General features: G+C 44.6%; 2 protein-coding genes across 4 annotated transcripts; one reads left to right on the top strand and one right to left on the bottom strand.

Annotated features, from left to right (window-relative positions):
- Nucleotides 1-564: 564 nt before the first annotated feature.
- On the top strand, nucleotides 565-50004 carry DPYSL2 (dihydropyrimidinase like 2). 2 transcript variants are annotated; one of them, XM_065659070.1, is made up of 15 exons: nucleotides 565-736; nucleotides 1262-1631; nucleotides 13614-13702; nucleotides 15381-15565; nucleotides 30686-30850; nucleotides 31287-31348; nucleotides 32428-32508; nucleotides 33363-33431; nucleotides 37554-37674; nucleotides 41057-41213; nucleotides 41373-41514; nucleotides 41731-41901; nucleotides 44675-44854; nucleotides 46270-46435; nucleotides 47173-50004. In XM_065659070.1, exons 2-15 carry the CDS (start codon nucleotides 1281-1283, stop codon nucleotides 47262-47264), a joined length of 2031 nt encoding a protein of 676 aa, XP_065515142.1. In that variant the 5' UTR covers nucleotides 565-736; nucleotides 1262-1280; the 3' UTR covers nucleotides 47265-50004. The 2 variants fall into 2 exon arrangements, with proteins under 2 accessions (XP_065515142.1, XP_065515141.1); XM_065659069.1 differs by lacking the exons at nucleotides 565-736; nucleotides 1262-1631 and adding an exon at nucleotides 10297-10676.
- Nucleotides 50005-67205: 17201 nt separating this feature from the next.
- ADRA1A (adrenoceptor alpha 1A) lies at nucleotides 67206-77490 on the bottom strand. Of its 2 annotated transcripts, none has more exons than XM_065659095.1 (2): nucleotides 76544-77490; nucleotides 67206-67717 (listed from the first exon to the last, which is right to left on the bottom strand). In XM_065659095.1, exons 1-2 carry the CDS (start codon nucleotides 77424-77426, stop codon nucleotides 67206-67208), a joined length of 1395 nt encoding a protein of 464 aa, XP_065515167.1. In that variant the 5' UTR covers nucleotides 77427-77490. The 2 variants fall into 2 exon arrangements, with proteins under 2 accessions (XP_065515167.1, XP_065515168.1); XM_065659096.1 differs by lacking the exon at nucleotides 67206-67717 and adding an exon at nucleotides 74077-74145.
- Nucleotides 77491-109250: the final 31760 nt, after the last annotated feature.

The raw sequence follows: 109250 nt of genomic DNA, 5'->3' as shown, positions 1-109250 counted from the left end.
CAGGGGGTGTGATAGAGCCCAGCAGCTCATGCGAGCCTCTGTGGGGCAGGTTTTGGGGCTTGGGACGTGGCCCTGACCCACCCCTCGAGCCGGGTGGTGCTGAAGGGACAGCGCCCGCGGCCGGCCCGGATGTCGTGTGCGTGTGTCCCTGCTGCTTTCACTCCAACCCGCTCACCTCTTTGCCCGCTGTCCCCCCACGGCCCCCATGCATGGGCGAGAGCGGAGTGGCAGAAGGGCTGCTGCGCTGTCTCCTCCTCTAGAAACCTGCATTCAGCTGGAGCCGCCTTTGGCTGCCTCCCCTGATCCCCTGCAGGGAGGGCCTGGGGGCTGCTGGCGTTGCAGAGGCTTAATTGACTCCAGAGGTCACTAATTTCAGCTCCTGGAGGTAAGTCCTGGTCAACGGCTCGTTTTCCTCTCTCACTCGGTTCCCACACCCCTCGTCCATCTGTGTCTCTTTCTCATTCTCTCTCCAGTGCCATCAATCAGCCTTTTTCATCCCCCAAAGAGGGTCCACCTGAGTCAAGGCACCAGCGATGCCCCGAAACCCAGAAAGATGAGTCAGCATCTTGCCTCTCACTAGCCCACTGACCCAGCCCTCCAGCTCTGCTGCTCTGAGAAAAGTGAGGAACAAAAGGATTCTCGGAGCACTCCCTGGCTCCACCATTGCGGGGCTGGGGGAAGGAAGAAAGAGCTCGTCGCTGCCCTGGCTTGGGAACACGCCTCCAGAGCAGCGGAGGTGAGGGGGGGCTCGGTCCCCATCAGCCTCTGGGCAACTCGTAGTGATAGCAGCAGCACGCCAGGGAAGGGGAGGGGGAAAGGGAGGGTGTGATGGGCGCTACTGCTCCAACCTGATCGAGTCCATTTGCCAATTCACCACGCGCATCACTTCCGGATCAATCCTCAGTTTCTGCTGCAGAGTGAGGATTTTTTTAATTTTTTTTTTCCTCTCCTTTTCCCTCCCTCCCCATCTGGATGCTGGGAACTTGAAACCTCCTCCCTTGATTGCAGCAGGATCTGCCCCAACCTTCCCTCAACTTTGCACCGCATCACAGAAAACAGAGCAGCGAGCCACAGGCTACCTTGCACTGATGGGGGCAGGGAACCTGCCAGGCACAGCCCTTTGCAATTGATGTTGCTGTATCTCTAGGACCCTGAGCAATCGCTTGCTGCTTTTTTTTTTTTCCTCTCCTTTTTTCGTGTGTGTGCGTGTGTGTGTGTGTGAAGGATCCTCCTGGTTACTGCTGTTATTATTTTCCCTTAGCAGGGAGACCACACAAGCCATGGCTGAGAAGAAGCAGTCTGGGCGGCCGGGTGAGGAGGAAGAAGTGCCAGCCTTCTTCAAAAACCTGGGCTCGGGCAGTCCCAAGCCCCGGCAGAAATTCTGTGGCATGTTCTGCCCCGTGGAAGGCTCCCTGGAGAACAAGACCATCGACTTCGACTCCCTCTCGGTGGGCCGCGGATCTAACAAAGTGGTGGCAAAGCAGAAGGATGTTGCCCACCTGGGTCCGGATGCTCAGTCTGTCTATTCCAGGCAGAGCAGGAAGGGAGGGGAACCATCTGTTGATTTCGGGAGAAAGGTGGAGATCAGGAGTGCCACTGGGAAGGAGGCGCTGCAGAACCTGAATGACAAGGTGGGTGCTTATATATATGTGTGTGTGTATGTGTGAGATGCCACTTGAGCACACGATAGGCTGCAGAAGGGATCTGTCCTTTCCACCCTGCAGTTTCTTGCCTTTATGTCACTTGCATGTATGTGGCTGCCAGTGTCTTCCTCTAAGAAGCAGCATCTCTCCTAGAGCCTTTTCTAATGTCACCCATGTGCTCTCTGCAGGTGTGTGTGTATGTGCACAAGGTGCAGGGCAGAAGAAAGGAGCTCATGCTCCCACAAACACCCTTCCCTTCACTGCACTGCCTTCCTGTGTGCTGATAGAGAAGGACTTTTTTCTTTCCTAAGCGTTTCCCCAGCACCACGGTAGCAGAATGCCCCACCCAGCTCAGTGACTGCAGCTCACGGGAACAGAAATGCAATTGTTAGCAAAGGAGCATCACTGAGCATCCACCTACAGGGATCAAATCCCTGCAGGCTTCTTCCAGGGGAAACTCCTGCCCTTTCCTCCCAGGGGAGGACAGGCTCCAGAGTGACCCCTGGGAGCTGTATTTCAATACCAATTTCAATCAAGGCCTCTGGCTACAGTGGGGATTTTTGCCTGGGGAGTATCTGGAACTTTCACAGGAATGTGGTGTTCTCTTAGAAACCCACTGAACTCCTCCCAGCCTTTTAAGACTCCTGAAGCTATTTTATCGCTCTCTTATGTGTCATGGTATAATAAAGCCTGTCCTCTTCCTGAGGCAAAACCTATTTAACCCACAGGTCTAGCTGACCATGCATGTTTGCTTGCCTCAATAAATGGATTTAAACAAGCTTTATTCAGATCTGAGCCTTGAAATACTCCATGGGTTCCTCTGACAATGCTGGCTCCCTTGCATAGGCTGGAAGAGCAGAAATGAATGAAGCACTGACAGCAAACTGACAAACTCCCAGCATACAGGGGAAGAGTTTCTGTGAGCAGTCCGCCAGTGGTTTTACAGAGCAGTTCTTTCTTCTGGAATTTGTTTCTAGGATGTGCCCCCTGATTTTTAGTGGTGCTATGGATTGCATGTACAGGGCAGAAATCTACCTGGCATTTAGAATATTGGTTCGTTCACCACTTTCTCCTGCTTTCAGAAATGTGCAATATTGCTATAAGTGTTACTGGGGGCTCATTCTCCCCAGATCAGATCTTTGCTTCTTCCTATTCCTGCTCCATCTATCTGTATTTACACATGTGAACAGCTGCTGTTACGGTAAGATCACAAAGGTAGGCCCTGATCTTAGGAAGTGCTACTTACCAACCTTTAACTAGGAGTGGGATGAGCTCCACACCACTTCAGACCTGATTTGCCAAACCCAAGCGCACAAATGCCTATGGTTTGATTCGAACATGGTCAAGTGTCTACTAACTGAGTAACCTTCCATGCTGAATTAATCTTGTTGGACTAACCAAGGTGCATCTCAAGGATGAAGGGCACACACCTTTTCATCTTGGGGAGTCAAAGGTTTTGCAATTCAGGACACTTTCAGGACTAAGTTGGGCAATTTGAAGCAGTGATGCCCTGCAGGACGTAAATCTAAGCAGGTGATAAATGAATTCTGAAATGATCAATTGTTTTGTGATAAAAAGATTCTGGTATAATAAAAACCTTTGAGTACAGTATGGTGGAAAAGGACAAGTCCATACATTGGTTTAAAAGTGTGGGGTTTTGGTTCTACTTTAAAGATTGTCATATAAATGTTAACTGAAGGTATGAAGTAATAGGATAGCACAAACCACTTGATTTTTTTCTCATGATCTTTTACATAACTGATGCCAATGGATTGTGTTGTGAGGAGTTCTGGGTAAGTGCAGCCTTTTATTACAAATGCCTTGCTATGGATTGGCACTTTATTGCAGGAGTGGTTTAGCTTTGGTTTTTCAGCTGACTGCATCCACGGCTTGAATCAGTGGTTAGATCCTTAGCAGATAAAACTGGCTTTACTTGAGTGTAGTTAATAGAAATGTGTTTATAATCAAAGCTCAATGTGTTAAAAGATAAAAAGTGTTGCAGGAAGTGGTGTTAAAGGAAACTGCATTAAAATAATTTAAGATGGGAGTTAAAAGGCTTCTGAAGTTTTGCAGCTGAATTTGGCACCTTACTTGCAAACCTCTGTCTTAGGCATTTAATAGCACATCTGAAATAGGTTTTCCCTGGGTAGAAGGTCCACTCTTTCCTTGTGATAGGAATCTAAATTATATGCTAAATATATGCTAATTTACAGGATCCTGCATTATTGGGAACCTTAGTGCTGTCTTTTCTTTAGCCTGAGACTGACAATAGTTGCAATTTTTAGCAATAGGTGGAACAAACACCAGCAACCAAAAGACCATATCATGAGCTAATGGGAATGGATGCCCATCAACTGGAGGCAGTGGAGACAGGAAGAAGTATTTGTGCCCATGATTGGATCCAAAGTGGGTTTTGAACCACAACCATCCTTTCTGTCACTGTATAGAAAGATCTTGTATTAATCTCCACTGAAGTAATTAACAAATGAAGGATGGACAAGCTATGTTTTATTTTTCTGAGGTCTTCACTGTCCAGAGGATTAAAAAAAGGGAATGTAATTATTCCACATTAAATTGCAATATATTGTTCTGCAGGTGAAGATAAGGGTAATAACATCTCTTTGTGTCTATCCTGTCTAGGGTATTGTGTAGCATCTATAATGGCCTCGCTGTATTGCCTCTGGGCCATGCTGCCTCATCATTCAGGGTTAAGATCATCTCTAGAGGCACCAGAAAGGCTCTGTTATCTTCTTTTAAGCAGCGCTTTGCAGTCAGGCCTCTGGAGGCAGTGTGACCTATTCAACAGGTCTGTAACTCGGCACAGCTGAGGGAAGCTCTGCCTCTTCCCAGCTGCCAGGTCTTGGAGAATTCCCTGGGCATCTGCTTCCCATCTTAAACTTGGTCATCTTCCCTGTTTAGACCTTTAATGGCCAAAACCCCTTGATGACTGCTTACTTGACCTAAGTCATTTCTCGGTGTTTCCCAGATTTCCCATGTGCATAATTGGTATTCCTTCTGCCTTGCGCAGCAATTTGGGAAAGAGATGGTCTCTTAGGGAACATCTGTAGGGAAAAGCAACGTTTGATTGCAAGAGGGATCAGCAAGCCTATGGCTTGTTTTAACTGAGTTTGCGTAGAGAGCCTGAGGACGTGCCAGGACTCTTCAGCACAAGTACAAGGCCTGGGATCACAGGTCTCTTCTGAAGCTGATAGCTGAAGTTCCTATTGCCATTTTGTTACTGCAGTGGCTAAGGTGGTTCCCCTGTGCAAGTCACCTTTTTTGCATCCGTTATGAATAGTTTATTCCTTTGGGAATAAACTTTGGGACCTTTAGGAAGTGCAGAGCACTGGATGTCAACTACTATCTTAACCAACAAAGCTGTGCCCTATTGTAATAAGATAAGTAACAGATATTATCAGAGACTAGGAAAATACTATTCTTCTAGAATTGACAGGAGAGGGATCACTTGCAAAACAGTGTCAGGAAGCTTTTGGCATGACTGGACTTCTTCCTAAATCCTCAGAGCCCTCAGGATCATGGTTATTCATTCCTGGAGAGTAACAGGACACTGTTGAGATCTCAAAATCATAATGTTCGCTCTGGAACATTAATGGAACTGCTGTGTAAAAGAAGGAAGGTGTTTGACAGCTGGAAATGCAATTCTGAGTTTTAATTTGTTACAATGCCTGCCATTTTTCTAGCTTTGCTTTAGTAATCATTGTTTGCAAAATAATCCTACAGCAATTATGGAGCAATCCCTGCCAGGTCCCTTGACTGTCTCTTTCCAAAGAACATGATGTGGTAGTAAATGAACTGCGGAGCAGTGGCTTGGGCTTGGTTAAGGACAATGAAGATTGTAGTGCAGCTGAAATGCTCAGGACGTTACTCTAACAAACACTCTATGACAAGAACTCTGTTCTTAAAAGGTTATTTCTGAACCTTCTCAAGGTTTCCTGGGATTTTAAAGGAAACAAAATCAATTGGAAAGTTAATTTCAATTTGCAGATCATACGTACGTTCCTATCGACCTGTTTGTGTAGCTGGAAAGTGAATCTCAGATTCACCCTCAGACCCTAAGACAGTCTGCATTCAAAAAAGATGAGGCTGTTTTCCTGAGCAGTTGTGTGATTTTTTTAGATGTTTGATCTCTGTTGTCATTTCCCTATCATGACGCTTATTTTTAATGTCTTCCTGTAAGGTATTAAAACAAAGATGTCCATTGGCAGGTATAATTTATAGTGATTAATAATTCACAGCACTTTCATCCTCTTTGGGGAAGGACAGATGTATTCCTGCCGTGTATCAGCCTGTGTTTAATCCTTCCAACACTTCATACGATGCAGGGGGTTGCTGGATACATGGGAAACCCCTTTCAAGCCATTGAGACTTGGAGCTGATGCAGCAGTTGGGGCAGAATCAGGACAGAATATTAGGGTGTGATCAGGGTACTTATTAAAGCTCTTCTGGCCTTTTGGTCCTGCTGCCTCTGATTGCAGTAAGAGGAGCCTCACTGACTTTGGCAGAGGGGGATTCTCCCACAGGGAGTAAGGATTAGGAGCTGTAACAAGCCCAAAGGGAAATCTAGAGCTTGTCGATGCTGTAGTGATAGAATTGCAGATACTTCTAGGAATGCTTTAACTCCCATCTCTGATCCCTCTTTTTGTGCCAGTTTTAAAATGTGTATTTCCATTTGCAGGTTTTATAACTGCATAGGAAAATGTCCTTGTGGATGAACCTTGAAGAAATCAGTAGGAGTAAAAGCAGTTGGGTGTTGCAGAAATTCTGTGGGGTTTGTTGCAATTACACTGCAATTCCTTAGAGAAAGGGTTTCTTTGTCCCAGCTTTGTCGCAGCCATCCAGTAACTCCACAGTGGGAATAAAATTCCTTGCTAAGTGCCTTATGGTAGTGTGTAGAATCTGTAAAGTTAAGACTCAGAGCTGCTGTAAATTGATTTCCACTGATGCCTGTGATGATTTATTTTAGCACAGACTATCAATGTGCAGAGATTCTCATTTTCTTGTGCCATTTTCCCTCTAGACTGTTCCAGAAGACAAATTTAGACACAAACGCTCTGTTAATATGTGCTTCTGTTGCAAAGAGCCTGCACAAGATGTCCTACACCAGCTGGTATCTGTGCAGAGATGGCTGACAGCAACCCTGTGTGTCCACTGGCCAAGATACCCCCAACTAAAAGGAGTATCTGAAAGGGTGCTCAGGCATTGGAACAGGCTGCCCAGGGCAGTGCTGGAGTCATCGTCCCTGCAAGTGTTCACACACCGTGGAGATGAGGCCCTCAGTGACATGGGTTGGTGGTGGCCTTGGCAGTGCTGGGGTAAAGGTTGGACTTCATGATCTTCAAGGTCTTTTCCAACCTGGCTGATTCTGTAATTCTATCTACCCTAAGGTTAAGGACAGGCCAGAGACACTCAGCCTGTGCAGAGCACAGCTGTGGATGTGACGAAGGTAGAGGCTGGCAGTGCAGATGTGGATATAATGCTCTGTTTTATGCATTTCCTCCCCTGTTCTGCCACTTGGGGAATGTTGTCAGGGCCCTTAAAAGTGCTTATAGAGCGTAACTGAAGGTGGTTTTTGTTATGCTGTTCCACTGCTGATGTGACTTGGCTGCAGCAGGCTTGCTGGTCTTGCAGTGGCTGCAGGCAGGAGCTGGGCTGGCTGGCCAGCCTTCCCTCATCACTTCCCTTCGTTAATGTTTGGCAGGGAGGATTTGGCAGCACTTGTTCTCTAGCATCTTCTAATTTTAGCCTGCTCAGCCTGCAGTAATGGCCCTATGGAAGACAAAGAGCCCCAACATTATCTAGAAATCCCATCACTTCCCGCAGTACCTTGGCAGGTGATGGCACTGCTGGATGACTGTGGCTTTACCAGAGGAAAGAACCAGCTTTTGTAGAAGCAAAGAAAGATGCAGGTGGACATCTTTGTATTTTCTGATTCTTCCCCACGTGTTCTCATTCCAACATTGTCCTTTAGGTACAGGTCCTCTCCTTCCCTCCTAGTCACCTCTCATCAAGCGTGTTCATACAGCAGCTAATACCGGTTCCTTGCCTTTGCTCAGCCAGTTTGTAACTACATTAATCACTTTATTTATTCTGACACCCTTTTAGCTCATTGCTAAAAGGAAAGAAAATTGGGCCATATTGGCAATTGGTGTAATGGAGTGAGAAGATACACCTAGGAACTCAGCTCTGCTTCCTCAGGTACACGCTAAATCATACGGAAGACTATAAAATCTGGTGCTGTGTAGATGTTGAATATTAACAACCATGTTTTTCAGCCCTTTAATCTCTTAATTTATTTTATTCTGTACTACTTAGGTTCTTGCAACATGGTGATGGGAAGGAAAAGCTAAGTGGCAACTGAAGATTCGTTATTACTTTCTGAACATAGTCACTACTGGATTCAAGTTCTGGAATGTTTCCAGAGGTCAAGAACTGCTGTTCTGAATTAGCCCCTGTGCAGTAAGGATTGTCTTTTAAAACCCAAGTATTTTAAATAGCTATCTTGGAGCAGATGAGAATAGCTTTAGAAATATTAGGGTATCATGCCCTTAAAGGTGCTTCTGTTTTTTCTACCACTACTGCAGTTCCACAACATTTTAGCATAATGTAGAGGGATGACCTGCCCATGCTCATGGAGGCGAGTCAGTGCTGGAGCTTTTGGGTTCCTGCACGCATGTTTGTGGTTGTTTCTTCATAACCACATTACTGCTGCCAGGGCAGCTGGACTTAGCACCTCTGACCAGCTGCCCAAGGGTCTTGATGCTCTCTCTCAAGCTCCAGGCAGTGTTTGCTTCATCTCTGATAGCTCAAGACACTCTTTTGCTTGGCAAGCAGAAGCAAGAAACCACTAAGATCTAAAATTGAGGAGGAAAGCTACCATTAAAAAGGGGGAAAAAGGAACAGTTGCACTGTCTAAATTTAGAAATGTGATGTAGAAGCTTTCTTCCATGTTCTGAGCAAAAACATGCTGAGGTTTCAAAACTTCACCCAGCACAGATCAGAGAGGGGCAGGATAAACCCCTTTAGTATTGTCTATTCTAATCATTAAATCAAAATAAAGCCTTGTAGGCTAATGAATGATTTTACTACTGTCATAATGAGCCACTCTTTCATATGCTGCTAATTGGATATTAACTGATTGGCATATTAGTTACTTTAATGTTGCTTGTTGCTTTACCTGTACCCAGGAGAAGCGTATTTACTCTTTTCCTTGTAGCCTCCTGTGAACTAACGTACAGAGAAGGTCCTGATAGTCATCTGTCTGAGCAGATGTGACCTTTATAATGATTTATTGCAGTAAATATACCATAAGGTTTCACTACTTACAGGCCGTTCATGGTGTGTGGCACGAAACTAGTTTGGTCTGTAGCAATTACATTTTGTGATGGGAGAAGTTTGCCATTTGTTTTGTGTGATGTAAATGTGCTCGCCAGTGAGGGAAGAAGGTAAGTCTTTGTGGTCACTAATTGTCTGTTACAACCTTCAAGCAGAATTGGGTTTGTGCTGTTTTGGAGCTCTCCAAGAGGTGCCTTGTACCTTCCCTTGGCTGGTGTAAGAGGAACTGGGGTAAGCAGATGGATTTTGAGCGGCAGTCCCATGCTCTGGCCTTGAACCACATCTCTCTTCGTTGCACTGGGGCAAGCACACTGTAAATAACAAGGCAATATTTATGCCATTTAATGCATTTCTTTCCTTGAAGCACCAGCTTAGTGAGAACAGGGACTGAGAAATTTAAGCCTCCAAGTGTGACTGAAGCATTGAACACAGAGTTTGCAACACTGGAGTAGAATGGTCAGAGTGACAGGAGAGGACCATCATGGCTGTGTGCGCTCCCATTCCAGATTGCCTTGGCACTAAAGCTTCAGGTTAGTGACTAGGGGCGGGAATCTTCACTCTGGACTGTGTTTTCTGGACCAGGAGGTGTGGGAAGCGGCATTCCCAAATCGTGCCAGAAGTGGTGGCACTGCAAAGGGCCGGGAGCAGCTTCGATCCTTATTCCCCCTCCCACCCCAAACCCCCCCCAACGTTTGCTAGCGCTGCTTTAGCTTTCCGCTCAGGCAGTGCCGAGAAGGGCGGGGTGGGACAAAGAAGATGGAGGGCAGCGCGTTTACCGGCTCGCCGGGCACCCGCCCCTCCGCAGCCCCGGCGGCTAATAGAGCGAGGTAGAAAGAAGGAGGGGGGAGGTCCGCAGCCCGCGGGGGTGCGGGCAGGTGCTGGGCTTGCTGCGGGGTGCGGGAGGAGTGCCCCCATCCCACTCGCATCCCGATCCCATCCCATCCCATCCCACCCCCGGCAGCCGCCGCGCCCCGGCACACGGGCCCGGTCTCCCCCTTCCCGGCTCCCCTCTCCCGCGCCGCAGGTCCCGCCAGCAGCGCGCGGTGCCGCGCCCGCAGTGACGTATCCTTTGCGCTAATTTGCATATCGTCTCTTTCTCCCTTCCCCATTGCACAGCGGCCGCTTGGCATTTGCATCCCGCCAGGCCCTCAGCCAATAGCGGCCCGAGCTTGCGCGGCCCCTTGCTGGCGGGAGGGACGGGAGCGGCCGGGGGCGCCCCGGAGCGCATGCGCTGTGATCTTAACCCGCGCCGCCGCCGGTGTCGGCGCTGCCCCCTCCCTGGGCTGGGCTCGGCGGGGCTGGGCTGGGCTCCGGGCAGAGGGAAGAAAGGGAGAGGCGCGGGGCTGGCTGCTTCTCCGCTTCCTGCCATTGCGGAGAGCAGGGCTCGCCTCCCCGCCGTGCCGCGCCCAGCCCGGAGGAGCCCCCTCCCTTCCCCCGCTTCCCTTCCCTGGGGTTGCGTCCGTTCGGGATCGGGGGATTGGGTTTTGGGTTTATTCCTTTTTTTTTAATTTCTCTGGTGGAGGGGAGGTCGGGGAGCAGCTGCTGCACGGGAGACAATAGCGCTACAGCAGCGGCCCCGCTTCCCCGGCAGAAATAATAGCGGTATTACTGAGTAACTGAATTGGGGAGCGTGTTCCCAAGATGTCTTATCAGGGGAAGAAAAATATCCCACGGATCACGGTGAGTGGAGCGCACGGGGATGGGAGCGGGGGAGGGGTGCGCGGGGATTAAGCCCTTTGTGTGCGCGGGGAGCGGTGGCGGGTTCCCGGCGGGATAATGGGATCAGGCTGCAGCAGCGAGGAGGGGGGAGCGCGGAAGCGGGGCGAGGCCGTCGGCAGCACCGGTGTCACCGGGGACAGCGGAGCCTCGCCGCCCTCCTGCCCCCAGCGCTCAACGGAGGCGGCTCCGAGCGCCGCGACTGGCCCTGGGGATGGAGCGGGGTTGGTTTTCCTTCCCCGAGAAGCTTCTCGCAACGCGCGCATTTCCCGGTGTGATCCTGGGGGAGAAGGGAAGGAGCCGTTATGTAAACCCCTCTCTTGGTTCCTTCATGGTGGGAGCTGATCTAGGGCAGGTACTGCGCTTCCAGCGATGCTGACTTCTTACGTAAGAGAAGATCTTCGCATCTAACGGGCTGCAAGAGCCCGTTTATGGTTTTGACACAAGAGTTTTTCATTATTGGCAGCGGTTCCTTCTCCCAGCCCCATGGACACACCCATCCTCATCCTCCTTCTTCCCCAGCCTCGAAGGCAGGAAAGTGAGCTCAGAAATGGAGCTTTGATGTGTGACATTGGTGCAGGAGCTGCTGGGCTGCACAGTTGCGTTTTAAATGATGTGTAGGAGGTGCAGGGGATGCACAGAATCGCTGTGTGAGAAATGGAGCATCCTCCCTTTTTGTTTGGTGGGGGGGGGGGGTTAGCTTCCCTCCTCTAGCCCAGTGGAAGAGAGTTTAAAAAGATGCCTCTGTTGAAACGGTGGAGGTTACAGCTGAATCACTGTCATGAGCCAAAAGTAGCGTGACGCATTTTCCTTACGACTGAGCGCTCTGATTGATGCTGCGTGCACCCGATGCGATTCCGCAAAGATAAAGGATAGAAAAAACATCACATTCTGGTCCAATTTGCTGTTGTGTAAACCTGGAATTCATTCCCTGAGACAGATGCTTGAAGAAGAAGGCTAATCCATGCCTGGCTATCCTGTTCTTACTGCACCAGCAGGGTAAATACGCACAGATTCAGCAGCAGGCCCTTGCACGGGTGCGAGCTGTGAGCGCTTTTGTCTCCGAGATGGTTGAAATGAGCAGAGGGGTTCATGCTGGTTTCAGAGCCCACCACACAACTGCAGCAGGAGACAGCAGAAGCATTCCCAGCATCATTACAATGCTCCGTGCTGCAGTTCTGTTGCTTATTATACGTATTTATTTCTTCCTCCTTTTGTAATTGCTGCCCACTGCATTAGGACGTGGGCTGTCAGTGACACCCGTGGCCAGACAGCCCCATTTCAGTAGTAGCTGGCTGTTTCAGTAGCACAAGGCGTCTGCACTAGAGGTGGGCATCAATACTGCAGTGTTTCCGGAGATGGTAAACATGTAGGACAGTTTGCTGTTAGAGGCTGCCATTGAAAGACAAGCGGGTTTTTCACGCCCCAAGTGAATTCATTCAGGCTTATTGGCATTCACAGCAGATTCTATATTTAAATCTTGGGATTTTCTTTCTTTGTTCTTTTTTCTAAATGGGTGGCGTTACGCAGGGAAACTCACCATTGCAGCAGTAGGAGGGAGGAGAAGGAGAAAAAGGAGGAGGAAGAAGAGACACTTAACATCTCGTAGATATTTAGCAGTTACATAAAAGGTGGATATAATGATATAAATCAATAGCTGATGCAATTCATGTCACCCTTTTGTCATTGAAAAGCTATGTCAGCTTGTGTCAGTTGAGAACCAGGTGCTCTAACTCTTCGGGTTTATTATAAGCTCTTTAGCAAAACGCTTGATTCTTTTCTTCTGTTTGACCAGTGGAGTCCCTGCTTGAACTAAGGGCCCTGAGCACCACTGTCACTCTCTTACATGTACTTACGAGAAGTAAATGGGCACCACCAAATCAAAGTCCTGCTTTCCACCCCTCCCTGAAGTCAGGTTTTGGTTTCACCAGTCTTTGGCAGTGCTGTTCTGGTTCTTTGTTCTCTTACCAAGATGTTTTTGGGAGGAGGAAAGAGAATGAGACGAAGTCTGAGTGCAGATTTCAGGGGCCATGGTGCAGTTTAAACTGAACACTGCATCATGTGTATATGTCCCTAATACAGGGAAGGATGGAACCAGAGGATCGCTCTGCAGTGTATTTCACCCTGGTTTATGACTATTGCATAAAAAGATGAGTTTGGTTTTCTCCTGAAACCTTGCAAAAATGAGATGCGGCTTGGGCTGAGATACAGACACATCTGCTGGCTGCCTGGTTGCAGTTACCTTTCTGTTCCTGTCAAACTGCCTTCTCATTTGAGGACATTTTAATAACCATTTTGTTGAATCCTTCTCTTCAACTTAATCTGAGTTTATTTCCATCCGATGAGGCAGTGGTGCTCTGGAAAGGCAGCAAGAGGATCCACTGCATCGAAACATCACTCAGTTGGCCAAAATGAGTTTGTTTGTGTTGTGTAACTCGTGGCAACAGACTTTTGGTCCATCTCCCTGACAGCAGTTGACTCGCAGTGAGCCAAGCCCTGACTCCAGTGTGTGGGTGCGTATAGGAAAGTGTGCATATGACCAAGGCAGGGCAAAAAATAAGAGATGTGGCTGTTACACATCCGTCACAGTATTATTTAATGCCTGTGCTGTAGGTGATGGTTGCAAGCTGCAGGTATGGGTGAAGCTGCCAAGCCTGCTGGAATCCAGCTCCCTTTCTATTCTCATTCTTTCTTTGGATCATTAGTGTGATGAAAGGGCTTGCAGATAAAATAAGGTATTTTATCTTCCCAGTTGAAAGTGCAGCAGTTGACTTGTGTTTTGACATGGACTTCTGAATAATGCAGAGGATGCTTCCATCTCTTTTATCTCCGAGGTGACACTGCAGACTGTCAGCTTTCTCACAGCATAACCATGGCTTGTTGTATGCTTCTTTGTTGCAGAGTGATCGTCTTTTGATCAAAGGTGGTAAAATAGTGAATGACGACCAGTCTTTTTATGCAGACATTTACATGGAAGATGGGTTGATAAAGTAAGTGAAGCCTGATAACCATGTTGCAGTTGAAAATGTGCAGAAATGTAGTGCAGATTAGCAAGGGATAACTCAGTGACCTATATTAAATTGCAAGAAGTGAGTTTTTCATGTATATCCTGGTGTTTGATGGAGGAACTTTAAAAACAAGGTGTTGAATTAAATAAGCAAGTAGGCCCAAACCCCGCTGTTATTAAAGCATGGGTCAGAGGAGGTACTTGTGCTTAATTTTAGCCATGTGCATAGCCCCATGCTGAGGTGACACATATGTTAGAAGTTATCTGTGTTGTAACATTTTACCAGGCTATGACTTAAGATATTTTGAAGCCGGAGTTCAGCATCTTAATGCAGTTAATTCTGGTTTTGGCTAAGAGGCTGGACTTAGGTGACCTCTTGAGGTCTCCTGCGGCGCTGTCTTCTATGGTTCTGTGATGCAAGGATCAATCCAACCCCCCTTAAAGTTAAAAGTCAACAGAATCCCAGCCTGGTTTGTGTTGGAAGGGACCTTAAAGCTCATCCAGCTCCAGCCCCTGCCACAGGCAAGGACCCCTTCCACTGGAGCAGCTTGCTCCAAGCCCCTGTGTCCAACCTGGCCTTGAACACTGCGAGGGGTGGGGCAGCCACAGCTTCTCTGGGCACCCTGTGCCAGCGCCTCAGCACCCTCACAGGGAAGAGCTTATGCCTAAGAGCTCAGCTCAGTCTCCCCTTGGGCAGGGTAAAGCCATTCCCCTTGTCCTGTCCTACAGGCCGTTGTCCAAAGCCCCTCTCCAGGTTTCTTGTAGGTGCCTTTTAGGTATTGGAAGACTGTTATAAGGTCTTCCCTGATCCTGTAGTTTGAGGATTGAGGTTCAGACCTCTTTCCAGCATGCTGCTGTGTTTTCAGTCCCAAAACATGTGTTTCTGGCATGTTGAATATATATTACATATCTCTTTGGAAAATTACTCCTAGGAAAAAAAGGACGAGGCAGAGGTTACAAACAAGGAATTTTCCTGTTCTGGCTGAAGGGTCAGCACATGTGCTTTGTTAATCAAGGTTAAAAGTTAAAGGAGCCAGCCAAAGACAGTTAATGAGTTGCAATAAATGTATCATCCACTGTTGCTCTTCCAAAAATAGGTTTGTGAAGAGCTGGGCTGGAGAGACCTTGGAGGGTCTCATCAGGGATTCGGTAACCAGTATCCTCATGGGTTTATGTTTGTGGAGGGACTACATAATGCATGAAAGTAGACAATGTAGAGGTAAAAGCTCTTCCAGTGCTCCCAAAACAGTGCTAACATCAAAATTGCTGTTAGGCAGCTAGAATCAAGTGTTGAACTGGCACTTGGCAACCTCAGTCCAGCCCCAGTAAAGCTGCTCACAGGCTCTTGCTGGGTTTGGTGCAGTGATCATGTGCCAGTGTGGTTTCTTGTCCTTCCTGTTAAGTCTAATATTGCCCTGAGGTCCTGAAGTTAGTTGCACACTTCGCTCTTACTTGTACAAGTGCTTCTAGGGGAAGGATTGGAATTAAATGATCTTAAGGTCCTTTCCAACACTAACCATTCTATGTATGCATCCTGATCCTCTAAGTTGCTTTATGTGGAAAAAGAAAACACTAGCCAGGTTAAGTAGCACAGGGGTGTATGTTTACAGGCTGTTTGCCTTGCTTGTGTCTGACTTGCTGTTTGAAACCCATTTACCCAGGCAGATAGGAGAGAATCTGATTGTGCCAGGAGGAGTGAAAACTATTGAAGCTCATGGCAGGATGGTGATTCCTGGAGGGATTGATGTTCACACCCGCTTCCAGATGCCGGAACAGGGGATGACGTCTGCTGATGACTTCTTCCAAGGGACCAAGGCCGCGCTGGCTGGGGGCACCACCATGATCAGTAAGCTGGTTGTTTTTTCTCTTCCAATTTACTTCACTCTTTCTCAGATAAGTTCAGAAACTGCAGGCTCTGTAAGTCATGTGTATTTTGGACCAGGTTGCTGAGATGAGCTTGTGTAGGGGTAAGAAAAGCAGTGGCAAAGCAGGACCCCAGGTTTTCCACATCCTACAGCTGTCAGTCACTCCACTCATCCTCTCTGCAAGATTTACCTTGTTACTTCAGATCCAGGAATCTGACTTAGCCAGATTCTTGGGTCTGCTCCTACTGAAACCAGCATCACTTTGACCTCTGGCACCAGCAGCAGATTCTCCACATTGCTGTGCCCCAGTTCCTTTCTTCATGATGTCTATGGGTAGATGTCCATCATATGGTTCACACCTAGAAGCTTGATGTCCATGTACTTTGTGTCTTTGAAAACTGGGCCACTTATTTGATGATTTGCGCATAGTCATGTATGTACACAGCTCTAGCACCAGGATCTGGGTTAGCACTGTGTTGTAGGTGCTCATGTCCTCTTTTGGAGGAAGAGAGAAATCGGGAAATGAAAATATCTCAAAATAAAACGCCAGACGAACCGACTGTTCTGCTGACAGCAGGATCAGACACTCCCAGTGTTCCCTCTGGCTCTAAAATGCCTCATGAATGACTTCCAGGCTGTCTGTCCCCATTTGTGTTGGCTACAGATGCTTGGCTAGTCAGAACCAGGATCTTGAAGCTCCATAAGTGAGTCATTGTTAGCCTTGGTGGAGCTAGAGGCAAAAAATACAACCCTGTCTTGCAGTGGAGCTGATCATGTGTAAACTGTAACCCGGCGCCCTGGAGTCTGTTGCTGCGTACGAGGATCAAGGATAAAGGTGTAAAGTGATACAGTAGTTGAGCATCTTGCACTCTTTCATGTGCTCTGAGGTGCTGCCACTTCAGAGGAGGGGAGTTAAAGCACAGAGAAATACTGTCTGATCCACGGATATAAGGAGATCTTAGGCACAGCCAGGAATCAGCCTAACTCCTTGGTTCAAACATAGCTCCTTATGGACTAGAAAATCCTTGTCTCTTAGGGGGTGGTTATGAGTGATGCTCAGATGGGTGGGTTCTGACTGATTGACACAGAGGTTGGGAGTAGGAACCAAGGGTCCAAATGCAGCTGGACTATTCATGTTTCAAAAGCAGATTTTTTATTTTGGGTCTGGGCCATACTAAGAGGCTGTGTCTGGCCCATGAACTTGGTCTAATGCTTCAGATAGATAACCTTGAAATAACCCAGGACATGATTTTTCATAATGTTATCACTTCAGAGTACTGTGTATGAAGATAACTCGCACGAGCAGAGAATGCAAAGTGGGAGTGTAGCTGCGGATGGTCTCGTTCTGCTTCTAGTATCCAGTTTTTCTTCAATCTTTGCTGTCAATTTAAATTAATAAGACTGGAATGGTGTTTTCTTTTCAGCTTCAGTTCACTGACTTTGGTCATTGGTTGTTCTTTTGTCATTAGTACACCTGTTTCACACTTGAATTACCACTTTATTCTTCCTTGTTAAGCTGAGTTACATCAAAATACCATTCTCTGCATTTGCATCTGCCCTTCCAACAGCACCGTTTCCCTCAGGGGCACTTTTAAAAGCATTTGGAGCAGAAATTGCTTAGGCAGAATTTTCTGCAGTGGCCCTTTGGTTGCTGCATTTTGCCTGTGCAGGGCCTCATACTTCAGAAACACTTGGGACCTTTCCCTGTAGTCATACCTCTATACTGCTTTTGTGACTGTAGGGTCTGAATAGTTCACGAGTATGGAGATGATGGATGATGGAGAGGTGTCTCTGGGTCGGTATCAGCAGCTGGAGCTGAGGATAAATAATCCAGCTAGACTTCAAAGCTTCAGAGCCTCTGCTCTGTGTCAGCTCAGCTCTTCCCTTAGCAGAATTATACCATTGCACAAAGGTTTTTCCACCATGGAGCTGTCCCAGTGAATGTGCTCTTGGTGGGTGGCCTTTGGTTTTTCCCAGAGCAGGTGGGAGTTGAGCTGTGGCTGATGGCAACATTTTTGTGCTGTTACGATAAAAGGGGTAGCATTTAGTGAACTCGGCTCATAATATCACAACCAAATTTGAGCCTGGAAATGAAACGCTCAGGTTTGTCGTTGTGTATTTTTGTGGGAAAACCTCATCCATGTTTCTTCGTTTATGCTTTAAGGAAACTCTTTATTTTTTATTTACAAATCCCTTCGTCTGGTTTTCTCTTTTATACATAGCCCTCAGTTTGGGTAAGGAAACAGGTTAGTCGGCTTTCTGCTCCAATTTGTTTCACATTTCCATGCAGGAGGGCACTTCCAGGCTGTTTACAGTCACTGGAGGGAAATATTTGTTTTATGTACATTTCTCAGTGAAATGCAAACAAGAATCTTGGCTCGGGCTCTCTTGGTTGTCGGATGTACAGAAACCGTGGGTGAAATCCTGACTTCAGCAAGGGAACCGAGAGTGGTGTCATTGAGCTCAGCGGTGCCAGGAGCTCCCCCTGGGTGTCTGCTTTGGTTTCAGTGAACTTCATTTTGAGCTCAGCTCAACTTTGATGTTGTTCCTTTAATTCTCATAGCAAACACATCCAAGGGAAGCACACAGGAGTTCAAGAATGTAACCTATTGTTTCCAAGCCCTGTTCTCATTTGCTTCCTTTCCCCTTTAAAGTAAGTTCATTACTAGAGCATCAGAGAGAGGAGAATCTGACTCTCAAGTGGTATCAAATGGAACAGCCGCATTTTCTGTGTGGAACCAGTGGAGATCTGTCCTGGTGGGGTGCAGATCTCACTCCAATCCAGTGCTTTCTAGCTCATCCTCTGGTCAGCTGGAATGAGGGAGTGCCCTACATCACCTCTGTTCCCATTGGGCTCTCCAGTCCTGGCTTTCCTGCACTCTCCTCTGCATTGCTTCACTCACAAGTTGGGGCTGATCTGTTTTCCTAGCTGCTCATTTCACAGAGGCCACCTGACCAGGAATTCCAGCTGTGATCCTTCTGTCTCTGCCCTCCCCAGTGCCAAAGGCAAGACTCCAGCTGACTCTGCTCATGGAGGAGGAAACAGAGTTGGTTTTGCCGAGAGATGATGTACTGGGATAGGATTGGTTGTTCTTCTGAAATGGCAGTTTGCATGATCCTTTTTCTGTCCCTTCCTTAAGCCAGTTTCAGTGTGGATGTGTCAGCCGAGGATGAAAGGTGCTGTGTGTGCTTCAGGATAACATTTCTCTGGGAAACAAACACCCCTTTAACATGCCAGAATGCAGAGTTTGGGCAACAAGTTGAAGGGAGGATTTCGGGATGATCTGCAGAAGACTTTGGAGGAGAGAGGAGTGTTAGATAGGCTCCAGCTGATCCTCTGATGGGTTTAATGGCCTAGTGAGAACTGCATCTCTCCAGACCAGCTCCCACGCACATTTCATACCCCCTCCCAAAGACCATGCTTCTTCCTGGGTATCTGCTGGCCTTGAGGGAAATTGCTTGCTGACATTGCCTGTGTTGACTCAGTCAACCACTGTTATAATCATAGAGAGAAATTACAGTGAGAGAAATTATAGCTCTTTATGGTTTGGTGACTTGGAAGGCAGCTGCCTTTTGAACTTGAGTAGCAGTTACACTAATAACATGGAGAACATACACTGGGGATGTGAGCCTTAGTATCTTGGGAGGTTCAGAAAATGAAGGGGAACTTCATGTAGGCTGCAGTCTGCTTCCTAATACTATACCCTGCTATTAAAGAGAGAACTCATGTGCAGCATGGCAGAGGTTTTCAGGAGCATGTTGACTGCTCGGCTCCAGTCAGATCTGTAGTGAGCTGACCCCAGGTCTCCTGGGTCATCCTGAAGATCACTACCTTCCTTGGAGGAATGTTTCCAGTTTAGCATGCTTCCTCACCTCTTGGTTTTTGAACTGAGTGTATTCTACCCTACTGGGTGCTGCTATTTTATATGGTTGGGGTTAGTCTTAGAGAGGAGGGCAAGAGTCTAAATGGTGGGCAGGGGAGAGGGATGGACACAGCCAGAGAAGGAGGTGACAGCAGTGGTCATGCGGTAACTTGTGGCTGAGCTGTCAGTATAAAACCAAGTGCTTTGAGTCCAAGGGCAGCCACCACAGAGCTGCAGTGTCTGCCCAAGCTCTGTGCACACAGCGCTGCATTGTTCCGCAGACACCAGCCTGGATTTTGTCTCTCTTTGCACCCAGTCGCAGAGATAAAAGAGGAACTGTGTGGCTGGATCTGGCACTTCAGCTGGGCTGTGCTGGGGTGGATGGCTGGTCTCGCTTTCTAGCAGCTGGTGGTGGTGGTTCTACAGCAAAGAAACATTTAATTCTCTACACCTATAATGAAAATGGCCACTTGCAGCAAAGGTTATTGCTGATTTACATGGGTAGAGGCTTCCTTGAACTCAGCTACTAAGATAATGCTATAACCACACAGGAGTGCAGAGTCCCTCTGGCCCTTTCTCTTCTCTCCCCAGCTCCTCTTGGTGCTTTTTATACCCCCCTCCTCCTTGCCTCTGCACTGATTCAGGCTGAATCTTGTTCGCTTCACTGACTCCCCGCTTGCTGCTGTGATGCTGGTGGCTCTCATTCAGAGCAAGCTTAAAACCATTCATGAGAAAGTCTGTCCATCAACAAAGATGGGCACTCCCCTGTGGAGAGCTCCTCTTCCCAAGCTTTTAAAACCCGTCTGAAGTCCATCAGGCGTCTCTGCCTGCAGTGGTGTGTGCGGCTACTGTTGGGCTGACAGCCTGGCTTGCCAGGGCTGGCTCTGCTTCCCTGCAACGCTGGATGGGATCGCCTCTATTGTTCTGATGGGCTTTCTGAAGGGGTCTCATTGGAAGTGCAGGAAGCAAATCTGCCAGGTCCTTGATGTGTCTTGCCAGTTAGCACAGAAGGAAACAGCTGTTCACTCCTCAGCCTACGTTGTGTGTTATTATGTGTGGTTTATTATTTTGCTTTCCCCTTTGGGCTGCAACTGTTGTTTGTCGTCTCTTTGCTGCTGAGAGGATGGGCTCCTGTGAGGAACAGATTGAGAGAACAGGCTCCTGTGGGGACCACATGAAGAGTTCAGGAGCTGTGGAGCTTTGCCTTAAGTTATGCAGGAGGCCTCTGAGGTGAGAGGGTCTTTAACCCTGGCTGTCAGACTTTGGGCTGATTTCTCTGCCCACCACTTTCTTAGTGCTGAAAGGTGAAATCAGCAGTGTCAGGTATTGGGCTGGAGTCCTGAAGCTGCTGCAGTCCAGCACAGCTTGTTTGTCAGTCAGTCTCTTGATATTTTTCCCTATTATCCCATCTTTTGCCTTCCCCAGAGCTGGTCCTCTCCCAGCCTTCTGTCTCTTTGGCAACACCAGTTCTATTAAGGAGCAGGTGAGCAGTGCCCTTGCTCTGTTTGTTCTGTTCTGGAGCAGCTCCACTCCTGTCACTGCAGAGGAAGGAGTGGATGGAGGCTGTCCCACACATGCTGGAGACTGGAGACTCTGCTTTAGTTGAGAACAAATGGATCTTGAAATGGCAGCACTACTGAGTGCAGCCGTCTTCCTGCAGATGTGACTGACCTAGATTTTTCCGTGCACCCAAAAAGAGGGATTTGGCACTCACTCGGGGGAAATAACCAGTGCTGTCTGTTTATGCAATAGCACTTAATACCTCTTATTCCATATAATGGTTGGGATTAGTAGTGCTGCTTTCCCCCTGTGTGGAAAAGGTTCATGTTCTTTTGTTTGAAGAGCTGCTTTTCTCACTTTCACACCCCCAGTGCTCTCCTCAAGTCCCATGTCTTATAGGTAACATGAAGAAGTAAAGAACTAATGGATATCACCAATGTGTTGTGTCTTACATGGCCCCTTCCGTCAATGGAAAAGGCATGTGGTACTTTGAAGGGTGCAGGTGTAAATTTGAGTCCTCTGCCTAAAGCCTTTCAACTGCAGATGGAATAGCAATCCTAAAAATAAAATACAATTGCCCACCTCCATCGATGTAACACCATTAGCTGTCTGCGGTGGGTTTTCAGGGCATGTGTGTTAAACCTTGCTGGGTAACCCGTCTTAATCCTTAAACCTGTAAGTTGAGACAAGGTCTTAAAAGAAACAGCAGGAAATGGTGCCTCTGGCTCTTTCCTTGGCGTGTTTTCTTCTGGGTATGGATTTTTGCCTTCCTACCACTGTTCAGTCCTTTGGCTTCTTTTACCTTCCATGAGCTTGAATCAGTAGGAACCTCCTGGTCAGAGAGGAGCTTTGAACTTTCCACTTTGGGAATTAGCTTTGCGGGCCAGGGGAAGGAAGCAAGTGATGTGTGATGGAAGTGATGGCTAAAACTAAATGGGGTATTTCTCTCTTGGGGTGGATTTGGGCAAGTACTGTCTTGGGTCAGTGGACTCTTTTTCCATCTTCCCTTCAGCCACTGTGCCTTCAGTTCATAGATCCCATCTGTTTCTTAGGAGCTGGATTCTTTCTGGTGAGAGGGAGAGATGTTTAAGGAATACAAATGAGCTCCTCCTGTCTAGCATGCTTCAGTCAGGCTTAGAAACTGCTGTGCCTGCATCTTTGCACAACCCTAACTCCCATGGAAGCTTTGTGCATTTAAAAGGAATGCAGCGATGGGCACGGAAGAGTTATGGCTTCTGGGAAAACTCTTTTCTTCCTTTGGGACACCATGGTTAGTGTTAGGATCACCTCTGGGACAATGGGGATGTCACTGAATTTCTCCATGCTCGTTGCTAGCTGCCAGTAGTGGGAAGCGGCTCTGTTGCTGAGGGGTTCTAAGCTTGAAGTCAAGTAAGTTAAGTTCACCTAGACCCTCGGAAGTATAAAGTGATTATATTTATATAGAGCTGCCTGGGGTTCTTCATGGGTGTAAGAGGCCAGGCAAGGCTATTTCAGACCCGGAGGAAGGAAATTCAACAGCTGGAGACTGTGTCACAGAATTCCTTATTAAAACAAAGGATGATCTACTTAGGAGCTCCTACAGCAATTATTACAGCAATCTCCACAGCTAATTTGCAAGCAATATTAGCCTTATAGAGTTGTAGAAGGAGTCCCTGCCCATGGGGAGGGGTTAGAACTAGATGATCTTTAAGGTCCCTTTCAACCTAAACCATTCTATGATAGGAAATTAGCAGATGGGCAGGTGTGCTCAGGAAGTAGACATGGGCAGTGTCTATGTACCTGCTTCAGCTCTGTCCTACAATAGGTTTGTTAGAAGATAGGTTCTGCTGCATCCCCACGTAAGATCCCACCACAGTTTTGTCTATGGACAAATGGACATTTGGTTCTGATTCAGTCCTTGCTTCCTCGTCTGTTGTTGTTTGACAACCAGCAGTGGTTTAACTGAGAGCACAGTGAGGACTCTTAGTGTCCTGCCAGCAGTGGAAATGGTCTGATGGTGATGGGTGAGAACCTCTTCCTCAAAACATGTCACTTCATCACAGCCCTGAGAAGAGGAAGTGTCTGGTGCTTATCCAGGGAGGGGAGATGTTTATATGGCAAATACACAGAGGGAAAGGACAGGTTCACCAAACCAATCTATCTTTTTTACCTTACAACCTGTTTAAAACAAAGCGATTCTGCAGAATCAGAGCTCTTTGCCTTTAGTTTATCTTGTTTGGGAAAAAATGAATCTTTCTAATCCTGAAAACATAAACCCCTCTCGGAACCATCGCAGATTTCCATTGCAACAGCTCACATGCTGCACTTGTGTTCCTCTTCACATCCAGCACTGCCCCGAGACAACCACAGGCAGGGGAGCTGGGAAGCCAAGATGTGGTCTTGGATACAATGATCCAAATCCAGAACTGTTCCAGCTCCCTGGCTAGTGGAAAAAGCCCGATGGGCAGGGTACATCTCCACTGACCTGAGAGGGACGGAACTGGCTTACGGCACTTGATCTTTTGTTCTCTTGTTTCTGATCAAACTTTTGCCTCTTGGATGTGTTGTTATAGTTGTGTTTTGCCTGGACTTGAAATCCATGGCTACAAACAGAGGTTTCCTCAATCCCGTTCCCTCAAGGTTTACAGACCAATTTATATGGAAGTCTTTGAAGTTCGGTGCTGCTTTTCATGGGCTTCAAGTGTGGAAATGCCTAAAAGGAAGAATAAATCTTCGAATCACTTAAATATCTCTTTTGAACTTGGGTCTGCTCCTCCTCCTCCTCTGTCATGATGACCTCCTGAGACACAAGCATAGCTTGGGTGTACAATAAACCTGTGCTTTAAAGAAGTGGAGCCTTTTTGATCTCATCTTCGTATGTTGTCATTCCAGCTGTTGAAGCAGTTTATGAATGGTTGTTTGGACATCCAGACCCCCTGTTCTTTACATTTGTGTCCAGCTGGCATTAACATATTAATCGTACTTTGGACCTCATCAGCAAAAAAGACACAAGTGAAATATCTGTATGACATCAGTGAGGGACTAACAGAACATTGCAGTCTGAAAATGTAATCAGTGCAGCACAGATATGTCTCATTCTTCTGAGCCTGCTCCAGGGTCTGATTTCTCTACATCAACTCTAATAAACTGTATCTGACCTGACAGAAAACAACATGTAATATCGTATTGCTTGCCTTTTCTTCTCTTACTTTGGCAGACCCATACAAGGAAACAGCCCTTGTGTATCTGTATTAGCATGGTAAATGCTGTTCTGTGCAGAGCGTTTTTATTCTTAAGAATAATCTCTTTGTTTAATACCTTTTCTTGGAGGGAAAAAGCCAAGCAATGAAATAATGTGGGAATAAATCCCCACGGAAATGCAAAGCTAAAGTCTGATTGCTGGGTCCAGGATGTTAAGAAAATTCTTCATTCGACTTCTCATTACCTTCCAGTGTATCAGCTTAGGTACATCATCTGTGGTAACCTTTAAAGTGATCTTGTTGCTATCCTTTCTTGTCCTAGATCACAAACATGACCTGAAGTGTGGTTTAGAGGGAGAACTGGGTATGAAATCAGAACGTAGGAGATGTGAGGCTCTTGTAGGTTACTTGGTTTGGGATTTTTGAGCTCAGAAGCAATGCTGAGGTCTCTTTCTAGCCTGAATTGATGCTGAGCTGCTGAGCAGGCAGCTGTGCTTCAGTACTTGAAGCAAAAGTCTTATTGCTGCCAGGCTTGACTTGTGAACAGCTTTGTTACTGGATAAGGCAGCTTTTGGTAGCTCTGCGTGTAAAAGGGTCATGATACATGACTAATAGTAGAAGGTGCTATGGTGTTTTACCAGCTGAGAGTTTGAAGTCTCTGGATGAAATAAGGTCCATGATTATGGGATAATCTGTGGAGCTTCTTGGGTCAGTCAAGGGCCTGACTTTCAGTTCATGTCTATTGAATTTATTCCACTCACTTTCATAGCATTATTCCCAGTTCACACCAGTGCCAGGAGAATACTGTTGCAGTCATAGAGTAGCAGCAACTCCAGACTTCTAAGCAGGGAGCTGTGCAATTACCACGGCTGAATTTAATTACAACCTCTCAATAAAATGGCTTGTGACAGAATGTACGACTCAATAAATTCAGCAGATTTCATCACATGCAGTTGCTGTGGAGATTAAGTAGTATTAAACAGGCAGATGTGTTTATAGTGATCTAGCTGCTATTTAAAGTTTTGGGTAGGGAAATCTGCCTGCTAACAGTTAAGCTTAAATGCTAAGGATTTTCACCTTATAAACTCCTTTTAAACAATAGGCACATTTAATGCTAGTAGGAGCAGGAAATAATGTGCAAAACTGCAGTTTATAATAGCAACTGGAACCCTGCATACAGGGTTTTATTGCACGTACAGTTTTTGTAACATCTGACCCTCATTCACATTTATATTGTCCATATCAAATACCTTTTCTCCTCCCTGGTAGTGATGTTCATTAGCTGAAGCTGGAGAAGAATTTCATGCATGCTTTAGATGACACGTAATTAAACCAGTTGAAAAAGACCTTTTAGAAGGGAAAGATGGAATCAAGGGCTATTAATAGAAGCTGCAGGAAGGGGCTGTGAGCAAGCCAAGGCCTGCTCCAACGAGACAGGATGCAAAAGAGAAAAACCTGCACATGCCACAATACCAGGAAGCTATAAACCCCATTAATCCCCACCCATGAGGACATCATCCAAAACCTAAAGGTTTGTTTTCAAGGCACGGCTAAGAGCTGAATTCAGCTCTCTCACTGAAGCAATAATTTCTCCTGAGCTTAGTGAGGGGTCAAAAATATAAAGGCATGGCTCTTCAGCTGCATTTTTGAGAGCTTCCAAGTGCCAGAGGGAGATTACATGGGATTTTTTATGGCTTCAGTCTCAAAACACCCTGCAGGCTGTTGATTAAATTCCCCAGTCTTCTGAGTTTGGTCCCTCATGCCCATGCAGAATAGCTGCCTCCGTCCTCAAGCTGGGCACTTGTTCAGGGTCTGAGTGAGAGCCACTGCTATCTCCCTCCTTTGGACAAGCTCTTCAGGACCAGAAAGCCCACAGTCTATCTGAGTTGGTAAAAGGAAGCCAAAATGTGATGCAATGTTTTAGAAAGCCACAGTTTAGGGCTGAGATGGGCACCATTCTAAGTGTGCTCTGCAGCTGGTGAGTTGGTAAAGTTTTAAAGTAAGGGAGGAGATAGAGCAGCTGAACAAAGAACAAAGATGTTTTTAAAGCCAACCTTTAATGGATGCACTGACCGGTGATGTGATCAGTAAATGCTAGTGCTTTATAAACTGATCCTTTTGCTTCTCCTACCCTGCTTAGTTTTTTCATGCTCATGTTAAAACAATACTTGATTTTCCCTATACTTGGAAAGTTCTGTTTAAATCAGTTCCTCTCGGTTTTTGCCTTCCCCTTTCATTTAACACTGTCTGTCTGATGCACTGGTGGGTTTTATTTTTCCCCACCTCCCAGCATTCAGCCATTTGGGCTCACTGGACACGTACCATTTCAGTGTGGCTGGATGCCAACTTCGGTATATTAAAGCCACACAGATAAGCTAACAGCGGTTAGTGGTGTTGTCTCACTCCAGCTTATTGTCTGCCTTTAATCTTGAGCCGATTAATCTGTCCAAGGAGGAGTGAAGGATCATGAGCAAGACAGACTCATGGATGATGGGAGGGTGGGAGCTGAAATACTTGGAAGTAAGAGCAGATGCACCTTGTAAGCAGTGTGAAGCCATATGGAATGAAGGGAGAGCAAAACCAGACACATCAGAGGGGTAATTAAGAGTCTTAGCGTGGCTGGAAGAGCGGTGGGTACGCAGGTGCTCAGATCCCACTGCCTTCCAAAGGGAGGGGCAGGCTTAGTTTGTCTGGGAAAAAGCTAAACAGACTATGCAGTAATTCTGGACTCTTGTCAGGATTTTACCAAGGGAAAACCTGGATGATTTGTAAAATACAAAATTCTTTTCTGATATTTTTCTGTAACAGCAGCTACTTCGCTGATGTGAGCAGGCTTGCTCCTAAGCCACAGGCTGTTGCTTTTTTGGATTCTGCATCTCAGAAGGTTAAAAGAGAAATCCACAGAATGTTTTGTGTTCATAGCTGAGAAACCACTGTAATCCTAACCTTGTCTCTGCCATGTAACTTGCTGGGAGTGATGTTAAATAAGGAGAAACATTAGGATCAGGCCTGAAATTTAGGGAGCCACTACAAGAACCACAAGCTCTTTAGTTCCTCCTTTGAAGGTTTCAGTGCTGATGAAGTGATACTGAAACGATCTTTCCCTTTCCTCTTTTTTCTTCACTTTGTTTCTGTTTTTGGAGTCAGCTTTGAGCTTAAACTGAGCTGGCAACTTCCTTTTCAGACCTCAGCAGCTGACATCATTTGTACAGCAATAATCAACAACAGGAAGAAAACATATGGGCTTGGAAGCATGAAGACATCAAGGCTGTAGTGGTCTGGAGAATAAAAGGGTGACAACAGTCTTGTTGCAACAGTTTGTCTTGAGTGTGTCCTGCAGACATGAGGCCACTCCAGTGGCTGCAGGAATTGAACATTCCTGGTTTCTGAGATGAAGGAGTGAAGGATGGGGCAGTAAACTGTTGGGTTCCCTAGAGAGAAGTGGATCAGAGAGGTCAGGACAGCATGCTGCTTTTTTGCATGGGAAGCCTCCAGGATAATCTCCATGGCTGGGTTTGCTGCGTGCTCTGGTGGGTCAGAAGACCTTATGTCCATGGTCCTGTGGCAGATTATATCCAGGGGTCATCCTGGGAACCCAGGGCTGTGGGAATGCAGCGGATGGAGCTTTCATCGGCTGCTTTGTAGCGCTCTGAAGCACAGGGACCTTAAAGAAAAAGCTTTTTGTTTTACTCCGAGCTCATGAGCTGTGCCTGAGGACTGGAAGGAGAACTTCCTCTGGGTTGTATGTGGGTGATTCCTTTCCATACCAATAGGCAGAAGTAGTTGCAATGCTCAGTTCTTTTAACAGCAGGCGAAGAATCAGTCTCTGCTCTTCTCCTTACGATTTAGACGTATTCTCACTTATTTGGGCTCCTAAAAACCCCAACCCTCACATGTAGGGATGTAGGCCATGATCTTGCAATGTAGTTGGCCCCTTCCATTGTATCAAGGGATGGAAAAATTGAGGAGACATTTGCATTTGTGTCTGAATTGCCTCTAGACTAACACTTAGGGTTGCATCCAGCTTCCTTGTATCTCATTTCAGCATCTACTGGTTCTGCCTCACCTGTGGCAACACAGCTTTCTTCCTGCTCTGTATCAGGTCCAGGGATGTCCTTCTCACTATCTTGTGGAATGCTTTATGATGGTGCTCCTTCCTAGGGTCTTTTTGGACCAGTTAAATCACAGGCTTTGGAAAACTGCTGGCTTAACTTGCACATTCATGCCTTCTTCTTGATGACTTCTTCTATGTAACTATAACAAGGTGGTTGATCAGTAATATGTGGCTGGCAGAAAGCTGCTGTGGAAACAAACTGTATTCTGTTTTGGTGGGGATGATGGGTGATTTGGCTATCAGGGAGCTCGAGGGAGCTGCTATGAGATGTATCAGCAGCACAACTTCCATATGAGATATTCCTAATCCCCAGAGTTGATTTTCTTGCACATATGCACCACGACCTCCATCCCTTATCCTTATTGTAACCAGCTGTGGTTTGACTTTGTTAAAGATCTGATAGAGCTCCCTTACCCCCTCTCCCACTCCCTCCACAAGCTGCCATTAGTCATACTTGGGCAGTGCATGAAATAAGATGGTGATAAAGCTCTGATCCTAGACACCAGAGTCATTCCTAGGGGCTCCACTGTGTTAACCCCTTGATGTCTCCAGGCAGGATTTCCTAATGCCCATAGCCATGTATCATCTTGGGACTAACAGAGCTCTTAGGGCACCTTTTGTCTTAAGTAGAGATGGATTTATTATTGTGATGTGTTGGAGATTAAATGGGCTTTGTTTGGTTTTGAATTAGCCAGCGAGCTGAGGAAGACAGCTCTGGCGTTAAGGCACTGGCCATTTGTGAAAACATGGGTTTTCTTTGTGTCCCAGTGGTAACACAGAGGGAATGTTATTTTTCTCTTTGGTTTTCGTACTGCTTAAGCTAAAGATTAACTTTGGCAGAGTGACAAGGGGCTACGTATTGGCCAAGAAGAAACAATTCAGTCTTGGAAGTTAGTGGAAGGTTTCTGACCACTGGGGAGGACGAGATCATGGAACAGAAACGGGATGGTTCTTTAAAAACAGGCCGGTTTATCATCTGGTTAAATTTGGGTTGCTTCTCCCGAGGGTGGTGAAAAGCACATCCTTGAGCTGATGCCAGTCACCAGGCACATTTCAGAGCTTTCACTCATAGCACAGATTTCTCTGGTGGGCAGGACTCTGCTGTCTGAGCGCACGAAGGCCACCAGCTGCTCATGAACTCCTAACCCAGTGCTGCTCAAAGCTGCAGCTCTGCTGCTGGTGTATCAGCAAGGCAATGGATTGCACCCTTCCCTTTGCAGGCTGGCAAAGGGCAAACACAAGCCTTTTGGAAAAGGACAGATATTTTAACTGCTGTTTTGCTGCCTCTCACGTAGTCACCTTTGCAAGAGGGAGAGAGGGTGAACACAGCTTTGATTTTCCACTGGGAACAAGTAAGGCCCGAAGACTTTGTGTCTTATTCCAGCTGTGATGTAGAGCTAACTGCTGAGCTGATGGCAGCCCAGATACTCGCCAGTGAGGTTAAAAATAAACTGCTTGAATTTCTCTGCTGGTAATTGCAGCAGTTACTTGTGTGATTTGATGTAAGATCAAACCAGGGCTCTGTCTTCCTCAACAGTGCCGGCCCAGTTTGTGACCCCTGAAGTCCTGCAGGCTGTTCCTCCTCTCAGCAGCAGTTCAGTTTCTGAGATGCTGGCTGGCTGCTTTTATTTCACTGAATGCTCTTCAGATTACTGGCAGGAAAACTAAGCCTTCACATCCAAATCTCTTTTACCCTTTGAGGATGTTCTGCACCTGTAGCACTGGGGGAATATCTTATAGCTGCCTGTGAACCTAGTTGCTGCCGTGTTAGGCTGGAACAGGGAGCAGAGTAGGCAGGTGCTGGAGGCAAGCAGCATCTTATTGTCAGGGGCATCTCTCCAACCACAACAGACTGTTGGTCCTGCATCTTCCAGTCCTCATTTGTACACTGTTTGTGGAAGGTGCTCTTGGCTGGGATGCATAGCACAAAGCAGCTCCCATCCATGTGGAGATCTTGGTTGACACTGTGTGTGCCAGCATCTTTACACTGTTTGGACACCTTTTCTAGCATGTCCGGCAGCACAAAGGAGCTGCTTGGACGTGAGGTGCTGATTACTGAAAGCTGCTGACTGCTGCTCACAGGGGATTTTGTCTGTGTCACTGTTCACTTGTCTCCAAACAGGGAAGAGATGTTCATAGAGCTCTCTGCAGCAGTTTGTGTTTGCTGCTGTTAAGAGTCAGTTCCATTTGCTCCATTCACAAACAATTGCAGTGAACAAGCTGTAATAACTGAACTATTTCCTTCAGCTTCTGCTCCATCATCAGCTTCCTGGCTGCACTCTCAGGTGTGGGACTTCAGAAACCAAGTCTTGCAAACTCAGATATTTTAAGGGCAAGGGGATGTCTTCTTTTTGCAGCAGCCTCTGCAAAGCATGCTCTCTGTCTTGGATATCCAGGAAAGCTGCTGCACCGGCCATTTACCAGTGCTTTGGTTGTCTTTCCCAGTTGATCATGTGGTTCCTGAGCCGGGGACCAGTTTGCTGACTGCATTTGACCAGTGGCGAGAATGGGCAGACAGCAAATCCTGCTGTGACTACTCTCTGCATGTGGACATCACCGAGTGGCATAAAGGTGTCCAGGAGGAGATGGAAGCTCTGGTTAAAGATCATGGTAAGTTCAGTTATTGAAAGTTAAGGAAAGCCTTTCCCCTCCTTATGTTTTAGTACTGTTTCCCCTATTTTTAGGACTGGCTCTTGTGAAGTATTTCGCTTTTACATCCCAGTAGAGCTGATTTGGGCCCTGACATTGACTTGGCTTATTCCAGCTTCTTGTGAAGGTTTGGACAGTTGCTGGTGTAGAGGGCTCAGGGGGTACACCCTGGTGCCACATGGTGGGGGAGATCCTGGCCTTATGCTGTGATCTGCTTGAGAGTCCATGTGTGTGCACGCACGTGCGTGTATGTGTTTCACAGCAAAGTCATTTATTTGCCTACCCATCATTTCTGCTTGGTGGCGGGCTGATGGAGGGGGGATGTCTTCTCTCTATGACAAGCAGTGTGGTTTATGTTGCTTTATCTGTGCCTGCAATTTGCTCTCTTTTCTCCCAGGTGTGAACTCCTTCTTGGTGTACATGGCTTTCAAAGATCGCTTTCAGCTAACTGATTCTCAGGTAGGAAGGCTTAATGTTGGCATGCTTCTGTCACTGCAGGCTGGGCACTGCTTTATGTAAGGGTTTAATTTCAGTGCACTGGGATCTGATATTCTCTTCTGGCTTCAATCTTCGTATGTGTAGCAGTGCCTAAGATTTGCAGCAGTGCCCAGAGCTCTGGTTGAAAGGTTGTTTTCTTAACAAAAAACACCCCAATCAACAGCAAACCCTGGAAGCAATGGCAAAACCCTCACTGGGAGAGATAGGAGGTTTCATTCCAGCTCCTTTGGTGTGGAAGCAGTGGCAGTTTTATAAATTGCTGCTTTATGCCTAGGCACAGCGCAGGACAGGGATATCTCTGGAATAACTGCTCTGTGTGTTTATCAGCTCAAACTGATCCTGGTCCAGAAGCTGGTTTCTGGCCTTAGCATTAGAATTGTGGGTCCGTAAGAAGGAATTGCTGTTGGCTATTCTGGTGGATACGTTTGGGTACATTTAATTGTGTAGATGGGCAGTTTACATTTCTAAATGTGGGAGGAGAGGAATGCCTGGGAGTCTGGAACAGTGGAGAAGGCAGTGGTGGGTGACAGTTATCTCTAATGACTCTGGTAAGCATTTTAATGAGTGGCCATTGACGGAGCCAGTGTCTGTTGTGGGTTACTCAACCTGAGCCCTCTCAGGGTGGGAAATCACACTGCTCCTGTCCCAGGCAGCGAGAGGGGTGGATACAGGTTCTCCATGGAAATCAGTGGAGGCATGGAAGAGGTACAACCCCGTGAGCTCTTAAAACCCCTCCAGCTGTAGGCATGTGCAGTTACCGTTTCTTCCTCCAGTGTCCCATATACCAAACCTGGCTTTTAAATAGTGCATGTTTGCCATATATCAGTAGCATCCAACTCTGTGGGTTGAGAAATTCAGTTATAGGCAGGAAAATGGCTCATACCTATCCGGAAAACTGCATCTTATATTTCTTAATGCTTCTCTTTCTCTCTTCCAATCATCAAAATTCAGTATGCTGAATGAGTCTGGAGTGTTTAGAATAGGTGTGTACCTGGGTGTACACTCAGAATGTATTGTAATGTGTGTTTTCTCTCCTCCAGATATACGAGGTCCTGAGTGTGATCCGGGATATTGGCGCGACAGCTCAAGTGCATGCTGAGAACGGTGACATCATCGCTGAGGTATGGGATGTTTGTTCTGTGGATTATTAACTTCAAAATGCTGGGAGGAGGGATTGAAACTCTTCATTCCTTCTTTGCAAACAGAAAATCACCACGACTTTTAAAAGCGTGACGTAGGTGGATCAAGGATGTAAGCAGAGTGGGGCATCAAATCTTACCCCCTTCTTTGCTACTGATAAAGCAGGTTTTTGTGGCAGTGGTGGATATTGGCCACCTCTGCCTTTCTCCCCATAAGTGAAAGATGGTGTGTGGCTGTGAATGTCACTGTGTACAATAAAATGTTCTGCAGAAACTAAGACCAGGGAGTGTAGGAAGGGAAATAGCTTCATACAGTACTAAAGATGATGATGGTTGGGATCTGTTGATCCTTTAAACAGCAGCAAAGAAGAAATGTCAATAATGTATTTGGATTTAATCGGATCTTTAGCTCATTTTATACATTATGTTTCATTGTGTGACTGGGGAAGAGCCTGCCTGAGTCTTTGAGCCCCATTGCCTGCAGTTGCAGGATGATATTTCTCGTGAGATACCGTCTTGCTGTATCTTGGGGATTATTTACAGGCACAAATGAGCAGTGGAAGTTGAGGGGCTCTGAACCCAGGGTCACACAAATCAAAATAAAAGGTTTCTCTGACTTCCTGTGAGCAAATCAGCAAGGGTTTTGTGAGCTCTGGTTATTCTCAGCAAGGGAAGTTGGACAGGACGCTGGTTGTAAGGCCCTTATGTAAAGCCCCATGTGATTATTAGCTAGCACAGATGCCTAGGATCTCGCTTGTACCTCTTTCAAACAGCTGTGTTTGCTGCAAGAAGAAATGCAAGTTGCTTAAAATCTCTTTTTGTTCTCTCTCCCTTAGGAGCAGCAAAGGATCCTGGAACTGGGAATCACAGGTCCTGAAGGGCATGTGTTGAGCAGACCTGAGGAGGTGAGGACTTTACTGCTGTTGCATTTACTCCCTCAGTTTCTAACATTTCTGCATTGCCATCAAGTACTTCACATTGGGATGAATGTGGCTGGAAACATGATTTTATCCTGGCTGTAAACATTGCTTCATGGGGTAAGGGAAGAGGCTAAGACACTTCTAAGGACTAACTAGTAACTAGTCCCTTCTGAAGACTAACTGCTGTGGGTATTTGTGAGGAACTGAGGAGCCCTCTCAGTACTGGAGAAGGGGACGTCTCCAGGGAGTAGTTGATCCAGCCTAAGATCTGATTCACCCCCTGGAAAGGCTTTTCTCTTTCAGTTGGTGAGCTGAGATAGTCTATGAAGACTCTCCTCATGCATCAGGTATCTCAAGTGAGGTTTGAACCACAGAGCCCATGATAAGCAGTTGAGACACAGAAAGCTGTTGGTGCTTATCACATCTTCAATTCAGCCCTTTGATAGCCCAAACTGGAATCCTGCATCAGGAGATGCAGAATATGTTGAACCTGAAGCACAGGTAAAGCACAGTCTTTCTGAATCACCAATTCCTTGATTCAGATGCTGCACAGGACCACTTTAAGATGGAGTCCCTGAACAATTGCATGTTCTCATTGATGATACTGGTCTTTATGGGGCTAGACCCCGGAGCTCTTGTAGTTTCCCATCACTTTCAGTTGAGTTTGGCATGACTAAAGACATCTGATTCTGGTTTTGTGTAGGCAGCATTCTGCCATTGACTGTTGCCAGGTTTGGTTGTTTGATGAACATTTTGATGATGGATTTTTATTATACCAAGGGAGTCAGTGGTTTGCTGAAGGCACAGAAAGTATGTACTAGAAGGGGGAGCTAACTCATAGAACCATAGAATGGTTGCATTGGAAGGGACCTTCTCAGATCTTAACTCAGCGCTTAAATATAGTTATCCTTCATACTTCCCTATTGATTTCTCAAGGTTCAGGCACCCCAAGCACTCCCTCTAAGTCTTCAAAATTAAGAATAAGAAAGAACCTAAAACCTGTTTTTCAGGTGGGTTCCCACTGCAGTCTTCACTTCTAGTCTTTCAGTATCTCTAAGCAAGACATCTCATCATGGCATTCTGGGTTTGTGAAGTCCATCTGCTACGTAGAAGCTCTTCCTTTTGTCCCTCAGAGATACTGGGGCTTTGCTGACTGCCAGATGTGGCAGCTGGAAGCTGGGTGTGTGAGATCATCCACACGTGCCCCTCATGCTCCCTCTCTATTTCCTCCCCTTGGTTCAGACAAGCAGCATCCAGAGACATTTCAGTAGGGATATAAATCACTCAGTTGCTTCACGCAGAAAGAAAACGCTCAGCTAGGGCAGTGTGTGAATCCTCACAGTGATTTCTGTTTGGCTTCAGGAACTGGGAGGTTTTGCTTCCTGAAGTTGGGAGCAGACACTTGCACTGAGCTTTCCACCCACCCCTGCGTTATTGTTTCATACATACTTGTTGGCTTGCATCAGGAGAGTGGGAACAGATGCTGACGTGACACTTGGGGCTCATCTGTGGAGCACCCCTTAACTTCCATTAACTTCAAAGGAAGGCTGCTTCTTACCTTAAAGTGTCTGGCCATCAAACTAGCCAAGTCTTGTCTGGCTACTTCAAAGCTCGTCCTTAGTGGAGTGGGAGCTTTGAGGTGGTTCCCTAGTTCGGTTGAGTCGTTACATCTGTGTAGAAATGGGTTCTTTCTCAGTGCAGCAAGGAAGGCTGCTTGAGGACACGTGTCTGCCTCAGCTGGGGATCAGTAAAGCCTCTTCCCAGTGTCACTGGGCAGGCTCCGTGCAGCTGAACTCAGCTGTGTTGTCTGCCCTGAGTAGAACCATTTGCTCCAAAATTCTCCTCCTTGAAAGTCACAGGGAACAGGGCAGGAAGCGATGTCAGCTGGTTCCCTCCCTCCTTCTCCACTGCAGGAGTAACTATTAAAACCATACAACTCCCTTTAAGCTGGCTGCTGATAAAGGCCAGATTCTGAGGGAGGCAGCAGAGCCGTAATTCCTGTTGACTCCCAATAGAATCATAGAATGCTTCAGGTTGGTACGGACATTAGAGCTCTTCCAGTTCCAACCCTGTGCCATGGGCAGCAGGGACTAGAGCAGGTTGCTCCAAGCCCTGTCCAATATGGCCTTGAACACTGCCAGGGATGGGGCAGTAGGAGTGGATGTTTCTTGATGTTCCTGCAGGATGCTGTTAACACTAGAATTGGGTTTTCATGCTGCCCTTTATGGAGTGTAAAGCCTGTCCTAAGGATTTTATGATGGTTGTCACCGTGCTGAAGGGCTGCTTATTTCAGACGTCCACATACCACAAACTAGCAGGAGTTGTTGAACAAGTCTAAAGTATTTATTAAATCCAACCTCCCACTCAATGCAGTGAGACTGAGGTCAGAGTGAAGCACTCAGGGTCTGGCCATGTGTGTTTGTGTCTTGGAGCATTCGCATCTTCTGAATTCCCAGGTTGAATTAAGGCTTAAGTTTCACTGCTGACTCATGGGCTTGGCTTGCTCACCTCAGTGACCTGTGTTGAGCCAAGGTGACAGGATTCAGCACATTATTCCAGCCACCAAAGGGAGCCTTAATTCGGACCCCGCTATCTCAGGACAGCATCACCCATCAGTTTGTGGAAAGCTCTCCCCTCATAGATCATTCTGTGATGACTTTTCGGAGCCATCCATCATTCCTTGTTTTTGTTTCAGCCACAAAAACGCTGGAAGCACAAGCAGTCCCAGTGCTCCAGGAAATGTCTGTCTCTTTTTTTCCAAGAGAACTGCTGTGCTAGGGCTTCTGCTGCATACTGGTAATTGCAAACATTCCCCTTTGGACTAGTCCTTGGGTTATTGTTATGTGCCTGTCACCATAGCATCTGGGCACAAGGCGTGAATTCAGCAACCTTGTCCTCTCCTGTGCATAAGATGTTCTCCTCCTGCTTATCAGTTGCTCAGATGCCTTTTGGTCAGAAGTCTGGAGGTGTGTGTTGTGTCATCCCTGCTTTGCGAGTGGGGAAACTAAGGCACAGGATGGAAACAGTGACAGAGCTGTGCACAGGCCAGCATTAAATGGGCAGTTTGCAAACAGATGCCATTGCCTGGAAGCATTGGTCTGTCTGAGTTCTCTCCTTGTCTCTCAGGAGGGACAAGAATGCTTTTCTTGGCTTTTCCTTTCAGCCTCTGTCTTCCCTGCAAGTGCTGCTGGCTGGGGTATACTTGAATCAAATGGCCTGGAAGAAACACCCTTCCTTGCATCCTTTTCCATTTGCATAGGGCAGCTGGGCTAAAAAATGTTCCCTTGTGTCCATCACCTGGCCTGGGGAGGGATAGTCACCAGCTCTGGCATGGTGACAGGAGCCTCTTGCATTTGAGAATCAGGAGTCTGATTGTCTGGGTTTAAGTTCCTGTGTTGTTCACCTGGAAAACGTCAGTGGTATTGCAGGCTCAGTTGTCTATGGCAGTAGGCACTGTGAGCATTACCCTGCTGTTAAATCTGTCATCTGGGCTGCTTTGATGAGCATGTGAGATCCATAAAAGCCTTCAGAGTGATGACGTTCATTCTGAGGCTGTAGTTACAAAGTGACCCTCAGTCTCACTGAGGTTATCTCTCTACACATGCAAGAAAAAGTACTTGATTTATGGGGTGGTTCACACTCTGTCAGATCCCAAGCCAGTTATTGTAGTGCAGGGTACAATTTAGGAGGCTTGTTTCCAAACGTGGCTTACCAGAGTATGTGGCACAGCATCCCTCTTCCGTGTGGGCTGGAGCATGAACAGTTCCGTTGAGTCAACAGTTAGTTGCTTATTTTTGTCTAGGCTAAAGAAGGGGCTTAATCATTCTGACCTTGAGCACCTGGAGTGTTACCTTAGGACTTGAGTCTGCTTAAAACAGCCTGGGAGAAAAGGTAGTAATGAGAGAGGACTACAGCTTGATGTCATTGTGATTGTCGTGGTTACACTGTCTCAGAATTGGAGATGTGGAAAAGGAGAGAGGAAAGTCTCTCATCCCAGCCCTGCACCCCCTGTTTTCCCATGAAGGCAGAGGCTCTGACCCTTGGAAGGTGACTGGGATATGCTAACACGTGGGATGGTACTAACTTGCTGCTGACTTGGTTTCTCAGGTGGAAGCAGAGGCTGTGAACCGGGCAATAACCATCGCCAACCAAACCAACTGCCCCCTTTATATCACCAAGGTGATGAGCAAAAGTGCTGCTGATGTCATTGCTCAAGCCAGGAAAAAGGGTAAGTTATTTCCCTTGGATGGAAGCACCCTATTAGCTCATGCAGTTCAACTCCTTGCCAACATCAGCTTTGTCCCTACAGGAAAGGATTCTTTTTCCAGTGTTACCGTCCAGGCTCTTATTTAACAGTCCCGAGCAACTGGTTCTGTCTCATCTCCCACAGATGTGTATTCAGTGGTCGTATCAGTGCCAGGAGCTGTTTCTTCTGTTCAGCGTAGAACGTCTGTCTTCACACTCATCCTACCAGATTGAGCCATGTGCCTTCGTGTTATCAGAGAAATTCCATGCTGGCTTCATTTAATGAATCCCCCTAGAGGCTGCAAGCTGTGTCTTCCTTCCAGCTGCTGTGGTCTTTTGAGCTGCTTCCTGGGATCAGAAGTGATTCCAAAACTCCTGATGGAGGTCTTGACTCACAAGCCCTGCTGGATTCAGCTGGAGTAGTGTCGTGGTAACCAAAGAGGTTACTGATTCCAGCTGTTCACTGTGCTCCTTGCCTGTGAGATAGATACTCCTCACGTGCTGTAATTCACAGCCTGGCATCCAAACTATTAATTGGGATCAGTACTCTGAGTTAGGCTGGGAATTGCAGTTATCTCTTATAACTCTGCCTGAGGAGGCTGAAGGTTGCAAGACTCAGATGTGCCATGGATGCTGCTGCCTTGTGTCTCTTCTCTCTGACTGATGTCTGTGAGGGAGCTGCGCTTCTCTGAGTGATGCAGTAGCTTCTCCAGGGTCCTGACCCTGCTGTGTTGCCCCAAGGAGCAAGGGTTATAGAGCCCAGTGAGCACCTGTCTCCCTGCTTTATTCTGTGACTAACCCCTTCATTTCTATTTAGAGCAGCTCTGAGTGGGTGAGTAATCAGGAGGGATGATTTTCCCCCTTCTTGCCTCTGAAGGATTGGATTTAATTTCATGCAGTCTGAATAAGTCTGAATGGATATACAAATGACATCACTTTCCATCTGGGTGTTTGGTGCGAGAAGAGCTTATTTCCTACCACACAAACACATTTGTGTTTGCGTATCGGCTCGGTATTTTGGTCCCATGATTCTTGTTGAATGAGTTCAGAGTTGATGAGGGTGACTGATTTCCAAGGCATCTCTTTCTGTTCATGGCATGAAAGCAGCTCAAGCTGTTTGGGATAAACCGTTCTCTCCCGGCTCCATTAGTGGGGATCATGATGAAATGAGAAGATGTGTTGATACAGCAAAGTGGCTGCCTGTTGCATTACCCCAGAAAACAGCTTGATGTCGTTGTACAACTCAGTCCTGTAAGTCAGGGAAGCATCCTTTCCTTTTCTAGGTAAAGCACTGGAGAGACATGCACCATAGGGATGGATCATCAACAAGACCACCTTCTTGCTATTTGCTCGTCCCCTGAAACCACTAGCTGGCAAGTAGAGAGGGGCTTTGGGATGAGACACCATACACTTAAATTGCAGAAGCCGTGAAACACAACCTGACTTGAGTGGATGTTACCACAGAATGAACCCAGATGAATGAGCCACAGAACTCACTTCATCTCCTCAGTGAACTACAACAGACAGTTTTCATTCAGATTGTGTTTTCTCCTTATAAGGAGAATTTGGGGTATCAGTGGCATACCATTCTCTGTTCCTTTTACTTAAATAATTCAGTTTAAATGCTGTGCAGTCACCCAACTGGGTAACCCAGGAGGGCCACACACACTGACTTTGCCCTCCCAAGCAACAGAGGAAACATAACTGAAGACTACCCAAGGCGAAAACAAAACAGAATTGACTCGCTAAATGGAAAGGAACGAACATTATTGAAAGCCAGATGTTCCCAGTGGCATTTGTATAGAGGAGGTTCCCTACAGACTGTGTCACTGGCAGATCTGGGAGCTCAAAACATCGCTCCCTGCAGAACAATCTTCCCAGTGTATTGGCCCACAACAGGCTTCCCATTAATAGTCAGCGTGTGCTTTGCCTTGTTCTGATTTTGTAACCCTATTTGTGGCAAGTGATGTCAGACATCCTCTTCCTCTGCTGGTGGATCCCCTCGCACAAAGGCTGTTCTGCACCTCCTGTTCCAGTGTGGTCCTGGAAGCAGCATGAAGCCAGTTAATGCATCGTTGTGCCTTAGCTAATGTGCTCTTTTGCAGCTAGCTTGAGAGCCTATAGAGCTAAGAGTAGCTCAGGCAATATGGTGAAAGAAAGGTCATATTTTTTCACTCTGCATGGTGAGGTAAGACCCTGCTGACAATTCTGGGGTTGTCTGTGCCAGTCTTTTCTGATTGAAGTATTTAGGGTTAGTGTTTTAACTGCCCAAGTGTTTTGCAGGCAGGTGCAAACACGTGAAGTGCCTGGACTCAGGATCCAGATGGATGGGCACTTGAAGATTTCAGGAAGGTTACATTTGGTGAGCAGATCTGTGAGGCTGCCAGCTTGCACCGCTTTTGAAGTTGCAGCATCTTGCATCTGCTTGGTGTGCAGATGTCGCTGGTGCAATCCAGCTTGCAAAGTATCGTGGCTGTTCCTTCATGTGGTTCCAAAAATGTTAATGAAGAGGAAGGATGCACTGGTGGTTAGTGCACTGGAGAGGGAGTCAGAAGATCCAATTTCATTTCCTAGTTCTGACACAGATACACAAGTACCCTTAGGGGAATCACTCAGTTTCCCTGATGCTTCCTCTCTGATGAGTTTTGTCTGTAGGCAGGAAGCTTCCCTGATAGTTTTGTCTTATCTGATCTGTGCACAGAGCTTGCTCCAAGAAACCCAGCCTTGTTAGAGCTTTAAAGCATACACATGTATAAAAGTACTTCTTTCATTCTTTTTCTTCCACATCCCTTGTAAATCAGGCTGGATCTCCTCACACTTACAGTTCCCTTTAGCCTGTTTCACAAGGTTCTTGGCTCAGGGTACAGTACAATGGATCTTTGCAGTTACCATGTCAAGCACAGTTCATCAGTGCCAACCTCAGCAGTTGTGTAAAGGCACTGTGCATGTTTTGCTGCTCCAGGCTCTTAGCAGTAATGGTGTATTTATGATTAACTTAGGTATTTAGTTGTTTGGATACTTAGTCTGAGGGACTGATTTTTGCTCAATGCTCAGTGTGTCTTTAGAGGTCTCTAGATGCTCATGAGAGCAGCCCCCCAGTAACATAACACAGTTTCTGAGGAGCACTGAACATCCTAGGAGTTTAATCACGTCTCATCATCTGTCATCACTGAATTCAGTCCAAATTCGTGTCTCTGTGATCACATACTTAAGAGGAAGTACCAAGAAACCCTGCAGCGTGTGGTGGTGGCATAACTTACCCAACTTGTCCTTTTTCAGAAGCATGCTTTAAGCCTGGAAGCCAGGCTGGAGATGCACAGTGCCTGGTGCTCACAGTGGATTTGTCTGTATTCCTTGTCCTGTAGGCACTGTGGTGTATGGAGAGCCCATCACAGCCAGCTTGGGTACCGATGGATCTCATTACTGGAGCAAGAATTGGGCTAAGGCAGCAGCTTTTGTTACCTCCCCACCACTGAGTCCTGACCCGACCACTCCTGATTTTCTCAACTCACTACTGTCCTGGTGAGTAGAGCTCTTTGTGTTCACACGTGTGCTTCATCATGAGGCAAGCGGGCAATAAAAATAATAGCTGTTGTTGCTAGCAAGCAGAAAGCTGTTTTACCTTCAGGAGTAAACCTGTGACAATAACATATCTTAAATCCCTGTCATTGTCTTCTCCAGTGGAGACCTCCAAGTTACTGGCAGTGCCCACTGCACCTTCAACACTGCTCAGAAAGCTGTTGGGAAGGACAACTTCGCCCTGATCCCTGAAGGAACCAATGGAACTGAAGAGAGGATGTCCATCATCTGGGATAAGGCTGTGGTATGTCACATGTGTCATAGACTTAGGCTGCAACTAGACATTCAGAACTGAAAGAGCCGCATAAGTGTATTGTTATCTCACCCCTGATGTTATGGTCCTTCTCTCAAGGTTTTTGCCCCTATAAATATTATTTGTAATCTGTTGTGTGGTGAGTTACTTGCTCTTTGGAGTGATCCCCACCTGGCTAATGCAGTGACTCCTTTTGTCTTTGTCCAGGTGACTGGCAAGATGGATGAGAACCAATTTGTTGCTGTGACCAGCACAAATGCAGCTAAAATCTTTAACCTGTACCCACGGAAGGGCCGTATTGCAGTGGGCTCGGATGCTGATCTGGTTATCTGGGATCCCGACAGTGTCAAGACAATCTCTGCCAAGACTCATAACATAGTAAGGATATTTTCTACTATGTGAGCTCTGCTGCTCATTTCCTCCTCTTTTCCTTCAGTGCCAGACTGTGCTGCCAAGAACTAGAGCTCATGACAACTCGGGGCTTTGTTTTCTCGATGCCTCAAGCCCTGCCTGGTCTTAAACCCAGCAGGGCTCAGTTGTGTGAGCAGAGGGGAAAATGATGTGAGTCCCAGTCTGAAGTCACATGAATACCAAGAGATTCCCCTCAGAGCAAAGAGATAGTCTGCTCTTTCTGAGCTTTGAATGCTTGGATCTGAGCACACAGAAAGCTCTTTAAAGTATCAAAAGACCTCTTATCATGATGAGCCATTTATGACCTGGCTGGCTAGTAGTGAGAATTGTGAGCTGCCCCTTTTCTAGTTGGGCCCAGCAAAGCTTGTCAGCTTGTGGGCACCTTCCTGGGAGATCTCATCCAGCTCATTGAGTCTGAGTGGATTTGCACCATGATCTGGCACATGTATGTGCAGGCATACCTCAACATGATTTTACTGCCAATCATCCCAATGTTAGTTGGCACAGGGAGGCACAAGGCAGAACCCAGACTGACCAGACCTTCCCCTTGTTTCTTGTGTGGCTGTGTGGTGGCACTGTTAGAGGCACTGTTTGCTTGTGTCCCACAGCTACATGTCCTGTATCTTACACCCAGCTCCTACAACAGAAAAGCTGTCTCACCCTGTGGGAAGCTGCAGCATGGTCTCAGTGTCCATGGCTGGTTGGAGTCTCCCTGTGACATTTGAGCACTGTCTCGGAGAAAGCAGCCACTGTTTGCATTTGTTGACGATCTGTTTCACTGCTGGCGATGAACCTATGGAATGTTTCCCTGGAAAAACCCTCCTTTTTTCCATGAATGCTTTCATTCACTCTGGAGCTGAAGGAGCAAAATTTCTTTCCACACTTGAATCCCTGGGCGCAGGCACAAAGAAATGTTTTTAAAGGTTTGGTTCACTTCCCTGTGACTTAATTTGGTGTCAGAATTGGTCACAGATGGCCTGGATTTATCCTGCCTATGCTTAGACCTCTGACAGATGCATCCAGACTCAGAAGTCTGGTCACTTCAATCACCTTAGAGGTGCTTCTAGACTTATCACACCTCCAGTCTGGAGAAGAATGGATTAGAGGAGGGGGCCCAGAGACATGCTGCTGGTAGGTGCCAAATTTAGTGGTCTGAACCTGGGTTTGTGCTTATGAATGGCTCAGAAAGAGACGAAAGTAGCTTGCTGGTTGGAGTATTTGAAAGTCATTGCCATTGAATAAATTAGGAAATGAATTAGAGTCTTGAAGTTTGCTAACACATAACTCAGAGAGATAAGCTCCGGTACAATCAGGTTTTGCCCTAGATCTGGGCTAGATTGAAGGAGAACCATCTCCGCAGTAGAACAGCCATTCAGGAATACTTTATACACTAAGGACTGCAGATCCCACTGAATCTCTTGCACCATGTAAGAGGCCTTAGCACTCAATGAGCTATTGCCGAAGGCCGCATTTTCAGTTGTGCCAAGACTATGGAGGATGAAGAGCTCTCATTTTCAGGTGGTTTGGTTAGGGCTTGAAGGGCTGTCTAGGAAATAGCATTTTTACCTTCCACATCCAGCTCTAACCTCTTCTCCTGTCATTGCATCATGTGTTATACCTGGTGTAACACCTGCTGGGGTATTTTTTCATGTCTCACACTGCACGTGTGCCTTGTGTTAGAGGAGAAATGGGTGCAAGTGATGCCTTTAGAGTCAAGGCATCCTAGTTTGGTCAAGTATAAAACAAAAGCCCCTTTGAAAGCCAGGCAGAGCGGTTGCTGCAACACAAGGAAACGTAGTGATTATGTGGCATCAGATGATTATTCCTTTTTTAAATGCTAGAGCAACATACAGATATTTTCCAAGAATTCACACTGCTCTTGCCACTGCCTGGCAAGGGAACATTAGGAGCTAGAGAGGAAGATAGTGTTATTCTTGGCACCAGCCTAATACGTAACCTTCTGACCAAGCCTCCTCCTTTGCCACAACGTTTTGCAGACTGGACCCGGTTCAGCGTCGGTTTAACCACCATTCTAGCTAACTGTAAATCTGCAGTCACCCCTCCCTGTACTTACAACACACTCCAAGAGCAAACTCCATCATTAACTCAGAAAAAAGGCCTGGATTTGCCTCCAAGATGGCCACTACAGTAGCAGTCCCCAGTTAATGTGATTGTAATGCATCTCAATGCAGGAGGCTTCAAGGGTGGGACCATTTACCAGTGATTCCTTTGAAACTTGTTTCTTTCCTTGGTGTAATGTTTCCAATCCTGTTAGTTGGGGATGTGCAATCCCATTAGAGTAAAACAAGATTGTCCTGATGGTCCCTGACCCATTGATGAAAACACTGGTGTGAAATACAGCTTTTCAAAATGATTGTTTTTAGTATGAAACTTAGATAAAACTTGATTCCAAAACCCCCGTCAATTCAGAAGAGATAGGTGCCTAAATGCGTTTAAAGAGGTAGGCTTTGAGATACTCTCATTTGGAGCTGTATTTCCTATTCATGAATCTTGTTGAAATGGAAATTGTGCATGAGTGAATCCTTAATCAATGTAGACTTATAATAAGGACCAGCCTTTCTATTAAACCACAGCACACACAGCTCAGGTAAATGCAGTTGGGTTTGCTTCTATCTGTCCTTCACCTTTTGGCCATTAGCAGTACTGGTGACTGTTAATTCAAGCACAGCAGGCTTTGGTGGCACGAGTATGTTTGCCTCATGTTGTCTTTTTGTTCTAGTCTCTGGAGTACAATATCTTTGAAGGCATGGAATGCCGTGGGTCTCCCCTGGTGGTTATCAGCCAGGGGAAGATTGTGCTGGAGGATGGGAATCTCCATGTCACCGAGGGATCTGGGCGGTATATCCCCAGGAAACCATTCCCTGACTTCGTTTACAAGCGCATCAAAGCGAGGAGCAGGGTGAGTGTAAATGGTTGGATGCACATTTGTTGTCTCACTGCAACTCCTGAGTTAAAGTGGGTGGAAAACAGATGCTGTCCCCTGGCTCACAGGCACACACTTCTGCAACAGAAAATGTTCCCTGGATAGGGGCCATATTTATCTCATTCCTCTTTCATTTTTGCTATTCACTTGAGTCATTACAGGAATATGCTTTGGCTTGAGCTTGAGTTTTCTGCAAACTGTATTTTTCTGCTCTTTTAAATCTTCTCTGTCTGGGACCCCTCGAGAGAGCATGTGCTAGGAACTGTCCAGTTTGGACAGGAGTCAGTCTGCAAGTAACCCATCAGGCTTCCTCTGTCACAGGAGTACCAAGAGAAGTTATTGATGGCATTTATCTACCAAACCTTTCAGCAACAATTTAGGATTCTAAGTTATTGTTACAGATACATTATGCTGCTTTCCCTTCTGTCAGATAGGATCAGATGCTCTTGTCTGGTGACTGGTGAGTCACAGGCACAGCCTACTGCCTGATTAAAAGTGAGAATAGTCTATTTTTAAGAGTTTAAAATGGATGGGAAAGTGTTTTTGTAAAATACACCCATTCACAACAGAAACTGCCTTTTGAGATGCCTTTACTTGGTAAAAACTGGCAGAGGAGATGACACTGAACTCAGCTGCAGCTTAGTTGCTAAGAATGGAGGAAGGTTATTTCTGGATGAAGGCAGATTTCTGAGGAGAAAAGTGTTTTGATGTTAGAAGTGTTACCCTCTCTTGGACAAAAGCAGAGCTGTGTTAGTTCCTCTGGCCACAGGTGATCTTCGCATTCCTTGCAAGCGATCTTTCCTGAGTTGTTCTGTTGAAGAAATGGCAAGTTATCCAAATTACAACCTCAGCTAACTTAGCTCTGCAGAGAACAGATGTGTGGGTTCTGTTGTGTTCTGGTCTCCCACAGAAATATGTGTCTGACCTATAAATCCAACTGGGCAGCATCTCAACTGGAATAATTGCATTAAACCCAATCTAAAGCTCCCTGGCCGGTGGTGTGAAGGTGGCCTGCCTCCTTTCTGCAGACTTGTATCTGTCTCAGCATTGTTTGGGTTTTTGGGAATAAGCTGTGTTTTAGAGTTGTCAGGAGCCTTTAATACAACAGCAGGTAGGTTGATGTCATTAAAGGACAGAACTTGCTAAGCAGGGGACAGTCTGGCTTTCTTCTGTAGGCCGCTCACACCAGTTAACTAGCTGGAGCCACAGGACTCCAGAGCACCTTTCCTTTTACCCATGCTGCTTCAGAGACCAGCTACCGCCCGAGGATCAGCACGGAGATGATGTTTTCTTTCAAATCCTCTTACCAAAGACAAATCTTGACATGTGTGTCTTTGTCATAGCAACATCTGGCCAGCTGTTTAGTTCTGGTTTGACCCTGTGTTTTGCAGCTGGCTGAGCTGCGGGGGGTGCCTCGAGGCCTCTACGATGGACCCGTCTGCGAAGTGTCGGTGACACCGAAGACCGTCACACCAGCGTCTTCAGCCAAGACATCTCCTGCCAAACAGCAGGCCCCACCCGTGAGGAACCTGCACCAGTCTGGATTCAGCTTGTCTGGTACATACTTTTACAGGCTTAAAATATGCATTGTTTTGAAATGTGTCCATACTCTACGTTAATTCTGGAAGGCAGTGAGAGAGACTGTGGGGTGGTTTTAGCTTGGAGGTCATCCTTTTATTGTAGAACACTAGAATGGTTTGGGTTTGAAGGGACTTTAAAGCTCATCAAGTTCCAATCCCCTGCCATGGGCAGGGACACCTTCCACTAGAGTAGGTTGCTCCAAGACCCTGTCTAGCCTGGCCTTGAACACTTCTAGGTCTGGGAAGGAAGAAGAGCAGTGTAGGAGCTCTGTCATAAAGTCCTCCTTATTTTCATACTGTGGCATGAATGCTGAGTACCCCATAGCATTCTCAACTGGGCAGATGGCACGAAGTTCAGCAGAGCCACTTTCAACGTGAAGAAGCTCTTCCTCATGTTGAGGTGAAACTTCTTGTCATTTAGTTTATGGCCGTATCTCCTTGTCCTGTTGCTGGGCACCACTGGAAAGAGTCTGGCACCATCCTCCTGGGACCTGCCTTTAGGATACTGATCTACATTAATGAGATCAGTGAAGGCACTGAAGGCCAGTTAGGGCTTTTACTCCAAAGGAAGGACACAGTTGGAGCCTGGCCTAAGAAGTCTCAGTGGGTTCCAGCAAAGCAGAGTGCTGTTCCAACTCCCTTGTCATGCAGCTCACTCCTTTCAAGCTCCCAGTGGCCTTGGGGGGGACCTGACTTTGCTTCTCTCTGCTGCAGGGGCACAGATCGATGACAACATCCCACGCCGCACGACCCAGCGCATCGTGGCACCACCGGGTGGACGTGCCAACATCACCAGCTTGGGCTAAGGAGCGAGCCCTCTGCGCCCACACAGCGCACCGGGGCCGGGGGCACCTCGACACCCTTCTTGATTCTTTTAGAGCCTGTGACGGTTACTGCGGGCAACCAGTGAGGGGGGGCTGAAGTAAGGCACCTGTTTCAGTCCCCTCAGATTCCCTCCTCATCTTCACCAACCCCTCTCACTTCCCCCTTCAGCCCCTACACATTTAAAGGAATAAACCCTCTTTTGACACCTCTGACATGCAAAAGTAAATGTAAAAGAGGATGTTTGAGATACGTGGCCTCTGTCCCATTCAGCATCTTTCTTTTAATAAAGGAAGGATAAAGTGAATTTCCCGGGAGCTGCCTTTAAGACACACACAAAAAAAAAAAAAAGGAATAAATCAATAATAAATGTTAAAGCATTTTTTTATTTTATTTTATTTTTTTTAATGTCAAGCAGAAGAGTAGTTTAAGGGTGTTAAACTGGATATTCTGTAGGGTTCTGTGTTCCAGCAGAATAGCTAGGCAAACACGGAGGGACATGAATCCCAGCCTGTCTGTAACCATTCCCCACCACCACCTTTGAGGTTGCTGTCTGCTGCCCAGAGAGAAGCAGGACCCAGCGCTAGGAATTGACAGAGCACATCGCACCCAGCCATCGGGTGAGCTAGAATCCTTGGGGACTTTGGTTCTCTTGGTTTATTTTTCTTCTCTTTCTTTTTTTTCCTTCTGGATTTTGCTGCAAATCAGGTCCTTGAGGAAACATTTGGGTTGGTTTTTATGTTTGTGTGTGTGTTTTTAATATGTTTGTTTCATTGTGTTTACGAAGCCTTATCTAAGAACTGGGGATTCCCCTGTTCTTCCCGGTCCTTCCTGAACCTCATTCAAGTTACAGACTCCCACCAGTGTCACTGCCACCCTGGTACTTCAGGTATTCCTAGGTTGCATCATTCCAGCCAACGCTTGCCACTTAGCTGCAACAGGAGGGCGCAGAGCAGGTTCATAAGCTATGATCTTCACTTTAGTGTACTAGGTCTTGAGCTGGTGCAGAGGGGCTGGACACCAGCTGAGGAACTAAGATGGGGTCTCTTGAGAAGCTTTTAGCAGTTAGTTTGTCTTCTGTTCCTGGAGATAGATGGAAATCAATAAGCATGGGCAAAGAGCAACGTTGCTTGCAAGGTTTCTGTAGCAGCCACATTCCCCCTTCCTGGCCACTGACGAGTGGTTATTCAAACCCAGTCAGTTGAGTGTGTGCCCGAGCATCTGTGGCAATTCAGTTCGAGTCCAGATGCCCAGCTGTTGTAACTGGGAGTCTCGATGGGTCAACAGCAGCTGAGAATCTCTCGTACATGGTACGAATTTCACAGTCGCTCATTCCTTTAGGAATCTGCCTTCGTGCAAATACTCATGAGAAGGCCTGGTGGTTCCCACCCTTCCTCAGATGCCTGCTGCCTTGGATCTGAGAAACCAGAGGCCATGAGTAGTCGTTAAGCGAATTTAGGAGCCCCAGTTCGTGTGGCAGTCAGCATGATCAGGCATTTAGCTGTCTTCTGGGATTGCAGGTCTTTTAGCCCTAGTATTGAAGGCTTATTATTTTCAGGACATGGAGAATAAATCTGCACCGTTAGATTCCCACTTAAACTTAGCTGGAGGGCTCAGCAGTCCCAAGGACTTGGCCTGTCTCAGCACAGAGAGCTTTTCCACCCACAGCTAACACAGCATTACCTCCACTGTCTGTCTGCCCTTGCACTTGGCTGCATCTTCTGCTTTCTCTTCTGTCTGTACTTGGCCACGTACGCTGACCTTGTTTTTCCATAGTTGTATTTTCTTAAATGGTGTTTACAGGTTCTTTTAGGGAAAAAACTATGTATATGAAGGCTTTTAAGAAACAAGTACCAAATTCGTTGTTACGAAGTATCAATGCTGGGATTTGCAAAGGATCTGGAAGCTATTTAGGTACCCAAACCCTCCCAGCTTCAGCACCTAATTCCTTCAGGCCCCGCTGAACACAAAAGTTAGGAAAACCAACGCCATATTCATCCATGTATTTTGCATTTAGGTTTCACTCCTGGGTCTTTTAGTTTTGCATAAAAGAGTTTGCACTTTGTTTGTTAAAGTAATCCATGAACGTAATATATATTGCAGCTATTTCATTTTAGTTTTCACCTGTATGTTAAAATCAAATTGGAACAAGTTGGGGAGGAAAAGGATTGCAGATCCGTTTGAATTCTACGAAACACTTGCGGCTCTTCAGTATTCACTTAAGTCTTCCTTGGTTTTGGTTTTCCTTCACTGCCTCATGATGAGTTTTTAGTTTGAATTTGTTCTTCAAAAAGAGGAAAAAAAATCACAAAAAAAAAAGATATTTTGCAGGCTGTGTTAAGCATGTTTTTTCCTGTGAGAGCTCGTCTGCTTTGTGTCTGTTTAATGAATGTCATATGTAAATGCTTAAAGAAAAAGAAAAGATGATGACTTAAGTAATTAACCGCAGTGACTTGAAGCTCTAAAAGTAAAGAAAAAGTAGGATTTAATACTAGCTGGATTTAACCCTTGGATTTGTGATTGTGAACCATGAGTGGAGGAGCTGTAAGTGCTAAAGCTGATCATGTGTGTAGACAAAAAGAAGTACTGATATTTGACCATTGTCTCAATGGCAAAAAAAAACAAACCAACCACCCCAACCCCAAGTCTTGTGTTTTATTCCTTAAGAACTCTGTGTTATATTACCATGGGAACTCCTAATAAAGACAAAATGTTGTTGTTTCACTTAGGTGCATCTGTGTCTCAAGGCGATACGTGTTCTGTGTAACTGTGTACCTTGACTGAGCTGTGAATGGTCCTGTGTAGGAGTGAGATGTACAGCAGCAAATGTGAAGATAAGGTCCCAGAGTTCCTTGGAAGATGGTAAAGAGGAACCAGTGGTCTGCAGTGTAATTTCCTTTAGAGAAAAGGGAGCCTCTTCTCAGGGCAGTTGTCTGTTTAAAACCGTGTTTGGCAAAGCAGAGACATTTGCCTCTGCATTGCAGAGATCACTGATGAAATGCCAGCAAATGAAGCTAAAACTGTTGGCATAGCCCTCAGCCCTCCAATGTGTTTCTACTTGGACCCTCCTAAAAGTGATGGAGGAGGAAAGAGAAAGTGCAGCTGTAAATAGAAGCCACACACAGATAACTGTATGGGGAGTGTTAGAGCTGGCTGGAATACTGCCAGTGAAACTGGTGGTGCTTGGGTTTTACTGTGTTGCAGGGATGCTGTGAGATGGCAGTGGATCGTGGGAGGGCTTAGAAAGAGCCAGCATCACTCCCAGCAGCTCAGACTGTTGGTTGTTGCATCCCTACATCCACCCTCTCGGTGTTCTTCCCCCATATCCGAGCACAGCTGGAGTTTGCAATGCACTTTGCAGTGATGCTTTGCTCTTGTTCCTCCTCTGAACAAAACCAAGTGTTGAAGTGCTCTGGGAAATGCAATTAGCTTTCAACCTGGTATCCCTATCCAGTGGGAAGTTTTAAGAGGGTTTCCTTTTACCTGTTGAGAAGGGGCAATGGTCATCCACTAATAAAAAGACTTAAGGTTAATGTGGGGATCCTCACTTTGTCACCACATGTGCAGTTACTTGGCTATTGGCAGCTTAAATTAGATATTAGCATATATACAATGAAATCTCAAAGCACAGGGTTGGTAGGAAGTTGTGAATAAGATTTATTAGCTTGTCCCAACAATAATATCCCAGTGAAAGATCCATTCAGCCTAAAGCACTGGCGTTTAGTTAACACACATCTGCAGAGCCTCCATTTGTTTTTATTTTATCATTATTTCTTCCTCCAGCTCCTCGATTGGAAAGGATGAATCCTCTTCCCCAGGAAATAAATTCCAGGGACTCAGTGAACCTGATCCATGTTGGAACAGGCCAAAAAGTATCAACTGAAGCGTAGAGAACCTTTTGAGGTCAGGAAGAAGTCATCAACAGCCAGATCTAAACCTAATGTGTACTGAGGAGCCAAGCAGTGAGAAATCTCAGGAAGATGCTCAGGTCAGTGGTGCAGTGCTGGTTTGCTGCTGCAGAAGAGCACAGGTGTAGCTGTATTTTGTCAACACATTAATCCAGGTAATTCCTTATACTGGCAGCAATGAGGCCTAGCTCATGGCTCTTAAAGTATATGCTTATTTGGTTCTCTGCAGGCATCCCATGGACTGGTCTGCAGCCACATGTGTAAAACTCAATGTAGAGCCATCTGATCCTAGCATTGATGCAAAATTAGTGGCTAAAAGGAGAAGAAAGAAAAAGTAGACAATGAATTTGGCTCAGTGACCTGGAACACTGGCTGTCAGCTCATGAGGAGAGGTGGGTTATCAGAGCTGAGGAGAGTGTGGCTTGATTTATTCCTTAGTGGCAGGGTGTTGGGAGCAATAATTGTCACTGGTCCTTGCATCAGCTGGCCTGCTTCAGTGTATGCTGCGACCTAGTGCAGCATTTTCAAAGCCAAGGCTTCTCTGACCTAGGTCTCATTCATAGCTATATCTACATTGTGTATTTATATAAATATATATATATATGCTTCTCTCCTACCCAACTGGTTCTGCAGCAGACAGAGTTAATTTGCACTGTTCTACCAGTTAAATTCAGTGTTTTTTGCAGCTTGAATACCTTCCATCACAGTAATTTGAGGGTGTCTGAGTGTATACCCCCCAGGCTCTTTGGCAATAGGGACCTGGTTGCTTTGCACTTCAAAACGTTGCACTGCTGGGTAATCTTTGCTGTGGGTTACCATAACTGGCACTTTTCATGGACTGGGAACATGGTATCATGCCCCTAAGATACTGTATATGACTCCAGATTGCTTGTGCAGGACAAAAATCCTACCAACTAATGCTAATTTTAATTAACCTAAATTTCCCAAGATGTTTATGACTAAAAATTAAAGCATTTAGTGCTTTTAGCTTCTTGCTGTATATGGATAGCAACTTCAGGACCAGTTTCCCCCCCCAGTTTTAGCAGGGAAGGTGAAGGTTGAGCTCACTGCCATGAGGTGGCAGCAGGACATGTAGAAATGAAGATGACAAAACTCCCTGGAGGCGCATGGATCATCTAAAGAATGATGTAGGATGTAATAAATGTAGAACATGCAAAGGGCTTATGATTACTGTGACAGAGAGATGATGTACACATATATCCTTTTATATGAATATATTGGGTAGTATTTCAATGTTAAAAAGAGATGAATCATCTGAGTGTATTCTGTTACAGTTTAAGCCTAACAACACACCGTTCTATGATGAAATACAGAACAAGCCATAAACATTATCTATCAATTTAGTTATAGGGAAAAAACACTTAAATATTCTTTTTTAAAACAGATTTTGGCTTTTCTTCACAGAAGTCTGATGTCCGCGAGCAGTGGTAAGGAAGATTTGAACCAATGGCAGGGGTTTTCTTCCTCTGAAATGCTTCTCTTCCTTCTGTGCCATCTCCTGCCCCTGTAGTTAATAACGCTTTTGGCTTTGTGCAGCCATTCCCTGCATAAGAAGCTGTTGGTGGAAGGCGGAACAATCGTTTGGTTTATCGTATTAGTTTTCTCACTTATGTCTTGTTGAGAAAATAGTAACAAAGTGAAGTACAAACCCCCCAATGACTTTTCCTCTCTAACCTAGAAAATAACTGCTCGTTTCCACAGGGGGGCACCAGATACACGTGTTTAAGCTCCATTTCTATTTGTTTCTTGGGGCTGTTTCTTCCTCCTGTTCACATTACTTCCCACACAAACAGATGTGGACCTACTTAAATCCAAGGTACACAGGCCTTGGCATTTCGATCTCTATTTCGCTTTCCAACACCAAAACCTGCCACATCTTGCTTTATCCTGCATTTGATAGGTTGCTGGTTCCTATGCAACTGACAGACTCTTTTTTTTCCCAATCAAAACTGACTGTAAGTGTAAGGATTCATCTGCTTTGCACTGCATTTTTGAATTCACAGACAAAATTCCACAGCAAAGCCGTAGTTTTACAAGTGGTTTTTCCATAGCCCCTTCAGAGTCCTAGAATTCCAGAATGGGTTGGGTTGGAAGTGACCTTAAAGATTATCTAGACTTTGGTGACAAGATAGTCAAAGCATGATGAAAACTTCTCTATCTCTTTCACTTAATGACATCAACAAAGCAGGAAAAGGTCCTCTTCTATTTATGCATCTCTTTGTAGCTGCTTCGTCCTCTAGGACAAAGGCAAACATAGGCAGAGGTAGAGAGGTTTGGAGGTGGATGTCACCTTGGTGGAGCGTTGTGTTTCTGGGACAGGGAGGGGAAGCCAGTTGCCAGGTCAAGCAGCAACTGGAGGTTGGACTGGGACTATGTGACATTCAAATGTCAGAGCTCATCAGCTACACTCAGGCTCCTGGCTCCAAATTCTGGCAATTCACAGGAACAGCTTGCTTTGTGCGATACTGTAAAGAGCAGACACATCATGAGGTTTCATGTGGCCTGCCGTCCTGGGCTGTTTCATAGTACCTCTTAGAAATGTGAAGCCCCACAGGACTCAGCCCAGACGGATATTTTGGTGCTGAGACCTAAATTAGCTGTGGGTTGGACAAAGCTCTACAGAAGACCCTGTGGTTTGCTCCCCTTTGCTCTCCTACCCTCTTGAAAGCTTGTCTGCTGATAGGACCAAGGTTTCCCGGGCTCTGGGCTAATTCTGTCCTGAAATACCATCCCACATTTTTGCTTTAAGCCACTTGAATGTTGTCCTTTCCTTTAGGAAACTCACAGCAGCCGCACTGATTTAGTGCAGGAAAGACCCTACAGAGGCTCAGGGGGCTGCACTGTGACCAAGAGTCAGCTTGAAGCCTCCTGAGGTTTTCTGTTTTAAGGAACAGTGAAAAACCTCTGTCTCTCATAGGATATCGGGCAAGGAAATGTGCCCTTCCTGACTCTGCTAGCATGGAGGCTTGGAGGAATCAGCCTCCAACTTTCCAGCCTCCTATGAACCTTACTCCTATAATTAGGTACACATATTGTACCCGTGTAGAGACATAACTGGGGCTGGAAGGTTTCTCCTCTTCTTCTCCAGATGTGTCTACTGCCTCAGCCAAGGTAAATGCTAGGATTAACAGCTCCTAACTGTCAAGGTCACTCAAGATCCCAAACAGCCACAGCAATGGTGCCATCACTTAGCCTCATTTGTGAGTATTGCTGAGGTTGTGTTCATGCAGATGTCACTCTTTATCCTTCCAGTATGCTAAGGAGGAATTTGTTTGCAATACAGTTTTTACTGCACCTGAACTCATTAATCTCTCCAAAAATAACATCGAAGGCACATGCATAAAAAAGCGTGCTTTCAGCTTGCCATGGTGAGGACTAAGCACCCCCAGTGAGTGCTTTACTGATGGCATTGATGTAGTGGTTTTGCAAGCATGCAAAATCAAGTGCCAGAAAAGCACAAGTGAGGAAACTTTCTCTGGAAGGAGGGAGAGAAAGGACCTCTTTTTCCTGAGCTACCATTGATTTACTATGATGAGAGTTTTAATCAAGCCCTTGTGCCTTTAAGCTAGAAGTCGTTCGAGGAGAGAGGGGACAGTGTGAGGACTTACTGACACTAAGAGCTTTCAAGAGTATTAATCAAAAATGTGGCATTGGAGGAGGGGCTTTTTAGGGGATTTAGGGTATTTTTGTTTTGCAGGCACTGCTCAACTGCCAAATAATGTCAGATGGTGGAGAACAATGCGAATCCCCCACTGAGAGCTATAAATAACAGCAATAAATGTGCCTCATAAATTACTCAAAGGGTTATTTTCTCCTACTCACGTTCCCTCCCTCACGTTTAAATGCAGTTTCACTCATCCGGTTCCTCACCCTGCGCTGCTGTGTGGGAAGCTTGGGTAGAAATACCTAAATAGACAAGGCTGGAGCTCTGCAGGGCAGATTTCCACTGCAACAGTGCTGCAGAGAGACCCCCAACCTAATGCCAGAGGTTGCCCACCCAGATGCCACACAGCCTCTGAGGTTTTGTACCTGAGATGAGACACAAATCCTAATGGGTTTGGGTCATGCTCCATGGAGGAAACCCATGGCATGACAAGGTGTTTTTCCTCTTGAACAATGTATTGGGTTTTGTGAATATCCTGGAGTGAGGGAATATTTCTAGTTTAGGCTTTTGAGTAGAACATACAGAAGGTTTAAGACCAGGAAAACACAAGCTTCACAGTAACAATGGAGAGGCAAGGTCCTACCCAGCATCCCAGAATACTCAGTGGGGCAAACCAGAAACAGAGGCTGTTTTTGTTAAACAGTGTTGTTTCAAGAGGCATAAACCAGTCCAACGGAGGGAGCAAGATGCAGATGGTAGCCACTGTGTATGTCTGTGTGTACGAATAACACCTCAGAAAGGGCACTTACTATTGTCCACCCGTGCCTGAACCAAGGGAACCACTGGTGTAGCCAGTGGTTTAAAGTGGTCTCTGCTTATATGTAAACATTGCCATGTATAAAGATGATTCATAGGCAGATTAGAAATGTGACCCCAGAAGGTATTGTTCCCTGTGATGAAAGATGAGCCTGGGCAAGGATTTACAGCCCAAGCATCTTGCTGCCATAGTAGGGCTGTGTTTGCAGGCGAGGTTATGATGGTGAATGTTAATGATGACTGCATCTGGGTAAAAGCCTCTCCATCACCTCTCGCTGTCGATGCCTCTTCTGTAGCTATGGAAATGGCACCTTCTGTTCAGCTGCTGATTAAAATTCTAGTGGAGAGGGATGGGGAAAGAAAAGCCAGGGGACAAACACAGCTGATGAGCAGAGCAGGGCTGCAATGAACCTCTTCAGCTTCTCAGAGAGAGGGGGAGGCTGCTGGGCTTAGTTACTGTGATGGCTGCACTTTGAGAACCACTGTCCCATTTGCCAGTGTGAAGTCTACATTCAGAAAGAGTCCTCCTTGCCATGAGGAACTTGCACTTGAGGACCCATAGGAATGGCAACCACAGAGTGCCTTGCCCCAGATATCACCAACCCTCTCCCCTGCAGAGCCAAGTAAAGAGAGGGGTATCCTGGCTGCTGAGTTGCTTCCCATCACTTTGGCTGTTGATTGAAACACTTCAGTTGTTTTTTTGTCTCTTTAAGTCTGTAAAGACGCTTGCCAGAAGAACAGCAGCTGCATGGCAGATGCCAAAGGTCTGTCATACATCACCATCTAGCGCAGATTTTGTGTAGAAGAACCACAACTTGCTCATTATGAATTCATGCTGTTACGGCTATGACACAGTGGTGGTGGTGGAGGATCCAGCCAAAACTGGGGCTCTGCATTATCTGAGGCAAACACAACTGTGCAGAGCATTAATACCAAAGATAGATAAAGGAGGTGCCTATGACACTCCCCATTTTAAAGCTGGAGAACAGAGGCTCAGGGAGATGCTGTGACACATCCCAGGTTACGCAGGAATCCTGTGGCAGAACCAGGAGCTGAGTCCATCTACTGATCCCAGCCTAGCGCTGGGCTGCAGAGCACAGGTAAAGCAGCTGCTACAGCACTAAGGGCTGACTCCTGGGCCGAGCCTGACCCTGGCTCCTTGGCCTCATCTCTTGGAGCCTCACAGAGCCACAAGGTCAAAGGCACACTCAGCAGCCTGGGGATGGAGGGCTCCTGGAAGCTTTGGTGTTATAAACGGGTCAGTATCTGCTCACAAAGTGAATGCCTCATTTTGATATATTCACCACAAAGAAACAGAATTTGGGGCTGTTCCATAGCCCTGCTGTGCCATCTTGGATCTCATCCTCCAAAAGCTTTTAAGGCATAATAACAACATTCTTTTACTGTTGAAATCCTGTGTAAATATTGAGTTATCTGTCTGGTCTCAGCACAAGTTGCGCTGCATTTGGAAGCAGCAGATGCTGTCAGTGTTGTGCTGTCATTACCACCCTCCAGCAGTGCGCAGCCTCCCAGGGTCAGGAGTGCTGTCCCTGGAGGGCTGCTTTGCCAGCCTCATTGTGTTCTTATTGCTTGGGCATAGGTCTGGAGCAGGGTTTGAGTTCCGAGACACCTGGATCAACACACAAATCAAAGGTCCAACCCAATTAAATTGCAGATAATGGGCTATGCCATGCCCTGGTCACTACAGGGCAACCATGGCTCCCAGCAGGGTAATTCAGGTTATCATAAGTGATACTGCAGAAATACTGAGTCTCTTTACCATTTGGTGAAGGCAGTAGGTGAAGATGAAAGACCATCAGTGTTTTCTAGAGGATGTGCTGCTGAGGCTGCATATTTGGACTATAAAAGCATCTATGCAGGCAACTGTCCTTTAATTAATAGAATCATGGAACAATTTGTGTTGGAAGGGACCTTAAAGATCATCCAGTGCCCAACCCCCTGCCACAGGCAGAGACACCTTCCATGTGCATATCCACACTGGGTCTGGATCTGAGATTATAAAGTACAGATCATCCTTGGCATGGAAAGGATTAGAATGGATTTCATGGGCTGGTAATTGAGATCAGATTCTGGCTTACAGCATCTCCCCCCTCTCTCCAGCTCTGGCTAAACAATCGTGCTGGGAACTTCAGCTAGGAGAAATCAGCTCAAAGTATTCTGAACAGTTGGGGTTTTTCTGTTAGGCACTGCAGACAGACAGAGACATCCCTATGAGTATGGATCTTTTCCCTGCTAAACCCATCACTTTCCCTCTTCCAGAATTCACTCATCTCCACAGTACCTGCTGTAGTGGACAGCAATGACTCACCCAGGCAAGGGAGTATGTGTTCCTCATGGCAGCCACATGAATTGGAAGATAAAACTGTAGTTGATACCCAGGAAATGCTGTGCCTTCCTCAGGACTGAATCCAGATGGGAGGTAAGCCATCACTAGCGTCAGTGTAGGTGCTTTTAGAAACATGCCAAGCTGTGGCTACCGAACTAGAGGGGAAACAACATGATGTGGCAGAGGGTCTTCTGGAAGTTCTTGCAGGAGATGCCTTTCAGTTCATCCCATGTTGCAGCCACACATCTGGCTTTGGACCATTCCTCTGTTGTGCATTGCTTTACACGCACTGATTTTAAAGTGCCCATAGGACTCATCAGGTTCCCTTTGTACTCCATTCCCAGGAGTGCAAAGAATACACTTTGGCATTCACATTATTGCACAAACAACTTAGCCTGCGTCTCTTTGCCTAAATGGAAAGAATAAGGAAAACAGCCCCAAAAGTGCTACTTAGAGCTCAAATTAAACCTTTGTGCCCCTTTGTGATTCTGCATGTTTAATCACCATTTAAAACCTGTTCCCTCCAAAGTGGGCAAGGAGGAAAGGCTTCTCTCCTAGGATAAGCTGCAACAAGCCTATGAGTGCTTCTTTCCCTGTACTGAGTAGCAGGCTTCTCTACTCTTCTAACTCAGCTGGGGATGCCTGTACTGAAGATGCTTGAAATTGGTGCCATGCTTATGTCCATTTCTGGTTTTGGGCTGGCTTCATGCCTCAGTTTACCTTCTGTAAAACAGAAACATGATTCTGACCACCTCTGTAAGCAGCCTGGAGTTCTCCTGGTAAAAGCTGTCACAAAGAAACTACATTATTGAACTAAATATACTTCAGTTCATTCTTATGCCAGGGTAATAAATCAGATTCTCAGAAGCAAAACAAACTCCTGGGCTCCAAATTTTTCAGCTCAGATCCTTTTTCCCCCTTTCTTCCCACAGTCCAATGTTGATTTCAACAACAAAGGCCGTGTCCTTCGCAACCCAACTGCTCTGCCTTTCACCACCATTAAAAAATCACTGAGTAGAACAGTCCCCTTAACACTGACAAGGTCTAGCAAACCCTCAGAGCTTCCCTGAGCAAATCCCAAGGCTGCTGTGGGAGGAATCCAGCTGCAACACAGGCCCCTTGGGGCACCCACCATTGTGGTTTAGTGGCAATCGGTCTGCATTAAACATATATATGGAAGGTGCTGAGTTTTATTGGGCAGTGTCTTCCAATCTGATGAACAATGGAGAACTCATTGGCACAGCTCTGAAAAATCCTCCTCCAGCCTCCCTCTGTGTGACACAGACACAAATCTGGAAGCAGCAGTGGGGAAAAAAACATGAACCAGTTTTTGTCCTTTTTGCCTTTGTGCAGCCATTCTAATGTTAACAGACATTTGTTCTCTGTTATTCTTCACCCTTCCCAGCACAGCAAGGCTGGCTGGTGGATTCTTTCCTAATCCAGCTCTAAAGCAGTTTTTCCTGGTGGTTTATTGGTATTTATTATTAGTGAGCAACAGCCACAAGAGGGCAAGAGTCCCCCATCCTGACTGGAGAAATCTCCCCATGCTGATGATCTAAACTCACTTAATTCAATGGGAGTATTTGCATCCATTTCAGTGGCCCTTGGATTGGGTCCTAGAGTTCTTTTAGTGTTAAAAAAAAACCCAACAAAACCAGCAAGATGTTTTATATAAACTTAGAAACAAGGTTTTATAAACTGAAAAAGCCCCTGGCATTGGTACATTTTGGGTTTTGCTGTAACTTGTCACTTGGATGTTAAATGGTCCTTTTTATTTATGACAAGTTTATTTTTTAAATACCCATGTTATGAACCACAGCAACGGAGGGGATGTAATCCAAAACCCTGCAAATTTTGTTGTAAATCTCCTTTGAGAAGCTGTGTCTGGCTGGTGGTGTAGCAGGGTTGGCAGTGTTCGTTTATGCTCACATGCAAAGGTAAGTGCCTGTAAGACAGTTTTAGGCCATAACTTAGCAGAGTATGTTGGCATGTGCTTGGCTATAGGCATGGTACCAGCTCCTTGACTACAGTAGGAATGGATGAAGCCTGAGGTTTGAAATCCTACGTTGGATCCTAGAGGAAAATCCACAGTCCTAATCCCAGAGCCCAGCCCAGATGCTGTCTGCGGGGCTCCTATAACCGGTCACAAAACCATGCAGAAGGGAGTGATGGATGGATTTAACCCAGGCTGCACCATCCACACCTGGGAGGAGCATGAGGAGAACTGGATTAAATCTTACCTTTTCTGTCGGAGTACATCTGAACCTATCTCCAAGCTGTAGCAGAGGTGAGGAGGAGTCTGGGGGTGGAAGAGGAGTTGCCACCAGTTCAAGAAAGGAGGAATGAGGAATGTGCCCAAACTCTGACACAAAGATCTCTTAATCGGGGATTGCAGTGATAGGACAAGGGGTGATGGGTTCAAACTTAAACAAGGGAAGTTCAGGGTGGATATAAGGAAGAAGTTCTTTACTGTGAGGGCGCTGAGGTGCTGGCACAGATTGCCCAGAGAAGTGGTGAATGCGCCATCCCTGGCAGAGTTCAAGGCCAGGCTGGGCAGCACCTTGCGTGATGTGATCTAGTGTGAGGCGTCCCCGCCTATGGCAAGGGATTGGAACTGGATGATCTTAAGTTCCTTTCCAACCCAAACTATTCTATGATTCCATGATGCTATCTATCATTCTGTGATCTGTGTCGAAGACATTGCTTCAATAATGTTCTCCTGTGAGCCCTGCTGGCCTCGCCGCTGCCTGATCCCACTGGCCAACATAGGTATGGTGGTCACTAAAAGGAAAGGGTTGGAAACACTGGTTGTGCTGGCCACCCTCTAATTTGTGTTGAGATCATTTCAATCTTCAGGTCTGATAAAACAATAGCACCAAACCCACTTCATTTGTGCACCAAAACAGCTTAGGAGAAAGCTCAGGGACATCTCAGAAGATAATATTAGCACGTCTCCCAGTTTGGAAGTGCAGTTTGCTACCCAATATCAGCAGAGAGTGGAAACTCCTATTTTGAGTAAAACCTCTTGGCATGAGGCCTGCCCTATGAGTTCAGTTCAGAAATAAAGCTAGCTGCAGATGCCGTAGTCATAGGTCTGTGTTTGCTCTGGCCCAGGAGTTATTCACCCACTGGGTTTGTGTTGCAGGAAAGTATTCCCAGTGACAAGCACTCAGGATGGAAGGATGCAAGAATGACTTCAGCCTGACATCCAAAGGGAAGAGAAAACAGCATAAGCCCCAAGAGAGGAAGGCAAGTGCTTCCTTTCTGGCTTGAACATGAGATTTAATGAGGTAAATGTGACTAAGACTAAGGATGTTTCACTGGGTATCCTTCAATGGAGACAGCGAGGACAGAAGCATCAGTCTTGAAAGCACAAGGAGATCCTAGCAGGGCAATGTCCTTCTTGTGCTTCCTTCCTTCTCCAAAGAGTTTTAATTCATTAGGTACAAGTACCGAGTTGTCAGGCTACATGCAGTCCTATTTCTGGTTGCTGCTGTTCTCTCTGTAACAATTTGCAGTTTAAGGATCCAAAGAAAAATAAAATTATATTTCTCATTAGAAGAGAAACTCCGAAATAATGAAATAACTGCCAGAAAAATGATCTGTGCCTTTGTGCACTTAGAAAGAAGACAAGCAATTGCAATTTTGTAGCTGTCAAAGATGCTTAGATTCCTAAATATTAAGTCTTTTTTAAACTATGATTCTTTGGATAGTTCCCTGATTTGTTCCGCCATCAGACGCAAGAGTTTGAGGCTGAACTATCACGTTCTTCAGACACTCATTTAATCTTATTAAGCCTTTCAGAGATGAAGAATTTGTCATGTTGCTTGGTAATGGGTCTTAATGGCGTTTTGCTCTCATCAACAGAAAAACACATCCAATTTCTAATTTTTAAATGAAGCAAAAAGATAGAAATTGACTCAGTTTCTTGAAAGGGATCTTAGTGGTCCCAGAAAGAATGGAAATCCCATTGCTGCAGCATGCTGCTTATCCTGAGCTGTTCTCATGCTGCACGGTTGGAAACTGCTGGGTAATAGACCAGTTGAGATCTGAAAGAGGCAGCTTCCTTTTGCTTTGGTTATGTTAAAAAGATGACTCTGATTTTATTTTAAATGTTAATTATTTTTTTCTTCTGTGGTTTGATTCTTTTGTCTTTGAATAATTCCAGCCATTTACTGAGATCTCTCGTCTAAATTTAGATCAGTGTTACTCGCTTTCATAAGAAGTGCTAATATCCCTTAAGTTAAGAATAATTAGATGTTAATTTTCAAAACCTGAAAGGAAATTGTACCCCTAATTCATCATTTGGAGTAAAATAGCTGGTTTGAAAGGCTACATTAAACAGAGCTCCAGCCATTTTTTTCCTAAACAAAAATTAACCTCAATACAAATTAAGATTATATGACTCTAGTTAGATTAATGACAGCAATTAGGCTAATGCATTTCTCAATGCTCCCGTGGTTTATGGGAGAAGGTGGCAGAAGACAAACAGCAGCAAAGCGGTGTAACTACTCCATCTGCATATTGCTTTACTGGCTCTCGTGTCTCCAGCATTAACCAGTCCCAGGAGCTGGACCTGTACCCCACTGACAAGTTGCTCACAACCTACTCTTCACCAAAAAACCTTAGGAGCAGGGTTTGTTCTGTTGGAGCAAACAGAATTTATCCAAAAGGATATCCTCGGCTGCATAAAACAAAGGTAAGAAGATTACACTGTTAGCTCCCTGTGCTGATCAAAAGGCTTCATGTGATAGGGTTAATTTTGCCATGTCAGTCTTAACATTTCCTTGGTCTTCTCAGTTATTTGCAAGCATTTTCTGCTAGTGTTTCTGAGACTGAAGGGGCCATGGCAGCTGCCTTCCAGAATGCCCAGCAGGCTTTGGCAGGGCTCCCTTTGTAAATCAAAGGAAACAATAATTCAGCACTGTTTTCCCCAATGATTATTTACATACTTGGGTTGACAGGAGTTGTCTTTTTAGTGTTTGTTTATAAAGAATACAGCAAAGTGGGCTGGATTTTGTTTGGGACATGGTGTTTTACTGTAAGCAAATGGAATAAACATGGGCATGATCTGGAGACCAAATGGATTTTTCAGCCTCCTTTTAGAGACTGTTAAGAGCTTTAAGGGTTTTTCAGTAGAAGTACAAATTTGATGCCTTTATTCTCCATCCCTTGCAGTGTTCAAGGCCAGGCTGGACAGAGCCTATGGTGACATGGTCTAGCGTGAGGCGTCCCTGCCAGGGGCAGGGGGTTAGAACTGGATGACCTTAAGGTCCTTTTCAACCCAGACCATTCCACGATTCTATGGTTCTCCTTGTACTCCCACTGAAGTCCAGTGAGTATCAGCAGTATTGGTATCTCTACCTGAAGGAATCTCTACCTGAACCTCTAAATCTTTATTGAAAGGGAGAAGTCACATTTGTGTAAATACTTGTGGGGAAGAAAACCCAACCGAAGTTGCAAACAGACTTGAAGCCCACATGTCACAAAATGCACATTTCCCCCAATAATTTATTTGTTCACCAGCAATATTTCATATACATTCAGTTTTGTTCAAGAAGATGACCAGCATGACTGTTCGAACATGTTGCGCAATAAGCAGCGGGCCTTTAAAACCAGCACATTTTTCCATGACATCAGAATACCGTGTTCAGAAAATGCAGTGCCCATTCCAAGAAACACCTTTAAAAACCAGTGGCAGCCAAACTTGTACAACATGCAGGCAAAATGCTGCAGCAGACAGAAGGAAAATACAACATTTTTGGAACCAAAGACTGACAAGTGCCTATGACCCTGCTTGCAATAAGGGAACAGGGCGGTTTTCATGCAGAAATTCTCTGAGTGAGCCAAACAAATTGTGTTTGTTTTTGCTGGCAAATGTGACAGAAGCCGTGGTGTGGCTGGGACCAGCCTTGCCCGATGCTGAGCTCTGGGGGCTTTTTAGAGTCACTGCACAGGGAGAGGTCTTTTAGCATCTGTTTGATGACAGAAAAGATGAAGATGACATCAAGACTTCATTATTCTACCCTTTGTCTTTCACAGGCAGGAGTACTGTGCTCCAAAAGTGACTATCCTGTCTAACCAGACATTGCCACCAGCATGCTGCCTTACTTCTCTCCATCTTTCAGATTCAGATTATATTGCTACATCAGGATTTATTGGGAATTGGACAACTAATACATTTGCGCCAGCCTATGCACAGCTTCACAACGACCCCTTGCCTGACACCATGAAACCTCAACAGATTTAAAATGACTGAAGAGACCCTTTGTAAATCTCCCAGTCCCAAAGGAGAGATGGCACAAATGACCCTGTTGGTTCAAGTTATGAAGTAAGTGTACAGATAGGGCTGGGCAGCAAGCGTATGCAGTGAAGATCTTCAATCTTGCTGGTCTTGCTCAATTTAACGGGTGTTTTTCCAAAGGTTTCAGAGTTCAGGTTTTGTTGCAACAAACGTCCCACGTATTTGAACCTCAGGAGACTGAAAACCTCGGCCACCAGCCTCATGTGACTTTCTTATGAGATTTCCAGCTTTTCTGCTGCTGGTCTTGGCTGGAAGTACCATGAGAAGATTTTTTTTCATGGTGTTTCGACACTTTTAGTTTCAAATTCTAGACTTTACTGAAAAGAAAATCTGAGAAGAGCTGTAAGAGTGGGGTGGGTTTCTTATTTGAACTAAAAATATGATGAGGCTATAGGTTTGCTGTCCATGAGTGCATGCTTTTGGAAATAAATAAGCTTTTGGTTCCAGGGATTTGATTTGTATTCTTCTCTAATTTTAACCTGTTTGGGACATTCTGTACCTTCCTTATGCAGCATTCGTGAGGCAGAATGAAGAACTGTTTTCTTCAGCTGAAGTGTTCTTTGTTATTACAGCAGAAAAAAAGATGCTGATTTAGCAGGTATTTTACACCTTTCTTGTTTTCTTGTGTAGATCCATCAAGCTGGTGTTGTCTGAGTCCATACTGCCAAAATATGCCGAAAGACATGATTCTTACTTTTACAGGTTTTACTTTTCGTCCTTGCAAGGTAGCAGGGTCTGGAAATGGGCACTTTGGACTCCAGGTGTACTGATATTACATGATAATGTTAATGCATTGTGAACAGGGCCAAACGCAGGGGGAAATGAGGTGGCTTGTTCTGCCTCACAAAACACAGACGTAGGTCCAGCTGCTTTCTTCTTCCACTTTGAGCTCCACATGTATTTACAGTGGTACTGCTTGATTAGCATCCTGGGCATGTATAGATGCGAAGTGCATTTACCCTCTGAGGTTGCTTTCTGCTTCCAGGACTGTGCAAAGCAACAGTATTGCAAGAGCTCCAGGGATCAGGTTTTACTTTTGACAGTTTTCTGATCATGTTCCAGCTGCAGATACGGGCTTGCAGGAGGAGAAAAACCTCATTCATGCAGAAATAACAGACACAGAAGACTGAAATTCTCTTGACATTGGGGACTTAATACTGAATGAGAGATGAATAACCAATGATTTCTCACCAATAATCAAGGTGTCCTTTCAAGGCCCTACCCTGTAAAAGCTAACCTTATCTCAAGCCATTTCCCTTTGCAAGCCAGCAGGTACTCAGCACAGGAGCTGACACTGAGGCATGAGTAAAGGCTTATGTGTTGTTTCAAGAAGCTGCATTCTTACTTGGCAGGCTCAGGAGGAGTTATGTCAAGAGCTGCTTATTTCTAATATTGTACAGAGAATTCCTCCCACTATTTCTTCCAGATGCTGCACAGCTCATTTATTTATTTATTTGGATTAGCTGTATTAAAATATAACATGCTTCCAAATGCTTTCCTCCCAAATTCCCAAAGGATGGCCCTTTCTCATGGGGATGTACATCATTAAGACATTTAACTTGCTTAACTCCCACTGCTCAGAAGAAGGGTAAAGTTCCTGACTCCAGGGTGCCCAGGATCTCATAGAAAGCTTAGAGCACTTGGTATTGAAGGAATCAGAAAAGGAATGTAGCATAACACTGGGCAGGGAGACAGCAAAATGTCTGCAGCTTTTCCAGTGACTGTGGCACTGATCTGACTAGCAAGCACCTGAGCAAGGAATTAGGGAGTCCCTGCTGGACTCAGAACAAGGAAAACAAATGGATGAGTCAAAGTGACCTCTTTGAGCCTCATTTGATGATGCTCCCCTAGTTTTGAATGTTATTAGACCTGCATCTGAGCATAGAGACCTTCCAAACAAACCTGGGATGCATGCAAGTTTCCATTTCAGTTTGTTTGGAGATTTGGGAAGTTGCACAAAAAAGCAAAGTTCTGCTTGGGCTTTGAGGGGAGGTGGAGTGTATCCACTTGGATCAAGTTTCCCTTGGCAATGGAGTTTACCAAAACCCACAGCACAAAGGGAAACTCAGAGCCACTGCAAGCAGGGCAAGAGCCAAGAGAGTGGTTTTGCTATTCCCTGTGAGCTGAAGTGACTGTTCTTTCCAGACAGGTTGAAGACAAGCAGCCTCGTGGGCATTACAGAAGACCAGTTCCTCACCTGGTGCAGCCCAGGAATGAGGACCTAAGAGGCCACCCAGCTGAAGATGCAAATCCAAAGAGCTGCCTGTTGTCTTCAGCAAGGTGTGCAGGACATCACCAATAGCCTTGCTAAGGAGCAAGACATGGTAGGAAAACATTGTTGTCCACAGTCCCTTAATGTAAGCATTACATTAAGAGATCTGTAATAATAGAGATCTTAAGTAAGCAGAGATCTGTAAACACTGTCCCAAGACCTGAGCTTAACACCCAACCTCAGCTATGCCAGCTGGTGAATTGAGGTTTAGCTTAGGGGTGTGTGTGCAGAATCACAAAATGACTATAAACTTGGAGCTGTCTGAAAGTATCAGCACGGGCTCTTTGTAGTTTGCTCTTTCTCCACCATCACACTTAAATCATAGCAGTAGGAACTTTGAAACAGGGGAATACAGTGAAAAACAGCGCCTTTGAATGCCTGGCAAGTGACTTGCAGGGGCCAGTCTCTCAGAAGACTGAGGGGTGCTCACCATCCACTGAAGCCATTCACTGTCTTTAAGGGGCTTCGTTCAGGCTACCAGCACTCAAAGACATCACTCCTCAAAAGATTTGGTCCTGTTTTACAATATGCTATTTGTTTTCCCCTGTATCCTTTCAATTGTAGCATTTACTTCTACTTCCCAGTAAAAAGAGCAACATCCCATTAGCAGAAACACAAGTTGGCAGCCTGTGCTGCTGGGCATGTTCAGTCCTTTAGACGTCCTCCCCGTTTTCACTTAGGGACATGGTGTGTATTTTAATGGTTGGCACTTTACAGTTTTCATGGACAAGGTTCCTTGAAGTGCCTGTACAGCAGCATTCCTGGAGGAAACCTTTACTTTTCACTTTGGCAACAGTACAGTCTTTAGAAACTGCATTTTTGGCAGGCATGCTTTGCACAGCCGAGAAGATCTTCCATTCACAGACCCCATCCGACTTGGAAATCTTATAGAAGGTTTCTCCTGAGCCAACAGGGATCCGGACCACACCTTTGCCACTTTCTGTGCTTTGGCCAGTGGCATGGTTGAGGTTGAAGCTTGGGGACTGCTTCTTTGTTGCTTGCTTCCTCTGGAGGCACTGCGCTCTCAGGACGTTTTGGAAGGCTTTCTTAAACTCCTGACTGGAGCAGGGATAGATGATGGGGTTGATGCAGCTGTTTAAATAGCCAAGCCAAAATGTTATTTTAAAAAGTGTGTCCGGGGGTTTGATTGCAGGAAAGAAAGAACCTAAAATGGAAAATACACAGAGTGTTAAGGCAGAGGCAGTGAGAAACTGCAGGTAACCAAAGAAACACTGGGAAAAAATAAATAAGGATCTCTTCTGGCTTGGAAAATTTATGACTCAAAACCCAATTCCTGCAGGAATAAGTCTTTCAGAATATAGTGTCATACAATTACATGGATGTTCTGTCAGAAATCAATTCATCTAATTTATTATACAGGCACTGTATTCCCAGTTACAGCCAGAGAGGCAGGCGAGAGGACTGATAACAACTCACAGAGGAAAATTACTTCCTCTGGGACTCTCTAATTCAAGATTAGCTAGCCAAATAACAGTCATATCTAAGAGGTCATCAAAAGGGGTTGCAAATGGCAAGGAAATCACACCATTTCAGAGACCAAGTGATAACAGCACTTCTAAGACCAGTTTTGCAAAATGAATCTAGAACCAGAGAAAGAGAAGAATATTTGCCATACGTTGTCAAGGGGAAAGGCTGTTTCTTGCCTCCTTTAAAAGAAAGGGGAAAAAAGAAGTGTTTTGATCATGCCAATGTCAGGATTAGTCTGGGCACAGGAAGGAAAAGAATTTCTCAGGAAATATAACTGGCTTGGTTTGGATTTATAGTCAAGTTTATAACAAGCAGGACTTTTAGCACTGACAAATGCTTGTCTTCCTGCTTTCCCCTGGAAAATGTAAGCCTGTGCATGTTGCAAGAAATCCTGTGGAAGCTTTGGGCATCGATACATTTATCACCCTCTGCAGTGTAACTACATCTCTAAGCAGCTCCTAAGCTTTACAGAGATTGATCTGCTTGTTGGACCTCCCCTGACTGAGGAAAAGCTGATAATGCAATCAGAGGGTGTTCTAATTGAATTCTGAGAGCGGCTGAACTTCAGCTCGAATCTTTCTCTTTCCATCTTTATCAACCAAAACTCCAGCAAGTGCAGCAAATGCTGTCAAGTGGTAGAAGCCAGTGAGGAATTCCCAGGCTGGTTTTGCTTGTGTGAGAATGTATCAAAATATTGCCTGCACCAGAGACACAAATAGTGCAGCGTGATTTATGACTCGCTCATTTTGCTGAACACAGTCTCCCTGTGAAATGTGAAGCAATGTCTGCTTACCATGGCTCTGTGAGTGGAGCTGGTGGGCACAGAGGATATGCTGCTGCCTGGGAAGAAATAGATGTGGTGGGGTGAGAGGTATTTCAGTTATCTCTGGCTGGGGAGAGCTGCCCTAATACCTAGGCCATCTTGTGTATGGTAGAACAGAGGTCTCTGTAGACCCAGGTATGTGGTGGAGCAGCAGAGAAGTGAGACTGAGTCAGAATACCCCAAGGCAGAGCACAACACGCCACAGGTTTTGTCTTGGAAGCTCCTATTTCGACATCAGTTACAACCTGGGCATCCAGCATGAGTCTCATTCTCCCTGTGATTGCTCCTGTGTTGCTCTGAGTACCTAAGTAGAGCAGTTTCACTATTAGTTTCAATATCAACCAGTTCTTAAGACCAAAACTGTTGTGCTGAAGAAAGCAAACGCTGTTTTGCAGTTAAGCACGAGTGAGCAGCCTTAGCTTACAACAAGCTAGACTGGTTTTTGCAGCAAATAAATGCTGCTTTCCTTTAGTGAAAAACAGCTAAACAGCCTTCTCAAAGAACATTCTGGCTGAAGTCATTGGCAGATGACAAACAGCGAAAGACTTCTAAATACCCAAATCCTGCTCCTTTTTTTCTTTACTTCCTCATTTAACCGCAGCGTATCCACCACTTCCCCATTCTGTGCTAAGGCAAAAGGTGGAACAAATCTCAGTTTAGGGAATCAGCTGTGCGAGGCTGAGTGTAAAAATGGGTAAACAATAACAATTCCTGTTTGCTGCAACTTGTGTCTCACTAAATGGAATGCTAGTGCCTTGCCAACGTCTGTTATAAATAGAAAATAGCCAGTGTCAGAGTCTGTCTCTTGCTCTCTTTTTGGGGTGGGGATCTGCATGCTAATTTATTGATGTAACCTTTTTTGGTTCATCAGAGTAGAGAGCTGTTGCCTTGGAACAACACACAGTGAGAAGAAAAGCAAATAGCTTTAACAGCATAAAACCAAGTAGCTTAAACAGCATACAAACGTTGCTATCTATAGACCCCATCACACGCTGTCTTTAGTGCTTTCTTTCAGTGGTGGGTACGCTGGGCTTTAGGACAGTAGTTTTGCTTTGCTTTGCATTTGGTTGTGATGTTTCACAACATCAGCTAAAGCTCTGTCCACAGACTTCATTATACCTGTGTGTTATCCCATGAATAAAACAGTGCAAATGTCAATAGAAAGAAATACTGCCAGTAGCATCTTGGGAGGGCTGAGGCTGGAACTGACAGTCAATGGAAGCAACACGTAACAGAGCTAGAAATCAAAGCAGAAATAATTTGGACCTTCTTCTTACTTATGCCAACAGTTTATTCAACTTCCAGAGCAACATAAGTCATGATCACTGTGTCTTGAGCTACTGAAATATTGGGTAGGGTGTAAGAAAACTGCATGTTCTCTGAGTCCTTGCTGAATCATGTTCCTCCCCACGGAATACTAAGAGTGTATTCTTTTCTTCTAGGCTTTTAATATTCAGGGATGTTGCCGTCATGATTAATACCAGTGGTTGATGTGTCTGGTAGCAAGTGGGAGTTGTTTTCTAACAAGGCTGCTAAGCCTGGTGACAAAGTGTTTTGTTGAGTGTGCTGAAACTTTGCACCAGGCGAACTGGAGTCTGATTTGTTCAAAGTAGAAACAAAAGATAGGATTTTGGGTTGTTTTTAAGCAATGCCCATAGTTAACCATGAGATTCTACAATGAAGCAGTGTGGTGAACTCTCTCTGAGGTATATGGTATAAGACTGTTTCCTGTGTAAAGCAACTTATTCTTTATCCTATTCGCAGGCCTTAATGCCTTCCCCAGCACACTGTCAGGAATAAGCTGGTAAATAGTGGCAAAACTGACTACAGTTTAGAGGCTTCATCTTAGGTTGGCTCCCTGCAGTCTGTGCTGGAGGAACAGTAAAGAAAGCTTCAGTTGATCTTTGAATGCCTTTGAATTGTAGATTGTCTAAATGATGCTTGAATCCCTGCTTTGTTTTCAAAAGGTTGAGGACTCTCCAGTGTCAGTAGCACAATTCAGTTACTTGTTATATGAAAATTAAGTAAACCAAAATATACTGTTAACCTCCTGAGATCTTTTGCTATTACGTATTTCATCACTCACCCCTGAAAATGTCAGGAGCTGCATTCTCATCCTTCAGCATTTGTTTTCCTGTTTGTTAACTCAGAGTTTCTTCAGATGTGAGTTCTCCATCTACCTCCTGGTGAGTAAATGCCAATTCAGTCACAAAGATGTAATTTGACTTTGTCATTTGACAGAAGTTACAGAGCTGCTTGATTATAGGTTGTATAAAACCCAGCACTCAATGTCATGTGTTGTTTAACTGATGGACAGCAAGGAGGGATTTAGAAGCTGCCAGACAACAGAAACTTGTGTTGTTTAATCTATAGCATCTCTGTCAGCACCATGGGAATCAGATCCAATGCATTTTTGTGCCCCATGGACCCACAGTGGTGTTAAAATCCATCTCTTGCAGCTCTGTTTAGGTTTGCTACTGTTTTTCTCCTTTTGATGTTGTATGGCCCAAATGCGGTGATTGAGTCAGAGCCTAGGAAAAGGCAGGCAGCGGCGTACGGCACATGGGTGAGATCAGGACTGTATCCATATGTGATGAGAGGCCAGCAATAATCTGGAAAGCAGTCACACCTGTGGATTCAGAGCTTGCAATGGGTAGCTGCCTGCAATACCTAGAAGTCAACAGCTGGTGGGAGATAACAGCAGTGCCTTTTGTTTTGTTATCAGGGCTTAAATTGTCATTAGGAATGAGAAGTGCCCATTTTAAACCTTGCACAGAAGTGAAACAAAAATCCTAGCGTGTCTTGCCTCTGACATATAGGAAATACACCTTTGTACTCCCATCAGACTGGAAGCAGTGGTCTGGTTTAGAGGGAGGCAAAGCTTAAAACTCAGGTCCTGGGATCTTCTTACTGGGGTCAAGCTAGAGAGCAGCAGCTATTCCAGAGTAATTGCCCCAAAGACCCAGAGAATGAAGCACGGAAGTAGCACTGATGTCCCCACAGAGGTTAACACTGTACTGGAGCACCCTGGCTCTCATGAGGCAGTCTGCTCTACAAACATTGATGAATGTGTTGCATTTTGTGTTCCCAAGCCCAGTGTTAGCACTGAACTTTATTCCATAAGACTGGCATTCTACACTGCGTTTTGGGTCAAACCAGAAACCACCCTCTGGAAACTATATTTATGTATATTCTTATAAATACATATGTATTGGTTCAGACATTCAACAGCTGCACTCTGTACGTATATGCTCTCCCAGCACGTCTCACCCTGCTGCTCCCTTATGGAAAGTATTTTCTGTGGGAACAAGAAATGGGATCAAAGAACCCTGGAACAGTAGGAAACGCCTCAGGGTTTTGTACAATCAAATCAAGGCAACAAATGCAGAACAGCGGTTCATAGATGTGAGCAAGGATAAAAGCCTGCATCTGGCAAGGCTTGAACACTCACAAATGTTCCTGTCCCAGGGCCTGGAATATTGTGGGGGAATATTCAGGGGGAAAATGAGAGTGACTTTGTGATGGACATCCCTGATCCGTAGTAAATGGACGTAGAAGGAGGAGAGAGTTTGTTTTAGTTCACAAGGGCCTGAATTCAGACCTCTGGGGCATCAGGAGGGTGCGGGTGTTTGGACACAGGTGGGAGGTGGAAAGGGCAAACAACAGGAATGGGTCAGTCTGGGAATGGTGCTCCTAATCCCAGCCCTAATTTATGCTCTGTTTCATATTGTACCACTGACAAGGGATGATATTTCTGGGAAAGAGCAAAGATCTCAGCAAGCAACTATTTCCAGATTCACTGAGGGCAGCTGCAGATTTAGAAAGCCGATAAAAACCCCTGGGAAGGTAAACTGAGGTTTTGTTACCCATTTAAAACCAAGTAATCATGTTGTTTTACAGATCAGCTCCATTGTCATTGCCATTCCGGCTCCCACACTGTTACTGCGTGGAATGATTCTGGATCTCTCATTGCTCACATTTTTAAGATAGTTGATAGTCATCCCGAAGGCCTCGCTCTTACAGTCATGCACTTATAGCAAAATCTGAGCTTTCCTTGAGAAAGTAGACCAAAAATCCAACAAGTTCAGAGAACAAAAAGGTGAGTCTGCCTCAGCCTGTCTCACCACTTTGTCAGTATGTGGTTGTCGTGATTTTGGGATGCTTGGGGTTAGCAATACAGGAATTATCTTCAGCAAAAACTGAGTCTCTCTCCCTTCTGTCTCCAATTAAAGACAAATCCTGACCTTTGCTGGGTTGGGTTGGAGGATCCCTCCTCACCGTTCAGTCACCAACGAATCCTAAATGGTGCCATGACATTTGAGAATGAAAAATTACATTCTTGGTTCATTTACTCCGGGGATTTGAAAGTGGTGGCTACACAAAGCAGGAATATTCTGAAGACAAGGACAAACCTCTGACAGGTGGTGCATGCAGGACAGCCACAGAAGTGAATCATGAAGCACAGCCCAACTGACTGCACTTTCTCTCTCTTGTTTTCAGTGTAAATGGCTATAAATATCACCAATTCCTTCCGTTGCTCTGCTGTGTTATGAGTCAGTGGGACACAACGTTTCAGGGCTTGGTAATGGTGGAGAAATGTTGGCCACAGGGATGTCAGTGGGATCTTTGCCATTGGCTTCAGTGTAGCTGAGTTATCAACCTAGACCAACAAAGCCTTTCCAGTCTGTGTTTATGAAAAAAAGCCCCTTGTGATTAGCAAAAAAAAAAGGGAATATCTTGGCTGTTTATCTTCATGGTTTATTTTCTCCTCATTCAATGGCTTAACGCACACACTTGTGCTCCAGACTCAAGGAGTGTGAACATCCTTCTTCTCCCTGACTTGTGCTCCAAAGAATGAGCTGGGGCTTTAGTCTGGGTTTGGTGTATTCCCCCCCCCCTTATTTCTTTTTTCTCTCTGAAATACTAACAATCTACACATTAGCTCTGCACATTTCCTCCATGGCTGGAGTTTGGCCTTTTCTGATATGAAAGCTGAGTCGAGTATTAGGTTGTCACAGCTTTTATTCATTTGGTTTTATTATATTAGTATCAGATGAGCAACGGAAAGACAAGGGATTCAGATCCTTGTTTCCCAGAGTATCTGGACAACCCAGCCATGATTATGCTGAGGGAGCAACATCTACAGCCAGACAGATTTAAGGTAGCTCACCACAGAAAGTGGTCAACAAGCAAAGTTCTGAGTTTGCTTCTGAGGGCTGGTTAAGATCCCAATTGATTCTGAGGCTTTGTTAAGATCCTAGGAGCAGATCTCCTGCTTATCTCTAAAGAGGGAGAGAAAGTGCATTACAAAATGAAAAAGTGACTTCTTTGAGGGCAAATCAGCTGTTCTGACACTGTTACGTTACAGAAGCTTTGTAAAGGGTGGGTTTATGCTCCAGCATGCAGAGAAAAAACAAATTAACCTCACTTATTTTCATGCAACAGGATTGTCATTCCCTGGCTTACTCCACAAACATCAATGCAAAGTGACAAGAAGATGTATTGGACAACTGGACTGACTGAAAGCCTTTGCACAGACCCTTTGCCTGGAATGACACTCCATCCAAGAAGGTAAGAAGGCATTACTTATACAGATTGCAACTGGCACCTTTACATACCAATTTTAATTAAGATATTGTCTCAAGTTATTGGCAGATGCTGGTGGAAATATGGATATCATGCCTTTATTCTCCTCTTGATATCTTTCTATCACTCTTGCTCTTCCCATACCTACTCCTCAGAAGTTTCTATCCCCTTTTATTATATGCTTTAACAAGCCTGGTGTTTTCTTGTAAGGTGGTTCTTGTCGGGTAGAGCTGATATTAATAGATGTGAGGATGTTGAAGATACTGTGGATCACAGTAACATAAACCTATGTTTTGGGAGCTTTTGCTGTATAGTGATAAGCACCTGGCAGTGTATGAAGTGGTTTGTGTAGCATAGTTTGAGAAGGTTTGCTTCATAGAGAGTGGCCTGGCTGATGGGACCATTTATAGCTCTGCCCCGTGGCTGTGAAGCTGATCTGGTCTTCTGCACAACAAAGTGCTTGTTGCCCACAGTGCCATATGCAATCATGTCTGGGTGAGTGTGTGGCTCTGGGTGGGACAGCCTGCTTCAAGGTGTGTTCTCTTGGTTCTTTCTGGTGTTCTTTTGCGCCAATTGTCTGCTTAATAGTTCAAACAAAAGCAGTAAAAATAAGTTTTGAAAAACTATGTAGATGCTTTAAAAATAACCCAATAACCGCACAAAGATAGGGCTACTAACCTCAAGAAAGCTTCCTTAATAAGGGATCAAAGAAAGATGCAAACCCACTCTTGAGTCCAGAAAATTTGTGAATCCCAATGCAAATCAAATAACAACAGCTCTGTGTGGGCAACCACGTTTGCAGATGAAAAGAAGTGCGTTAAATGCGTCCTCACAAACCCTTTTTGGGTATGTTTCAGACATCTTGGCAACCAGCATTCCAACACGCTGACATCCTGGACAGCATGAGCCAGGCCTTTCAGAGCTCCCTCTTACAAAACATGTACCTCTCATCCTCTGGCACTTCGCAGTATTGACCAACAGAAAAGATTCTGTATTTTGGGGGGTTTCACATGGCAATATTAGCAACAGGTTTTTGTGGAGCAACCTGGTAATCCTGGTCAATCCAGTAGAGGTTAATTGAAAAAGAACAGCTTTTTATAAGATGAAAGGACAAGAAAATCCCCAGGTCTTTCTTTTCATGTTTAGGTAAGGCTGGTTTTTCTTTGTCTTAATTGTACACAGTATTCTGTGCTAGCTAAACCTTCCACACAATCTTGCTTCATTTTTCCTGTACAGCATAAGCCCTTTCCATAAGAAAACTGAGCAAGTCACAGATTTAAGATTCCATGTTTCCAAGTCTAATATTTAGCAGAGCTGTTGCAGAGCAAACCATGGTGGGATGTGCCACAGACACCACACTCAGCTATAGGTGTGGAATTAGGATTCTGCTTTTAAATCCTGAAATGGCGTTAAAGGTGACTGAGCCAGGTTTAATTAAAATCCTAATTACTATTCTGTATTTCAGCAAAGCAGAACAAATCCCTGACTTCCTTCCCCTTTAGAATTACAACTGCTGCATAAATATTCACGCTCAGCATGATGGTTGAGGACAGTGTTTGGGTATATTCCTTTGGAATATGGATCTCACAGTGTGGATTTCCTGGTAGGAAATTCATTTTTTTTCCTTATAGGGGGAATTATTAGGTGCTGAGCACTCCAGGAGGTCTGGGTCGAAGCCACTTTGACCCTGAATGCATTTATATCTTGACCTTTTACGTATTCATGTCACCCGAAGAACTGGTTGCAAACTTACGTATAGACACACACATATCTAAAGATACTGTTCCTATAATAGAGCTGGTTAGAATCACAGTTGGAGTTCTGAAAGAGTGTTTTCTATATGGAAAAAGAGTACTAAATCCTTCCCATTATTTTTGGAATTCTGTGCTTCTCCTCACCAGAGAAGTTTTGTTTCTTTCAAGACTTTCGTTTTTTACGTTCACTGCTTTGTAAAGGTGCATGTTCTGATTCTGACAGCTTTGCAATAGCAAATGATTCCCTCAGAGCTTTTCCAATCGGTATTATTGTACACAGGCACAAACACAGCCCTCCATGGAAGGTGCTGAAAAAGGCAGAGAGTTTTGCTTTACTTACCAAGAGGCATTACTACAAAAAATGGAAGCCAGCAGAGCACGAAGCATCCCACCACTATTCCCAGGGTCTTGGCAGCTTTCTTTTCCCTGGAGAACTTGAGGAGACGCACTGAGAAGTGATGCTTACTCTTGGGGTTGGATGCTGATCCGCTTGCTTCAGGAGCATTTTTGCGATGGATCCGTAGGGTGACTTCTTCAGAATGAGATCTCTCTGTCTTCAGACCAGAAGTGAGACCTTTGTTTTCCCTTTTGGCCACTACATACACTCGGCAATACATCACCAAGATAATAGTCAGGGGGAGGTAGAAGGAGCCTAGAGCAGAGAACAACACGTAGCCAGGCTCCTCAGTGATTTGACAGATGGTCTCATCTTCTGGTGCTGGTTCCTTCCAGCCAAAAAGAGGTCCAATCGATATCACCAGGGACAATGCCCAAACACACAGTAATGCCAGGAGACCCCTCTTCTCTGTCACTATACTTGGGTATCTCAGTGGGTAGCTCACCCCGATGTATCTGTCTATCGAGATGATGCAGAGGCTCATAATGGAAGCAGTGCAGCAAAGGACATCAACAGCTGCCCAGATGTTGCAGAAGATCCTCCCAAAGACCCAGTAGCCCAAAATCTCCATAGTAGCTGAGAAGGGCAGGACAGTGGAAGTCAAGAGGAGGTCAGCTATAGCCAGGTTAATGATATAATAGTGGGTAACACTGTGAAGGTGTCTGTGGCAGGCTACAGAGAGAATCACCAGAATATTACCCAAAACCCCAAAAACAATCAGCCCCCCTAGAATAACACCTAGTAAAATGGCCTTTGTAACGTTCACAGGCCCCACAGGGTGGGTGCAGTTGGAGCAGTCGGAGGAGTTTCCAGGGAGGAAAGCCATGGTGAGTGGTTGATAATGTTCATGCGAGGCTGTTGTATTTCACTCCCTTTTCAGGTAGAAAGAGTGGTGAGATCAGTTCTCAGAAGGTCCCACAAGCAACGTTTGCTTGGCCTTGCAGGGGAAAAGAGTTTTTAAGAACATCTTAGAAGTGCAGCACCAGGAATGATGAGAAGGATCCAGAAACATGTTAGAAAATCTACCTTTCTCCCTAAGTTTTTAGCATTATAGCACAGTTAATAGCCACCATTTCCAAGTCAAATTGAACTCCTTTTGCGTTTTCATTGAGGTGCAGAAGTGAGGCTACACAAAGCTGAGGCTGTTTATCCCACTTTCCAGGATTATGAGAGAAGAAATATTGGAATGGCAGGTTAAAATCATTTCTGTCTTATTGGAAAGATTCACTATTGAAGTAACATAAATATTCCAAAGGCTCTCAAATTAAAGTTTCAAGAGGAAATCACTGATGCTTTTAATTACCTTGTGTTAGTCCTAATTCTGCCTTACAATCAGCTTAGGAACCTGGCTAGGTGGAGGCTTCTGCTGCTGTGTCTGCTCAGCAGTGTTGTTTGAGATACCTGCCACTACCCATCTTCAGGGTCTGAAGCATCAATCAAAGCTTCTCCATGCTGTAGAGCACTTGTCACTTGAGGTCCCAGGCTGCAAATTAAAGTTTATGTCAGCTTCTGGCTTGCTCTGAAGGGGAGAGTGAAGTTTGCTGTGTCAAAGATGCAGATCATCACCCCCCTGAAGGAAACAAAGACACAAACAATGTGATTCCCAGAAGCAACAGTCACTTACTGCTATGGTTCCCATATAAGAATAGAGCGGGAGGCTATTTTAGGGAGCCTTCTCGGGCTGGCTCCAGCTAGCTGAACCAACCTTTTTCAGCCCAGTATTGTTGAAGAACAACTAAGCCCAATGTCAATTTTATTGCCTGAATTTTCTCACCACATTCCCAGCAGCAGCCCCTTCTCCTTTAGGGATAGCAGTCAATCCTAATTATCAGTTCACCTGCAGAGACCAGTTCTAGGAGAGACAGAAACCTGCGGGACACAATTCAGGGCTTACAAACTGTGAAGCAGATTTAGGAGTCCAGAATTTAGTCTGCAGTTTCTTTATTAAGTGACTCCTTTCCCCACTGCACTGCTCATTACTGCAGCTAAACTGGCCATTTTAGAGATCTATAGGGAAAAGCAATTCCTGCCGAGCAGAAGATGTTACAAGGAGCAAGTTTCCTACTGAGTGACACGTTTCAGAGTATCTGGAAGCCACGCTCAGCCTTAGCTGACTAAATATGGAGAAAAGGTAGATCAGATGGAAAAGTGAGGATAAGCCTGGGAACTGAGACACCGGGGACACAAAGGGAAAGCCACAACTGTGGGCTGAGAAGCCCATCTAGATGTGAATATAGTATTCCCATCCCAGATATTCACCAGACATGTGAAAAACCACCACTAAGACTACCCCTGAGTAGTCTTAAATCTGAGATAAGGTGAGACTCGAAATGTCCTAATACTCGGTCTTTCAGATGAGTCCCTCAGACGGCACTTTACACAAATAAAGCAGCAACAACTGTCACATTGCTGAACCTCAAACCTCAACTTTCCGGTAGGCAAAGGCATTGAAAACTGAATCCCTGAAATTCCCAGCTCCCAAGCAGGGCAGACGGGGGAGGGGAGATGAAAAGGTATTGCACTGTGGGAATTTGCAGTGAAACAGAATTGGATCTGATGTTCCCTTTCCCTCGAGATGGAGCGAGCTGAAGAATTATTCCGAGAAAGAAAAGGACAGATTTTACTAAGCACGTCAGTGAAAAGTGACTCTAGCATTGAGCATTTCCAACCATTACAGCTGTGCTTATTGTAGGGTTGATGGTGGACTAGAAAATTAAGAAATTATCACATTTGATTTTTAAGCACATGAAGCAAAACTTCCTGGGAAGTCAAAGAGATGCAGCAGAAAGCACTGACAGAGATATTCATGCTCAAAACCAACTAGATGGTACTCAGCCTGTGGCAGATGGTCTGGGGAAGAGCATGCCCTGGATTCCTGTGCCTGCCCCAGTCCTCACTCACCTCTTGAGTCTCTAGAAGGCAGCACAGCTCCTCTGAGCATCTGGAAATTCACAGCACATCACAGCCAGCTCCTCTCTTCATGCAGGGAGAGGACTCTGTGCCTGGAAATCCATCGCTTTTCTCCCGTTATTTCCCCACTAGCATTTTGGTAGCTTACAGTTGCACGCAGTGTTAGGGGGGGCTTGACTCCAGCATCCCTCAAGGCATCCGTCCCCCGTTGCAGTGCTCAGCTCCACGCTGTCAAGGAGCAGCAGTAACTTTACCGCTCTGCTGATGTAGCAGGCAGTACCCTTGCCATTACCGTAATCCCCTGCCAGTCCCGTATTGCTCAGAAAGCAAGAGCACTCCGTTTCATCGCAAGTGGTGGTTTAAGTGTTTGTTCTTTCCATGCTGACCACCAGTTCCTGCAGGGATCAGAAGGTGGAAGCCAGCTAACAAGCACTTGTTTACAGGCTGACAAGTGATTCTTGTGATGTAAAATGAGAATTGCCTGCCAGGCAAACTGAACATGGAGAAAATAAGGGGAAACAAGGCACGCTGACCATGCATACTCATGGCAATTCCAGCTACTGCATCATTTGCAGTCTTTGTTTTAGAACAAACGACCCCATAAGAGGAAATCGCAAGGTGAGGGGGGAGAGAGATGAAAATTCCAACTGATTTTGAGAAACTTTCCAGTTGCAGAAACAAGAGGTGATTTGTCAGTGCCCTGCTTCCTTTTCTCCACATTTTCTTGGCACCTGTGCTACTCACTCTGTAGATGTAACCCTTGGTTTTGAAGGCTGCTTGGAGATTTCGAGCTGACACTGAGCCCTGCAGGGACCTGCGTGTCAGGTTGTACCGTGGCCTTTCCCTAAGTAACAAAGGATGTTGGAAGAGAGTGAAGTCTAAATGAATAAAGGAAGTATTTTGTTACTAAAGACCCTTAAAGACCATGATTCAGCAGACTTATTTTAGACGTCTAAGGATGAGGCAACTCTATTTCACTCGATCAATAGGAAAATCAGTCTGAGATGAACTCTGCCCAGGGTTTTGTTTCTACTGATACATATGGCATCTCCATACCTGTGGCTTGTTCCAAGCTCTTAAATGCACAATAGAATTAATTTATATTCATAGTGTCAGTCATTAACACTGTACTCAAAGTACCAACTCATCTATGAGTAATACCCTTGTTAGAGGGCATCATTTTGAAGTGGAGGGAAGCAGAGGTGCCAGACAGGAGGTGGTTTCCCTAACGTTTCATAGAAAAACTGATGCACCAGAGTGAAAAATAAAACCTGGGGAGGTCTCTGAGTTCAGGCAGTGGAAAAGAACACGTGTCCTGGATGTGGTCCTTGTTTCTACTGCAACATTTCCAAGTGTATCTTCTCTAACTGTGAAGCAGAGGAAAAGATGCTTTTCTGTCCCTTCTGTTATTTACCTGGACTGCAGTCCTTCTGGAGTAGGGCTGTATCATAGCAAGATCCTATGCTTTGTGTTGTAAATTATACTCACTAGCATGAGAAGGTCCTCAAGGGAGGGCTCCAGGCAATGCCCATCTGCTGAGCTGTTTCTATGCTTCTGGCCCTTTCTTATATTTGCTCAAATCAGAGCCTTTAATCCTGGCTTTTGGCCAGCATAGTATTTTCATTATTAGCATGTCATAAAGAAGCCCACATCCCATTGCTTGCCATTTAATAAAGTGCCATCGTTAATCTGCTTAGCTCAGTGCCAGACCATGCAGACAACCTGTCTGGGACCAGGTGTGGAATAACTTCTCCGATGTGCTCTAGGCTTTGATGTGATTAGTTATTTACCTCTTCAGAAAGAAGTGAAAAGTATTGCTTTGAGAAATCATTTCTCAGGGTTTAGCTTCTGCTTGGGTAAGAAAGAAAACCCACCCAAAGGCAAGCGATATGAAATGTTGTCTATTAAACTTGAAGCTAGAAGTAGACTCATTCTTTTGTCTTTTAAGATTTGGACAGCCTGAAGCTTATAGCACAGCTGAATGGAAGATAAATTGCAAACTTGAGTGCTTAAAAAGAAGAAAACCAGCATAGCTACTGTTGGGGTGCAATTGCTCGTATATTGAAGACAATCAGTTTGCATTGGGAGTAGGGACCTTGGAGGACACTGCTACATTTGGTCTGAGTTTTGGAAGGGAGCAGTGTATGTTCAGTACTGATGATGTACTTACAAATGAAGCTGTTTAGGAAAAGTAAAAGGGTGTTTAAACCTAGGGGTAACATGTTGATGGGAAGATCTATATGTACTAGATAAATGAAGTAAAGCTGAAAATTACCCAAGTCATTTAACAAGTGTTCAAACTGTGAGTTAAAGTGTTGGGCAAAATGAGATGACTCTTTCAAACAAGATAGATCTGCCTGTTGATATCATATGCATTTTAACAGTGAGCTATCCAAGAATTAGAAGTGCCTAAAATTTTCCATCTTGGGATTCATAGGTACTTTTCCACCATGTTCCTAAATCACTTAAGCATAGGCTAAAGCTGGGTAGGCAAGATCCATGCTTTTGCATAGATCAAGACAGGTTTGTTAAAAACAAAGGTGCTTTCTAATTTACAACAGATGAAGATTTGGGCTGCTAGATTTTGTGTGCAGCTGCAGGCCTGAAAGCTGCTTAATTACATAGAGAAGCTGTTAAAGGTTTATTTCTATGTAAGTCAAGAAGAGTTTCCTGATTCAATTTATTGCCTGGATGATCTGATAAAGTCTGACCACGTACAGAGGTCAGTGCTATTTTTTAGCCTCAGGGAGTTTGATTTTTACCTATTGCTGAAACAAATCTATACAAAATGAGTGCCTACTTCAGTTTTCGTCCTTCCTGCTTCTTTCTTGTTTACCTCCTGTGTCTAGCTTAGTTCTTTCCCCTAACGTTACTGCTGCTTCTGTCTAGTGAGAGTTTATGCCACTTTTCTCTGCTTTAGCTTGACGTTAATCTTTAATATGTATAGTTTGGGGGATAAAATAGTTTTGGGGAAGCAAAGGTTTGTCTAAATCATACCTATCTTGGACTGTCTTGTTTAAAGTCTGCATTCAGCTTTTATCTGCTGCCTGCCCACATGTCAGAAGCAATGAGATCCAATGCACTGAAACACCTGCCTCCGTGCTACTGACTTGATTTTCTCCCCAAAGCATCTCCCCTTATCTCCCTTTCTCCTTCCAGCTTTTGCCTGGCGAGGCAGAACTCTCCTTAGGGCCAGAGCTTTGTGCATCCCGCTCTTTGTAAAACAGTCCTGATTGCAATCCCTATAGCATCACCGTGACAGAAATAAAACCAGTATGCTGCTTTATCTTTCCCAGATCTGAGCTAGATTTAGGTCTGGTCTTGTGCCTCAGCATTCACTAAGTGCCTCCAAGCTTTCCTTTCCATCCAAAGCACACAGTACAGCAAATTCCTTGACTGCTTTAGAGAAACGTGGCTCCGAAAAATCCTGGGGAAGAAATTCTGTCTTTATTCAGAAATGTTCTGTTATTCCAGCAGGGCTAGAAGCCTGCAAGCTTTATTTGTCCCCTTGTGTTGGCTGATTGTCCAAGCTTAGGGCGTCTTGCACGGTCATGCTAGGTTTCTCTTGCCATATGATTTTGTAATTCTGTCTTCTCTGCTATGCCTCCACCTCCTTTTGTCCAAGTAATCTTCCAAGCAGCTTGGAGCATAATGGTAAGTTACATTTGATATATGGAGCTTCTCATCTACAAGGTGCCTGTGGTACTTCAGGACTGCAAACACAAAGCTCATGTCGCCTACTGCCATTTCCAGGCAGCAACTGTTCACTGCAAGTGTAAATTGTTTAGGAAAGGATGTACTAAGTTGGTGGTGTATCTGCCTTTCTATAGGCATGCGTTCACCCTTTACTTGCTATCATTGCATCTTGTCTGAGATCCCCTTAAACTGCAAGGGGCCCAAGCTGATGACAGCAGAAGTTGTCAGCTTTAGAAGCAGTGTGCTTTTGGCAGTGTGTTACAGGGAGCAGCTTTCTGACGGCAGCACCGGCATGGGCAGGTAGATCTAAAGCCCCCTCAAGTCAAAGGCAATAGCTGGAGCTCCAGAAACTTGTCTGCTCAGGTTACTGGTTTCTTAGGGATAGAAACTACCACGCCAGGAGAAATCAATGCCAATCTAATTCAGGAGCCTGTCATATAGTGGCCAGCACAGAATATTCCAGAAGAGACATTTATAGTGTAAGTAAGTCCAGAAATCTACAAATGATCAGACATACCTATGCAAGGTCACTGTAGCCACTGCTTTAACCTTTCCCAGGCCAACCTATTGCCCTGCCAGCCCACCTCTTCAAGCTGATGCTTTTGGCCAGATGGATGTCATCTTCTGCCTGCACTAAGCTCACTCCTTCTCCTGATGTACCTGTCTGCTCTTTTACCCACCTGCTCTGTTATGTCTTAAGCAACGTGGGGCTGGAACTGCCTTTTAGTTCAGACCTGAGTAGAACTGAGCCCACTGTGTTCCTCATTAAGATAGCAAGGTATTGCTATAACACCACCACCAAAGAACTGTGCTTTAGTTTTCCTCTCCGATGGGTCTTTCTCTTAAGAACCTCAAATCACAAAAAGAGTTAACAGCTTCCATGCACGTAGTACTACAGCAAAAATCACTGCCTATTTCTTCTTTCATTTCCATTAATTGCCTCAATATTGCCTGTAGAAATGTACACCGGTTGTACCACCAGACTTAGGTGTTTGGGAGATACTAGACACAATTGTATTCCAGTAAAGCAACAAGCTGTAGTTTCCTTCCCAAGTACGTGAGCATTTTAGTAATATGTTCTTTCTCCTGTCTCATTTTTGTTCCCTGGCTCTCTAATTGTTATTACTAAAATATACACACCAATAATTACCTTCCTCTGAGCCAGGCTTTTCTGACTGCATAACACAATTACTGCAACTGAGCATCTTGTGGAAAACAAAGAAACACCACAAAGCCCAAACCCCCGAACAAACCCTGCCAACTGCCTGACATTTAAAAGCTCTGCTTCAACTACCACCAGTCAAGAATGGTAATTAGATACACAAAGCAAAATGGTTTTTCATGTCAAGGACTTTAATTCAAGAGTACAATACGTTTTGACTTCATATTACGATGTCAGAGGTCCGGGGGTAGCTCCATTCCCACATCCTTTCCATAAAGCATCATTGGACATTAGGAAAAGGCTCTTCACAGAGGGGGTGGTCAGTCACTGGAACAGGCTCCCCAGGCTGGTCACAACACCAAACCTGTCAGAGTTCAAGGAGCATCTGGATGATGCCCTTAGTCAAATGATTTAGTTTTAGGTAGTACTGTGAGGAACAGGGAGGTTGGACTCGATCATACTTACGGACCCCTTACAATGTGAGATATCCCGTGATTCCTATGAGTTTATTTATGCTCATTCCATAATGAGCATAAATAAACCCATAATGAGTCACTGAAAGACTTGTATGTGAAGTAGAAAGGTCTTTTCTATTATGTGGACTGTAGCAGGGAAGGAAAGATGCATTGTACTATTTACTGCCTTCCAGACCCCTGGAGATGAGGCAGGTGAGGAATGGGGTCTCCAGAGTATCTTTGAGAGTAGCCACAGACAGCTGTGATGGTGGAATATCAGCTTGTAAATGACTTGGAAGGTCAGAAGCACTCTTTCTCCCATGCTGATGAATTAAAGTTTGAAAGAGCAGAGATTTATTTTGGCATCTTTCACTGTCGCAGAAATTAGTGAATAACTCAAATGGGACATGACAAAGAATTTGGGTGAAAGCAGAATAAAAAGAAATGGGTTGTTTATTACACTGTAAAGCCATTTTGCAGAGATCAAATGATGTGTTGCACTGTTCATTGTTCTCCAGACCCAAGTATAACTGCAAGCTGTAGGTTTTCCAAGAAACTGAGTGCAGCCACAAGAAAAAACTTTATTTTTCTCACTGATGCTTTCTAGGGAATAATCTGGCTACATATTAAGTACTAATTAAGAATGTGAAGGGAATCAGAGACTGTTCTGCTTGTATGGATAGGTTATTATCTAGAGGTATAGAGTGTTTTGTGGTTGGGGCAGTAGAAGTGCACTGGTGCCTGCTGATGCCATCTAAAATGAAGTGAAAGGAGCAGTGCTGCTCCCACAGTGATGCTGTCGCATCACAGTCAGATGCCTGGCGATGAAGAGTCCATGTAAAATGAAGTGAAAGGAGCAATGCTGCTCCCACAGGGATGCTGTCACGTCACAGTCAGATGCCTGGCAATGGAGAGTCAGCCTTGGGAGCTGTCTTCTGGGTTCTGGTCATAGTTCTGACACTTATGCTGCCTGGGTTTTGAGATAGTGAAAATTTATCATTACTGAAAACACTGTTTCTTAGCATTATATGGTGTTAATGACCTAATAAATACAGTCTTCTTTCTGAGACATAAGACATTAGCAACTCTCTTGATATCTTTTACCCTCTCCCCATGTCCTATTGTATTTATCATAGTCCTTAGTTCATTTTTCATATATATATGTAATAAGGTGGTCTCTGGGTTTTACTGCAGAGTGTGGAACTGGTTTTGTCCTGGGGCAAAGTGACCTGGAGAAATGCTTTGTGGTCCTTTCTGAGCTGTTACGTGGTTGTTGGTGTTCACACAGGACTGGACTTTGACTTGGGGAACTTGGTCACTCTTGGAAAGGCGACCAAAACATCAAGTGTCTTTATAGCTGTTCAGTTGTAGCAGTTTCCTGGTTTATATTGCTCACTAGGGAGGACCAGTTCAAAGGCAGATGTGTTCCTAAAAATATCCATGTATTAGAAAATCCTCATTTCCTAGAGCTTCAGAACTCAAGCATGCGGAGGTGTGAGTTTCCTTACCTTGAAACAGAGCCCCAGTGACCAGGCACAGATTTTTTCAGGCTGGCTTGTGTCAGAGTGCCAGAGCACGCTGCTTTTTGGCAGGAAGATGGGGCACAATGTTCTTTATATACTGAAGAATGGACCCAAACTAAAATGATTTTTCCCTCCAACATTTTCCATACACAAATAATACAGAATTCCTGTGATGCAACGTCAGAGAAACCAGTCCTGAGTGCTGGGTTTCACAATAAAACTCTGTCCTAAACTTAACATGGCATGGAGAGGTGAAGGGAGTAGTTACATCACTTATTTTTAGGCGCCTAATTCTGTTTCTAGGCAATAGAGACAAGTAGCTCACAGTCCTCAGTACCTAGAGTAAGAGACTAACTGCTGACTAATTCAAGTCCTTGTCTCATAGACTGGAAAATCCCACGCAAAGAACAATGATCTGGGGGAGATCTGAATTCGGAAGTATGTGTGTGTTTTTGTGAGTGTGTGTAGGGAGTAGTGCTCCTTTTGCTGCTTATTTGACTCTTTAGTAGAGCCTAAGGGGAAAAAATGTCCATCTTGCCTAATAATTGAGCCTGGTTTACTCAGGAGAATAATAATAATAATAATAGTAATAATAATAATAATAATAATAATAATAATAATAATAATAATAATAGAGGTTTCCAGTATTTGACACATGCTGTTGCTGAACCTTATCTTCACAGTGGTCCAACATCCTGGGTCTCAAGCAGTGATTCATTTTAGCAAACAAATGAAGGTGAGAAAGGAGGAGCAGTTAAATGGAGGGAAAAAAGATTGCTGATTAATTCAGTTCATCAGGTAAAGAAAGCATCAGTAGTGTCTCACCATATGCTTTTCTGCAGATAAACTTCTTTACAAAACCAATACTTAAGATAATAAAAAGAGGCCATGCTGATTTCCCACTAACTTTGGAATACATCAAAAATCATGTTAAACAATCCACCTCCCAGAGGCTGGAACAGTGCTCCTTTGCTCATGTCAGCTGAGGTTAATTGCTTACTGCAGGGGGGGCAGTTCTTCTATCACAGTAAAAATACACCTTAAAAATTAGTTGTGAAAGCTCTGCTTAAATGAGAGGACCTATGTAACTGGATGTTCCTCCTTTTGTTCAGTGTGATGTGAGACACAGTGAACTGAACTGAAAATGCTGAGGTGATGGAGAAACCAGAAATGAATTGCTGTTCCTTGCAATTTTTCCTTCCCACGCACTACAGCACAAAACTCTCAAGTCATCAGAACTGTCCAGAACTGTAGCATTTCTCTCGGAGATGGAGTGTCTGGAGTGATGCACAGTTGAAAAAGTGAATACAAAGCAGCAAATACAGAGGTTTTGCATGATGCCAGTTCTAAGTCATAGACTAGTTAGGGTTGGAAAGGACCGTAAGATCATCTAGTGCAGGATCTAGATGTTACATCAAGGGAGATACAGCCAGAAAGGCTCTTGCTAGAGGAAGTTAACATGTCAGTGAGTTAGTATCAGAGAAGCTTCACTAACTTCATGGCCATTTGTGCAGTGGCCTCTCACAGGAAGAAGGCTATCAATGACCTGTGCTAACTTCTAGCAGCTTCCCTTGGTCAAAAAGTACGCTGAAGGCTTTGTGTTGGGACCTGGTAGATACTAACGGATAGCAGAAGAAGCACAAGTTCTCTCTTCAAAGATTTCAAATGGACCTGTGCACATACATAATCCCCTTTCTGACCTCTGTCCAAAAATATTCTTGTTAGAGCCAAGTGGGGGAAGATAAATCCATTTTGTTATAACCCCTGAACTTTCCTATTTAATTTTCCTCCCACAGCAGAAGCAAACTCTTTCTCCAAAAGGGAATGACATCAGTCCACCTACTTTGGGATTGCAAGAGTTTTCCTTCAGGTCTAGCCTTGCTCTTCTCCTTTGATGCAGGTCCACCAGCTTGCTTGGAAATAGCAAAAAACTTCTGCTTGACAAAAACCAGCACATCACTGCAAGAGAATTCACTTTCAAACTTCCATTGAGCCAAAAATGTTCGGATCAGCTGCAATTCACACTCCCCTGGTTTCATTCTCCTTTTGTGCATTACTGCTGCCCAGTGGATTGCTTAAACTCAGAAGCTAATACTAAGCAGATGGACCTGATTTTAGTTGGGTTTTTTTGCCAGCCCCTCCATTTCTGTGCCAGCAAGAAATCCAGCCACACTGGGAAACATCCTCTTTTTACTTCTATACAAGGCAAACCAAAGCGTTTCTGCTGTAGCGTTAACTTTTTGGCTCCTGATGCTTTCAACCAACAGCCACAGCTCTCACTTTAGGTCAGTGTTCAAATGGTTCCCAAGCTTTTATGCCTTTTCTCATTGAGCAAACAGTGGATTCATATTTCCATGCTTTCTCTGTTACCCTGAAAGTAAAACTTTCCCTGTTTACTGGCACTCAATATGCCTGTAGTATTGAGCTCTTAAGGGCAGATCAGCCTGTACTGGTCATCTGGAAATACCTAATACACTGAGCTGTGAGGCTGAAGTATGAACAGCAGCACAGATCCAAACATTTGTGTTGGAAAGGAGGGTTTCTATGGAAATTGCCAGGTTTGACACATTAAAATAACAATGCTAGCAAAATCAATAGAATATAACTAAAAAATGGTCGTTTCAAACTACTTGGCTGCAGAATGTATTTAAAGTAGCAGAGAAGTTAACATGGTTAAAATAAAAAGGGAAGTATAGCATAAGGAAAGGAAATGTTTCAGCTTATGCCAGGTGGTTATTTCCTTCCATGATCAGTTCCCCAGAACTCTTGAAATTTAGGCTCTTTGTTCCACCTGGAACTGGGATTTCAATACATCTCTATGGTTTATGAGATGTGCAAGTTTCACACACTGAGCCAGCACCAGATATCTCTTACTCTTCCCTCCATGCAAGCTGGAAGGGGATACCTACACTTGCTACCGCAGCATCGCATCCTTGATACCACCCCTTCTCTCTTTACTCCTTGATACAAAACAATGCATTGAGGGCATGTCTGCTGTGTCATTGTTTCAGTTCAAATAATAAAAACACATTTCTAGCTGTGGTGTGAACACAGAAATTTGCTCCTTTAGCCCAGCAAAGTGTGTCTTGTTCACTGATGTGTGACTTTCCATTTGTGCCCAACACCAGGACAGGAGTTAACTTCATCTCATCCTTACTGGCTACTCATTGCTTATATATTTCTACTCAAATAGTCCTGATGATTCATTGTTCTCCTTTGCAGAAATGATAGAGTATTTGGGAATAAAATCTCAGAATCCACTGGCTTTAAAGCACTGGTTTTAAAGCAGGGGTCCAATTTAAGGGGTTGAAAGATACAGGGAACTGATGCTGCAATATATAGCCATTCATAGATGCCTTAATTCTAGCTCATGTTTCAAAACAGTAAAAGTCACATCCATCATTCCGCTATCCTGTGTCTTACAGGGAAGTAACATATGTTGGAATATTAAGCAGTATATTAGAATATTAAGCAAAACAGCCCCAGTGAAATGGGAAAGTGTTATTTTACTGGGGGGGAACCTGAGACAGAGATTAAATATTGTCTTCTGGGAGCATAGGATTGATCGCAGACATTCCAAATAACCTTCTGCTCTACCCCCGTGGCTTTCTCTTTCTTGTTGGTGCCACATGTCTGCAGCCAGATATAAAACTGCTGCTGCTTTGGGTACTTGGCAAGACTTACAGCAGCTGGTCCATGCAGACTAATGACCCTGTCACAGTCCAACATAGTGCCTTTAAATTCAGTGCTGAGGAACGCTGGCAAGGTATAAGGGACATTTGCTGCTAGACTTACTCTTTGGATATGTATGTGAAATAAATTTTCTCCCCATATGCTGTAACACGTTTCACACACATGACATTTATTAGGGACCCAGATTTAGAAAAAGAAGCATAGCAGTATGGGAAGAAAAGGATTTCTGGTTTAGGTACAGGGATGGGGAGAGCAAAGAGCTCTATTTTGAGTAAGGTCTCTACTTCAGTTGTAAAATGGAGATAAAATTATCTTTCTTTAGGGCTATTCCTAAACTAGACCAAGTGTCTGTGTGACGTTATCATAACAAAGCTGACAATTTAGTACTCAGGACTTTATTTTTAACATCCATCTTATTATTGGCTCCTTCATCCTCACATCCCAGCAGCTGCTTTTATGCCTCTTCTGCCACAAAGGAGCAGTTGCTGCCTGGATCTGAAGGTCTGTGCTCAGGAGGTGTGAGGCAGGATGTGCCTGTGAGCATTCACTCACTCAGGCTGAGGATCTGAAATCACTGTGGCGCAAAGAGCAGGAGCAAGGAATGCAGTGACTGTAGCTCTGAAATATCTATAGTTTTAGCAAGCTGATTTGTAATATACAGCATGGTGTATTGTGCATCTCTGCTTTAAACAAAGTTATGCTCTTGCATTTAGCTGGTAGGCAATTCCAAGGCTGTAGCATTATAAAAGCTGGTCGTTTGTGGTTAGCTAAAATTTCACTGTAAATCCATTAGGCAAAGAACAAAACAGAGAAGGAGGAACAATATATATAGAATCAGAGAATGATTTGGGTTGAAAGGGACCTTAAAGCTCATCCAGTTTCGACCTTCCAGAGATACTTTCCACTAGACCAGGTTGCTTCAAGCCCTTTCCAACCTGGCCTTGAACACTTCTAGAAGGCCTAGATCATTTCCAGTTTGTTAAAGGGGGGGGCTGAGTAACAGTGCAAGCTCTCCCAGGTTTCAGATTCACTCTAATTTTTATTATTTGATACAAATGAGAAGTCTATCTTAAGAAAACCTCAAAGCTCCTGATGGTTCCTGAATTCTCCGGTACAGTGTTTGTGCGCCCAGATGACTTTAGTGCTTGGCTGTGGGCAGCAGGGAGATGTCTGACTCCACACACATTCCCAACTGGCTGGAAATGGCAGCCTGAAATTGCTGCCTAAGGAAAACCAGTTCTTTTGTTCATCATCAAAAAGATTACAGCTGCTGGCTTGCTCACAAAAGCACAGATGGACACCACCACCACCATCTCCAGCTCTGCAGCATTATTCTTCCAGTTTATTCTCTGTTTTGCTGATGTTTGCAAAGTGCAGGGGTTCAGCAGCTTCCAACGGGGGACAGTCTCACCCTCTGAAATAGCACATTTCTCTTCATTCTCGCCTGACACATCAGCCATCCTGGGCATGCAGCCTGTCACAGCAAGGTAGCGCATCTGACTACAGATCTCTCTCATAAGAAGTCTGCCTCCTTTTCTGGTGATCTAGAAGATTCCATTTCATCTGTAGGAATGCTCCTTGCCTGCTTTGAGGCAGTGTTTGGATATTGCAGCAAATATCTCTTGAGGTGAAAAGTACTGCTTAGGCAGGGAGCTAAGCAAAATTATTAACACTCTGCAGTCAAACGAGGGCTGGATCCATCCATTTCCTTTGAATTCCTCGGGTTTTGTAATGCAGGTTTCACTGTAGGAAATGGACTAAACAATGTCCATGGGGCATGTAAGAGCGAAAAGTAATGTATCCATTTTCCATTTTCATGAATTCATTGCTACTCTAAAGATGCTCTAGGGGCACTGGTCTATTTGGGAGTGATGGTTTTGCTGGTTAGCAGCCAGGCACAGCAGTGAACTCAGACCAGCTTGGTTTACCAGAAAAGCAGTGTTTTATGTTTGCCCCAATTTTTCATTCTGCATTCAGAGATGTTCCTGACATTGACTCATCTGGCTCGGAATATGGCCATGACTCAAAATATCAAGCTCAGGAAAGCACATGATCGTGATGCTTATCAAGACCTCCTGCCTGCACTGAATTTGGCCAGAAACCCCATAAAGAAAGCAGTGAGATAGCTTGTGAAATGACAAGAGTGATTTCTACTTACTCAGGACTGGCTCACACACTGCGATTGATGCCTTGAAACCAAACTGGGGCTCTGCTGACAGGCATGGGGAGAGTGGATAGTCAAAGCAAAATGCAGTCAACTGTAGTTATCTATATTTAGACCTTAGGGAAAATAGCTGGTTATAGTTTAACTGAGACATATGTCACTGTCCTGACTATCATTTACTCTGAGGATTCCCACCTTGGACGGAGCAGGGAGTGGTTCAGTTTTTGTTGATGTGAGACAGTGCGAAAGGATAACAGGGCACAGGGTAAGCGAGGACCATTCAGTTGACGACTGGAAGAATTTTGGAATGCCTGTGGTTTAACCCAGGGTGAATTCAATTTCTGACTATTCTTCAAAAGCAAAGCTCATTGCCAGGCAGCAGCAGAGCTCACAAATCCCAAGCAGACCCATAGCAGTGGTTGCTGACCAGCTCTGCCTCCAGCCACATCCTTCCAGCCTACCTCAAGGCAAGGAGGAGAACCTTTGTTTTGTGAGAAAATGTCAAAATCCAGGCAGCCTTGAGAATCCTGGAGGGGGAGAGGATCAGGCTTGATGGCGAAGTAAGGCACGAGTAACAAAACATAGCCATGGATTTCTAAAGTAACACAACTCATCACTTGCTTCTCTGACTCGAATTCATGGGTTTAGACATTGCTGTTAAGGGGAACAGAGTTGTGGAAATCTAAAGCTTTTCCTGCCTGCAGTATGATTTGTAGCAAAATATATGGTAGGTACATTGAAGCTAAGGATCCTGCCTTGAGTTAACTTGTTGGCAAAGTACACAGATGTGGCTTCAGCAAGAGCTGACTTCTCTGCAAACTAAATTGGCTAATGTACGGACCTGCCACTCAGTTAAAGTGTTCCTGTCATCCCCCAGAATGCTAGAAACAAAAGGATATTGGATTGTGCTGCTAGACTGGGGTCCAGAAAAAAACTTCGTATTCTGAGTAATATTTATCTGAGCTTTCAAGGGAAGGTTTGGCTGGGTCACGTCTCAGATCTTTAAATCTTCCTGGGATTGACCTGATTTTGCCTTTGCTTTCTTGGTGCTCTGATGTACTGCATGTGCATGGTGCTGTAGTATCAGTCCTAAACCTCTGTCTAAGGGAGTCTTTACTGTATCAAAACCCTTTTATGCAGTTTTCCCAGGCAGAAGGAAGATCTTCCTATCTGAGCTCCAGATCTGGGAGATGGCCATTCAGTAGCACAGAGCCTGAGGTATAGTAATGCAACCATGCTGCAATAGCATGAATTGTCAATTTTAAGAGAGGAAAGATGTGTTGAATTGTTAATGTTGATTGAGAATGGATAAAAATACCTTGAGAAAGGGAGAAAATGTTTAATTGTTCGTGTAATGTATGTAAATGTGCATATGACATCATAAATCTGATGAGGGAGAAACCATACATGAAATCTGTACGCATCTCGCTGTTGTATCCTCCCTGATCCACTTAAAAATAGGCTGGACAGGGTACATCAGAAGGCAGAGAACAACACCCTCTAAATTTCTCCATTACTGATTTCTTGCATGCTCTGAAATGCATTAACCATCAACCAGGGAAGGGACTTGAACTGAAAACAAACCCAGTCATTTCTGTATTTTCCTTAATAAGATTTGGAACGGGAATCTTTGAAAGGGGCAGGGGTTAGGAACCTGCTCCTATGTAATTCAGTTGCAAAACAGCCCTTTTTTCAGGTCTGAAGGGAGGTTGCTTTTGAATTATCTCATGGTAAACAGCAATAAGATCCTTAGCCCATTCCTACCCTCAGCATCCCTCCCCATCCTGTTCTGTTGTGATCTGATTCCAGATCCCTATTTGCTGGTGGTGCCTGTCTTTGCATCCTCATTGTTACACTGCCAAACAAGCATATTAATTAGTGCTCTTCTCTGTTCTACCCCTGTATGTCCTGTACCCACAGATACTTTTAGTCTGGTCTCTCTTTTTCTTTAGCCCATTGCATAGCTAAGTGAAAAATGCAGCTCTGAGATAGGGAACGAGTTCTGTGATGCACATGATTGTAATTACAGGAGCTTTTTCTTTCCCAAGGTAGCAGATACCAGCAGTCTGTTCATATTCAGGTTCTAATTAGCAGTACAGCTTAGAAGAGGTTTTAAAATGGCTGTGTGGTGATTTCAGCCCATCTATATGTTTAAGGTTGGATCAGACTCCCAGGAGGTGCAGGAGGGACAAATTGGCTCATGTTTCTAATAACTTCTAATAACTTCTTCATTTGTAAAAGCAAAGGGAATTGTGTTTCTTTTAGGCTCTTTCCATCAATACATATCGATCACTTAACAAAGCCAGTCTTTGAGCTATGAAAGGCCTTTGATTAAAATTTCACTCGGCAGCCTTTTGGATTAGACATCTTCATGAACACTGGAACCCCATGATATGAAAAAGGAAAGGAAATGAGGAGGCAGTAACCTAAAGTGTAAGAAGTGGAAAATTATGTATTAAATGCCAGACACATACTCTTAGATATTACTGTGTCACTTCACATATTGTACAGTCAATTAGGTTCATAGGGATGGATGTAATCACTGCAGAAAAAAATCTCAGGGGCTAAAAATGTTCTGTTTAAAGCATTCAGACCAGTACTTGTAAATCTCACTGTGTTTGTTAAGAAGCTGTAGGTTTTCTGCTACATTCTTGTGGTAATTGGAATTCTCTCTGCCTTAGAAAACTGAGTTTGTTTTGAACGGGAAGCAAACTTTCTGCTATAAAATCTGTTCTGACATAGCTGAAGTTTCACCTTTCTCTTTGTTTTTACCAGAAAACTCCATACCACATAGGGAGATAGCTGATACTACAAATAAATGCTACTGTGGATGAGTCAGCTGCAGAGGAGGGGAGCACTGTTCAAGTAACTGTCTGTAGAAAGAAAGAAAATCTCTTTTGAGATTCACCAAAAAGGAAGAAGGCAGCACTTTATTTAGCTGTAAAGCAGCAATTGTGATCAGAGGTGACAAAGGAAGACTGGTTTTCTTAATGCAAGTGATCCATTCTGGCACTTAGAGGCTGCTAAGAATATCTAGGTGGGTGATTTAACCCTTTCTTATGTGGTTATTTAAGATGTTTCAGCAAGGAAGTCTTTAGGGGACAACACAGTTAATGCCACGTTGAGCTGTATAATGAATTTGATCAAGTGTGTTTCTCCAAAACATCATCCATTTTTTAGTTAGTGATAAACAGATGTGACCACTGTCATTCAGAGACAATCAAGTGGTAAAACCAGATCTTGTGCCATATCCCTCAGTAATGGGACTTCTTTGGGGACCTCCATTATCAAAGGCTTGAAAATTCATACTAGAGGCTTGAAAATTACTCAGGAGAAATGTGAACCTCTCTCACAACAGAATGAAGCTGGTGTAGAGGAGGACATGAAAGAAAGCAGAAATGACAGAATGTACTTAAAGTTATTAACAAACTATAAATTATTTGGTTTCGTGTGCTTCTTCCAAGTGCTAACACACTAAGTCAGCAAATCCACCAGAAAAGGTTTGCTTCAACAAAAGGTAATAAATGCCACTTGCTACTCTGTCCTAGGTGAGTAAATTAGAATATTCATCTAAGTCATTGCACCTATCTCTGCATGCACATGCTTGTATCTGACCTAATTACTTTGGTAGCCTTTATAATCAATAGATACACACATACACACAGATAAAATCCGAAGAACTCTTGATTTTTATCAAGAAGTGGAAGGTCCTACTTATATTATCTTTCCTACTCTGTGAGAAGGTAATTAAGCAAAACCAGCCGTTTCCTGACTGGGGGGATCTCTTACGACCTCAATTAGTGCATGAGAAGGATGGAAACATTTTTTGTTCTATTTTAACCTAATTCTCTCGCCAGGCCTCTTCTTCAAAGGCTGCAGATTAATTTTTCTAATGGTTATTTGATCTTTATCTGTGGGTAAGACAAATAGCGCAACATCTGCAAAGGTTAATGCTAACTTGACCGATCCCCTCCTTTAAAAGGCAAAGCTATGTTTCTGTGACCTGGAGCTGCCACTGCTGCAGATACTGTGCAGTTACAGGACACAGACACCACCTCATGGAGATGGGATTCTGGGCAGGACAGGAGAGCATATTGCTGCACATGGGCAGGTAGAGGTAATATATCCTGTACATATGTGCAGAATATAAGGACTTCAGCACTCTGGGGAGATCTTTCTAACCTCAGCTGTGAGTCAGAAGCTCTGTCACCCTGAACTCCCTCTGCAGGCAATGGGGACACACATTCATCTCCAGGTTTGGTAGAAGCCTCTGTATGGAAGCAGCCAACTCTCCATTGCCTGTGAAGGAAGCCTTTAGTGACAGCTCCTAGTCTGAGTGTCTTCAGTGGGTGACATGAATCTGTGATCTCACAATTAGCTCACGAGCCTCAGACTTCCCTGTTCTCTAAGTTGTTTCAACTAATCAAGGTGAATGGTTGTATGGCTGGAAGGCAGATTGTTTTATGTGTAACTGAATCTCAAATCACACAAAAGAGTTCATACTTATAAGACAGGCAGACTTAAGGCTTTATTTTCTATCAGATAGGGATGAAATTAGTTTCATTTATTAGCATAAACCCCAAGGCTCTGTAGATGGCTACAGTGACTGAATTTGGACTAATGTCTGAAATGCAGCCATTCCAGCCCTCTACAATCTGAGGCTGTCACAGCCACTGTGTTTTATAGCCTTGCTTCCAGTCTGTTCCTCCCATGGCAAGGTCCCAATCATCCAATTATCACAAGTACCAATCTCTCTGAGACCCTGTGCTAATAATCCTCAATATTAACAGAGCTAGTGGCACTAAAATATGAGAGGATTGGTACTTCTCTACATAAAATTATGGTGATAAACTCAAGATCAAGACTGGATAATCAAAGGATTGCAGTTGCAGTTGGACAACTTAGAAGTATTTATTAATAGTATATATATTAAATTAGGCTGAATAGGGTGTAGGTGGGTTGTAGTCTATTTATAAAGGACAGCAGACAGTACTGTGTCCCACAATCCTTACGAGCTTTAAATTGCTTTGTATTAGGTAAACCTCTCTTGCATTTTAGCTCCAGAATAAATCACCCCATTTTTGTTGCTACTACTCCTATATTCCAGCCTGAAGTAAATCTCAGTGAAGAAACTCAGGCAGCCAAGCAAGAAGGAAGATAATTAGATAAAGGCACAAAAGTATGTAGACACCAAAGCTAATAGGCAGGCAAGTAATACGTAACAATTCAGATTGCTATACCTGGATTCCAAAGCTGATTGTTCGTATGCAGCCCCCAAATGTAACAGACTGAAATTAATCTATGACATTTTCCCCTTCGTTGCATTATTAGTTTGGAAACAAAGATATTGCTGTTGAATGGCTACTGAAAGCCCCGAACAGTTCTCCCTCTGGGCTTTAATAATTAAACCCATTCAGTGAAGTGAATTCATTGACAAGGCGGCTTCAAAACCACTAGATTTAGTGTTGATTAGAGTATTTCCCTAAGCAGTGATAAGCAGCCATCAGCTGACTCAGTTTCTTGCTAAGTAGGATTCAAGTGTCTAATTCTCATATCTGTGGAAAAAACCCCAACATTGTTATAAAGGAAAAGGTCAAAGAATGCACAAGCCAGAATTTGCTATTTAGTTCTACCCTAAGGCAAGCTTTAAGTATAGCTGCGTCTGCAAAGTGGTTGTAGTTAAGGGCAGGATATTTTTGACACCCAAAGTGCCTACTCTTAGCAAAATCACTGAGTCTTAAAGACGGATGGATGGAGAGCCTGACAGAATTATACCCCCAAATGGTTAAGCCTGTCAGAAACCAACCTGAACCACACTGCATTAACTTTGCCCTATACTGAGGCAAATATTGGCCACTGGAACAGAAACCTGCACATTTACTGCAGGGTGCTCCCAAATTCATGCAAAAGGCTGTGGAAGAAGAAACAAATGCAGAAGCACAAGCTGCCCAAACCTCCATTTGTTTCTCTTCCCCTTGCAATTCACAGCTTACAATGTCTTTATGAGAGCAGAGCTACAAATAAGTTGGCTGTTCACCCACCGTGAAATGATTTCTGAATTCCTATCCATTATCTGAGCTGGAAGAGGCACTGCTGTTCTTGTTTATTGTGCTAGCAAAAGAACTTCTAGTGACACAAAGACTATTGAAAGAGGATAGCTGGATGTGTTCTTGTTTTGCTAACTCTGTTGAGCTAGTTTGCAACTCAATGCCAGCTTCTTGAGAATGTTTGTTGGCCTCATCTTCTTTCAACTGATTAGTTGGATAGAATGGTCTTGCCTGGAGCATCAGTTAAGAGTAGAGATTTTGTTAACGACTGGCATTCAATTTGTCTCTGATTCCCTAGTGAGAAAACTTGAGATACTATAGGAACCCAACTAGTATTTTCTTCCATGTTTTCCAGACTTTTGCTTCAATATTTTGAGACAGCAGATGCTACAATTCCTCCAGTCCCATTCCAACTCAAGCCAAAAACTGGCAGATATTTGCATATTTCACTAAGCTTGAGTGGTTCCAATCTACACTCCTAGTAAAGATAGCTCTTCCATTACTGATCACTGCTTATAGAAAGTACTTAGAAAGTTTTTAGCTCCTGTAGTACCATCTTTATAACAGTGAGAATATTTACTAATCCCTGTTTGAGTCATTTAACCATATTCAGCTGTGATTTGTAACTAGAACTCTCACTGTCATTTCTCATGTGGAGGAGGTCTACTCTTTATGTTGCCAACAGGTACTTTATTTCACTTTCACGGCCCCTGTCAGCAGCAGGAAGGCATTTCTTATCTGTAGAAATTCCCAGGGGAAGTTAGTGACACAAACAGCAGGAGTTGGAGCAGCAGCAAGAGCAGGGGAGCAGCGTGCTCTTCCCATGTCCTGTTGGTGGTTCTGATGACAAGTCTTTGGCAGCGTAGGATGCTCACTGGAGCCAAGAGAGCAGTGGGCAAATTTCACTGTTTCTGTTTCTGTGGTTTGTAGGGATTTTTTAATCATTTCATGCTCCCTTTTCTGCTAGAGCAATCCTGCGGTGCCTTTGTAGTCAGACCGTTCCTTGTTGGCCTTCCAGAGTATTATAGTGCTCGGACAAATCTAAGTGCTTACAAGGATGTGAGCTGTGTTATTTACCATAAAACAAGAGGAAAAGTGTATGGAATGCCCCCATTCCCCTGGCTGTTTTGGCAGCAAGGGGACTGTAGATTAATTAGGAGTCCTGCTGGCTTCTTGACAGTAAAATCCTCAAGAATTAACTTCAATAAATTACTGAAATGTGAAAATAATTTGGTACAATCTAGGAATGCCTTGGCATTGCTGTGTCAGATTTAATAGTAATTCCTTGCACTTTCTGCTCTCTGGATGAGAGGTGCTTTATAAATAGAGGATGTTTATTTCGAGAGAGCTCAACTTGATGGGTGCAAAGCACCTGTAAGACTGTAGGACTGTAGCACTTTGCCTTCTGTGGCCAACACACTTTCAGATTCCCATATTCCCAGTTTCACAATTATTGCCATTTCCACAACACTCAGTTGTATTGATTCATCTGATCATCACGTTAAACCTGATTCTGTGGACAGCTCTGTTTTAAATAGTCTGATCTGCTCCATGGTGGGAGCACCAAATAGCTGGAGTGGCATTGTTGTGGGAAGAGCTTTTTCACCCCAAGGGGAGGGGATGACAGGCAGGAGACATAGAGACCAGACCTCCACCCCAAGGAGGAGCAGCATGCAGAAACAGCCAAGGAGGGCAACCAGGTGCACTGTGTGCTTAAAAGCTGTTGTATGTTTAGTGCCTTAACTGGCAACAGGTAAAGATATAAATTAGTGATTTTGAAGAGCACCTTGGCATGAGAGATGCCTAATTCGTGTTCCTCTCAAGGCATTAAACACCTCTGATGACCTTTCTCTTTTGCAAGCCCCAGGTTCCAAATGCATCCCCTACTCTATTTGCTGTATTAATTTTAGTGGCTTTTTCCCCCTCTGCATTTGCCTACCACCTCTGTCTCAGACTGTGGCAGCTTTGTGTGTGCTGCTGCTAGTGTGCGCAATATGAATGCTAAAGAAAGTGAATACATTAACAACTGACGGAAAAATGCTGGATCACACCGGTAATAGCTCCTATTTGCTTTCCAAACATGTTTGCACAAAAGTGTTTTGCCAAGAAAGACAGTAAAAAGGAAAAAGAGAGCATGAGTGTTAAATATAGAGTGTATTTCTACATTGTGCTAATATCATCATGAGGACATGGGTCATCCAGGCAACAGAAACAATCTGAAGATCTCTGAGCTGAAGCATGTGATGTGAATAGCAAGGCCTTAAAGCAATGGCTGCAGTAACTGGTTTGTCACTGGCCTATTGCCAGGGCTGACTTACTGAAGAAATGGGTTGTGAATATACCATTTCAAAGCAGCTACATTGCTAAAAATCAAAGCCTGTACATGGTCATTTGAAAAGAGGTAAGGCAGCGACATAGACCTGCTTGTTCCCCACAGGCTCACTCAGTGCTTTAAGCCTTTTCCATGCTATACAGCCGAACAGAGGAAGACCATGGCAATTAGATGATTTCTCACTAGAGGGTGACAGAATCATGTGAGGAGGCAGACACTACCTACCTAACAGCATATGGTCCTAACTCGTAGCTAGTGAGTTAGTAGTAGGTTGTGAAAAAAACTTCACATCATTAAATGAAGTAAACCATTTCAATGACAGTGATTGAGGTTCAGCCCTGACAAGAAGAAATCTCTTCTCTGCCTGCAAGGGCAATTTGTGTAATTACACATGTGTCAATGAAATGAGGTAAAGAATAAATCAGTGTCAGGGTAGTAAAGCACAGCCCATTTCTTCCAGCAACATGAAGTATCTTACTGTATTAATATCCTTTATGTTTATTGTATCTTCTAGTTCTCAAATCTCCTGCCTTGTCCATAGGGTTGAAATTCCTGTGGTTTGGTTTGGTTTAGTTTGTTTTTTAAACCCTTATTTTCCCATCTGTTACAGAAAATAACCCCTCTGTCCCCTCTGAGAATATTGCTGTCTGATGCAACTTTGCAGGCTCCAGGATGGGAAGATGAGAACCACTGCACCCTTAACCCTCTTCTACCAAAGCACGTGATAGCTGTCAGGTATGTCTGTGCTCATATAGTCTCTAAGTCCTTATTTCTGTAGGCAAAGAGCCAGTTGGACCCAAGATAATTGTTATTCTTAAATATAACCAGTGTGCAAGGTTTGAAGTACTTGGAATAACCAAACACTGTAAAATGCAGGCTTATTGAGACTGCATCTTAGAGAAGGCTTTGTAAATAGCCATCTTCTGCTCACCTTCCTTTAGATATCTGTGCCATACTGATAATGCCAAGACTGAAAAGCCCCTTTAGCTACAAACTAGGCAGGATTCGTGTGTTTTTCTAAGATCTAGCAATGGACCCTGGTTTAATTTGGTGTTTCTGGATTATACTATATTGAAAATAACTGTATAACCACCATAGCAATTGCAATAGTAATGTTCCAGTTGCTGTAGAGCTCTAAACAATCGTCACTGCGGGGTTTTAGAGGCAGATCTGGTACAGTCAGTAATGACTTTTAAGGCATGATGTTTGATCTCAGCATATGGTAGTCAAGGGAAAGCTTTCCATCTGTTTTCATTAGGTCTGATGGAGTCACTGTCCATCACCATTTGAGCACTGCTTTTAGAAAACAGACTGAACAAACACTGCGGTTTACACCTTGTGCTTAATTCCAGTTGTGTGCAGGGTTTCACACCTAACTTGCTCTTTGCTCTTGTAGGCAAAGGTAAAAAGTTATTAGCAGATTTAGGGGAAGTAAAAGAACATAAAAAGCTGGAAATGGATAGACAGCATTAAAGACTAGCATAAAACCAGGTTGGATGCCTTAACCCTTCTAACAGGGTGATTTAGCAGTAGATGTAGGACAGTGAACTTCAGTCTGTGCAAAGGAGTGAGTGCCATCCAGACGCAGCTGGAAATTGTCTATCATTTGCTTTGCTGTACTCTTACACAGGAGGAAAGCACACAAATGGTAATGCCTGCTTCTCACAACCCTATAGCTCCAACAGAGGAATAAACAAGTAAGCCACCTAAGAAGTAGCTTGTAAGAGAATTATAACAATGCAGCAGTGGTTTCTAGTCTAGGAAGGAGAAAAAATATTCATGACTTCAGAGGATTAATTTTATGCCTCATCACAAAAGATCACCAAGGCCATTGGGGGGGTGAGGGAAAACCAGCAGGCATTCTGAGAAAGAAACATGCTGTGTTATAATAATGAGGGTTTGTTGTTTGGTGGATTGGGTTTGTTCTAAATAAAACAAGCATTCAACTGAAGTTCAAAACCCAAGAAAAGGCTTTTTTTCCTCCAGTAACTGACCACTGCTGCTCCTTACACCTTCCCCCATGGTATACATCCTAGGTGTTACAGGTTTGGGCAGTGTACTTGACTTCTCATGGCAGCGTGTGAGGTCCTGCTTACTTGCTGTGTGTTAAATTCACCACCCTGCTAAAGAGCAGCAGAAGTGCTGTGTGCTTTGCTCTTCAAAGTGCATCTTTGGACTTGTCTTTACTGCTGCATAGTCTATCTACATAAAGGGTGAATACTGCACTGAGAAGACTGCGCAGCTATGCTGCATAGTCTGTTCACATAAAGGGTGTGAAACAAATTCCTCTGGGTTTAATTCTAACATATTTGTACTTAGAAACAGGATGTGTGCAGCTTTTCTTGGGTCTGCTTTCTGATCTGCTGCTGTAAGAGCTTGGGCACAGCCTGACCAGAGGACACTTCATGCCAGAAAACAGCTCAGAAACATAAAACACCGTGTCCTCCTAGATTTTCTGATATCCTCTGAACAACTCTATCCTTAACTGGGGTGTTGAATGTTTGTAATGAAGCAAATTCAAACAAATCTATGATTTCCTCATTTATCTCCCTCTCTGTAGTGTTCTAATAGGTGTGAAGAAGAGCTGTTGGCAGAGGCTGAAGTTTGCAAACGCTCTGATTGTCTACAAATGAGGCACAGTGTGGCACTCACAAGACTTAAATAAAACTTTTCACTGGTGACACTGAGAGCATTTGACCAAAATAGTCAGTAACAGTTCAAAGGCCTGCAAGGAGCAAAGCATTGGTATTTATACTTCAAAGTCTATCTAAATTGAGGAACAGACCTAACTCTCTTGCTGAGTGGTGCCCGTGTGTAGCATATTTCACTCTTTTAATGTCTGCATCTCTCCTTAGCAAGCTCAGAAATGGGTGAAACAAAACTCTGTTCTGGCTGGTACACGATAGAAACCCCTCAGATCTGATGCATAAAAGTAACCTGGTCCTGCTTTACTGAACTTAGCCGAAGACTTTTGCAGCTGGTCTGGTGAAGCTTGCTAAAATAAAGCAGAAAGCTTAGGAATTGCTGGAAAGGCAGCTTAGCTTCATGAAACAAAAGCAATGTAGAGTTTAGCAGTAAAGAAGGCCATATTCTAAAGAACCTGAATTCATTTAAATGTATGCAATGGCTTTCAGTGGGAGCAGAAGTTGGCTCAATATAGACTCATTTAATTAAACACTAATGATATTTTGGCAGACTCCTCCTAAGCCACAGAGGAACAGTCTATGCAATTAACTTGCAAAATCATCATCGATATTTGGCTGCATTTACTATATTAAATAAAATGTCTGTAGAAAGCTCTAATGGATTGAGTGAGCAATTTGTGTAGAAGAGGGCCCATGATTAAGCACCATAGTGCCATGGAGAAGAAACATGACTTCACAGAAATCCGTAGCAAAACTCCCACAGACATCAGTAGGATGAGATTTCACTTTGAGTGTTTGTGAAGGTGGGAACATTTGCCTAATGCTAGCTTTGTGCCAGCATGCTATCAGCTCTATGAAAAACTGGCATCTGTTCCAGCTTGCGCAGACCTTTGGCTAAAAGCATCTGCTACCTTCTGAACTGAATTCCCCAATCCCTCCTGTCCCAGGTCTGATTGAAGTTCTGTGAGTGCCTGACTCAGAGCTTTCACTTGCAGCCTGGGGGAAAAAACAATAGGAAAACCAAAGGTGAGTACTGAATGTGAAGTGATGGGAGGGGGGGTCGCTAGTCTAAGGAAGTTTTTGGTTTCCTTTGTTGAACAGCCTGATAAACGGTTATTTACCAGGCTTCTTAACAACATAAACCACTTCTAGGCTTAGAATCAAACGCCTACTTAGAACTAGATAATTAGGTGTGTATCTTGTGATCTACATTGTGTTCCCTGTAATGAACATACTGATTGTTGTCTCATTGAACAGGTAGAGATTGACACTTTTAGTCTGGATAAAGCAGAACTTCTCACTTTACTGCCCTCAATCCAGTTAGTCCTGGCAGAATGAGAATCAACACATCCTAGGCACATGTAGTAGCAGAATGTCCAGGAGCATCTCACCCTGCTGTTTCCCAAAATCCAGGTTAGTCTCCTGCATCAGGGTGTGCACCTTTTAGAAGCACTAATTTTGGTGGGATGCATGATGCTGTTAATCTGCATTGCGAAGATAAAGACTCATTTATTTCCTATCTGATTGGCACTGAGGGATAACTGAGACACGGTCTTACAGTTTGGCTCTTTATAACTAACAGAGTGGAGAATTTTGTCTTTTGAATTATACTTATGCTCATCTCCAAACCATATTTTATTAACAGTATTTTATTACACTTGCAGTGTATAACTGCAATAGTGGTGTTCACTGATTGACATGTTCTTCTCTACTGTGTGATTGAATTGGAGACAGTCCAATATTCCCAAGACTAGCACCTTCAAAATACTCCTGGAGTTCCGTTTAACTAACTGGAGAGAATAATGCCTTGAATCATGGTTATTGGTGTGCTATGGAATAAAAGCACAAAAATGTGTATCAAAGATGGTGACAGTGTCAAGCTAGTCTTGCTTACTGCAGTTATTGTTATATCTACCCAAAAATGACGAAACTTTTAGCAAATCCTGCTGGGAAGGTAAGGATTTGCTGTCTGGCATTTATATAACCAAGTCACACTCTCAGCTTTTAGACCTATGTATATGCTCTCATCATGGTGATATGTCTTCTGGTTCTAAAATGAGCAAGATCCTATTAGCAGTGGGAACTGAGTGTTATTGGCTGGAGAGCTGGAGATGTTCCAGTTGTGCTAATAATACTTCTTGCTTGGAGACAATAATAAGCCAGTTCTGTTAATTTTTTGCCTGGCACGTACAGTGTGTGATGTACAATAATGTCCATAAGTGGGTTTTGTGAGTGCTTAATGCACACACTTAAGTTTTGCAAAGCAGCTGTCGGAATTAACTGGATAACGACTCAGATGGTTAATCAGCATGTGAATACGTCAGGAACTGTGTCTGCAAAGAGATGTGCTATTTATAAACCCCTGGGGAGCTCTGCCACCAGATGGCCTTTTCTGAGCTGTGAGGAGTCCTTAAACCAGTTTGGTTTTGGTGTTTTACAGGATCATGTAACTTTTAAATACCTATCTGAAATGGCTCATTCTGTCTCCTAGAGATGCAGCTGAGGTGAGCATCCTCATCTCCCTAATGGGAACACCTGTTTCAGGCCATTTAAGCCTTGTTTTCCTGTGATATTAATGGTTGCAGGTGGATGTTTTTGCACGTACAACCATGTTCTCTTCATTCCTATTCTACGTGGCACGTGTTGTAACCAAGTCACCTAATACATTAAACAGGGATCAATCAAGACTGAGGAAGTTAAGATCAAACCTGCAAGTATTTAAAGATGCAAACTCTACTGATTTTAGCAGTTAAGCTGCTAGATAGGAATGAAGTTCATAGAATCCCAGAATGGTTTGGGTGGAAGGAACTTAGAGCTCATCCAGCTCCAGGGACCCCTTCCACTGGAGCAGCTTGCTGCAAGCCCCTGTGTCCAACCTGGCCTTGAGCACTGCCAGGGATGGGGCAGCCACAGCTTCTCTGGGCACCCTGTGCCAGCGTCTCAGCACCCTCACAGGGAGAACTTCTGCCTGAAAGCTCGTCTCAGTCTCCCCTCGGTCAGATGATACAGAAATATGAACATAATCAGCAGAAAACTGATTTTTCGAGTTCAGTCAAGAGCTAGAGGCTCATCTTGCATCTGTTAAATACTCAAAATACACCACAGCATCCTCTCAGTTATTTCTTTTTGCACTGAAATGATTTCAGCATCTCCTATAAATATCATTAGCACTCATAGTTCTAATTCTGGGACACTGAAGAATTTTCTTCCCTCCTTTCCTTGTTTTAATTTGTTTCCCCTTTCTCCCACTGTCACAAGGAATACCATTTGGGGTTTTTTGCATGTGGTATATACATTCCCACAAAAAAGTCTGGGTTTGGAGAAGCTGACATTTTCCAAGAGAAATCCATTTCATGAGAAAATCTCCAACCAGCCCCTTCTCTAACTACGTCCCGTTTGCCTTTTGTGGGCACAGATCCAGCAGTAATCACACATGTATCAACAAAGCTCATTCCACAGAACTCACAAGAGACATCCTGACAGCAGAATCTGGCCCTCTGGAGGGATGTTACTGGGTTCTGGACGCATATTGCTACCAGCTCTTTTCAACTGGGCATCACCGGTGTAGGTCATACACATTGCGTGAAGTTCCTGTTGAGCAAGTACCTCTTGCAGAGGTACCCGGAATCCAGCTTAGGCTTTGGTGGTGGCCTTCACAAGCTGTTCCAGCTCAGCCTCTCCTATAGGGAGTGTTTATTATATGAATATCTACCTTTTCCTGGGATGTTACAATGCTCTCCCTGTGCAGCCAGGGAGGACTCCTTGATTTAAGTCTCCTCTTTCCCAATGGATACAGGTATAAAGAAACTACAATGGAAGCACAACATGGAAAAGGGTTATTTGGGTTTTACTGACAATTCCTGCTTGCTTTCTTCCCCTGAAGAATGTGTGGTCCCGGGTTTGACTCCCAGCTCTGAGCCAAGTGCAGCAGATTGCTTTGAAGTCCTGAAGGCAACTTGGCTTCTTACAGAACTAAATCAATCCCAGCATTAGTAAGGATGGCAGGACCTTGCCACAGAGAATGGCAATGTTACTGCTAAATACAAACCATGTACACAATTCACACTTAGTCAGCTACCACTCCCTGCATTTTTAGCTCGTTTGTTGACTTTGAGCAAGGAGAAGGGGCTCAAGCATTGCAGGCATCTTTGGCTCATTCTGACCAAAAGGACAGAAGAAAAAGAATGGGTAGTAGTAAAAAACCCTGCATGGCTTTAGGAAGACAATATTTCGTCTGAGCTAAAGTAAGTGGGATGAATTTCAACTTGGTATTTGTGGCACTACTGACTTTATTGACGGCAGTCTGCTTTACAGGTTGCATTGATTCTTCAGTTTCCCAGAACATGCTTTACTTTCTAATTGGGGGTGTGCACTCTAGCAAAACCAGATTTCAGCTTGGTCTTCAGCAGCAGACACACACATCACAGGAAGGAAAGAGAAGGCAGAAATTCCCTTTATGCATAGCAAATGCTTTCCTCTGTGCTTGCAAAACCAAAAGTCATGGTGTAGAAACTTGCAGTGCAGGATCCTGAGCAAGAATTGTTCCCTATCCAAAAGCCTGCAGAATGACAGGAGCTTTTGCTAAATTCATTCTTTCTGAATGTTGTCAGAAAACAGAATCTGATTTGCCTCACTATTTTGCTACAAAGTGAAACCCAGATATCAAAGTGGTATTTTAGAGTTGTAAGACAAGTACAGTGAAACGTACTTAACGCGGGTTGATTGATCTGTGTTGTGTTTCTCTTGTATTATTCACGTTTCATTGTCTTCTGCTGCTTTTCAGCAGGATTCTTAATGCCCAAGGGAAAACCTTCTCCTCTCCACATTGCAAGAACACAGTTCCCTTCCAGTGAAACCTAATGATCACCTCAGACCTGTTCATCCAGCCTGTAGTTTGGGCCCATATTCAGATCTGAAGTAGACTTCAAGTATTTGGAAGTCACAGTCAAACACAAGTCTAAGTACTTTGCTATACGAAGACAGCTTAGGTATATACCAAAAGCAAACTTTAGCAAAGCCTGGGGTGACTCCATGATTCTGCATTAAAAATAGGAACACTTCTGTTTCAAACATGTCTTTGGTTGTTCCTAACCCAGGGAAAGAACAGTATTATCTATCATTCGTAGAGCTCTTAACCTTTTGGAACAGCACATGTTGTGCACTATGTATATTTATCCATTAAAAAAGCCTGTAGGTTCATTTTTTTTTCCCTGACATGAAAAATGTGGATGGAAGCACTAAAGGCTTAGAGTGTCTCTGTGATTTGCTTGCTAAAGTAAACACGAGCCAATACTGTAACCAGATCACATACTTGTAGTGGAATAAAGTGACTAATTTCATTTTCAGCCACACTGAGAAGAAGCAGAAAGCGCACCAGGAAATAGACTGAGCTTTCTTTAGTGTGGGAATGAAAACACATGTGGGACCAGTGGGCCTGATGGGGATTTTTGGCCTCATTTTACCTGTCTTGGCCCTTGGGATACACTTAGAAGAACAGCTCACAATGAGATCATAAGGATTCTTCAGAAAGGTAGTAAAATGGATTTCTGTTTCTTCCTCATAGAGCAGTTGCCACAGAATCCTTAGTGTTACACTTGAGGTGGGCTTGGTCCGGTTAGGTATCAGCTGTGATTTACTTACCCATCTTCTCTTGTGTTTGCAGCAAGGGGTATAGGATTTGTTGGGTTGCTCTTGTTGTCAATTCAGCGTTCAGATCCAGCTCTGACTCAGCTGCCGGCGGTAGAGAAAGGCAGTGAGTCAGGAGGCTTCCAACTCATCCGCTAGCATATTAGGCCTGAGCTCCAGCTACAGGCAGATGTAGTGGACCCCCTCCCTTTCCACACAGGATGTGCCATTGCGGAACACAGTCCCATTCCCATTAATGATGCTTAGCATTTTAGCAAAATACATAGTACCTTTGCTCCTGCTGACTGAAGGAGTCACAAGCAGTCTTGAGACATCCCTTGCTTTATGCGATTAGCAGTAAACACTAACGCTGGGCTTGAAGTCCTGTTTAAGAATGC

The sequence above is a fragment of the Lathamus discolor genome, chromosome 22 (genome assembly GCF_037157495.1).
Source record: "Lathamus discolor isolate bLatDis1 chromosome 22, bLatDis1.hap1, whole genome shotgun sequence".
NCBI lineage: Eukaryota > Metazoa > Chordata > Aves > Psittaciformes > Psittacidae > Lathamus > Lathamus discolor.
Note: the sequence above shows the minus strand (reverse complement) of the source record. Positions and strands in the feature narration are given on the sequence as shown.

What these genes read in the sequence shown, in the direction of transcription:
- DPYSL2 (XM_065659070.1), top strand. Translation starts at nt 1,281, where the DNA reads ATGGCTGAGAAGAAGCAGTCTGGGCGGCCGGGTGAGGAGGAAGAAGTG. An exon ending in ATGGAAGATGGGTTGATAAA is followed by an intron (nt 13,703 to 15,380) that starts GTAAGTGAAGCC and finishes CCATTTACCCAG; the next exon opens with GCAGATAGGAGAGAATCTGA. An exon ending in TGGGGGCACCACCATGATCA is followed by an intron (nt 15,566 to 30,685) that starts GTAAGCTGGTTG and finishes TGTCTTTCCCAG; the next exon opens with TTGATCATGTGGTTCCTGAG.
- ADRA1A (XM_065659095.1), bottom strand. Translation starts at nt 77,426, where the DNA reads ATGGCTTTCCTCCCTGGAAACTCCTCCGACTGCTCCAACTGCACCCAC. An exon ending in TTTTGTAGTAATGCCTCTTG is followed by an intron (nt 67,718 to 76,543) that starts GTAAGTAAAGCA and finishes TTTCCATTTTAG; the next exon opens with GTTCTTTCTTTCCTGCAATC.